General features: G+C 42.7%; 2 protein-coding genes and 1 long non-coding RNA gene across 4 annotated transcripts in view; 1 reads left to right on the top strand and 2 right to left on the bottom strand.

Annotated features, from left to right (window-relative positions):
* Positions 1 to 15,464: 15,464 nt before the first annotated feature.
* Positions 15,465 to 24,807, bottom strand: LOC130839086 (uncharacterized). The gene is made up of 3 exons (XR_009049763.1): positions 24,571 to 24,807; positions 19,099 to 19,267; positions 15,465 to 15,639 (listed from the first exon to the last, which is right to left on the bottom strand). It is a non-coding gene; the product is annotated as an uncharacterized LOC130839086 (long non-coding RNA).
* On the top strand, positions 22,596 to 85,321 carry HSD17B2 (hydroxysteroid 17-beta dehydrogenase 2). 2 transcript variants are annotated; one of them, XM_057712932.1, is made up of 5 exons: positions 22,596 to 23,061; positions 58,509 to 58,721; positions 64,466 to 64,651; positions 79,427 to 79,564; positions 84,878 to 85,321. In XM_057712932.1, the coding sequence occupies exons 1-5, from the start codon at positions 22,794 to 22,796 to the stop codon at positions 85,237 to 85,239; spliced, it is 1,167 nt and encodes a 388-aa protein (XP_057568915.1). In that variant the 5' UTR covers positions 22,596 to 22,793; the 3' UTR covers positions 85,240 to 85,321. The 2 variants fall into 2 exon arrangements, with proteins under 2 accessions (XP_057568915.1, XP_057568916.1); XM_057712933.1 differs by lacking the exon at positions 79,427 to 79,564 and having other exon boundaries at positions 22,611 to 23,061.
* A 31,460-nt stretch (positions 85,322 to 116,781) lies between these two features.
* The window catches only part of MPHOSPH6 (M-phase phosphoprotein 6), a 13,172-nt gene continuing 8,057 nt past the window's right edge, over positions 116,782 to 121,896 (bottom strand). The window contains exons 3-5 of the mRNA XM_057713082.1: positions 120,240 to 120,330; positions 117,944 to 118,038; positions 116,782 to 117,495 (exon numbers count right to left, since the gene is read on the bottom strand). Of these exons, the coding sequence (XP_057569065.1) occupies positions 117,363 to 117,495; positions 117,944 to 118,038; positions 120,240 to 120,330 (319 nt within the window). The 3' untranslated portion in view covers positions 116,782 to 117,362. The remainder of the gene's footprint in view (positions 117,496 to 117,943; positions 118,039 to 120,239; positions 120,331 to 121,896) is intronic.

Genomic DNA, 121,896 nt, shown 5'->3' with positions numbered 1-121,896 from the left:
AAATCAGATTATAGTTATAATTCCTCACAGATGTTCAGCACTTTATACTATACTGTACTTATTAGCTCATCAGATTCTCACAGAAAGTGTATTCATTAAGGTTCCTTGGGCTTCAAGTAGTAGAGAATAGCTCTAGCTAATTTAAGTGAAAAACTGGCAACTTCTAGAATCTCAGAAAGAGTTTAATAATTTATGTATTTATGTTAAGCAGTGCTAGCTTCTATAATAAATAAACCCTGAAATCTTAGTGGTTTAATGCAATACAAGTTTTTTTCTCACTCTCATCACAGTCCAATTAGCCTTCAGGGAAGGGGTGAATAGCTCCCCTGCACAAAATCACAAGGGACCCAGCCTTCTTTCATTTGTTACACCATCATATTCAGCATGTGGCCTCCGCCGTCCCTGTAGAAAGGGAAGGAAGAGCTTGGCTTTCCCCAACGTGCCTGTTTATAAAGTAGGTCTCCTGTAACTCTTGAAATTCTCCAGTCACTTCAAAGCACTTAGCATATCTGAAATAATCTTGTGTATTACTAGAATGAATGCGCTGCTTCATTGACTGGTGTATCTCCACTGCTCATCATAGTATTTGGAGCAGAGAGAATTTGAAAAGAACTGCTGAACGAATGAGCAAGTGAACGAATGTCCCAGCTTTGGTTCTCTCTGTTCAAACCCACATTTGCAGGTGAGCACTTCTTTTGGCCCAGGTTGGGTCAAAAATCACTTCTACTGTAGTCAGCTAGGGCAAGGGGGTAGAAGAACAACTATTAACAGCCCACTGCTAAAACCTGGGGCAGTTTCTAGAGAAGGAAGATCATTGTGAGCCTGGAAGACACCCTAAACCTTGTTACTCCAAAGTGTGAAGCAGCAACATCAATATCACCTGAGATTTTATCCAAAATGCAGATTTTGGGTCCCTCTCCAAACGTAATAAAAATGTGCAAAAGTCTTGCAAAATTTGGAAGTCCCCAGGGAATTTCTCTGCACAGTAAAGACTGAGAGATATTGCCCTAAAAGTTGTTTATCACTACAGCTATCAGATGTGGGTAAGAGATTCCCGACAGGAGTCTCAAGCTACACCTGGAACCCAAGTAAGATTCAGCGACTTAGCCAAGGTCACAGAACTAGTAATTGGCAGAGCTGGGGTTAAAAGCCAAGGCTTCAGACTCCAAACCCCTCTCCACTCCATGTTCATTCCACTATGCTTCTCTATCTCCTGGATAAACCTGTTTTCTCCCACTAATGAAAAAGATTCAAAAGGGAGAAATAAATAGAAAAAAGAGTTACATTTAAATGGTGGTTAATGGTTTCAAGAATTGATTTGTTTTAGAAAAGTAAACAAGTATTTATCACTTACAGTGCATTTGATATACTGTTTTTCCCCATTACATATTAAAGAACTCTCCAAGTAACAAAATGAATGTTTATATTTCATTTATTCAGCAATTAAGCATCTTAACATTCTGTTATAAGCATTTATAGCACTTATTCAGAATTATCAAGCATCCTATTTGGGTCAATGGTTTTTTTCTTCTTCCCTGATTAAACTCAGTGTTTAAATAGTGCTGATTAAAACTACATGTCATTTTGAGCATCTTGGCCAAGGGTTCTCTTCTCAGGGCTCAAGCATTTGGAGCTTTCTTAGTAGGACACAAAAGACCCCCAGAGATAGCAAAGCTTACCTCTGCCACTTTTATTTTTTGTTATCTTCAGAGCTGGAAGAATGTGGATACCAACCAAGTTAATCAGGTCTATTTGGGTTGCAAATCACAGAAATCCATCCCAATATAGGTAAATCAAAAGCAGAAATGATCAGCCTCTATAACTGGAAGCTCAAAAATTGGATCTAGCTTCAGGGCGTCAAATATTATCAGAGTTCTGTCTCCCCATCTCTACTTGCTACTGTTTGAGTGGTCCTCTTCCTGTGGCAAAAAGATAGGCTTCTTTGGCAACCAAAGCCAGCAACTTTCTTATCCTTGGATGCTTGAGAAAGATTATTTTTTCCTGTTAATTCCAGCAAAAGTCCCAGGGAAGACTCTGACTGGACAGTATGGGTCATGTGATTATCTCTTAACAAATCACAGGAGATGATTTCTGATTGACTGAGACTGGACTATCATCTACCTTGAGACGGCATATTAGTTGCCTACAGCTGCTGTAACAAATTGCCGCAAACTTGGTGACTTAAAACTGTTCACATTTATTCTCTTACAGTTCTGGGGGCTATAAATCTGAAATTAATTTCACGGGGCTAAGTCAAGGTGCTGGCAGCTCTGGTTCCTTCTGGAGGATCTAGAGGAGAACTTGTTTCCTTGTCTTTTGCAGTTCAAAGAGCCACATTCTTTGCATTCCTGGGCTCGTGGCACCTTCATCTTCAAAGTCAGTAACAGAGTACTCCCAATTTCTCTTTGCTCCCACTGTTGTCACATGGCCTTCGCTCTCTTCTACAGTTCAGTCTTCCTTTGCCTCTCTCTTGTAAAGATACTTGTAATTACACTTAGGATCCACCCAGAAAATCTAGGATAATCTCTCTGTCTCAAGACCCTTAACTCAAGCACATGAGCAAAGTCCCTTTTGCCATGGAAGGTAATATTCACAGGTTCCAGGGATTAGGACTTGGATATCTATAGGGGCCTTTGTTCTGTACAGATGGGAATCAGTCCCACCCAACTATTGGACAGAGAAAGGTATTATAGAACACGTCAGATGTGGTTTTCTAAAGAGAAAGGATTCTTGGCACATAACCAAAGAACACACTACACCAACCAACAAAACCAATATGTGCTTGGTAGAAGACTGCTATTTGTTACCTAAGTATATCTTTCTCTTCTTCCATAATCATAGGGTTTTGTTAGCACATGACCATCCTGAACAAAAACGACATTTCTCAGCCTCCCCTGAAGCTAGATGTGCCCATGTGGCTAAGTTTTTGCCAGTACAGTATGCGCAGAAGTGATGTGTACAATTTCTGCATCGCAAGCTTAAAAAAGAAATGGCTTGCCCTCTTTCCTCCCTTCTTGTGGACTGGAACTCAGCTTGGTCTGCAAAGAGTATCTTTCTTAAATGAGAGCATGTGTTGGGCACCTGCTGTGTTCCAAGCATCACGCCAAGTGTGGGACAATGCAGTAAGAGCTAACATAATCCTAGGAGTGACAACCACAGCAGTTATGTTTATCATTCAGTGAGTGTTCTACTGCCTACTCCCCACTGCTGTGCAGCAAGCCGGCTATAAAATACACCCATCCCCACAATGACTGGGACCTCCAGGAGATATCTGCTCCAGACCTGCTTCTTTTGAATTCCCTTCAGGAAATGAAGAACAAACCCCATCAATATGTCCTTCTTGTATACGGGAAGTCCTCTTAGGAGAGGGTGATGTATCTCAGGATAGGCTTGGCAAGGAATTCTGGTGATTGGATTGTGAGAGAGAACCACTATGTCCTAGTTTGAGTTTCCCCAGAAGCAGACCTTGAGGCAAGTATTCAAGAGCAAGTGGTTTATTTGGAAAGTGATCCCAGGAAATACCAGTACGTGTTTTTGGGGTGATGAAATGCGGTGACGGTTGCACATAACTCTGTGAAGACTAAAAACCAATGACTTGTATACTTTAAATGCGCGAATTGTATGATTTGTGAATTATGTCTTAATAAAACTGTTACTTAAAAAAGATTACAACTACAACAATGCCCGTTTTGTAATCTCAATGTTGTTTGAGTGGGAGAGGACAGGATGGCCTATTATCCTGGACATGCCCACGAAAATGTGTCAAGGGTGGCAAAATCAATACAGGTAAAAGTTTAGGAGGCATTGCTTTAGAAAAATAAACACGATTCTCTTGCTCCACCATCTCAATAGGATGACTTTCCCCCTGGGACCCTCCTGTCCCCTCCCTCTTTCTCAGGGCAAGGAGAAAAAAAGTACAAACCAGGAGGGAAAGTGAGGTTTGAATAACAAGTGGTTTTCAATTAGCTGCGTTGAAAATTGAGCGTCGACTTGTATAAATTTTCATGATCAAATTACTTCATTTTGTCTCTTCTCTAACTGCGAGGGTAATTTTATGCCAGGATTATTTTAGTCATTCTAATTATGCATGCATCAACATTTAGTGGGTGTTTACCTAACCCAGAGCATAGCCAAATGTTTTCCTCCCTCAGAGACCATGGCAGTATAATATAATGTAAATAGGTGGTGCACAGTACAGAAATGAAGTTCCTTTTATTTCTCCATCTTTGTTTACAAGGAACATTCAGGTGGCATTTCTTGAAAAGTAACATATATACTCTTCAGATGCACCTATAAAACCAATGGCAGTGTTGTGACTACCATGAGTTCATTACGTGATACTAAATGCAATTCTCGCACAGGTGTTTCATTAGGGATTCAGTTATGTAAGACAAATTAAAATTTACCATTTGTTTAGATTTTCCTGTTTTTGCAAGGAACCTTCCCTCTCGCGTTGTCACGCATTTGAATTACTCTGTCACAGGCAATATTGCTTAGCCTAAACTTTTCCTGTAGAATCCCTTCTCCTTTAACTAACACTCCCTGTTTACGGTCTTCTCTGTCTCCTCCCCCTCCATCCCCTCCTCCTTCATCCTCTCCTCTCCGTTTTCTTTCTTTGGCTCCTTTGTATTTTCTCCCCAGCTCCTAACTGTGTAAAACCCAAGATTGGACCTTGAGCCTTTTATTCTTTTATGTCTACATCCTTCACTTAAAAGAACACTGCATTTCTCTTGCTCTCAACTCTGAACCCCAAGCTGACGATTCCCAAATGTATATGAACTTGGCACTGGGATGTGTTTATGGGGATGGTCCATTTATGTTAATATATCCAGAAGTGAATCCCTTACCTCCAGCAATACCTGGCATTGGCCATACCATTTTGATACCTCCCTTCTTTTCCTACATTCTCATATTAAACTAATTAGTTTAAACCATGCTATAGTTTAACTATTAGCATAGTAGTTAATAATTGCAAAGTCTCTTAGATTCATTCTGTCTTTCCATTCCTTTTGCTTCCACTGTGTTTTCCTCATGGCTTCCTAACCAAAAGACGCCCCAGAGCATCAGCAAGTTAATCTTGCTGGTCTGCAAGGTTTGATCATCTCTTAGATAATCTATCCTGAAGCCAGACCACAGAGCTGCCTTCTTTCTCCCTTCTTCTACTCCCAGGATCCAAAGATACCTGGCCCCTGCATCACTCCCCCAAGTCCTGTGGAATGAGATGAAGCTGAGAGAGAGCCTTAGGGAAGAGAGTAGGACACGAAATGGGGAAATACAGGGGAGGGTTTGGGGGACCAAAGGTATAACATGGATCATAAGGTGTTAGGAACATGGGAGGAAAGAGAGCGAAAACACCAGGGGAAAGTCTTCCTGCCTAGCAGTGGGATGGCCCTGTGGAATGGCTGCTATTTTTTCATTCAGAAGCATCTTGTTTAACTAGGTGTTCTCAGAATTGGGTAAATCAAAATAGTGTTCATTTCAACACAAATGTAGTCTTGTGAACACAATATTTTTGATAAAATAATTTAATCTTATCATGTGTCTTAATGTATACTTTAAAGCAACTCTGTAACTGAAGGTTTACCTCATTCAACATATGGAAAGTGTTCATCATATAACTGGCAAAGCCATTCTACATTGTGAAATCAATCAGGCAGATCAAAGCATTTGAATTTTTTTGAGTTATGTGCCTCCAAATTATATTTAATGATCATTGGTTAAAAAAATGACTTCCTATTTTAGTTTGAATAAACATAACAACATTCTCATGACAACTGTTTCATTTTTGGTAGATAGATTGTAGCCTTTGTTTTTGCCATGAGCTTGTTACTTAGCTTATTTTCATGGGAAAATTTAGAGTGTGTTGAGGGGGAAGGAGGTGGGGGCAGGGTGCATTGAGCAGAAGACCTTGAAGAAGGTAGTATAGAAGGTGAAGGAGTTAAGCCAGTGGACAAGATTATTCCAGGCAGAGGGAAGAGCTGGAACGAGACTCCAAGGCAGGGTCCTGCCTGTTTGTTTGCGGAGCAGCAAGGAGGATTTTATGACTAGAATGGAACGAATAACAGGATAGAAGTCATAGATCAAGAGCAACAGGCACCAGATTATCTAGCCTTGGAACCACTTAAGGATTTTGACTTTTATGCTGGGTGAGATGGGGAGACCTTGCCAGGTTTTCAGCACCCTGAGTGATGTGATAGCACTATGGTTATGAAAGGATTTCTCTGGTGCTGGGTTAAGAATGGACTGTAGGAAGACAAGGGTGGGATCAGAGGGACCCATCAGGAGGCTGCTGCTGTCATCCAGGCAGGAGGTGATGGTAGCCTGGACCAGGTTAGTAGCAGTGCACTCGTCAGGTAGTGGATATATTCTGAAGGCAGAGACGACAAGATTTCTTGATGGACTGGTTGTGGGTTGAGTCAAAGATCAGAGTCAAGAGGAGTCCAGTGCTGGTATCCAGCGCTACTAGAAAGATGACTTTTCCCTCACTGAGCTGGGGAAGCATGTGGGTGAAACAAGTCTGGAACGTGTAAATCGAGTGTTAGAGTGAGTTGTGAGCTGAGAACTCTGCAGGATAGAAGAAGGAGAAGTTAGAACCTGTGGGACAATAAGGGAAGGAGGAAGAGGAAGGGGTTAAAGAGAAAGTGAGAGAAGCTCAAAGAAGCATCTATGAGTCGGTGACACTCCACAGGGATGAGGGTGGGAGGACACGTAGGCCCTAGTTAGAGTTCCCGTTATTATTATATGCACTTTGGTGATTGTGCTAGTTTTGTAGGACTGCCATAACAAATTCCCACAAACTTAGCGGCTTAAACAACAAAAATGTGTTCTCTCACCGTTCAGAAGACCAGAAGTCCAAAGTCAAGGTATTGGGTGGGCCCTGCTGCTTCTGAAGTCTCTAGAAGAGGGTACTTCCTCGTCTCTCCCAGCTTCTGGTGGCTCCAGGTGTTCCTTGGCTGTGGCAGCACAACTCCAATTTCTGCCTCCATCTCCACAGGGCCTTCACCCCCTCTCCCTCTGTCCTCTGTTCTGTCTCTTATAAGGATAACTGTCATGGGAATTAGGGTCCATCCTAATCCAAGATGATCTTATCTAGAGATCCTCATGTTAATTACATCTGCAAAGATCCCTTTCCCCCAGATAATGTCACCTTCACAGGGTCGTGGACGTGGGACCTGAACATATCCTAGTGGGGCCGCTAGTCACCACACTACACTGATATTCTTCCGTCCCCTCCATCGCTCCCACCCGAACTTCCAAGCCTCTAAAGGTAGTGGGAACGTCAATAAAGTTGACTTTACTGCTTTAAGTTTTGTTTTACAAATAAAGAAGAGACGTCAGGTTTCACACTGCGCTCAGAATGGTAGCGAGAAGCAGAGACTTAGAAGAAGCAGAAGGAACTGTAAGAGGGTAGGTCCCTAGGATCTTTTTTTTTTTTTTTTTTGGTGGGCCCTAATCCAGTGGGTCCCTAGGATCTTGAAGAAATCTTGGTAAGGCTTTGACATCCCCAGGCTGTGGCACCGGGAATTTGAGCCAGTCTTATCTGGATCCCAAAGTTTAGAAAGTTCCAGCTGATATCTGGGTGATAAGCACATAAAATATGATCATATTACATATTCGACTTTGTAACCTGCTCTCCTTGCTCAAAAAATATTGCAAACCTTTTCTCAAGTCATTAAATATTCTCCAACAACATGATTTTTAATGGCTGTATAGCAGTCCATCAAATGAAAGTACCTTAATTGATGTAACAAATCCTTTACGGAACGCTGTTCAGCATGTTTCTGCGTTTAACATATGATAAATAACACTGAAATGAACAACTTTCTCTGTAAATCATTGTATGCATCTTTGATTATTTTCAAATGGTCTCATTTTAAATAACCATGAACAATTGTGTGATAGCAATTTCTGCTCGTTTTCTTTATGAACTAAAATTTTCCTTCAGGCAAAGGAAAAAAAATGGAAATGAAGTTCCTGGAACATCTGGCTTATGGTGTAATTTACTTTTGGTATTCAGCTGTGCTCCCAAATTTCAAAATGCCTTCTTTCTAACAGACTCATCCTAGATTTAATCTCCCTTCTGGAGATACAGATGCCAGCGTGTTTCCATCTGTGACCCTGCAGCCTGGGAGCCATGACCACAGGAGGGAAGCCACACCAAACTGTGCATTGGTTCCCAGCAGCTCCTACTTCTCAACTTGTAAATCCCAAGAGAAAGGGACAGAAACCGACAGAATTATATTGCTGGAGTCTTTGTTGAGGCCGAAACGATTCTTGTGATAATGGCTGCTGTAGAAAACTTTGATATGCCAGGCTATTCACATAGATTATCTTTATTACCAATATGAGGTACAAATTATTATCCCACTACTGGTGAACGGGCTGTGGCTCAGAGAAGAGAGGGAAGTTCATACAGTCAAGTAAGCAGTGGAATTGGATTTCCACCCAAGGTTTGTCTTACTCAGATCCATCATGTTGTATGTTAGCCGGACTCCCATGTTTTTGAATTTTGAACACTGGTAAGATTTCAGATCAAAACCTGGGAGACATGAAGTTTCACCACCTTTTAATTTTGCCAAGTAATTTTGCCATCAAACCAGAAACAACAACCAAACTGTGGTATCCTATCACCACCATTTCATACACAAAAAGATAGTTTAATGCCAAAAAGAAAGGAAGGCTATACTCTCTGAAGAAAATCCTTTAAATTAAATGAATTCAGGGACTTCCCTGGTGGCCCAGTGGCTAAGACTCCCAATGCATGCTCCCAATGCAGGGGGCCCGGGTTCAATCCCTGGTCAGGGAACTAGATCCCACGTGCCACAACTAAGAAACCTGCATGGTGCAACTAAAAAGATCCCACATGCTGCAATTAAGAGTTGGCGCAGCCAAATAAATAAATACATATTTTTAAAAAAATTTAAAATTTAGGGACTTCCCTGGTGGTGCAGTGGTTAAGAATCCACCTGCCAATGCAGGAGACATGGGTTCAATCCTTGGTCCAGGAAGATCCCACATGCCACAGAGCAACTAAGCCCATGCGCCACAACCACTGAACCTACTTGCTGCAACTACTGAAGCCCTCACGGCTAGAGCCCATGCTCCACAACAAGAGAAGCCACTGCACTGAGAAGCCTGCGCACTGCAAGGAAGAGTAACCCCCCCCCACCCCCGCTGCAACTTGAGAAAAGCCCATGCACAGCAATGAATACATAAAAAGCCTCCCAAATTTAAAATGTATAAAAAAATAAAAAATAAACTAAATGAATTCAATCGTATGAAAACTCAGTACATTGTCCTTACTGGTGATTGTCATCTTGCCATGGGTCAGTGAAAAGTGGGCGCTACCTCTAGACCACGTACAAGAACTGCTTTCAGAGGCCCCACCTTGACGGGATGGTTTCTCTGGCTTGGCTGACTGACTTGGAAGGGGGTGCATGGCCTGCCTTCTGCTTTGGGAAGGAGCTGGCAAAACATTCTGCCTAGTGAGAGCTGGGCATTCACGTCATCACCCTTCTTCCCATTCAGGGTAGAATTCTCACACTCCAGTCCTTTCCAAGAGTGAGGAAAGGAAGTGGAGACAGGGGGTGTAGACAAATTTCAAGACATTTAAGAGGGAGACTAGGAAGAGAGAGAAATATTTGGATACATGGGCAGAAATATTTTTGGGTTGATTTCTTAATGTGTTCATCAGAAGTAAAGTTATGTAGACGGAGAACCCTTGTCAGTCTCCAAGTGGTTAAATCAAAATAGAACTCATGGATCTTTCAAGCTGATGCTTTACTAATATTATTGTTCTGCTATACAATGTATGGGAGGCAAGGACAATGGATTCATCGGTACATCTTACTCCTTCATTCACAGTGAGTCCCTCGAGGAAAAGGAGGGGTCTGCATTTCCAATTATTGGCACTGAACAGACACAGTAAATAACTGACGAAATAAAATGAAAAAAAAAAAACAATTATTACGTCAATCTGTTATTGTTTAATTTTAGTAGCTCACTCCACCCCATCTACCCTCATTGTTTCACTATTGGATTTATGGCCATAAGTGGCTCATAAAGGCAAAGTTGGCTTGTGGATGGTCTCCACGGTTAGAAATGTCACCAGAAAGGTAATTAAATGAAGGTCAGGATGGCCTCCTGACTCATGAGTAAGATTGACATTCCTGAAGTCAACCATTATTGAATGAGCACCTTGCGCCTGACATTGGACTAAATGCTTAATTGGCCTTGAGCTCACATGATCCCCCTAAGAATACAATGAGGGAAATATTATTAATATTATCTCCAGTTTACAGACTACAGAGCCCAAGGAGATGCTTAGTGTCTGGGCCTGAGAACTGTAAAGGAACAAGGATGGAGACCATATCAGCCATCCACATGTGCAATGCAGGCACACATACATACACTCACACATGTACACACAGAGACACCCCCACCCACACACACACACATATACACTCCCACAAATACTCACACACCCAAACACATGTGCATGTACACATAATCACACACCTACACATATATACACACGCATGCACACACTTACACCCACACATACACAGAGTCATCTACAAGGGTGAGTCAATTTTCCACACTCTGGCTGTAAAATTTATTTTAACTAACTTTTTGAAAAGACAAATACATCATTTTTTGACATAATCTCCTTGCCTTTCAATACACTTTGTCCACCTTTCAACAAGCTTTTGTATTCCCTCATTAAGAAATGTTTTAGGCTGAGCTGCGAGCCACGAATGCACCGCTGTCTTCACTTCTTCATCAGAAGTGAATCCGGCTCCTTTTGACAGCTGACACTTGTACAACATTCCTTGAACTCCTCTGTCCATTCATACACACTTCTTCACAACAAAACACTTTCTCCATACTGCGCACAAAGTCTTCGATAAATAACGGCACCAGGTACACCCTCAGACCACAAAAAACAAATTTCTGCACGCTGCTCTTCTTTCGTGCAAATCACAAGCAGGCCATCCATTTTTGCTCGCACCGCAGTTACAAATGAACTGATGTAACACGTTCACACCTGCACAGCAGTGATTGGGGAGACAGTAGCCCTGAATGGAAAGTGCTGATAAGACAGTGCGGCCAACAGAAGTTTTAATATAACCAGAGTGTGGATAATTTTTGACTCACCCTTGTATATTCACACCTACACACAATAGGCACATGTGCACATACACACTTATACCCCCATACACACATGCATGCACGCGCTCACACACACACACACACACACACACACACACACACACACACACACACACACGGCAAGCGCTCTGGTTATATACCGAATTCTGATGCTCACGGTCTAGCCAAATATTATCCCCTCTCTGTTCCTCAGGGTCCTCACTGCAAGTTTAGATTAAATCAATGATCATCTGGTCACGTGTCCGGGAGCCCTTGTGTCCTGTGGTGGTGCCTTGGGGCTGCTCAGAGGTGATGGGAAAACCCGGCAAGACAGCTGCCGGTACCTCCCCTTGGCTTCAACCAGGACAGCTAAACTTCCCTTCGTTTCACCTGTTGCTATTCCACTTAATTATTTCATTAGCACAAAGTACTGGAAGCACGCAGAGTCGAGTCCCCGGGGAGAGAATCAGCCTGAGAAAATGCTCCCGGCCAGGCAGGGCCAAGAGGTTTCACTGAGCAGTGCTGGTGAGCGATCGATGCTCAGGTAGCCCTTGTGCAGTCCCCTAGGGGCCACCTCCCACCCTGCAGCTTCCAGGGAAAGTGTGTTGTACGGATGCTGCCAGAGATTGTGCGATAGGGTGTTTAACGGGAGTGCAGCCTGTCCCAGCTCACCCCTCTGCTGAGGACAAACCCAGAAGTCATTTTGCCATGTGAAGAGAAGGCTATGAGCTCAGAGTCCCACGCAGCAACCTGAAGGGAATCACTGCGGTCACAGGGAATGGAATTTCTGGTAGGAGCCAGACCGGGACCTGGACCTGCTGGCAGCAGGAAATGCTTTATGAGAAATACAAACCCCCTGCCCCTGCACCCCTCCATCTTCAGGGATAATGTCAAGCTCTGATGAGGCATTAGGACTCCAGCTTGATGAGAGAGAAGGAAGGTCCCAGAAAGCCAAAGACTTAGGAATATTCAGGTTATATATCTGTGTGCACATAAAGCCAAAATTACCATCAGGTTGGCAGAGGAATATTTAAATCTTTTTTTTTTTAATTGAGGTTACAAACCTACTTGGCAGGAGGAGAATTACCTTGTAATCTGTGTTTAAATGTACTGACTGAACTTAAAGGGTGTGTGTGTGAGTTCCTGTGTGTGTGTTTGTACTTGGCTTTTCCATCTTGGAGCTTGTTTATTGCCCTTGCTGTGGTCAGTGCTAAGAGTCGAGAAGGGGATGGGTCCTCAAACAAGAGCAGAGATAAAAGTATTGGAACTTCACATGCTGCTTCCTATCCACAGAGTCCAAAACCTGTTCCCTACGTCTCTTGAGCATGAAATTCTGTCGTCTTAAGAGCAAGAGCTTTTCCATTCTCACACCTCACATTTTGGTTCCCAAGTGGCAATCCATTACCTGCTGCCAGTTGGTGACAAAGTTTTTACTTCTCTGGGGTGATACCTGAAAAAGGAGGACCACATAGAAAGTTTCTTATAAAGTTAAAATTAATCAGTATGAGACCACATTTTATTCTGAGACTGTGTTCATCTTTTCAGTGTTAAAATATTTTTTCTTGTGTAGACTGTCAGTAGTTGATTTGTTAATGCATTTTTGCTTGGCAAAACTAAATATTGGTGACTCCATGTGTATCTCTCTCCTTTTGAAAATAGTTTACTAGTCTATGAAGTGAAAAATTTGGGAACTACTTACTGATCTAGGCAATTTTATTATTAAGTTGCAGTCCAATTGTTTAGTTACAGTCCCAGGAAAATTATCAGCCAGAATATTACAGCAAAGATTTTCTAAGAAAATTACAGAGGAAGAGTTTTGCAGCCTACAAACTAAAAAATATGAAACGTCACTAAACTTAAAGATAGGATTGCTTCCTCTGTGAAGCTGAAATCCAGGTTTGGATTTTACCTACAAACAACCTTGATGCAATAAGCATAGTCACAGATTAAAATTTTTTCTTCCAGTTTTACTGAGATCCAATTGATATACAGCACTATATAAATTTAAGGTGCACAGCATAATGATTTGACTTACAGAAAGAGAAAGACAAATACCATATGATATCACTTACATGTGGAATCTAAAGTATGACACAAATGAACCTATCTGTGAAACAGACTCACAGACATAGAGAATAGACTTGTGGGGGGGGGTTGGGAGAGGGATGAAGTGGGAGGTTGGGGTTAGCAGATGTAAACTGTTATATATAGGATGGATAAACAATAAGGTCCTACTGTAGAGCACAGGGAACTATATTCAATATCCTATGATAGACCACAATGCAGAAGAATATAAAAAAGAGTGTCTGTGTGTAAAGATACACACACACACACGTGTATATATGTATAACTGAATCACTTTGCTGTATAGCAGAAATTAACACAACATTGTAAATAAACTATACTTGGATAAAAATAATGATTTGACTTACATACATCATGGAATGATTATCACAAGTTTAGTGAACATCAATCATCTTGTATAGATCAAAATTAAAGAAATAGGAGAGAACTTTTTGTGTGTGATGAGAACTCTTAAGGACTTAGTCTCTTAACAACCTTCACATATAACATACACAACAGTGTAATTATATTTAGCATGTTGTTCTAGTACTTATTTATCTTCTAACTGGAAGTTTTTACCTTTAGACTGCCTTCATCCAATTTGCCCTCCCACCACCACCTACCTCTGGGAACCACAAATCTGATCTCTTTTTTCTATGAGTTTCTTTGTTTCTTTGTTTGTTTTTGAAGTGTAATTGACCCATAACACATTGTTACACAACATAGTGATGTGGTATTTCTACACATTTCAAAATGATCAGCACAATAAGTCTAGTTACAATATGTCACCACAAAGATATCACATCCTTATTGACTATAGTCCTCACACCATACATTTCTTACTCATGACTCATTTATTTTGCAACTGAAAGTTTGTATCTCTTAATCTCCCTGGCCTATTTCTTTTCTCCCCTCACCTCCCTCCCATCTGGCAACCACCTGTTTGTTCTCTATATCCATGATTCCTGTTTCTGTTTTGGTATGTTTATTCTTTTGTTTTGTTTTGTTTTGTTTTACGTTCCACATATAAGTGAAATCATACAGTATTTGTCTTTCTCTGCCTGACATTTCATTGCGCATAATACCCTCTAGGTCCATCCATGTTTTGCAAATGGCAAGATTTCATTCTTTTTTATGGCTGGTAATATTCCAGTGTGTGTGTGTGTGTGTGTGTGTGTGTGTGTGTATCACATCTTCTTTATGCATTCATCTACTGATGGGCACTTTGGTTGCTTCCACATCTTGGCAATTGTAAATAATTCTGCAATGAATATTGCTATGTATATATATTTACAATTGTTATATCTTCTTCTTGGATTAATCCCTTAATCATTATGTGATGTCCTTCTTTGTCTCTTGTTGCAGTCTTTGTCTGATATAAGGATTGCTACTCCAGCTTTCTTTTCATTTCCATTTACATGGAATATCTTTCTTCCATTCCCTCACTTTCAGTTTGTGTGTGTCTTTAGATATGAAGTGAGTCTCGTATAGGCAACATGTATATAGGTCTTGTTTTTGTATCCATTCAGCCAGTCTATGTCTTTTGATTGGAGCATTTAGTTCATTTACATTTAAAGTAATTATTGATAGGTACGTACTTGTTGCCATTTTGTTGTTTTGGGGTTGTTTTTGTTATTCTTTTTTGCTACTTTCTTCATTTTTTCTCTTCCTTTGTTACTTGATGACTATTTTTAGTGTTACATTTGAAATCCTTTCTTTTTTCTGTGTGCTTATGTATCATAGATGTTTGGTTTGTAGTTACGTGAGGTATGTATGTGTATATGTGTGTATATATGTATACATACATACATGTGTGTACACATATATTTTTTAAGTTGCTGATCTCTTAAGTTCAAATGTAGTTTAACAATGTTGCATTTTTACCACTCCGCCATGTTTACTGTTTCTGATATATTTTACATCTTTTTGTTTTGTGTGTTGATTAATTACTCTGAGAAATGTTTCTGAGTTCTGGAAGCCCTACACTCCCAGTTTTGTCTTTTTAACAAGGGAAAGAAAATGCCTTCTGAAAACCATGGACCAGAGTGGGGAATTAGATTCTCATCATGGGTCTTATAAAAAGAGTGATTTGGGTAATCTTAGAAGTTAGAATTCCTGGAATCCACAGTTATCAGGAATTAACATGGCTGATCAGTAAATAAATACATCAGATTAGAATCATTCTGCTGATTGGTAGAATGAATAAGCATACTGACTTTGGATTTTAGCAAGAGATTTGACAAGGTCACTTTTTTTTTTTGGCTTAAATAATAGAAATTTATTTTCTCATAGCCCTGGAAGTTGGAAGTCCAAATTAAGTTTCTGGCAGGTTTGCTTTCTCTGAGACATCCGTCACTCCTTGGTTTGCAGATGACCACCTTCTTGCTGTATCCTCACATGGTGACAAGGTCACTTTTGATATCACTGTTGGCAAGATATAGACATGTCAGATGATTAAAATCAGCTTGAAAAAATGTTTTCCAGTGGCACATCTCTCATAGCTATATTGAATTAGCTATTTACTGGTCTTTCTGCCTGACTAGAATTTAAACTTTATGAGAGCATGAGCCAAGTCATTTTTTTTCCCCACTATTGTATTCTCAGTACCTAGAACAGCATCTGGCATATAGTAGTAACTCTATAAATATGTGATGAATGTATTAATGTTCTATTAAATGTCTTGCCTCAATACTTAGTTAAAGCTATGGAAGATACACGTAGATTTTCCCATGACATGTTGCTAGGAGGCTAAAACAGTGGACCCAATATTTACTACATTAAATTTAACAGGATTTCCATTTTTATATAAATAACATATCTTACAAGGACAGAGAGAGCTGGGCCTTACCAGAAGGTATAAAAAAGACTTGAGAACTTCGCTTCTGGTAACAGTAGACAAGATAATTAGGATCAGTCCTTTTGCTGAGAGCTTATCCAATAGAGCCAGATAAAATAGAAAACATCTCCTTCAAAGGCATCAAAATGCTGAAAGAAAACAACTGCCAACTAGGAATTCTATACCCAGTGAAAATATCCTTCAAAGATGGTGAAGTGAAGACATTTTTAGAAAAACAAAAACTGAGAGATTTCCTCACCACCACCCACACTAAAGGAAATACCAAAGAACAATGACCTGAGGAGTAAGTGTAGGGATGTGGGAAGGAATGAGAAGCCACAAAGGGTAATGACTGTGGGAAAGTTAACTGAACATTGTATAAAACAAATATAGTCATGTCATGGGGGATTGACATATCTAGACAATAAAAATTTATGACGACGATAGCATTTAAGTCACAAAGGGTGAAATGGTGTCAAGGTGTTCAGAGGTCCTGCATTATGTAGATAGGGAGCCAAAGTACCAAACCATGTTGCACTTTGATAAGCCTCATAAGTAACTATTAAATGAATCATAAAAAGTATGTAACTGTCAATGTGATGAGGGGGGAGGGTGGAAGATGGACTAAAAAAAATAATTAATTCAACCGAAGTCAAAAAAGAGAAGAAAAGTAATATAGAATAGAAGGGATTAATAGAAGGTAAACAGTAAAACCACGGGTTTAAACTTAATATATCAACACACATTTAATGTAAATGAATTACTTTGATTAAGAGACAAAGATTATTCTACTAGATTAATTTTCAAAGGTACCCTAGTATGTGGTGCTTTGAAAAGACGTATCTGAAATGTAAGAATATAGCAAAACCGAAACTAAAGGGATGGAGACTTCCCTGGTGGTCCAGTGGGTAAGACTGTGCTCCCAATGCAGGGAGCCCAGTTTCCATCCCTGGTCAGGGAGCTAGATCCCCCATGCATGCCACAAGCAAGTGTCCGCATGCCTCAACGAAGACCCGGCGCAGCCAAAATCAATCAATCAAGCAAGCAAGCAAGCACAAAAGTTAAAAAAAAAAAAGAAAGAAAGAAACTAAAGGGATGGACAGCATCTAACTGACATGCATGGAACAGTGGAACTAACAATAGACTATACATTCTTTTTAAGTACATGTGAACATTTACAGAAATCAACTGTATGATGGGCCATAGAACAAGACTCAAGGTATTTCAAAGGACTGCGATCACATATGTTTTTTGATCAGAGTAAAATTAACCTAGAAAATGCAATAAAAATACCACTAAAATTACCCATATGTCTGGAAATTACAAAATTCACTTCTAAATAACCCATGGAACAAAGAACAAATCCCAACAGAAATTATAAAATATTTTTCAGTGAATAAAAATGAAAACAGTACACATCGAACATGGGGGATGCAGCTCAGACAAACTTAGAAAACATCTCATAGCCTCCAAATGCATACAGTTTAAAAAGAAAAAGATTTTAAAACCATCCATCTAAAGAAGTTAGAAAAATGGAGAAGAAACTTCATCAGGCACTGCACAAAGAAAATACCACATGGCCTATAAATATTTGCAAAGGTGCTCAAAAGTCTTAGTCATCAGAGAAATGAAATTTAAAACTCAATTAGATCCTACCACAAACCTGTCAGAACAGCTAAACTTAAGAGGCCAAGCTTGGGGAAAGAAGGTAAAGCAGTTGGTGCTCTCACACTCTGCTTTGAATTGGCGCAATCATTTTGAAGGTAATTGGCGCTAAGGCTGAGTTTATGCATGTCCTCTGGATCCCACAATTCCACTCCATTGAATATATTCAACAGCAATGGATATGCATTTGCCTCAAGAGACATTTCTAGCAGCATTATTCATGACAGCCAGCAAAGTGAAAAGCTCAATCTCCCACTAATATAATGGAGAAATAAATAGTGGTGTATTTATGTAGCGCAATGCTCTACAGCAAAGGTTGGCAAAATGTTTTATAAAGAGCAAGATAGTAAATATTTTAGGCTTTCCAGGTATTATGATCTCTTTCTCAACTGCTACACTTTGCCATGGTAGCAGGAAAGCAGCCACAGAAATAAGTAAATAAATGAGCATGGCTGTGTTCCAATAAAATTTCATTTACAAAAACACGTAATAGGCCAGATTTATCCTTTAGGCTATACTTTGCCCACCCCAGCTTTCTGTGATGAAAACTATCACCCACACAGTATGACTGAATCCACATAGTGCTGAACGATAAAGCTGACTATTAATTACTATCCAATTCCATTTATATAAAGTTAAACAGGCAAAACTAAGTTATAGTGTTAAAAGTTAGGATAGTGCTTACTTTTGAGAAAGAACAGTGAGTGCGAGGGGGCATGAGAAGGGTTCCTAGGAGCTTCTAACAATGCTCTCCTTCTTGACCAAGGAGGTGTTATAATTTATTTTCATTTGTTGGGATATATATATTATATAAGGTATAAAATTATGTATTATCTTATTATATATTATATATAATACATAAAACTATATATTATATACTACTTGTTATATTTATATATAATATATAATAGATTACTGTATGTGCATATATATGTACTATGCATGTATACATATGTATAGTATAAATATATATATAATATGTATAAATAAAATCCTGTACTATCTTCATAATTTTCTATAAATCTACTCTAAGATAAAAAGCTTACTTAGATATATTTATATCTATAGCTACATTTATGATTTATTATAATATAAATATAACATACTGATTATAATGTATTACATATAATATATACCATTATATTTATTATAAAATTAATAGTTATATTTATATATTACTATATATACACTATATAGACTATATAAACTTTCAATTTTAGAATAGTCTGAGATTTATAGAAACACTATGAAGATGAGTACGGAGTTCTGTACTTGCACACACCTTCTTCTGCTCTCAACATCTTCCATTACTGTGGGGGGTCTGTCACAACTAAGGAGCCAATACTGACACATTATCATTAACTAAAGTCCATACTTTTTACCTGATGTCCTTGTTCTGTTTCTGTTCCAGGATCCCATCCAAGATCATACATCACATTTACTTGTCATGTCTCCTTAGTCTCCTCTGGGCTGTGATTGTTTCTCAGAAGTTCCTTGTTTTTGATGACCTTGAGTTTTGAAGAGTGTTGGTCTGGTGCTCTGCAGAATGTCCTGCAATGATAATGGTGCCATTTTCATCGCATGACTTATCACGGGTCATGGTGACCTTGATCACCTGGCTGAGATGGAGTTTGTCAGGTTTCTCCACATCAGGTTCCTCTCTTTCTCAGTTTCTATGCTGTGCATCTTGGAAGAAAGTCATTATGTGCAGCCCACACTCCTTAAATGTGAGTTCTGTTTCACCTCCTTGAGTGGGTATATCTACATAAATTATTTGTAGTTATCTACATAAAATATCTACATAAATTTTTTTCTCCATTTATTTACTTACTCAATCATTTATCTGTATCAGGATGGACTCATTTATATTTTGGACAGTTTCTCCACATTATATTTTACAACAAAATAATTTTAGTGATAAGAAAGCTACAAAAATTGGAATTTTCCTTGATAGCAAACACAATGGGAGTAAACCATAGGGCACTACTGTCAAAAGAGCAAATGAGTCTTTGGACATATAAGTAAAGATATAACTTTAGGGATAGGGGAGGTGATAATCTTGCTCTATTCTGTGCCGTTTGCACTGTACTGAAAAGACTGTGACCTCTTCTGGGCCTAACCTTTCAGAGGAGAAGTAAATACTTGGATTCCATTCTAAGAAAGGCCAGACTGCTAAGGATCCTTGAAACCCTACACAATAAATTGAGATCTAACCTCTTTGGAATTAATGATTTAGACATCATCACCCCACAATAGTTCAGTGATAGAAAAAAGACTTGATCCAGCACAAATATCTGGTTATCCTTTCCCCCTCCCAATGTGAAACAGAGAATAGATATTATATATTTGCACAGTTACAGCTCAACACTTAAAACGTTAGTTATCATCGAACCACTTGAAAATCATAACAAAACTTGTGCTACCAGCAAGACCACCTTGATGTCTGTGAGATGATCTGTTACAACCTGTACCACCCTGTCCGTATCTTGACATTTCGGTCATGGTGACATCAACACATGGTTGTTCTCTGCTTGGTGAATCACGTTGGCACTATGCTACATTCATCATAACAACGTATTCTTCAGTTATTGCAACAACATGATTTTTTAAATGTTTGGACTCTTAAAAATGTGATGGCTTCAGGCACTAAGCACCAGATAAATCATATTCTACCATATAGAAGGAGCAATTGAGAGAACCGAGGACCATCCACCTGGAGAAGGTAAGACACGATAGTAGTCTTCAAATATCTGAACGAAATAGGGACTCAATTGGCCTATGTGACTCCAAGTGGAAAAGGAAGAACAAGTGACATGATCAAACTCATTCTAGAGGAGATCTTTCTAATACTCCAAGCTGTTATGAACTGGAAAGTCAGCTTCAAAGGCTTTGCAGTGCCTGTTATGAGAGGCGTACTGGCAGTAGACAAGATGACCACTTGGTGGGGATGTTACAGAGAGAATCCCTGTTTTAGATGAGACAGTACGTCTTCAAATTCCCTTTGTAACTCAAGAGGCATCGATTCTAAGAAAGTATACGTTCCAGTATTCTCAGCATTCCCCTGCTCCCTGGGTTGAGAATCCTCTCTTTTAGGTAAGATATCCTGTCTTCAGAAGGTGCTTTTTTGAAGGTAGAGGTGACTCAGTGGCATCATTAACAAGAATGATTGATCCAACTGGCTCCTTCCTCCGGGGAAACTAAGTGTGAGTTTGCCCGAAATGGGACACTGGCCAAGCAAGGATGGTCTCAAGGAAAGCTCTAGACAGAATAATGGGGATGAAAAGGAGACCCGATTCAGCTCAGTCAGATGGAAGTCAGAAAGAGAAAGACAAACACCATATGATGTCACTTATATGTGGAATCTAAAATATGACACGAATCTATCTATGAAACAGAAACAGACTCACAGACATAGAGAGCAGACTCGTGGTGGCTAGAGGGGAGAGGGTTAGGGGAGGGATGGAGTGGGAGGTTGGGATTAGCAGGTATAAGCTATTACATATAGAATGGATAGACAGCAAGGTCCTACTGTGCAGCACAGAGAACTATATTCAATATTCTATGATAAACCATAATGGAAAATAATAGTAAAAAAAGAACATGTGTATATATGTATAACTGAATCACTTTGCTATACAACAGAAGTTAACACAACATTGTAAAAATATATTCAGTTAAAAAATAAAAATAAAAAAATAAAAAATAAAGCTCACATTCTTAATATAGCACATCCCCTTTCCCGGCAGAGGGCGGGGAGCATCCTTACCTAGACTTACACGTCACAGCAGCTTTTGCCTTGTCCTTGGGAGCCCCAGGACTGAGCAGCTGGGAAGCCATGTAGGCTGCCACCAGGAGAAGGTTTGCTCCATCTCTGGTGGGTGTGCACCATCAGGAAACCCACATGGGTGTTTGACCTCAGCCCCAGCACAGGAGCCACTGACAAAGTGCTGAGGCCTCCAGCAAAGAGCTATAACTATCCTGCATAAGTAACTTATCCTCTTTCAGCCTCAGTTTTCCTCTCTGTAGAATGTGCACAATAACAACCATCTTGAAATATTTTGTGGTTCAAATGAGGCTAAAGTAAAGAAGGGCTACTACATAATGTACCAATTGTCTTTTATTGTTTTCCTAAGGCAAGCAGTAGAAGGGTTAGAGCACAAAGCTCTGAAACAAGGCTGCTTGTCTCTACTTCTGTGTGATCTTGGGCAAGTCTCTTAACCTCTCTATGCCTCAGTGTCCTCACTCATAAAATTACTACAGTAATAGGACTTACTTCATAGACATATTGTTTTCAAAGAGACTGTGCATATTGACTGTTGAGTACCAGTGCCTGGAGCAGAGCTCAGCAGAGAATAGGGTCTTAGCTGAACATGGCCCCTGGCACAAATAAGTACTAATAGATACTGTCCGTTATTTAAATTGTTATTATTGTGTTGTCTTTCCCGAGCACATGTTTCCTCTGGTGAGACCAGAGCACTTCTCATCTGCCAAGAATCTCTTCCTCTACTTCTATATTCTCTTTCCATCTAACCCTTCAGCCTGACTCTGGTGGGGGGACGGCAGGAGTCCTGCTGATGTGGACAAAATCAGTGATGCCCACACACACATGCACCCTTGAGCCAGGAAAAGGGCTCCACAGACAGACACACCACAGGCTCCTAAAGGAGAAGAGATTTCCCGCGAGCTAGAGGTTGGATTATTATTCACTGTTCAGATAGATTGAATTCTGTCAGTTATTACCCAACTAGTTATCTGTCCAGAGGTCATTAAAAAAAATAATGCGCATGTTTGCTGTGAGTGAGTACACATCTGGGTCATGTGTGCAGTGGGCCTGGAGGAACAGTCAAATAGGAAGCGCCCTAGTATTTATATTTCAGCTGCAGACTGGTTTAAATTACCCACCAGGAATTATGTGGCTGTATGCGTATGCTTAATTCACGCTCCTTCAGAGTGAGCCTGGGTGTTTTCTCCCCCTCCCTTCTTGTCTCTCCGTTCATATAACCCAGCCTGTCTCCAGCTTGCCTTTCCCCACTTGACTCGCTGGCCCTGAGCACGGAAGGGTGCAGTGTCTCTGAGGATGGGCACTTTCTTCTCTGAGCAGGGGTGGCTGTGCCTGACTGTCACCGCAGTGCTGGGAGCAACAATTCTTTGCAGATTCAAGAAGAGCCAAGGGCAGGTGGGGAGAAAGGTGGTCTGCCTGGCAGGCCTCTGGGGAGGGGCTTGCCTACTCAGCCTGTCCCTCTTCTGGGGCTCGATCCTATTCTCCCTGTCGTGTTTCCTCTTGTATACTTATTTTTCGGGCCAAGAATTGTTACCTGTGGATCAAAAGGCGGTGCTGATCACAGGTAAGCGACGGCACTGCGTTTCTCACTCAGGGCAGGAACTGGCACTTGCTTTGCCTTAGCGGGAATTTTTCAGATTAGGTTTGAAAAGAAAATACTTGGCATGGAGTGGATGAAAGCACATCCCCAGTGTCTTTCACTACACTGTTTTGGTTTGCTTTCTTTAGGAGGTGAGCTTGAAGGGGCTGGTGGTGAGCGGGACTGGGAATGGGATGTGCACCTAAGCCATGATTTTGTTAATTTCCCAGCATAGGTATGAATAAGCAAACGTGGTTTGTTTCGTTGTAGCCAGGAAAGTCATCGGTTTTTTAAAGCTTAAACCAAATTTCCTTCTGAGATTACTGTTTGACTGTATTCTAGACTTGGCCTCTTATTCACTAGATGTGCAAAAAAGCTGTCACATTTAGGCTATCCTTGTCCTTTGCTTCATTTTTCAAAGATCAAAGAGATTCACCTGGGCTGGAAATCTCACGGTTTTCCCCAGCCGCTGTCAAGAACCTTGTGTCTCATCTGAAACTTTGTCTTCAGTTGTCATGGGACTGCTCATGTTTCTTAATTAGATCAAGCTGGCCATGCGTCCAGAAGGCAGCTGCTTGTTGGCTGAGCTGCCAGCTTTTTCCTTCTTTTGTGTTTCTTTTTCCACGGCAAGTGTGAGGCCAAATTAAATTCCTGGGTGTGTAAAACTGGTTTGTTTGGTTGTGAAGTTTGCGCTTGGATAGGGCTTTCGTTAGGATTACCCAGTGTTATCCTAACCCAGAAAGCCCTGCCAATTTGAGGATATCAGCTTCAGAGGAATCATTGGCCGGGGGGTCATCACCCCACCCCCACCCCCGGGCTGTGACCTGCGGGAGTGAAGGCAAACAGGGAGTGTGAATGAAAGCAAATCAGGCGATTTCACAATTCACAGAGAAATGGACTAGGAAATAATTTGTCTATCTTGACTTTGACTTTAACTCAATAATGAAATTCTCTCTTAAAATGAGACGCAAGTTGGCACTCGTTTGAGTGTTGAAGTGCTGCAGAAAACAAGCTTCTGCAATGAAAAAAAAAAAAAAACCAGTTCAAAGGTAGAAAATTCAATTGATCCATGGGATGTTTATCTCCTAGAATGTCTGGTATCACCTGGAATCATGCATCTAGAAGACTGGCTGGGTTTTCCACTATTTCACTTGAATTCTCTGGGGCTGGCTGGATAAAAAGCTATAATAGCAGTATACATTTTTCTGTTCTGTGTGTAGTAGCAAGTACCCACAGTCTTCAGAGTAATTCCAGGTCAGATTTATTTTTTTGTACTTTTCCACTCGCACGAAAGAAGACAGAACAATTAAGCATGTTAAAAAAAAATAATCACAATGCTGTGGTTGACACTAATGGGACATGATCTCCTGGAGGTCCAAATATTCCTGGGAAATCAATTTCAGGGAGCAGCACTTCTAAGGCTAATAGATAAGAATACTAAAGCTTAGGATAAACAGAGGCAAACTTCAAGGTAACCGAGAAAATAGGAATTACCTCTTGTTTGTCTTGTCAGTGTTCTTTGTCTTGTCAGTGTTCTTTGTCCTCTGCTTTTGAAGATGTAGGCGTGCAGAAACACACCAAATACACACCCAATTCAGTTAGCTCACAGCTGCCATTGAAATGTCCTGACTTGTGTTCAGTGGCATGGAAAATGACTGATTCCATTAGGCAACTCAAGCCCAATGACTAATCCCTCAATGAAATGCTTAGCAATTAGAAAGCTTAGAATTAAGAAAGGAACAACATACAATGAGGCTGACTGAAATGTGCCTTTCAGGTTCTTTGTTATTTTCGTGAGGAATGCCACAGATACCATATAATTCCAGAGGCGCTTTCAAGACCTTTGTACTAACTAGGGAAATTTTAAATGACTTCATTTACTTAGACCAAAACTTGTTAAAAAATAAGTCATCGGGACTTGGAATAACCTTTGTTTCAGGTTGGGTTATGTTACAAATCAGTACACATTTTAGTGTGGTGGGGATATACAGAGAAATGTCTCAGTGTACAGCAAAATCATAAATACTATTCCTTTATCTGATAATTCAAGATTTGGACATTTCTCTTAAAGAAATAATCTGAAATGTAAAAAAAGGGTAGAAGCAAACCAAAACGGCCCACTCACAAATTTGTTCAACACAGCTTTATTTAAAATTGCAAAATATTGAAAGCAATCAAAACGGTGAAAACATTGTAAAATTAGAAAGAAAACAAATGTCATTAAAAACGAAAAAAACCAAAAAACAAAAAACAAAAATGGTGACAAATGATGGTATATCCTCCAAATGTAGCAATTGGCAACCATTAAAAATGACAACCATGGGACTGCGTTATAACATGGAAACTGAACTGAGGGAAAACACTCAGGGGATTGAGGTGCTTGGATAAGACAGCATCCATGTCACATGAAGAGGAAAAGCACTGGAAGGAAAGAGGCTGTGAATGGTTGGATCAGAGCACTTGGATTTGTTTTTCCCTTAGAATTACTCTGAAATAGTTATATTACTTACATAACAAAAACATTTAACAAAGAGCTCATGTCAAAAGGATAAAGTCCATTTTAGTGCCCACTTAATGATGGACCCAGGTATAAGACAATTACAAGAAAGAGTTCAAAAAAACTTTTTTTCTTTGAGTCCCCTAGTTCACTTTGGTAAGATAAAGTTCTTTTGTCTCTGAGATGTATAATTATAGCAAGAAGAAGAAATAAGCAAGCATAGGGCATTTGAATACACATTCGTCCTCAAGGCCCCTGAAGCTACAGTGGCCATTCAGTTTTTAAAATGACTATAATATTAGTGAAGAGCGGATCCTCAAGATTGCCACAGCATCTCAGGCACAATATAGTGAGAAGGGTGTTGATGTCTGACAGGCTTGGGTTTGAATCTTGCATTTACTTTGCCTTAGGGGAGGTTCTCCAGGGGCAGGGTTTGAGATGAAGATTTGTATGAAAGGGATTTATTAGGAAGGTTTCCAAGGAACATAGGTCCTGGAGTAAGGAAGATGGACAGGGAAGGGGAGGAGGCCAAGCCCGGGTTCAGCATCGAGGGAAGTCTTCTGAGGGTCCCATGTTGGCTTAATGGCCCAGGGCAGATCTGAAGGCATTGGGGGGGGGGTCACAGGTGGCAGCTGTCCCCATTTGTGGGCCAGGCAGCTGTACTCCTTATACCCTCACACCTGTCAATCATTAGCTAAGGGCTGTCACCCCCACCCACTTTGGTGGTAGGAGGGGAGGCTTAAACGCCAGGCACTTCTGGCTCTCCATGGTCACTGGCAGAAAGGACCCCAGCATCCTGGGCAGCCCTTGGACAAAGTCGCAGGGTCAGGTTGCTGGGAGTGAAGCGTGCAATGGATTAGGGCACTGAGAAATGGTCAAGGGATCTGGGGCAGCATGACATCTGCTACATACCTCTTACTAGAAGTGTGATCTTTGAAAGCACCCAGTTTTAGGCTTTTGAACTTCTGTTTTCTCCTCTGTAAACTGGAAATGACACACACACACACACACACACACACACACACACACACACACTCATAGATGGAGTTAGTAGATGAGAGAGAGCAGGAGAGGGAGGGAGGAAGATAGGAGATTCTGTGTATTGACGTGGCGAGGGGGGCAGTTACGGAGAATAAAAAGAGAACAAAAAGAAAAAGGAATGGCTGACACAGAAATGGAAAGAAGAAACATTCATTCATTCTTTCTATTCATTCAGCTATTTATTGAGTCCTCGGTATGTGCCAAGTGTTATCCAGAAGCAATGAGGGAAGAAAGTTAAAGACCATGCAGTTGTTATGTTGTCAGGTGATGGGATCTGAGTTCCCAGTTTTTCTTAACCTTGGACCCACATACGCTGGGGATTCCTTCCTCTTCTCCCAAGGTTGTGCATTTTCATTCACAACCTACCCTTTGAACTTGGCAGAAGATGCATAAGTAACTTTGATTTTCCACCCTCAGGACTTTCATCCTGGTCCCTCCAGTCTTTCTCATCCATCTTAAATATTAACTACTGATTTGGCATCTACTGTGTGCAAGGCACGCATGGAGGCTTTCCCAGTCCACTGGGAGGGATACGGTCACACCTAACTGTAGCCATGAGATGGGATACAGAGGGTGCCTCCAGGAGGATTCCCAGAGTACCATGAGTCCTGGTGCTGGGTGCAGGAGAGGCCTCATTAGGAATTGAAAAATAGCTTTCTACAGGGAAAATAAGGTCTTCCAGGCTAATTGGTTAATCAGGTATGACACACAGCTAACACTCATTAAAACTTATTGAGTTGGATAATTTTAATTGGAATTTTAAAACTGGGTACAACGGAGAGATCAGGGAGGGGAAGAAAGATATGTTTGATGTGGAAGTCTTTATCTTATGCTCCAAACAAAGTGTCCTAGGGGGACGGTGACCCTCTTCTAGGACTTATTAAATAGTCCAATTAAGGTTCTAAAATGGAATACTGTTGGCATCAGCTTGGGATTTGGGCTCCTTTGACGTTAACAGTAGACTGTTGAAATGGATTAACATTGACAGTGGACTGGGGACTAAAGCAAATAACATCTCTGCACTCAGAGGTTTACATACCTTTTACATTTGATTCCCATAACCCTAATAACTAACGTCTTATGAACAAGGAAAGTGTGTCCCAAGTCCCTGAACTACTAAGCAGCAGAGATGGGACTAAACCCAGATCAGACCCATCTGCCACCCAAAGCCTTGCTCTTAACCACTGTTATTATCAGTGTGATAGCTACGGTTACTGGTAGCCTATAAAGGTTTCCAGAATATAAAACGTGTCCATTTATCAGCAAGTGAGTGCTGAACATCTTTTATGTGCTCAAGACTCTGCTTGTTTATGGTTTATAGGTAAAGAAGATGTGGTACATATATACAATGAAATATTACTCAGCCAAGAAAGGAACAAAACTGGGTTATTTGCAGAGGTGTGGTTGGACCTAGATTCTGTCATACAGAGTGAAGTAAGTCAGAAAGAGAAAAACAAATATCGTGTATTAACGCACATATGTGGAATCTAGAAAAACAATACAATATGAACCTATTTCCAGGGCAGTAATAGAGACGCAGATATAAAGAATGCACGTGTGGACACAGGGGGAGGGAGGAAAAGCTAGAGCGGGATGAATTGGGAGATTAGGTTTGACATAAATACACTACCAAGTGTAAAATAGATAGCTAGTGGGAACCTGCAGTATAGCACAGGGAGCTCAGCTTGGTGCTCTGTGCTGACCTGATGGGTGGGATGGGAGGGTGGGCGGGTGGGAGGGAGGTCCAAGAGGGAGGGGATATATGTATACATATAGCCGACTCACTTCATTGTACAGCAGAAACTAACACAACATTGTAAAGCAATTATATTTCATTAAAAAAAAAAGGACTGCTTGATACAGAACTTGGCAATTGATTGGATGCAAGATATGCCCATGAGAGAAGATAAAATGAAGATACCATGGATGGGGATGAGGATGTTTGAAAAGGATGATAATTGAGAGATGCCATATGGTGAATTTGACTTCAGGTTTGAGTTTGAGGGCAGTGAGGGGGCAGTGCAGGTGAAAAGTCATTGGCGGTTGGAAGTACAGACATAGACCTTCATTAGGTTTGGAGAAGAAGGATGGAGGAACACAAGCGACACAGTGGTGGTTAATACTGCAAGGGACGAAGCCATTGGTTTATATTGTAATGAATCGATACTGTCCTCAGGAATAGGATGTACTTCAGTAAATAATTAATAATACAATATAATACAATCAATATAGTAAATAAATAAATTTATTATATAATTATAATTATATTTATAATAATAAATATAATTCAGTCGGTCTGTCAGATTTTTTTTTTTAAGAGCACATATCCTCTTTTATCATTCAGTTTAAGCTTAACTGTAGCCTTCTACAGAGAGGCATAAAAAAGGTATTGCTAACTTAGGTAATTTTGTATAAGGCTGAAAGGTGACTTTATTAGGCATTCTAGATGGTATATTTAGGTTGGCGGATAGACTCATGGAATGAAGTCCCCCCAAATGTATTGTAAGGTGTTTGATGGCAGGGACCAGATCTCTTTTATGACTAAGTCCCCCTTCTCTGTCTCTGAGCACATTGGACCCAATTAAATGTTAATGAGTGAGTGAGCTGTGAGTGAACGAACCGAGCTGGAGAAATGTCCTCCCCTTTTCGTGGTCAGTGGTTGGGCACAATGGGTTTGTGCCAGTCTGCCCACTTGCTTAGGTACTTATCTCTGCCGGTTCTTTTTTGCTGGGGTCACCTGTGTAGGAAGGGCAGAGTGACATGGCCGAGCTGTAGAGGCCCCATTGTTCTACGGAGACGTCATTGTTGGCTTGTTCTGGACAGGGCTTTGCGATGACCTGGTTCTAAGCGTGTTCCTGTTCACCCAGGATGTGGCGTGAACAGAACATCCTCTGGTCACACCCCTAAACCCTCCCACCGGGCTGCTGAAGCTGCTCTCGCAAGGGTCACTGGTGCCCTCCTAGTCACTAGAGCTTGGCTTCCATCCAGCACTGCTGACCGCATTTTCCTTCTCGTCGCGGCCTCCTTTGCCTTCTGGGATACTACATTTCCATGCTTCTCCACATCTCCATCCTTTGACTCCTCTGGGTCCTTCTTCCCACCCCTCGCACTAGGTGGCCTCTAGGGCTCTGTCCTTAGCCCTCTTGGGAAGGGTTCCTGGGACAAACAAGTTCTGATCTCAAAAAGTGATCAAAGATTAGTTTTGCTTACTCCCTCATGACCAAAGCTACCTTGTCCATTTGTTTATGTCAGTCTGTGAACTTTGATTACCCTGCGGATTTTGGCGTTCCCTATTTATGCCCTTAAAGATGAACCCTTTCCAGATCCTGTTCCATTGCCTTATCCCCTACATTCCAGCACTGGGGCTCAGTGCCGGGCCCTCAGAGTTGGGAATTAGACTAGATCATAGGGTGTCAATATATATCTGCTCGGACACAGTATGGGCAAAAGTTCTGAAGCAAGGCCAGAGATATCAGGTTAATGGGTAGATGGTTCAGATAGTTCTGTTGCACTGAACCAAATGGAGATAAACCGGTCCCTGGGGATGACACAGGTCAGTAAATCCAGGGGCCAAAGAGCACACGACGGGGGCAGGGTAAGCAGGGAGCATGAGGAAGTCTAGTGCAGAGACAAAGAGGGATGGAGGAACACGTCTGACTTGGATGATCCAGGGACCCCTGGATCTGTCCCATTCGCCATGGTCACAAAGTGGCATCTCCTCTTTAACGTGGAATTTACTACATGCAACATCCTGGTGCTTCCCGACCTCCACCCCCACCCGCTTGCCCACTAGTCCCCATCATAAGATCCTTCCTTTGTGCTCAGAATTACCATCGCTCATGAATTTCATGCCATAAACAGGACGTCGAAAAGATACATGTCCACTGAAAGACAATTCTAAAATTCAAAAGCAGAAGCCACCAGGAATCTCATGTTGAATGCCCTTTGTGTGCAGAGGACTCAAGGTCCAGGGACTGGGCCAGATGAATCTTAATTTGAAATAGTCAGTGGCCAGCATGGTCTTAGATTGAATCAAACCCCAGCTCCATGTTTATGGATCAAAGGCTTTGATAGGGCAACTGAAACACTGGAAAGGGAACTGCATTTCATTGCATTCTATTTTCTAAAGACTCACATCTACTGAGGTCCTGTAAGCCTACAGAGTCAAACCTAACCTGGGCATCATTAAGAAGAGGGATAGACACGAAACCAAAACTATGTTCCTCTCTTGAAACAACACATGTGCATCTAAGTGCAGGTCTGGTCACTGTCAGTCAGGGTGGGCAGTCGGTTGCAGCGGTTAACAGCATGCATTTAGGACAATGACTGACATGACTGCCAGCTCCCACCTTGCCACTCACTAGCTTTCTGACCTAGGGCAAGTTAATCAACCTGTCTGAACCTCAGTTTCCTAATCTGTAAAATGGAGGTAATCGTAGCTGTGCTCTCACTGAGATTGTTGCCAGGATGGAAAGAGGTAACACCCATAAAGGGCCATCTGTAGATGATAACTCTCCTTCTTAGCCAAACAGGGCACCATGAGGGTAGTGACCACAGAGTCAAAGGATGAGGTTGCTGAAAGAGCCCTGTGACTCTGGAAAGAGAAGAATGAGGGTAAGCATGATTGCAATAGGCCCTGGAATAGAAGATGGAGGGAATCCTCCCAACCAATACCAACACCTTTTCCCACTTAAAGTCTGAGAGAAGCTTCTAGAATAAGCCACAGAAAGTGGGTGTTCACATACAGATAGTAAACCAATAAGTCATCCTAGGGAAACATCATTGTAGGGAAAATGGTGTAGGGGTTGGGGGTCCCACCACATCCTGTTCCCCAGGCAGGGTCTGGTCACATGCAAGGGGTCTCCCCTGGCCTCACCATTTGTAACAAGCCTGTTGTGATACTGGGTGGAAAAAAGTGGTGAGGAGGAAAGAACACTTCATCCTGCCACTTTGGCATCTATGCAAGTTATGGATAAACTCCATTTCCAGCAGCCATCTCCCAGTGCCTGCATGCCCTTTTCAGGGTCATCCATTTTATCCCGTGGGGTTGTTTGAGTAACCCCAGTGATGGAAAACTCATTACCTTCTCAGGGAAATCATTTCACTTTTATCCAGTGCTAATCGTTGTAAATATCTTCTTTATAATAAGCCGAAATATGCCTCCTTGGAACATCCATCAGTGCACTTAGTTCTGCCCTTGAAAGTCACATAATCTAATTAAACCACCCCTTTGCATGGTAGCACCTGAAAACTGTGAAGCCTGCATCATATCATGGCCAAATCTGCTCTGAATTAAATCTTCTCGTTTATTTTACCATTCCTCCCATGACCTGGTTTCCAGAACTTTCACCATTCTACTAAGTCTCCTCTGGACCATTTTCAATTTCTTGACATTCCTCTGAGATGTTGACTCAGATTTAGCATCATGTGCCCTCTCGGTATGAGCAAAACAAACCAGACTGGAATTAATGTGGTAGGATTAAATCGGTATCCATGAGAGGTTCTTCCTTGGATGTTGTCGCTTTGTTTGGTGGGGTAAATTCATACTCCCTTTTAACATCCCCAGCCGAGTTCTGAACTAACAGAGATAGGCAAGTGGAAACCAAGATGTCAGCTTTATTCCTGATAGATGCCTTGGAGAAGGTGTCTTCGATGTGTAGTAACAACAGTGCAGCCAGTCCAGGCAGGGTTGAAAAGACTCAAGCCTTGCCCACAAGGGAGGGCCCGGGTTGGACAGCTAGGCTATCACAGCCCAATAGCACAGGCGTTTTGTAGGCTGGGAGATGCTGAGGAAGAGAGGAGAGCTTCCTAGTGACGTGCTGGCCTCTTGAGTTTTCTCCTCTGCTTCTCAGTCCTAATCATTTTCTCTGAATTGCCCTTTTGGTTCTTCTGCTAGGGAGAGAAGAGACTTTTGCATCCAGTGAAATAGTCTTGTATAGTTCTTTCTGTCAAAATCACCACGCAGATGCTTTGTTCCACCTCCCAAGGGGGAGGAAGGAGTGGGAGACAGAGAAGGGCCACTGTCACACCGATAGATATCCCTCCATACTGAAGGAAGCATAGGCTGTGAGGAAGAAGTGTTCCCCCTAATATTAGGCTCAGAAAACCAGCTCTTTGGATGGAGGATGCTGTGTCTAAACTGTGGCTTATGTGATAGAGGTCCAGGGAGTATTGACTACAAACTTAAATGGGGTCAATGGTGGGCTGTACGCCCACGACCTACCCTTCTGCACCCATCCCAATACACACACACACACACACACACACACACACACACACAGATGTACTCATTAGATGCATAATATCTAAAAGAAGGTATTAGACCACTTAGCAGCTCTGGGCCTTTGAACAAGCTGCTTTACCTCTCTGAGGTGAATTTTCTTCATGTGGAAACAGGTAATCATGATGGCTCTCTCTTCTCAGTACTAAATAAGATTATGACTATATACGTGCTACGTGGTGCATAGTAGATGCTTCCTGAAATAGAGTCGTTTTTACCTTTCCCCATCTTGTCCAGTCTAGTAATCCCCTTGGCAAAGGAGATGAAAGCAAAGTAGGAGTCTCGTGGTTCTGCCCGCTGTACCATGCGTGATGCTGTCTCCTTGGCTTCCATTTTGCCTGCTCCTTTGTTCTTTTGCATTATGACCATCACTTGACAGGCAAGCCCTCTTTCTGTGGTTAACTTATTTCTGCAGGCCTCAGACTAATCTAGGTTTTCACTTACAGATGCTTTTCTTACATGGGTAGCGCTTCTCCCGTGTCAGGACCCTTGGTTCTATGCTATATCTACCTTTGGTTCTTGCCCTTTGAAGCCCTGGCCTCATCTGAGAGCTCCCTATGTGGTCACTCTAGCCTCTTGAGTTTTCGCTCATGATCCTTCTCAGTCTTGATCCTTTACTCTGAGTTGTATTTTCACTTCTTCTACTAGAGAGAGAATCTTTGGAGGGCATTGGATCAGGAGCCCTTGCTCTGGGTACAATGCCCACCTGCTGTCTCTCCTCAAGTCTCCGTCTCTATATAAGACTCCTAGGCTGGGGGTGAGGGGTGCCAAGAGTGATGAGGGTGCATGATTGACTTGAGCTGTGATGGGAGACACAACCGGTTCATGTTTCCAATCACCACTTGTCAACTGCCTCCTGAGCGCACTTGACATACAGTGGGGAGTGAAGACAGACAAGGTCTCTGCCCTCATGAAGCTTTATTCCAGTGGAGAAAAACATAACACAAATCAGCCAATAAATAGATAAAATAATCCCAGCACGGCAAGACTTCAATGGCAAGGATAGAGACTTCACTTTACTGCTGAGAGCCACTCTGTATTGAAGGCTTCCTATGTGTTAGAAACTGTATCAGGCACTCTGATTAGCATTTTCCATACCTAATTTCATTTCAGTTTTCACAAACACCTTCTAATTTTTAAAATATATGAAAAGCTTTAAATGTATGAAAGCAGGGTAAATATTCACAACATGCCTAATACCCATATTCTAAAATCATGATCGAGAGATTGATGAGATAATGTCTATGATTAATCCCACTCAAAGATGAAGAAATTGAGGCTTTCAAGGGATTACACAACTAAGGTCATATAACATAAAATAAGTAGGTGGCAGCACTAAAATTTAAATGCAGGTATTCTATCCTTCTTTTAGTTCAAGGAGATGAAAGAGCAGTGCAGACAGGTGTGCCTCCTCTGGGGGAAAGGGACAATGATGGCCAAGTTAAGCTGTCCCAAACATCCCTGGCTTCCACTCTCAGGCCTGGTTCAGGGGTCCAAGGGCAAAACAGACTCTCAGCAACAGAAGGAGTGCTCTATCATCCAGCAAAGCTCACCTTGGCAGCTCCAGAAAACCATGAGGACTGAACGAGCAGGGACTTCCCTGGGGGTTCTCTCCAATAGCAGGGCTGTTATGTTTCCCATGAGAAGCCATTAGTGCCCTATGCAAGGTGCCTTCTCATTGCTCAAGCAGTCAGTCCCTATTTTCCAAATATTCCCAGCTGTGCCCTGAGGCTGTCACTCGGCTACCTCCAGGTTATTATTTCAAATGTACCTTGTGTACTGTTGAGTTTTGTGAAGATTTTGGTAGTGTGCAAAGGGGAGTAAGTAGAATCTGTTCATTATTTCATCCATAACTATTGAGCTCTCTGTGCTGGGTGCTGGGAATATGGGGAAAAATAACAGGCATTCATCACACTGAATAACTTTACAGTCTAGCGGGAGGACGGATAAGAAACAGGGCATTACAAGGCAATGCAGCATGTGAGAATTCAGAGAACTGAGAAGGAGTAAGAGGAGAGAAGGCCACCTAGGAGTCTGGGGCAGAGGCCAGGAGTTTGGAGAGCAAGCAGCTGATTGTAGAGACTTTATGATGGGAGAATCAGAGGACTCACTAGCTCATTGGGTCTAGGTAGGGAAGAAGAGGAGAGACTCACTGCACATTATACTTTCCTTATATAACCCTCATCAAAGCCCTTTGTAATTTCTTTTGACCTTCTGTCTTGCCAGATGGATTGTGAGCTCTGTGAGGGCAATGTGTAAAGCACGGTGCCCACAACAGGCTTAGGTGTGAATTCATGAACAAATGAATGTCGAGAAGGATTCTGAGGGTCTGAGAAAGTCTTCCTACTAAGAGAAACAATAGATTTTGAGAGACTGGGGGGAAGGAAATGACTTTGAAGAAAAGATAAAGGCTTTTGTTTGAGACAGTTTATATCTGAGGTGCCAAGGTTGTATCCAGGTTGGCGTGTCCAGAGGAATTAGGAAAAGTGAGGCTAAAGTCCAAAGGGAGCCCAAGACTGCAGATACAATTAGGTTCGTCTTCCACATACGTAGGATAAAAAAAGTTCTGAAAGCTAAAACAATGCCGGAAAGAAGAGTGTAGATAGACATCGGGACAAGGAACTGGGCAGTGGAGGCTGCCCGGATCTATAGGATAGGAGGAAGAAGGTAGACCTGAATGGTGTTAGGGGTCCAAGGAAGAGGAAGGTTCCAAGGAGGAGAGTTACAAACAACATCCAGTCTGGAGGACGGAGTGAATGGGATGACAAGATACCTGTGGATTCAGTGCTTTGGGAAAACTATTCGGAGGGATTTCAGTAAAGGACACGAGAAGGAGCCCCAGTGCAAGGACAGTAAGGGGATGGGGTCGGTCGGCAGCTCTGATGCTGTGAGAACACGAGTGGAAAAAGGCGGGAGCAAGATGGGACCTCAGCTCTAGGGAACAGCAAGATCAAAAGAAGACGTTTTTGGGAGAGAGAAAGTTTGGGCAGTGGTTTTGGAGGCCCAACAGGAAGGACTCGTGAAGAAGACATTGACGGTGCAAAAAGGATTGTGGGGATTGATGAAGTGGGAGGCGGTTGCCCGGAGGATGAAGAAGAAGTAGAAGCAGTCACTGTCTCAGCTTTCATCCAATTTACTTTCACTTCAGTTTACTTATGGAGTGAGTCGTCAATGGTTTGTGGCACTGGTTATGGTTATAGGGTAGTAACGAGAATAAAATGATATAAGGCATGCCAGATGCCCAGTACCGTGCCTGGCTGTATAGTACAAAATCGGTGAATGCTATTGTAGGAAACTAGAGAAGACAAAAGACAATAAAGTAATCAGAGAGAGCCTCTTGTTGGAAGTAATTCCAGCTATTTTTCTGGGTTGGAACAGGTAGTATCCATATTGGACTCTCATCTCTCTGTTCCTGCCAAGTTAAATTGAATCTCTCATTTATGCCCCTGTCATCACATTTGCAAACTTTGTGAGCATTTGTTTAATATCTTCCTCTTTCAAGAGCAATAGCTCTTGACCAGGAGCAATTTTGCTTCCCAAGGGACATTTTAGCAATGTCTGAAGATATTTTCGGTTGTCACAACTTGGGGGTGTGGAAACAGTCTACTGGCATCTAATGGGTAGAAGCCAGGGATACTGCTGAACATTGTACAATGCACAGGATGGTCCCCTTAACAAGAATTACTTGATGTCAAATGTCAGTAGCGCTGAGGCTGAGATACCCTGCTCTAAGGTGTGAGCTCCCTAGATCAGAGGCCATGTCAGTCTCACTGATCACAGCATCCCCAAGTGCCAGCTACAGAGCAAGTCGCACGATGAATACCCAATAATAATAAAAGGAAATAAAAGGAAATGGATAAAGAAGATGTGAAATACACACACACACACACGCGCACACACACACACACACGCGCGCGCACACACACACACACACACACACACACACACACACAGAGGAATGTTATTCAGCCATAAAGAAAGAATGAAATCTTGCCATTCGTGATAACGTGGATGGACCTAGAGGGTACTATGCTAAGTGAAATAAGTCAGACAGAGAAAGACAAATCCTGTGTGATTTCACGTATACGTGGAATCTAAAAACTAAAACAAATAAACATGATAAAAGAGAAACAGAGTTATAGATACGGAGAACAGACAAAGGGGGTGGGCAATGAGAGAAACAGGTGAGGAAGATTAAAAGGTACAAACTTCCAGCTGCAAAATTAATGCATTGCAGGTATGAAATATACAGTGCGGGGAATGCAGTCAGTAGCTATGTAATATCTTTGTGTGGTGACAGATTATAACTAGACTTATCGTGGTGATCATTTTAAAGTGTATACAAATACCACATCACTACATTGTGTAACAGGAAATAACGTAGTCTTGTAGATCAGTTATACTTCAAAAACAAAGAAACAAACTCAAAGGAAAAGAGATCGGATATGCGGTTACCAGAGGTGAAGAGGTGAAGGAAAGGGGAATTAGGTGAAGGCAGTCAAATGGCAGGGGAAAAAAAAAAAAGGAAATGAGGATTGAACTGGAGCTTGAAGAATAGGCCAGGTCTGAATGTATTTTTCTCTGCTTTGAGTACACGGTGGTAAAGGGTGCTAGAAAGAAAAGTTCACACAGAAGACTGTAAATATTCTATCCCCAACGGGATGGAAGAGATGCAGCGGCCCTGGGGCTTCACCAGGAGACTGACATTGCTATAAACAAGAGAGTCTCAGGACGAGGGGTCTGGAACTGAAGGTAACACAAGAACATCCCAGGCTGTGAGCAGTTCATTGTTTTGACAGACAGAATTCAGCCCACCACTAAAGCAGCAGAGACAGAATTTTAAATAGATACGAAACAGAGAGTTCTTTTGGTCATGAACAGAGGTGAGGCTTCTTAGCCTACTGTGAGCTGCCATGCTCACAGGGTAGGTCTCCACCTTGGGGCAGGTCTACGAGTCTGTTGGATGTCAACCATCACTGTGCCCTAGAATCACCTGTGAGAATTTTATTTATTTATTTATTTTAATTAATTGATTAATTTTATCTTGTTTGTTTATTGGCTGTATTGGGTCTTCGTTGCTTCACATGGGCTTTCTGTAGTTGCGGAGGGTGGGGGCTCCTCTTCATTGCAGTGCGTGGGCTTCGTATTGCAGTGGCTTCTCTTATTGTGGAGCCGGGCTCTAGGCGCGTGGACTTCAGTAGTTGCGGCATGTGGGCTCAATAGATGTGGCTCGTAGGCTCTAGAGCACAGGCTCAGTAGTTGTGGCGTATGGGCTTCGTTGCTCCACGGCATGTGGGATCTTCCTGGACCAGGGCTCGAACCCGTGTCCCCTGCATTTGCAGGCGGATTCTTAACCACTGCGCCACGAGGGAAGCCCTGTGGGACTTTTAGGGCATCCTCATGCTTGGGCGCCCCTGCCAGAGCTCAGGTTTACCTGCTCTAAGGTGTGTGACCTGGGCATTGGTGTTTCTGAGCGCGCCCCATCCCGGGTGAAGCTACTGTGTAGCTCTACGTGGAGAATGAAGCACAGCTCAAAGCCTCCTATAAGCAATTCCTCTCTCCCATACCTATGTTCCCAAGTGCACTGGGTGTCTCAGGCGTGCCATGTCCAAAAGCGAGCTCTTGATTTGGCGCCCCTCCTCCCTGGCCCTGGCTCAGTCTTCCCCATCTTGGAGATCCATACGTGTAAAGAATAAAAAACCCAAATTTCTACCCAAGACCAGGGGCCCCACACCATCTGGTCCCTCTCATCTCACACCATTCTCCCCTGTTCCTCGGCGTAAGACCCTAAGCTTTCCCTGGCATTGTAGCCTGTGCACATGCTGTTCCTTTCATCTGGAATGCTTGGGGCAGGGGAGCCCTTTACAGAGCTGGCATCCTCTTCACCTTCATATCTTAGCCTAAACCAGGGCTCCTCAGTCACCATCAACACCTTAGTCCAGAAAATTCTTTATCTGGGGGGATGTCCTATGCATCGTAGGATGTTTAGAAGCATGCATGGTCTCTGCTCACTAGAGGCGAGTAGCCTCCTACCCCCTAGTTTTCATTGTGACCACCAAATATGTCTCCAGACAGTGTCCCATGGGGACAAAATCACTGACCAGTTGGAACACTTACTGGTTTAGTTTAATTCTTTTTTTAAAAAATTTTATTGATGCATAGTTGATTTACAACATTGTGTGAAACTGGTTTACATATTCCCTTCTTGAGCAAATGTTCCCTTGTGTCCAGACTTTAAGTCTCCAGCTGTTATTCTCAGTCTCCATATCTTACTTTCATAGCACTTATCTCACTTAGAAATTGAATCTACATGGCCTCTCCCCACTAGATTACCTGGACCTTTTCACCCGGTGCTGTATTACTGGTGTCGAATACAGCTGCTGGCACATAGCAGATACTCTGCAGACGTGCGCTGAACAAGTGCACGCGTAAATGGATGAATGCATGAATAAGCCAGGACTGCTGGGCATGCAAGTGGGAGACGATTTAGCACAGGAGGAAGAGCACAGACTTTGGAGCCAGCAAGTTCTGGCTTCCCAACTCTGTGTGCCCTGGGACAGCATAATTAATACCGCAGAGCCTTAACTGAATCACCTACACCATGGGGGACTATCCTTGAGAGTCTGATCAGCTGTGTACTCCTTCCTGCTCTCTCCCATATCACAGGTGATTCTGATGCTCCTTCCGGTGCCCTGGGCGGCTGCAGCAGGTCTCTATCAGAGCTCACCATTGCCAAAGACAGGAATCGACACTGTATCCTCCAGGCCTTATTCGATGACAATCATATCACAGGTGGTCAGCCAATGGTCTCTGTGCAGTGTGACCAGACATCATGTTGTATCCGTGCTTTCGTGATAGCACCGTGGCCGGTCTGCTGAGGTGATTCCCACGGGGCGGGTGCCTGGGGAAACAGGACCTATCCCAAGTCACTCCTTAGTGGGTCGTGGGTCTGGGGAGTTTGTGCCCCTCGCTGTGATGGGTTCACACTCAGGTAGGCCTTCTGGCTTCATGCAGGAAAGTGGGAAGCTGGGCCTGAGTCCTCCTGTTTCTCTGTTCCTCCTTTTCTCCAGGCTTTGCAAATAAGGAATTGGATGAGGATGTTGTCTGACTGACCCTTAGACGCAGTGAACTGCGTATGGGCAGTAATGCCCTCCTCTTCCTCATTCACCAGAAAAGGGAAACTCCATGTCTCAAGATGGTTCTAGCAAAGAGTCCTTGTGAGCAGAGTTGCCAATGAGTTCCTGTTTGCTCACAGCATGAGCTCCCTCAGGAGGCATCCCTTTGAGGTGTCCTAGCTGCTCAGAAGCCCTCAAGAGGAGGCTAGCCCCTGGGGTATGCTTTTCCCTTGGGACTGCCTCATCCCAGTCCCACTAGGCCAGCAAGTGGCAAAGCAGGGATCTGAACCTAGGTCTTGTCCTTCTCTCTATTTTCACGCTCCAAATCCACATCCCAGGGGGAAAATATCCTTTTCCCCAGTCTGGGGCGGGGTTCAGCGGTCCAACCAAGATACCAAGCGGTGAGGAAGGGAAAGCCCCCTCTGTAGTGTCCCAGGGATGTTGTAACTGGGTGGCTTAAAACAAGAGAATAGTTGTTTTTAAGGTGTTTTGTTTTGTTTTTTAATTTTGAGTATAGTTGATTTACAATGTTCAGTTAGTTTCAGGTGTATAGCAAAGTGATCCAGTTATACCTATACATATATTCATTCTTTTTTAGATTCTCTTCTCATATAGTTTATCACTGAATATAGAGTAGAGTTCTCTGTGCTATACAGTAGGTCCTTGTTGGTTATCTATCTTATGTATAGTAGTGTGTGTTTGTGTGTGTGTGTGTGTGCGTGTGTGTGTGTGTGTTCATCCCAAGCTCCTGATTTATCCCTCCAACTCCTAATCCTGTTTTTGAGTTATCTTACAATTCTGAAGCCAGAACTCCAAAATCAAGGTACCAACAGGGCCTTGCTCCCTTAGAAGCCTCTAGGGGAGGATGCTTACTTGCCACTTCCAGCATCCAATGGCCCCTGGTGATTCTTGGTTTGTGGCAGCATAACTCTAATCTCTGTCTCCATCTTCCCTTACTGTCTTCCATCTGTGTGTCAGAAATTTCCCTCTTCTTATAAGGACACCAGTCATACTGGATTAAGGGCCCATCCTACCCCAGTCTGACCTCATCTTAACTAATTGCATCTGCAACAACCCCATTGCCAAATGAAGATCACATTTTGAGGTACTGGAGGTTAGGACTTCAACATATCTTTTTGCAGGACACAATTCAACTCATAACATTCCCTCAAACCAAAGCAAGGTCCCATCGCCAGAGGAAGAGGGGATGGATGTTGAGCAGATGTGCTGGCTACGGGCAAACGCACACTGCACCCACCCTTCTCCATGCATCTTCCCCACTCTGCTCTCTATCCTGGAGACTAACCGCAGCCAATGGAGAGCAAGAGTCAGAGGTTGTAGGAGGGAGAAGCATGAAATCAGATTATTCCTCTTGGTGCCCTCTCTGTAGGATCACTGGGGGCTGCCTCACTCCCTTGCCGGAAGGTCACAGTTCACTCTCTCTAGATTCCAGTCACTAATCCCTCCCTTTGCCCCTCAGACCTAGGAAAGGGGATCCTGACTTCTACATGCCCAGCGGTATTCTACTGTCCTTTGACCCTTCCCACACCCCTATTGACTTTCCTTCCAATCACCCAATTTGCCATCTCTGTACTCAAGGTATCCTGTCTTATACAGCAGAAAATACAACAGATGTCCACTGAACTTCTAAGAAATGTTCATTCTACTGTTATTTCTTGATTAAATAAACACTTTGCTAAATGACATCTCTTGGTCATGACTTCTGGTTCTTTATGTCTCTTTGATCCTTCATCTAATCATAACTCATTAACTAAAGTGCTTTCTAAGAACTTTTCCTAGCAGCACAGGCTTTGGCTGCACTGCAGGTGCACAAACACAAGGACCCACAGAGCCTGTGCAGATCAGGGAGTTGGTGACTTGGACCACAGAGAAAAGAAGCCAAGCCCAAAAGCATTGAGATTAGCAGGTGAGATTTGGAAGAGGCATGCATCCCAAACAGGCTAAGATTAACACACCCCTTGTGCAGAGTCTGCAGAGCAGATAGAGATCCTTGAAATCATCACCGTTTTTCATTCTCCTGAGTTAAAAACAATGACAAGGATTGCAAACTAAGACAGCAAATACCAGCATAACCAATGATAAATTTAGCAGGAATGGGAAAAGTTCATAGTGCCAGCCATGGGCTCTGAGTTTCCCAGCAGACCGTAAGCCCCTTGAGGGCAGGGACTGGGTCAATCTCAGTCACCATTCTACCCCCAGCATCCAGCCCAGTGTGGGGCAGAGAGAAGCTGAGTGAATGAATAAGTGAGACTCTTTGGTTGGGGCTAGCTTCTAAAGGTGTTGTAAATCAACTCTGAGACTGTGCACAGAGAAAACTTGACTTTGTGTGTCTTTGTCCCTGGAGGGAACCTTCATCTCTGGTTGCTGCTGGGAAACCAACACAAAGCTGGACGTGGAGGATTGTGCACGGGTGCGGTATCCCCTTGGCATTTATGGTACCCCGTGAGAGGTCCATCCATGCTCTCCAGAACATGCTGGCAGATCCCCAAGCTCATCTTTCTCCGAGTCACCTCTGACTATGGTTTCTAGTGAAGGTCAACTCTTGTTCTCCATACTGCTTTCTACCAAAACCTGTAAGGACCCTTTTTCCTTAATTGCTCACCCTCAACCCACACACCAGAGAAAAAAAAAAAAAAAAAGCCACCCACACCACACATCACAAATCAGCTGAAATTAGTAAGATTTCCAGAAAATTCAAGCCTCTTCTGTCATAGCAGACATGGTAGATATTAGACTGCCCTATTCTTCTATTCTTTTTCATATCTTACTTTTCATTGACTTATATTTCACATACCATAAAATTCACCCTTTAAAGTGTACAATGCGGTGGTTTTTACTATATTCATATGGTTATCCAACCATCGCCACTATCTAATCCCAAATTTTCAGCACCCCAACAAGAAACCTGGAACCATTAGCAGATTTTCTGTTCTGAAAATGTTAGTCATTTCTGCCAACCCGACTTCTCAACCACCCGACATGTTACTTTCCATCCCCACCACTCCCACTTCATCTCTTTGGAATGTCACTCCTTCTCCCTTTCCATAGTGCTTTTAGCTGGAAGGGAATAGTATATGGCAGTGCTGTCCAGTGGAAATATAATGCAAGCCACATAAGTAATTTAGATTTTTCTAGTAGTCACATTTTTTAAAAATGGAAAAGAAACAGGTAAAATTAATGTTAATCATATATTTTACTTAATGCAATATATCTAAAATGTTATCACACCAATATGTAATTGGTGTAAAGGTTATTAATGAGGTATTTTTCATTGTACTAAATTTTTGGTGATTTGTTTGTCTGTTACTTCCTTGGAGAGGTCTTCCACAATCTGCCTCCTCCGTGCTGGTCCCTCTCTTCCACCTCAATTATCCGTCATGGCACTCATTTAGTTCCTCTGTAACATTTACCACAGTTCATCATTTTCTATTTTATATCATACAGGTAATGTCTGTATCCCACACTGGACTGTAAACTTTGTGAGGATGGTGCAATAGTCTTAATTACGTTCCCCCAGGACTTCCCTGGCGGTCCAGTGGTTGAGACTCCATGCTTCCACTGTGGGGAGCACAGGTTCGATCCCTGGTCAGGAAACTAAGATCCCACAAGCTGAGCATGCAGCCAAAAAAAAAAAAAAAAGAATTACATTCTCCCAAAATTCATATATTGAAGCCCTAGCCCCCCCCCCCCCCCCGAAGCGATGCTATTCAGAGATGGGGCCTTTGGGAGGTGACTAGGTTTAGATGAGTTCATGAGGGTGGGGCCTTCATGATGGGATCAGGGTCCTTATAAGAAGATACCAGAGAGCGCTCCCCTTCTCTCCCTCCCTCTGCTGTGTGAGGAGGCCTGCAGTGAACTTCCTTCCCACAGGCCAGGAAGATAGCTCTCACCAGAACCTGATCATGCTGGCACCCTGGTCTCTGATTTCTGGCCTGCAGAAGTGTGGGGGACTGGATTTCTGCTGTTGAAACCATCCAGTCTATGATACTTTGTTACAGCAGCCTAAGCTGACTAATACAGATGGAGATGGCATTTTTCTTCCTCACCAGTATATCCCGGCACGTAGTATGACCTCGGTAAAGACTTGGTGAATGAATGAATACACACACATGGATGTCAAAGATTATTAAGGTGTAGCAATAGCTACTTAGACAAGTCACCTAGAATAGTATCCACTGGGAACTTTTCTTTCTGGGAATTGTCACCAGACTTGGAGATTGTCCTCCTGGGAATGGGCCACAAAACACAAATGCGATTTACTTATAGCTATGGTCCAGGCAACAAATGCTGAAACTCAGTTCTCCTGTCTGTGAAATGGGGATAAACAATTGATCCTAGGAGCCATTTATTCACTCAACAAATACAGAGTTCCCAGTGTACCCCAGGCACTGTCCTAGGTGCTGGAGGTTCAACAGGTCACAAAGCAAAGTTCTTGCCTTCATCGAGTTTGCATTCTACTGGGAGAGACAAATATTTAAAAATTAATGCACCAACATGTCATACAATGTCAGGTAGTGGTAGGAACAATGAAGAAAAACACTGAGATATCCTAGTTGAGGTGTGTAGTACAGTGTCTCAAATATAATAAATGGACAATAAATGAATGATAGCCTTTTATATCCCTCTTTTTATTCAAATTATGATTTACTACACAGTATCTAAAGTGATCCTTTTAAAATCTAAGTCAGTTCATGTCACTTCTTTGTTCAAAACTTTCTAATGCCATCTCATCACACTTAGAATAAAAGCTGTATTCATCACCATGGTTTAAAGCAGGGTTTCCCTACCTTGGCACCACTGACATTGGGGCTGGATCCTTCCTTGCTGTGGGGCTGCCCTGTGCATTATAGAGTATTAAGCAGCATCCTTAGACTCTACACACTAGTTGCCAGTAGCACCACCCAACTTTGACAACGCAAAATGCCTCCACATATTGTTAGATGTCCTTTGGGGTGGGGGCCAAATTGCCACAGAGAACCATTGGCTTCACAGCCCCACACGAACTGGCCTTGAACCACTGCTCTGATTTACCTCTTATTATTCCCTTCCTCACTTACTCAGCTCTGGTCAAAATGGCTTGCTTGCTCTTCCTCTATCAATCATGTCCCTGAGAGCCTTCGCACCTGCTCTACCCTGCGCCTGTGCAGCCTCCCCTGATATCTGCTCAACTGCTCCTGCTCGGAGGTGCCTTCCCTGACCTGCATACAGAACCTGGCATCCTCCTTCCCAGTCATTATTCTGCTTCACAGCATTCATCACCTCTTAATACTGTATGCATTTTTTGTGTGTTTATTGGATGTATCCCATCTCTCCCTACCATGTAAGTTCCATGGGACAGGGACTTGGATGGTTTTATGTACTGCTGTGCCCCCACGATCTACCATGTGCATAGCAGATAGTAGGCACTTAATAAACACCTGTTGAGATGGCCAATAAGCACATGAAAAGATGCTCAGCATTGCTAATTATTAGGGAAATGCAAATCAAAACTACAATGAGGTACCACCTACTGCCAGGCAGAATGGCCATCATTAAAAACTCTACATATAACAAATGCTGGAGAGGGTGTGAAGAAAAGGGAACCCTCCTACACTGTTGGTGGGAATGTAAGTTGGTGCAGCCACTGTGGAAAACAGTATGGAGGTTCCTCAGAAACCTAAAAATAGAGTTGCTATATGATCCAGCAATCCCACTCCTGGGCATATATCCAGACAAAACTATAATTCAAAAAGATAGATGCACCCCTCTGTTCATAGCAGCACTATTCACAATAGCCAAGACTTGGAAACAACCTCAATGTCCATTGACAGATAAATGGATAAAGAAGTTGTGGTACACATATACAATGGAATACTACTCAGCCCTAAAAAGAACAAAATAATGCCATTTGCAGCAGTATGGATGGACCTAGAGATTATCATACAAAGTGATGTCAGAAAGAAAAAGACAAATCCCATATGATATCCCTTATACGTGGAATCTAAAATACAACACAAATGAACCTATCTATGAAAGAGAAACAGAATCATGAAGACTGCTGGTTGCTAAGAGGGAGAGGGGAGGGAGGGGGATGGATCGGGAATTTGGGATTAGCAGATGCAAACTGGTATATATAGGATGGGTAAACAACAAGGTCCTACTGCAGAGCACAGGGAACTATATTTAATATCCTATGATAAACCATGATGGAAAAGAATATGAAAAAGAACGTATGTATAACTGAGTCACTTTGCTGCACAGCAGTAATTAACACAACATTGTAAATCAACTATACTTCAATAAAAAAATAGCTGTTGAAAGAATGACAATGAATAAATGTATGATTATCAGAAGGCTAGGCAGGAACACACAGGATGGAAAAAGCGGGACGTGTGTGGGAAGATGGAGAAACCATCCCAACTGGGATACAAGGTAGAGCCTGATCCTGGGCTTGGCTGGGTGTGAAAAAATTATAGAGACTGAAATCCAGTCAGGGTACTTCATCCATTACTTATCACACAAGAGAGAGCCAGAGGAGGTTTATGAGTCAGGGAGAGATATGGTAAGAATGGAGTAGAAATTAGAAGCCTGACTCCAACTAGAGGAAAACAATGGAATGAAAGCCTGGATCCAACTAGAAAATGACACAATGTTTTGTGTGTGAGTGGGGATGGCAAATAGCTTCCTCTCTCGTGCTGTCTCTGGTTGGTTAGGAGCATGGGGGGAGTGGGTTCTAAGGGAGAGAGTGCTCTGATTGAACAAGGTCCATGGTGGCATCAGAGGGGTATGGTGGCAGGGACATCAAGGGTTTGCCATCCCTGTTGGAAGGCACAAAGTCATTGGTGGTGATTGTTAATGAAACAGAAAATAGAGAACTTCTGTAAATCAGAGATCTCTTGGATTTCTGAGCAGCATTTTAGCCAAATTTGGCAGGTAGCATCTTGCCCCATTATATATTAAAAGCAGCCAAGTGAGTTTTTGGCTACGTGTTGGCAAGAAGGACATCCTGTCAGTCAGGAAACACCTTTTCTGTGAAAAAGAGCCACAGAGACATTATTAAGGCCGTGTTTTGTAGATGAAACTATAGATAATGTTAGGGAGGAGGAACTAAGCCACCCTGGGATAATGGAGCAATTTAGTGACATCTCCAGGTAGTTTTCCTTTCTTTGTGTTATGTAACTCTTAAGTAAGTTTACTTTTTATGTAGTAGAGTGCTAATTTTTTTTATGGAGTTGCTTAACGTGTTTTTACAAGTGTTATTTTGCTTGTAACCTCTCTTGTGAAATATGTGGTTGGAATCTTTAAAAAAAAAAAATTCCACTAACCAAACCACATGAAAACAAAGGAGAACGAACAAAAGAATCCAGCCTCAAAAAGGAATAATATATGGCTCCTTCTATTTAAAGTGAAAAATCAGGCAGCACTGATGTGCTGGCAGAAGCCAGGATAACACTAACTTAACGGAGAGGGGTCACTGGAAGGAGGCAAAAGGGAGTTTTCTGGTGAGCTAGTAACGTTCTGTGCCTTGATCTGGGGGCTGGTTGCATGAGTGGATTCACTCTGAGAAGATTCATCAAGGTGTACACTATAAAAAGTCAAAAAAAACTAAGGACGTTTCTCTGTAATGTACATAGCAGATTGATAGTTCAAAATTGTTTTGCCTTAAGTAATGCCATCAGGTGAAAGATACACTGGTCATTAGTTTACAAAGATTGACTATACGGTGCATGGGGGAAAACCCTGTGCTTTAGAATCTAAGGATTTTAATTGCACCTCTGCTCTTGTTAGTTTAGTGATGGTGGAAACTTTATATTCGTTGAAGCTTGGTTTTCTCATCTGTAAAATGGGAATAAAAAGATACATTTTCATAGGAGCCAACTGAAAGAGTTCCAAATGGCCAAAGCTGGAATAATTTATGCAATAGAATAAAGTAGTATTGGATTATAACCCAAAGTATAAAATTAATATCCATGAGTCCATGATGGTATAAATAAATGAATAAATTAATAAATGAGGGAGAAGAGACAAATTTTCCACGCAGAAGAGTTCCAAACAATTTATAATATGTAGATATTTATGCATAAAGAGTACAGTATGGAAGTGGGGAGGGCAGACAAAGAGTAACTTCATAGTTGAGAAACCTCCCCACTTGACCTCATCAAGGGTGACATCAACATTCATTAGTCTTTGTATGTACTCAATACAATGTGACGAAAATGGCACTTTACCTGTGATCTCCTGCCCCCAAACTCATAACCCCAGTCCAATCACAGGAAAAATGTCAAACTCCAGGGGCTTCCCTGGTGTCACAGTGGTTAAGAATCTGCCTGCCAATGCAGGGGACACAGGTTTGAGCCCTGGGCCGGGAAGGTCCCACATGCTGCGGAGCAACTAAGCCCCTGCACCACAACTACTGAGCTTGTGCTCTAGAGCCCGCGAGCCACAACTCTTGAGCCCGTGAGCCACGACTATCGAGCCCGCGTTCTGCAACTACTGAAGCCCAAGCACCTAGAGCCTGTGCCCTGTAACAAGAGAAGCCACTGCAATGAGAAGCCCGTGAACCATCATGAAGAGTACCCCCCGCTCACCGCAGCTAGTGAAAGCCCATGTGCAGCAACGAAGACCCAATGCAGCCAAAATAAATAAATAAATGATAAAGTAAATCTTTAAAAAAAAAATCAAACTCCAATAGAGGAGCATCCTTCAATATTCCTGACCAGTACTCTTTAAAACCATCAAAGGTATTAAAAACAAGGAAAAGGCTGAGAAAATGTCACAGCTGAGAGGAGCCTAAGGAGACACAGTGACTAAATATAATGTGGGATCTTGGAACAGAAAAAGGACATGAAGTAAAAAGTAAGGAAATCTGAATAAAGTACGGAATTTAGTGAATAATAATGTATCACTACTGGTTCGTGAATTGTAGAAAATGCAGCAAACCAATGTAAGATGTTAATACTAGGGGAAATTGTATGCAGGGTATATGGAAACTCTACTCTCTTCACAATTTTCCTATAAATCTAAAACTGCTTAAAGTTAAAATCTACTTTTTAAAAGAGACCCACTTTACCTTGAGATCTTGGGCATGAAATAAGGTAACATATATACATATAAGGCTCTCAGACTTTTGGGACCTAGATCCCAGCACTGTTTTAAGCACGGAGGATTGAACAGTGAAGTAGGACACCTAATAGTCTCCCTGCCCTGTTGGAGGTGACCTAGTTCTTTCTCTTTCCTGACTGTACTCTTCTTCAATGGGGCGTTCTCTAAAGGAGGGACTTTGAGTTCTCTGTAAACAAAAACTATGGCCTGTAGTTCCCAGGACTTTCCTATTTATAACATTCTTACTCTCTGTTTTACTGCTTTACCTAATGTCTTTCTTCCCCCAGACCAGGGTTTCTCCACCTCAGCATTGCCATTTGGGGCCAAGATCATTCTTTGGGGTGGGGGCCGCCCTGAGTGCTGTGGGAGGTTGAGCAGTATCCCCTGGCTTTTACTACTAGATGCCAATAGCACTCTCAGAGTTACAACAACATGTCTCCAAACACTGCCAAGTATCCAGGCAGGGGGACAAATTCACTCCTGATTGAGATCCCTGCCTTACGTGTTTCTTGAACCCGGCTGCACACACTTGGAGAGCTTTAGAAGCTATTGCCAATACTTGGCCCCATCCCAGACTGACTCATGAAGACTCTCTGGGGATGGGGTCCGGGCACTGATGTTTCTTAGAGTATCTCAGCCATTCTAGTGGGGCTCAGGATTGAGAACCTCTGTTCTAGGCAGTAAGCTCCATGAAGGTGGGGAGATATCTCTCTTTTATGGTGGTATTTCTAGGACCTAACACAGTGATCCCTTAATGAATGAAAAACGAGTAAATGAATGAATGAAGAGGCAGGAAGGTGAATAGAGGCAGGAAGAAGTGTCAGAAGTTTAACGTGGCATTTAGGGAAAGCTAGAGAGCCACTTTTTTTTTCCTTTTTTTTTTTTTTTAATGGTCATGGATACCAACTCTTGAATAGATTCTTCCTATTTTCTTTCTTTTAGAGGAGGTGGGCATTAAGTAGATTTTAAAAAAATATTCTCTGAGTCCCTGCAAAGATATTCTTAGAGAAAATGGGCTGGGGAGCCTTGGCTGAGTCCCCTAGTACTGCCGAGAAGGAATTTTCTCACTCTTGTCTAGATACTTAACTCATCTCTTTCTAAAGGCCTCTGGTCTTGGTCAAGAATTTCAGAAATTCTGGCTGTCTCAGCTCACTGACCATTGTCCCCATCAGCATCAGTTTCAGGGATGTCAGTATTGAGTTTCATGGCCAGCGTTTCTTAACTGCCATACCCTTAACAGATGTAATATGAAATTTTGGACAATTACGATGTCATTTTCTGTGGCATTGGAGGATGTTTATCCCTAACTTGGTGGCAGTCTGATGGAAGGCTGAGCTGAGTTGAGTTGCCTTTTTTTGTCATGAGATGCAGAAAATGAACTATAGATAGATGTTAAAGTCTTAGGATGAAAGGCATGGGTACTGAATGGAGGTGAGGATTGGGAGAGAAGGTTTTGGTCCTAAGTAACTGGAAGGAGGGTGATGTCATCTAGGAGAATAAGAAATTCCAGAAGGTGCAGCAACTGGGGGCAACTGGTGATGAATTCTATTTGAATTTGGAATGGCAGCAGGTAGAGTTCAGGAGAGGCATCAGGACTGAACTGTGGTATGGAAATCCAGCCACTTGCTCAAACCCAGCAGGGCTACTTTGATTGGTTGTTTATTTTGCAGCAAGGCTAGGAGTTGCTTCCTAATGCACCTCTGAGAACAAACCCATTGCATTTTTCCTTCCGGAAGAGTGGTTGTAATTCATTTGCACTGCTGCATGAATGTTGGAAGTCCATCCTCTGTGAAGGGAGCTGGCACGAGTCATGGGGACCCCTCTCAGGCAGAGTGCTTTCATCTTTGGTGTCCCCACCTTGTACACCCCCACCCCCTCCACGTGCTCAAGGAGACAATGAGTGAATCTCAGCAGTAAAAGAAACTGCAAGAGCAAATCTGGGTTTGAGAGCCAACTCTAGCACGTCCCAGCTGTGTAGCCTTGAGTGAGCATTTAATCCTTTGGCATCTCAACTAAGATCTTAACATAGGAATAGCAATAGTATGGAAGAATTATCCATAGAGATTATGTTCCAGAAAAAATGTATTTTTTTCATTAAAAAATTGACATGAAAGATCTAGCTATCTCCCAGGGCCTCATCACCCAACAGCTACTATCCTTTAAGAACAGGCAAGAGAGGTGGGCTGTGGGTGGTAGAACTGTCAAGTGTTTTCTCTTCCTGGATTAGGAGCTGAGCCTTATATAGCTCTCGGGGAAGCAGTAAGTGCACTAGAGTTTTATTCTATTTATCTACCATTTTATTACACCTTAATCTGTCTAACAGGAAACAGGCAGTGTCAACATGAGGGTGGCAATCTGGCAGATTGCTTAAATCTTAAACAAGAGAGGGGTAAGTCCTTTCCCCCTTAGTGTTCCACAGGTTTTCAGATAAACAGCTCTAGACCCAGATGACCTTTGTATGTAGAACAAAGTATGGCACGTGTGTTGGGCTCAAAAGGTTGCAGGGCTTGGGGCGCCTCCAGGTTGTGAAGAATGTCGGCGATAGAAGTGCGCATGCGCACTAGGAAGCCGAGGGACTTGATGTGAGAGTGTGACTCGTGGGACTGGGACGGGGCAGCTTTGGGATCCTCCGCTTCAGCTCCTGCAGGCACGCAGGCCCTAAGCTGGCCCAACTCCTGGTTAATCAAAAGAAACCATCGGTCTGGATTTTCAGGTGAAATAGCTGGATTCTAAGTGTGCCTTTAAATTTTTTTTACGAAATACACTGTGTGGGCCAAGCGAAACACATATTCAGACGGTGTCCTCTTACTTGATATCGATACATAGCAGGTCCTCCATCTGTGTTTGTCTATTCCACTAATAGAAGTGAAATTCCACTATGAGAATGGGCCTCGATATCTGAAGATGCCCATCCCCACTCCCACCTCCTGAGAAGCTCTGTTTTAAGCTACCGTTGTTCAAAGATACTGACAAATGGGAGACTTCGAGGAGCTTTAGGGACAGGGTCTGGGAGACAAAGAACCACTGGCAGAAAGTAGAGCATAGTCTTTGGCTGGTTCATCACTGTGCTTAGGACTGTGATGACCTTCAGAGATAAGAACTGAACTGAAAATCCTTTTGGTTCCAGGAACTAGAAGTAGCCAATGAAAGCAGTAGCGTGGATTAAAAACAAAAAACCCCAGTTGTCATTTATTTAACTAACACCTGAATAGTTACTGCCATGTGCCAGGCTCTGTTCCAATGACTTTAGCATATAAGATCATTTAATCCTTCTAACAATCTTATGAGGCAGGTCCTAGTATCACCTCACTTTATAGATGAGGAAACTGAGGCACAGAGAAGTTAACTGACTGGCTAAGGTCACACAGCTGCTAAGTAGCCAAGCCAGGATTTGAACCCAGGTATCCTGGCTCAAGAATCCAGGCTCTCATCATTCCTCTCTCTACTGCATTTTGACAGAGAGAATTTTATCTAGTACTGAAAAATGATGATTTATAGTTTTGTAGGCTATGTAGAAACAGCTAAAACTGGTTTATATAATATTAATTTTAAAATTAGTTGTCAAATCATGTGTGCTACAACTGTCATTGTTAAAGAACAGTGTATAGGAAAAAAAGACTAGAAGAAAAAGCACGAAAGTTATGAAAGTTATGCTAGATTGGTGAAGTGATGGACAGTTTCTTCTTTTGTTTATCTTGTTGCTCTTAAAATTGTATTATTTATAGGATGTTTTAATAATGTCTAGAAATCGTTGACAGGCTTGCAAATTCTTCTCCCTCCATCTCTCTTTCTGAATGCAGCTTCCAAGGGAGCAGCTTGTGTCCAAGAGCACATGCAGTCTGTCTTTACAGGGTGGGTGTGTTTTGTGCAAGGGACCTAGCCCTGAAGAACTGTGGAACTCGAATTATTCACAACCTGCCTAATTTAAGACGACCCAACAAATGATGGGATGTGTTTCTGTTCACCAGCTAATCTGGCGCCCCCATGTGGTAATAGCATAAATCCACTTACAATTAGCCCACCAGCTCTGAAACTGTACAATTCTTAATTCTTCTGAATTAAAGTGATTCATGTTTCCATTTTTCACATAAATTGAGACTTGATTAATATTTTAGAATAAAGCACTATTTCACATTCACTCCAGTTTTGCAAAAATGGAACTCTAGTACTCGTTGCTAGCTCCAAGCTGATGGATTTCCAGGCCACCAGATATAGAATGATCTCAAAGGGCATAGCTTAAAACCACCCCCAGCATCTCCCCCATCCTCTATTGGGATAGGCATCCAACCCAACAAATGTTTGTTGGGACTTATTTTTAGTCAGGAACCCTCAATACTAGTGACATTAGGACTCTTTCTCTCTGCATGTTTAAGGCATTAAGGCCAATGCCCTCTTAAATGCCCATTTAGCCAATACGTACTTTTTGTTGATCACCTACTATATGCTAAGTCTTGTGCTCTGGAAGCTTTGAGTATTTTACACTCCAGACGTTTATACGCCAAGCCCTGCCTGGGTTCCAACCTGCCTCTGCCATGTCTGGCTGAATGACTTAACACTTTGGTGTTTCAGTCTCCTCCTCTGTAAAGTAATGATAGTAAAATAACATCTCCCAGGGTGGTTGGAGTTAATACGCATGAAACTGGCTGGACCTTGGTAAGCATTCAGGTCATACTGGGCATGGTAATTTTCAGAGGCTACTCTTGGGCAACTTGTGAAACACTTTGCCTTTTCACAAAGGCCTTGTCTTTGGGTTTCTGGAGTGCACAAGGGCCACTCTATCTTGACAGGGAGCGGCTCCCCAACCACATACTTCCCCAAGGCCCTTTTACTGATGCACAGCCTTAAGACACCAGGGCTAGCATAGCCTGATCTCTAACCCTGTAGATCAGAAATGATGTCTGGGTTAGAGCCACGCTACTGCTAACAGTCACATATGACATGCTGGGCCTTGTGCAGAACACAGTCTGTCTTGTTGACTTCCAAGTTCAGCCTAGGAGGAGGTACTGTTATAACCCCACTTCCCAAATGAGGAAGTGGAGACTCCACACGACTATACGTAACATTTCCCAAGGCTCAGACATGGAGAGGCAGAATCAAGCAGTCTGAGTCTTAATCAAGATGTTTAGCTGACTGTCAGTAGAGGCAAACTCCTCATCTGCCAACATCATGCATGTAAAGGCCTGAAAGTCAGGCAGGATGACATAGTGTTAGTCTAAAAAAAAAAAAAAAAAGACCTATTATTATAACTGGTGTAGGCACCATTATTAAGCCCATTTTACAGATGAGGAAGCTGAGGCACAGAGAGGTTACATAACCTGAGCAGGGTTGCACAGGTAGGGATGGTGGGGTCAGATTCACAACCAGGCTTCTGTGCTACTCTTTTTCACTGATAAAGACAAACAGATGGCCTCCTGTGAACTTTAGCTTTTTAAATTCACTGTCAAATAAAAAACAAATCCAGATTTTGTGAGGAGAGACTTTATTCAAAGGTTTACTATAGGGGCAGGGGCAGGAGTGTTGCAGTGAGGTGAACACTCCAACCACAGGTCTGCAAGTATCTCAAGAGTCAGACAAAAAAAGAGTTTTGCTTTTATGGGGAGGGTGAACAAGTCTGGAAAGAACCAGGTGAGGGTATTGGGGATGGGCCGGAAGTGATCAGATGGCAGAGGAGAGACTGTCTTCCCCCAGGCCAGCCTGTTCTCAGGCGGGGCTATCTGCTGCCTCAGGCATATGGTGGGCTAGGACCTGGGGGAAGGAAAGAATCTATACCCAAGTTCGGTTCACAAGCATTTTGTTCCAGTGACTCACTGGGGACAAACAGTCAGCTCGTCATTTATGAAGCAAAGGATGGGAATTTGGAGGGCCTGGGTCTAGCCTTGTCATCAGTAAACAAGGAGGGCATCCCCAAGTCCTGTCTAAGTCACATGGAGAAGGTGACTCCTTTGCAGGAAACTCTTTCCCAGAGCACAAAGTGGAGATGTTTTTTTAACCTTTGCTGTTTTCCAGGACCACAGGGCTTCGTAAAGCTCAATATGTCATCTCTCATTTTGTGGCTAGCATCTCCTCTAGGCCAGGCTCTTCCAGGAACTCTCTGCAGAGGGTTAGATCCTGGATTCATGAAGCTGCCTAAGCTGGTCTAAGGCACCACCTTTGAAACTGTCTTTGGATCATTCTCTATGCAGAGAAAATGAGGCCAGGATCAAAATGTCTCCTCTTACTTTAACTTAGCTTAATGTTCAAGATTCCTCCTTGCTGTAATGTGTTTCAGAACTCCTTTCTCTTCTGTTGCTCAATAACGTTCCATTGTATGGAGAGACCACGTTTTGTTTCCCCATTCCGCCATTGGTGGAGGACCCGCTTTCACCTGCCTCGGTACCTGCCCTGGTGACTTTATTTGCTGCGTGGAGCTGAGGGCCACAGCCTGTATCTCTGCACCACAGGACGATTCTGTCTGTGCAGAGGTAACATGCTCACATTCGGATGCGACAAAAACCTGTCAAGGGAACTGGGAGCTTTAAAACCCGTGGCCCCCGTATGTCCACCCATGCCAACCATGAGGCACAAGCACAGGGTGTGGTGCGTCACAAATGGGAGGGGCCCTCCATGAACCCCTGGTCTCACCCAGCGGAGTGTGTATCACCTGGTTGCAGGCCCACTCTTCACTCCAGTCTGGTTCTGAGTTAGTTATTTTCAGGGTAATCCATGTCCTCCCTTGCTGGGCCACAAGAGGCTTATTCAGAGGCTGGCTTCCCCACCAGACCTCCCTTCTCTGCCTCCACGGATAAAGGAGAAGGTGGCTGGTCCAGGATGAAGAAAAGTCACGCACTTGGATTTAGGTCCGTCCCTCCTGTCTCTGTGACCTTCGCCTCTCTCATTTTCACTTTCCCCATCTGTAAAATGGGAATGATAATCTCAACTGGATACATGGGGAGACAGATTTGACCACCAGTGACATTTGGTGGTTTCCGGGGAGAGGCCACACGCATTGTACCCACCACTTGGTGAACTTGCCCCTGTCCAAAATCTGGCCTTGGATCTTTTTTCTTTTTTTCCCCTCTAAAATACTTAGCTTTATTAGAGAAATGGTACTAAAAATAACAAAGATTCAAACATTTGCTCTATTCTACTTACCTATCATAAATAAGAAGTTTTGATGCAAGACACACACACTCCTTCACAATCTTTCCTTGCAGACCCAGAAGTTGGATTTGTCCAACTGCAGGTCCATTTCTATGGGGCAAAGCTACATTTACAGGGCTTGCAAAATTGTTATACGCATGTAGTATTACATGATAGAACCAGAATTCTAATGTGCTAACGTACAGCAAGGCAGAGATCTGTCACATGGTCCAGATGCTTAGGTCTGCCTCAATTGGTAGGGCTCCTTTGGCCAGGACCAGGCAGGAAGCCATGCACACGCAGGCACACATGGACATACAAGAAACAAAGTTAAGTGCAATCAACTATGGTAAGCACATGCCTTCATGTATTAGGAGTGTCTGAGGGGCAAATGTGCCTGCACGTCTTGCTAAGGCTGCACTCTCCCAGGCACTGTTTGCAGATGCCAGCCTCTTGGTTACACCTTTTCCTACACTTATAGGGCTGGCCAATCTTCATTCTAATTGGCATGACCTTTAAAAGAAGAGAAATTATACAAGAAAAATCAGTACTTTCTTGCAGAAAAAATGAAAAACATTATAAAACAAAGCCCTGTCCGTTCTGCCTCTCTTCTAGAGGCAATTACTATTACCGTCTTGGTGTCTCTCCTTCCAAATCCCTCTTTTCATATTTGCACGCATGGGTAGGTAGAGAATTAGTTTCCTCCATCCCTGTTTTGGGGCATAAATTGGATTCTGTATAATAATTGCTGTACTGTAACATTTTATTTCACTTAAAGTATCTCAGAGCAGTATCCATGCCAGTTTATATAGTTCTACCCCATCTTTTAAAACCGCTGTGTCATATTTCATCACGGGTACCATAATTTATGCAACCATTCTCCAGTTCATGGATGTTTAGGTTAATTCCTCCTTTTGCTGTTATACACACTCCTGTAAAGAACATCCTTTGTCTCTGAATATATGTGAGTGTTTCCTCCAGGACAGATACTGAGACTTTTTTGGGGTCTCAGTATCTAAAATGGTCGTAGATTTCAGTCCTTCATGTTTATCAGCAATATATGTGAATGCCTGTTTCTCTACCCTTTTGCCTTTAGATGGTGATTATCCTCTCTTTGGAGACAGTAAAACTTCTGGTCAGATTCCAGGCAGGTCTTGCTAGCTTTGAAGTCAGACATCTTTTCAGATCACTTACATATTGATCCTTGAGTTGACTGTCCGTGTGCTCTCTGATCTCCTGAGTTTTCTGATTCTTAGGGGGATGCCCGACTGCAGCCCCCGACTGCTGACAAGACAGGTCCCTCAAGGTTTACAGGAAAGATCGGCTGACACAGCCAACGTGAAGATGATCTCTCATCTTTAGAGCTGTGGAGACATATTAATTGTTACATATTTATTCTGGAATGGCTCAAAGGGTGATTTTATGTTCACCTTGTCTTCATCTTCAAAATTTCAGAAATCTACGTTTTGTACTTGTGGGTATAAAACAATTTTTCTAGGGTCCATAATATCCTCCAGAGTGGGTTTGGTAAACCCCCATCTCAAATTCTGAGAGGCTTGACATGTATTTTACATATGATCTCCTCCTCTGGTTTCATAAGGCAGTGCACTTAGGGATTTCTATCTGGTTTCTGTTGCAGGTGTCTTCCTAGGATTGATGTCTATTCAGTGGTTTGGGAGAAGGCCATGGCTAGGGGAAAAGTTCTGAGGAGGTGAGAAGGGCAGGTGGCTATGAGCCTTCATCTTTCATAATTTAGAAGGAACTGGACCCTGTGGGCAGCCCCTGCTGTTGTCCTGGGTCCACTATGAAGCAGGACCTGACATTTTGTTACAACTTTAAAATGCAGAACCAACTCCAAAGTATTAGCTTGTAAAGACTGTTTTACTGAAGATTGTATGCAGTGATGGAGATTATTACATAAAATACTTCATGCAGAGATTAATTAAAAAGCTTCCATTAGATGTCTTAGTTTCCCCTCCTACGTTCTTTGGCCACCAGCCACTCCTGGACCCCTCCCCCTCATCAGCCTTTCTCCTCCCACCTATGCCCCCACCTCAAATTCTACCTCACCTCCCCCTCCCTTTTTTTAATACAGAGAAATTTGTCTCTTGTGGTTCCTCTGCCCATTTTCCCATTTAGCAAAGAAAAAAACTTGCTCAGGAGCTACTCTCTCCAGAGAACACGGACCATCATAAATAGCGTGCAGTGATTTTTTCTTCAATAATTTCTCCTGCCATTTTGGTTTGAGCTCACTTATTATTGCCTTGACCCCTTGCAGGTAGCGATTCTGGGATTGGCCATGCTTTGTCCAAGTATCTGGATGAGCTGGGCTTCACAGTGTTTGCTGGAGTTCTGGATGGAAATGGATCAGGAGCAGAGGAATTACGAAGAACCTGCTCCAAGCGTCTCTCCGTGCTCCAGCTGGACGTCACCAACCCGCAGCAGATAAAAGATGCCCACAGCAAAGTGAAGGAAGAGGTGCAGAACAGAGGTACTGCCCTCAGCTACCTGTGCCCTCGACTGCCCTCCACCCTCCTTGCAAATGCCCAATGTTGGTTCCAGCCTCTAATTACCACCGTCCTCTAGTCTGTTCTGGCACCTGGAGACCCCTGTACCAAATGCCTGCCGCATGCCGGAGCCTTTCTCAGACATGAAGCCATTAGGAATGAGTCAGGCATGGTCTGTCCTCAGCATTTACACAATTCTCCATCCCATTCCTTCCAACATCTGCTCGGTCACTCTCCCACTAATTACTGGCCATCCTCATTTCTTTCCTCTCACGGATATTAACACATATTAGACTTAAGAAAATAGCTTCATAATCACGGTCTTCCCTTAACCACCGCTGCTCTCTTCCTTTTCCTTCACAGCCAAGCTCTTTGGAACCCTGCTGCGCTGTTTTGTGTTCTCACCATGCCTCCCTAACTGGTCTGGCCAAGGGAATCGGTATTATCCTAAGCACCAAGCTTTTAACTTCTCTGCTGTGTTTCGATGTGTTGATTACCCTCCCCTGCTTGGGCTTTGGGGTCTCCATCCAGTCCCCCTCTTGCCCTCCTAGTTCTCTGATCATTCTTTCTGCTTCTCCTGTACCAACCTCTTCCTCCACCCCCACCCCCCCCATTTCCCTAAATGTGAATGTTACTGAGGGTTCCATCCCCAAACTTCCCACTCCATGTTTCCTGGGCTATACTGTTCTCTCCCTATACCAGGAATTCTCACCTGGGAAGTATCTTATAATACCTATGCTTGGGCCCACGATGGGCTATGTAACTTGGGGGGCTCAGTGCAAAATGCAAATTATGTGGGCCCATTGTTTATAAAATGTTTAAGAAGTTAAGGTGGTGAAGCAGAAAATTAAACCAAGCACAAGACCTTTCTAAAGCAGAGGTTACACACCCATGATACCCACCCAGCCTGGGGACCTTTCCCCAACAGATTAAATCACTATCTGCAGACAGTAACTCAGCTAATCTTTGCACAATGAGACCGGTACTGCTACTCTCCTTTTGCTGGGAGTGTCTGCTGGAAAGAAGATCCCGTTGTGGGGATCCCAGGCATCAGTACATTTGAAAGCTCTCCCAAATGATGCTAATATTCTGCCAGAGTTGAGAAACACTACGATCTAATCCATTAATTTCCGAATCTGTGTTACCAACCCAGCCCTCTTCTCAACGTCCAGACCCTTATGCATATAAAATTGGTTACCAGACAACCTACCTTGATTTGTCAAAAACTGACCTCATTATCTTTTTCTCTGCTGCCAGTCTGCATATCAGTTTACCCTCCAGCATCCAATGACTCAGACACTGGCACTGACACCTAATCAGTCACTCAAGCCAGCAACCTGGGGGTCACTTAGACCTGCAGCATACCCTCGATTTCTGCATCTTATTGGTCCCAAGTCCTGTCAATTCTATGTCCTAGCTCTTTATCATCCCGCCCCTTCCGATCATCCCCAGGCAGCTGTGGCTTAACTGGGGTCCTCATCTTCCACCTGAGCTCCCACAATGGCCTGCTTGCAACCAGGCTTTTCTTCCCCATTGCTTTCCAAATGGAGAGTGGCCTTTACCATGTGCACATCCTACAGTGTCATCCATCCCCTGAAAACCCTTTAATAAACAGAGCCTCCATGTCTTGGGTTCCTCCCACGAGCCAGGCCTATGCTCTGTCTCAATGAGTTGTTCTGTGGTTCTCCATCCACCACCAAACAAGAATTTGAAGGCCTTTCAGGATAATGGCCCTTGTCAGACCCTTAATCTGCAATACCTGCCGGTCCACTCAGTAAATTCTGAATGGTTTCCAGAGTAGAATGTGCTAGTTCACATCTTTGCACATCCATCTTCCTCCTACCCAGATTTCCCTCTTGCCTCCACTTTTGCCTTTGTCTAACTGCAGACTCTACTTCCTCCTTCAGCTAGGAGATCTAGCTCAAACATAACATCTCTTCCATAACCCTCCTAGTAATCCAGGTTACGTCACTCACTTCCTCTTCTGGACACTCACTTGATATCCCTTGCACACACACATTACTGCATTACTATACAAATCTGTCCACCTCCCACTTCTCACTGCAAGATTCCTTGAGAACCAGAACCATGTTTCCATCAGGATTCTTTCAGATGTAAATGACACAACCCAATTCAAAATTGCTAAAGCATACAGGGGATGTATTTTGCTTATATAACTAAAAAGACCAGTTGGCTTCAGGCATGTTTGGATCCAGGCAGTTAAGCAATGTCACCAGGACCCAGTCTCTGTTTCTTAGCTCTGCTTTCTCCTGTTTTGGCTTCGCTTGAGGGTTTTCCATGGAGGCCTCAAGCACTTCCTGCTTACATCCTCTTTACAGCTGACCTCCCAGCAAAAAGAGAGCAATATTATCTGCTTCATTTGGTAGTTGAAGGAGTAGTTATTATATACAGAGCACTCACAAGAGTCCCTGGCATGAGGCAAGCAGTCAGTAAGAACTCCTATTTTCCATGCATTCAACATTAAGCACAGTCCCTGGCATATAGTAAATGCTCGATAAACACCTGAGAAATGAGAGGAGGAGAGAAAAATGGATGGTTGGTTATTAGAAAGTAATCTTCAGCAAGTTTAGCAGTACGTGGCTGTTTTCTCAAAAGGTAGTTTTCCTGGCCTTGTCTTTTATGGTCCCTCTTATTATTGACTTGATGGTATCTTGTTAGGAGATATTCCATACAGACCCATCTGGGGGGCCCAGGGGGCAGTACTGACCGCAGTGAATGATAAAACAGTGGTTCTTGATATGCTAATACCATGCTGGTGTCCTGGGATGAAGGGGTCCAGCGGGTACACTTTCCAAGGTGTGAGATCACGCTGTTTAGGGGCCAGCCTTCTGGAGAGCAATCCTCCTCTGAGGCAGAAATACCCATATACCACTACAATACCAATAAAAACAGAATTACCTGCTCTCCTCAAGGCCTCTCTTCACTTCAGCCTCTCAAAGTCAGAGAGAAAGTGGAGCGCTAGAACAGGCTCATTTAAAATCACTTAGAAGGATGTTTGCTAAAGAAACCTCTGGGCCACCTGGATAAACTGGAAAATCTCAGCTCCTGTAGGAGGGCCAGCAACTGTGCTGTGTTCCTACATAGCATATTTTAAAATTAGTATGAACATATTTTTAATTATTAATTAATATTAATTATTTAAAAACTATTATTAAGTCCTACAGTTATCATGAGCTTATTGGCCAGCTTAAAATTCTATGGCAGGAGTTGGCAAGCTGTGGCCCTGCCTGTTTTCTTTCTTTCTTTTTTTTTTTTAACATTTTATTTTGAAATAATAATAGATTCACTCTTTGCCAAGCCTCCCCCAATGTTAACATCTTGCATAACTATAGTACAGTATCAAAACCAGGAAATTGGCATTGGTATAATCCCCAGAGTTTATTCAGATTTCACCAGCTATACATGCAAGTATGCACGTGTGTGTATGTGCGTGCAATGCTATAACATGTGTAGCTTTGTGCAAAAATCACCCCACTCAAGACACACAACTCTTCCATCACCACCAGGCTCTCTCATGCTACCTTTTTAGAGCCCTATTCTCATCCTTCACCTGTTCTCTATCTCTTGAACTTTGTCATTTAAAGAATATCACGTAGATCTGCCACCTGGTTTTTCGTATAGCCTGTGAGCTCAAGATGGTTTTTACATTTTTAAATGGTGAAAAGAAATCAGAAGAAGATTTTTTGACACATGAAAATTATACGGGATACAAATGTCAATGTCCATAACGTTTTATTGGAACACAGACACTCCCATTCATTTACCGATTGTCTGTGGCTGCCCACACGGTAATGGCAGAGCTGAGTCAGTAGGACCTGCAATGCTAAAGTATTTACTATCCAGCCTTTTATAGAAAATGTTTGCTGGCCCCTCTTCTAGGGCATTCTAAAGCTGGCACCCGCATGTTGACTGGTCAAAGCTGTGCATCAGGCTGGGTGAATTAAAACTATCACGTGGAGGTGCTCGTGGAGGCATCCTCTCCTCCCATCACCATCCTCGTAATAGCTGTTGAGCTCTCACTACATGCCAGGCATCATCTCACTTAATGCTCCCAATCTTCATTGTGTGTAAATGTCAGACCACCAGCTCAGGTGTGCAAGAAATGTAACTTTATTTTCTGTAAGTCAACTCAGTTTCTATCTTGAGCCATCTTTCCGCCGCGTGACGAAAACCATTTGGGTCATTTTGAGCTTTATCTCATTTCCACGGGGTAGCATCTTAAATTCCTGAGGATGAGACATTTCATCTTCAATGGTCAGTGCTTCATGCTGGACTCTGCTGAGATGTTCAGCGCTCTGTCCAGTCCTCATGCAGGCTGGCTGCTACCTACCTCTTGGAAGCCACCAGAAAGGCACTGTTAGGGCTGGTGCCTCCTGCCATTTCTGTGCCTTTGCGAGCACTGAGGCTTATTCTGCTGTTCTACATCCCGCTGGTTCTCACACTTGGGCGTGCATCAGGGTTACCTCGAGGGCTCGTGATACCGCAAGGCTGAGCTTCAACAATGATTTCTGATCATTGGTTTCTGGCCCAGCAGGTCTGAGGTGGGGCTCCAGAATCTGCATTTCTATTAAGTTCCCAATTGTTGCTGATGCTGCCAGTTCTGGAGCACACCTGGAGAACCACGGGTCTGAACCACACTGAGGCTCAGGGAATTCAGAGAATCTGCTTCAAGTCTATCCAGCTGAACACACCCCGATCCTGTCACCTCTGTTTCTCCTAGGTAGAGAGGACGCAGCTCGCTCCCTTCTGCGCCAGATCCCCCTCCCCCAAAACATCTAGAGTTTTTGTATTAACCTCTCTCCAACCACTCAGGGCAATGATTCCAAAGCTTGGTTGCACATTGGAATCACCCAGGTAGGGACTTTTAAAAACTGCTAAAGCCAAGGTCCCTTTTCTTCACCACCCCACAGTTTCTGATCTAATTGGCTGGGGGTGTGGCCTGGGCATTGAGGTTTTAAAAAGCTCTCTTGGTGATTTTAATGTGCAGTCAAGGCTGAAAAATCCCTTGTTGTGGACAGTGGTTCTCCAAGTGTGATCCAGGCCTGCAGTGTGAGCATCACCTGGGAACTCATTTAGAGATGTAGATTCTCAGGCCCCACCCCAAACACCCCCAATCAGAGTCTCTGGAGGTGGGGCCTGGTGACCCGTGTGTGAACAAGCCCGCCTGGTGATTCTGGTCGGTCAAGGGGATCAGACTGGCTGGGGAAGGGAACAGAACTAAGGGACTCTGCAATCTTCTTAGCTTTTAGCACCTCTGCTCTAGTGTTCCTGTTTCCCTGGACTAGGGAATCTTTTCTAGTCAAAGGAAAAGGGAAGGTAGGATCTTATATCATTGCACTGCATATAAGATATATCATCTTAAATCTGCATGTCCTAAAGATATTCTGTCTCCATACACTCCTTTGGTGGAAAAACATGAGGTAGACTTTGATTAAATGTCCTCCTTGCTGTGTCACCCCTCCCCAGGTATTATAAATATCTAGCTACTCAGGTGTAGGAAAGGGCTTTGAGGCCAAAGAATATACCCCCCAAAAACCACTGCTTAATATTTCACAAGTATTCAGGGAAACTAAGTTTCGAGAGTTGAAGCGATCTGCCTGGATCCTGAATCTCAAAGGGGCCCTTTTGACTCCAGAGCTTGAAGGATTAAAAATCCTTCCACTCTCCAGTCTTGCCCAACCTCAGAGTTGTTCCCTTCTGTTCTCAGGACTGTGGGCTTTGGTCAGCAATGCTGGGGTCCTCGGCTTACCAACCGACGGGGAGCTCATTCCCATGACTGACTACAAACGATGCATGGCCGTGAACTTCTTTGGGGCCGTGGAAGTCACGAAGGCCTTTCTGCCTCTTCTTAGGAAATCCAAGGGGAGGCTGGTGAGCATCAGCAGCATGGGAGGTGAGTTGGTCTTTCCCCACAAGGTCCTGGGTGCCGGTCATGCAAGATGCAACTCGCAGCGTTCCTTGTGGGCTGAACAAGAAAGCAGGACAATTTCATGCAGGGCTGGGTCAAGATTAGTCAAATCATGTGTTTACGGTTGATCTGAGTACAATAAAACCTTTCTTTCCTTTGATCTGAGTACAATAAAACCTTTCTTTCCTTTCAAATCGTTTCACGTACTGACTCTTACCTATCTTCTAATTCATCTGTTCATTACCGGGGATTTAGGGTTCCCATGTATCTTCGGAGCGTGACCGCTAATGCACAAGCTTCCTAGATTTGGACAGGAAGCCCTGCAAACAGTTAATGTCAGCGTGACAGGGAACCTATTTTCAACCCTCCCTGAACTCTAGTTGTTCCCTGTGAGAGGAGTAGGCAAATGTCTTCACTCTGTTGGCACTGTCAGAGCCCTGTGTCTCAGTTGGCTCCCTACTAGTGTTTTCCATGAGACAATTCCCGTTGTTTTGCAATCTCAAGGCAGTTGGGGCAGGGTGTGACATTTGATGACTCACCTCTCCATTTCAAAGAACAGATAGTCAACAAGTCAAGGGTTTAATGATCTCCCTTCCATAAAAAATGCCCATGCATGTGATGTCTCATTCTTTCTTCTAGAACAGATATTTCCAAACTGGGGCTCCTCAGAGCCTTACTCAGCTTTGAGTAGCATCCATGGGGTTGTCTTTGGGGCCACTGCATGGGTGAGAGGGAAGCCAAGAGGGTGGGCTCTGGACTCCAGCATCCTGCTTTCACGTGAAGGAATACCACTCTTCACTGCTGTATCAGTTGGTTCCGAGCAAGACTTTTCTTTTTTTTAAATAAAGGATCCAACTATTTGTTTGTTTGTCTGTTTAGTTTGGGTTTTGTTGTTGTTGTCTGTTTGTTTTTAAGGGGTAAGCTTTTCTGTATTTTCTAGACAATCATCGTTGTCCCTCATATTTTCTTCCCTGGTTCTAACTCAGCAACTTCCTTGAACTTTGTGTGTCACTAGCAGTGCTGCTAGGAAGGAAGGAAGGGAGGAGAGGAAAAGAGGGAGGGAAGAGGAGAAAGGATGGAGTGAGGGACATCTAATATGGTTAAGAGCAATGAGTATTGTATTTCAACTTTTATGAGAACCCCAAAATAGTTCCAGTTTTTTGCTACCTTGCTAAAGCAAACAAATCCTGAGAAAACACATTTGCAATATTTCACCCTTATCTTTCTTCTGAACTTAGCTTTCACATTTTTGACCTCTGTGGAAACCTCACTTTTGTCAGTTCCCTGGTACAATCTGTACTTCTGGGAGGGTCTCACATGCTCCTTTGCCTCACTCATTCAACAAATATTTACTGAAATGACATATCATTGCCTTCTCCTTGACACAGTGACAAGGAAGTTTTTCTCTTCTCTTTGTTCTCAACTTTGAGCAGCTCATTTGTTCATAAGATTTTACTTTATCACTGATATGAACAATACCTGCCATAGGCCCAGTGTCTGGCATGAAGCAGAAGCTCAGTTGATAAATGAAAAAGTGCAAGTGTGTAAATGAATGAAAAATGGATGAATGAATGGGCGAGTGACGAGTTTACACTACAGAGGATGCCCAAGCATACACCTTCAACTTGGCCTCTAAAACTGTTTCTGAGCCAAGATTTTGAACTGACTTGTCACATATTTCCACTGGAGGAAAATTTTTGAGTGTTACAATAAATCACACATCTCCCTCCTGTTCTTACCACTGGACATGCAAAATCTTTACACCCAGCCTTACTATTTCCATCTCATTATCTTACCATCCTCACCAAGTCAACATCTGAAGCTGAACTTGCTATCAGTCAGTCAAAGCTTGCTCTCTTTCCGTTCTTCTCCTGGTCTTTTAGGTTTCAGAGCTTTGAGCCTTCTTGGATTTGTTTCTCCTTTTTCTCCCACCCACTCAGTCACCAAGATGTATAGCGTCTTCCTTCATCACATCCAGCTTTGAATCCTTATGTTTCAGGGAAACTCTAGAAATAGGTTCATTTGCAGGACTCGGAAACCACCGGGGTATATCGTAAAGTTGTTAAAACAATAGCGTGAAATCAGAACAGATGGGAAGCACAGGTACCTGCTAGGGCAGGTGTTTGTAAGAAGACAGGAGCCAAAGATCTTAAGTCATGCTCGCCGTTTCCCCCATTGAGGGAGAGCAGAGGAATTCAGCAGAATCCCCAGCACTTTGCTGATGAGTGTTTTGCAAAACAATGGAAGAGATTTTGAGCAAGGGGATAAGAAGCTAGACTGTAAGGTGAGAAACAGAAAAGTCATAGCGTGTGTAAAAGACGCTATGTAACCAACCACCAGTCCACAGAAATTAACAGCCAATGTGATGCCAAATTGATGATGTGTCTCTTGCCAAAGCTTATGTAACAGTAATTTTGGAAAATGTACTTATTTGGGAATTCATCGTGGTCTTTTTCTCATTTTGAAGAAGGGGGTATGGAGAGAGAGGGAGAGGGAGGGAGGGAGAGAGAGAGAGAGAGGGAGGGACAGTTGCTTATAAGTGTTCTCCAAAAGAAGCTTATGGCTGTCCTGACCCATCAGGTTGCCTTCAGTCTGGCACCTTGGCCCACCCTCTACATGACAAGAATTTCAAGGGTGTAGATTTATCGTGGAAGTTTGCATCAGCCAGCAGGAGCTGAGTTCTAATGGAGTGACTCTGTTCGCGTTATCCATGGCCGTGTAATGCAAATAACCCCAAAGAAAGTGTCTCAGGGCGCTGTGAGTAGGCAGGCGGTCTGGTAGAGTAGTGGTCTCTCAAATACATGCAGGTGCTAATCCCTGGAACCTGGAATATGTGACCTTACCTGGCAAAAGGGACTTTGCAGATGTGATTGAGTTATGGATCTGAAAGGCAGAGATGATCCTGGGTTATCTAGGTGAGTCTGATGTGGTTACAAGAATCCTTACAAGAGGCAGACAGGAAGGTCAGAGTCAAAGAGAGGTTGGAAGATGGAGGAAGGTGCCGTGACCCAAAGAATGCAGGTGACTTTTAGAAGCTGGACAAATCAGAGTGGGGTAAACTGCCTAGGTTTTGATTCTGTCTTTGCCACTGACAATGGAGTGACCTAGAACAAAGTCCTGAACCTCTGCATTTTACGATGCGGATAATGATGATTGCTTCTTCTTAGGGCCACGGTGAGATGAGATGAAATGACAGGGTTTAAGCATCAGCCTTGCACCTGGCGTGTAGTAGCGTTGGAGACCCAGAAGCCACCTGCCATGAAGAGGCTGGCTCTGTGTGCACCGTGGCTTTTTATCCTGCCAACTGCTGGCATTACCACCTGTGACTGTTCCATCCTGCTGCTCCCTGTCACCCACTAGCTCCTGGGCAGATAAGCCCAATGGGTCACTACTTCCAGATTTGGCCACAACTTCTCTGGGAGGACTTCCCCCGCCCCGTGATCACATTTATCAACCCGCCCACAGACATAGAATAGCCCTTTAACCTAAATCCTGGCAAGGCAGTTTGATAAATATTTAACCAAGGATTGAAGGAAGTGGGAGATGACTCTCTGATTGATTGTACAAAGGGCAGTTGAAAAACCTTTATGTTTGAGAGGTCTAAAACTGTTTTCTGGCCAGTTCTCCTCTTAAGAAATTGCAGAGTAAATACCTAGTGTTATGTCATAAGCTGTGCTTGAATGAGAACAGTGGAAAGCAAACCTTATAAAACGACTCAGGCCTCAGGGATTTTGACCCAGTTGTGCGTGGAACCCTGCTCCTGTATTACTAGCTGGGGGATCTGGGGGAGGTCGCCCCACTTGTCTGTGTCCATTTTATCTTCTGTCACAATAGGGTGACACAGCACCTGAGTCTAAGGCAGCATTTCTCAACCTCCACATTACTGATATGCGGGGGAGGCTAATTCTTTCTGTGGGGGGCTGTCCCATGCATTGTAGGATGTTTAGCTACATCTGTGCTCTTGACCCATTAGATGCAAGTAGCACCCAGTGCTGACAAACCTTCAGATGTTACTATGTGTCCACTGGGCATGGGGGTGGGGTGCAAAAATCGCCCCCAGTTGAGAACTTCTGGTCTCAACTGTAGATCTAAATGCACTGAGGATTCTGAGTGTTCAGCACAGAGGTCCCCAGCGTCCGGGAGGTAATGCCTGATGATCTGAGGTGCTGAGGTAATAATAACAGAAATGAAGTGCACAATAAATGTAATGCACTTGAATCATCCCGAAACCATCCCCCCTCCCACTCCCACCCCCACCCCCGTCCGTGGAAAAATTGTCTTCCACAAAACCAGTCCCTGGTGCCAAAAAGGTTGGGGACCACTGGTTTAGCACAGTTACTGGTACGTAGAAAGTACCCTAGTAATAGGGACCTTTCTACTGAGAGATAATAAGAGTTGCCCATCACATCGAGCTATTTAAAATTCATGACAATTACTTTACACCAAAGGAAGTGGCCTCAGAGAGTCTTCCAAGTCTACAAATTATAGTTATCTGGCAAATTTCACAGTTCCAACCTTGAACCTGGTCTCACTTAGTCCAGAGAAGTTAACTATGGGATCATTCCTGGATTTTTTCTTGCCCAGCTGGCTGCCTTAAGGGAAACATCTGGCAAATCATTCAGCCAGATTCAGCAAATCACTCAGCTGTTCAGTGATGTGAGAGGAAGCCAAAGCTGGGATTTGTTTCCTTAAAACTCTCACACTAGCCAGGGCTTAGGGTAGGGCAGCGGAGAGCGGGGAGAGCAAGATGGAGTGGATGTTTTTGTACTGAGTTGAATTAGATGCTTACATACCTGAAGTTAATCAGTTCTAACATCTGCAGGATACAGATCTTGTTTAGATCAAGCGCACCCTAGCCAAGGATCATCCGGCTCATAAGCAGTGAAGTCAGGGTTGGTAACTGGGTCTATTTTACTCCACATTCTGTGTTCCTCTCACCTTTTCCAGACTACCAAACAAGAACATACCAGGCGGAAGCAAAACAAACCCCACAGACCCTAACTCTAGTATAGTTAAGTAGTGATTAGGAAGTGTTAGCAATTTAGGGCTGTCTCCTACATCAGTGCTTCTCAAACATTAACATGTATAGTGATCACCTGGGAATCTTGTTAAAATGCAGAATTTGACTGAGTCTGAGGAGGGCCTAAGATTCTGTATTTCTATAACTAGTTCTTAAATGAATGCTACTGGTCCCTGGACAATTTTTTCATACTTCAGATGATTAGAATCACCAGGAGGGCTACTTGAAAACAACTACAGGAAATCAAAAGTACAATGAGATAGTATTTCACAGCCACTAGGATGGCTATAATCAAAACACCAGAAAACAACACTTGATGACAAGGGTGTGGAGAAGCTGAAACTCCTGAATTGCTGGTGGGCATATAAAATGGCACGACCTCTGTGGAAAACATTTGGCAGTTGCCCCGTAAATAACACAGAGTTACAATATGACTCAGCAACTCTACTCCTAAGTGTATACTCAAGAGAACAGAAAACAGGTGTTCAAACAAAAATTTGCACACAGGTATTCATAGCATCGTTATTTATGAGCCAGAGATGGAAACAATCCAAATGTCCATCAACTGATGAATTAATAAACAAAATATGGTCTATCCATACAATGGACTATTAATCCATAAAAAGGAATGGCGCACTGATACTCTGAAGGGTGAATCTTGAAAAGATTGTGTTAAGTGACAGAAGTCAGACACAAAAAGCCATATCTTGGGACAATCCTATTTATGCGAAATGTCCCCAACAGGCAAACCCATAGAGACAGAAAGCATATTAGTGGTCCTCAGGGGCTGGGGGGAAGGGTAGGAGACGGGATTGCCTAATAGGTATGGGGTTTCCTTTCAGGGCATTGAAAATACGGAACTAGACAGTGCTGTTGGTTGCACAACATTGTAAAGGTACTAAAAGCCACTGAAATGTACACCTTAAAAGCGTTAAATGGTGAATTTTATGTATTTTACTACAATAAGAAAAGAATTCTGCCCCACCCCCAGAATTTCTGATTCCGTGGGTCTGGAGTGAGACCTGAGGGCTTGCATGTCTGACAGATTCCCCGTCACTGCTGCTTCTCAGCCACACTTGGAACAACAAGGTCCCAGACTGATTTTGATACTAAACAGTTGTCAAATCCCAGAGATTGTCAAATTACAAGGGAACAATCAGATGCTATTAGTCTCAAATTTCTGCTAACCTTGCCTGAAGGAGATCGGCAAACCTGCCTCTCCTGGGTTGGTCTGTGTTCTTTTTTTTTGTTTTGGCTGTACCACGCAGCACGCGGAACTTCCCCAACCAGGGATCGAACCCACACCTCCTGCAGTGGAAGCACCGAATCTTAACCACCAGACCACCAGGGAAGTCCTGGTCTGTGTTCTTGAGTTGGAAAGGTGTAATAAAGGAGGGACTTTGTTACTTTTCTTTCTTTCTTTCTTTCTCTCTCCCTCTCTCACTCCCTTTCTTCCTTCCTTCCTTCTTTCTTTCTTTCTTTCCGGCCATGTTGCATGGCTTGTAGGATCGTAGTTCCCTGACCAGGGATTGAACCCAGGCCCTCTGCAGGGAAAGCACAGAGTCCTAACCACTGCACTGCCAGGGAATTCCCTGGTCTTTGTTACTTGAGTTGATTCCAGTTGACCTTGGAGGAGGCAGAAACCAGCTAGAAGCCCTCATTACATTCTCCTGAGACAAGGTCTTGTGAGTTCTGGCTTGGGAAGATATTAGAGAATGAGAAAGCCGCTGCAGGCATGGGACACTGGTGCCTCTGTGAAAGAGTCCTGCATCTGCTTCTATGTTGGAGAAAGGAGTTTCCCCCACACCAACAAGCAATGCTCAGGTCCAGCAGGGTGTCCTACAATCCAACTCAACCCTGATGCTCTCTACTTGGAGACAGCATCAGAGCCCACAGGTTAAGGGCTCAGTCTTACAAGACTGTCCCCCCTCATCCCCACTTTGGATGCTGGTGTCAAGCCCAGGTTATCACCTTTGCTTCTGATGGACTGGCTATAGACCAGAGGTACCAACTACCCCCTCCTTGGGTTCGATTAATTTGCTAGAGCAGCTCACAGAACTCAGGAAACCCGTTTACTCACTGGATTACCGGTTTATTACAAAGCTTATTAAGGATACAAATCAACAGCCAGATGAAGAGATACACAGGGCAAGGCCCAGGGAAAGGTTGTGACACTTCCACGCTCTCTGAATGCGCTACTCCCCCGACTCTCCTACTCTTCCAGCTCATCAACCTGGAAGATCTCCCAGCCCTCTCCTTTGGGTTTCTATGGAGGCTTTGTTACAGCATGTGATCGACTAAATCATTAGCCATTGGTGCTTGATCTCACGCTCTCTCCCTCCCCGGAGGTGGGGGGTGGGGGTAGGATTGAAAGTTCCAACTCTCTAATCACAAGGTTGGATCCACTGGCAACCAGCCCCCATCCTCAGGTGAAGTTCTCACCTCGTTAACTTAATGAAAATCCTCCTTAACCTTTGCTGCTCAGGAAATTCCCAGGGTTTTAGAAGCCCTGTGCCAGAAACAGCAGCCCTAACCAAATATATAAAACAAATATGTATCTATCATAAATCAAAATATCACACCCTACCTATACAGCCCCAGGCTGAAGAGTTGCAATCTTTCTGCCCGGTGTTAACACAGCATTGGCTTGGAGAGGCCTTTCTTTTCCAAAATCCCTATGTAGTCATATGTTAGCTTTAGTTCAGGAAAAAGAGGGTCTCCCAGTAGATGCTGGTCATTATGGCTACGCGGAATGGTTGAGGCCCTGTGTCACCTCAGAGGACATCAAGAACATTTGACTGCTAGAACCTTGGGAAATGTTAACTAGTTGCTTATGCCACACCAAAGAAGTCAGGCAAAGACCAGGACCGAGCCCCCCTCACGGGGCTGGGGAGGGGAGATTGCGCTTCATACTTTTGTAAGCTCCAAGATTGCAACTTCAAGTTTCCCTCCGCATTAGCCATGGCCAACAGGATACCATAAGGTCAAAGACAAGGACCACCAGAAAGACAAGGACCACCGGAGGGGTCAGAAACACAACTGCAGAGTTTATTCCTGCCAGGGAACAGGTTCACTGAGTAGTTCCCTGAGGCAGAAAAGCTGGGTGGAGGGGACTGGTATTTTCTAGAAGGAGGTGGGATGCTGCATTCATGGTAGCTACACCAAGTAGGGATAGATGGTTTGCATTTACGAAGGATGGAAAGAGTCCATAGGTCTGCACGTGGTCAGTTAAAACAAGTCCTGTTGTTCCATTAATGGGTGTTTCTGTCAACAAGTTGCTTAGTAACAGGTCACCCCATAATCTGGGCTGGTTACCAGTGCTGGCTACTTAGAATCAGTTGGAGGGAACCCCGGCAATTCGATTTAGGCATCTCCTGAGTACTGCTCTAAGGGCAAAGTTTTGCTCTTGCATTAGTCATGTCTGTGAAGGGGATGCCTGTGGGGTGGGGGGAGGAAGAAGTATACTGTCACTTTAAATGTGGTGGCAGCCTTGGCAGAAAATGTTTCAAAAGCTCTAGCTTGGGATAGGGAGGGTGGGAGGGAGTCGCAGGAAGGATGGCATATGGGGATATATGTATAAATACAGCTGATTCACTTTGGTGTACAGAAAAACTGGCACAACAGTGTAAAGCAATTATATTCCAATAAAGAGCTTTTAAAAAAAAAGCTCTATCTTGCTTAGCGGGCTTATCTCATCTTGTAACATTTCACATAGGCCAGGTGTTGATTTTGGGGCCTCCCATGCCAAACTTCAGCAAACTTAAATTTTTAGTTTTATTTACCAAAATGTTAGGAGAGCTTACGACCTTGGTACAGCCAAAGACCTGCATGAGAGCAAGGCAATTCTCCCGACCTAAGTGTGTCTTAAAGGGAGTATGCATTTCTAAACTTTTTATTTGGAAATTGTAGATCCATAGGAAGCTGCAAGGAAATGTACAGGGACGTCCCACTTGCCCTTCACCCAGCCTCCCCTAGTGATAACATTTTGCATCACTGTAGTACAATAGCAAAACCATTGGTACCATAGACAGAGCATATTCAGATTTCAGCACTTATATTGCACCCATTTGTGTTTATAGTTCTGTGCAGTTTTATCATATGTGTAGCTTTCTAAAACCACTACCACAATCAAAATACAGAACTTTTCCAGCACCACAAGGATCCCCTGAGATACCCCTTTTATGGCCACATCCATACCCTCACCCCAACTCCTGGCAACCACAAATCTATTCTCCATCTCTATCATTTTATTTCAAGAATGTTATGTAAACGGAATCATACAGTATGCAACCTTTAGAGACTGCTTCTGCTCAACATAATTTGCAGGGAATATACTTTCACCAAGGCATATACAGCTCAAAAACAAACAAGCAAAACCAACCAAATAAACAAAAAACACTCCTTTCCAGTATACCAGTAAAGTCTCTTAACTTCAGTCTCTTGAAACACAGCATACCCAACCTCCACAACCGTGAGACTTAGATGTAAGAATAAAACAGCACTGCCACGTCACTGTCAAACCTCTGAGATCATAGCTTCTGCAACCTAAACAGAGATCTCAGCTTTTCCAGATCTCAAGCTGCATTAATATTTACATGTCCAGAGGACAGAAATAAATGGAAAAAATTCAGAGGTGTTCTCCAGAAGCGTTTAACAACCCTGTCTGCCCATTGGAATCACCTGGGGGAGTTTTTAAACTCCCAGTGCCTGGGCAAATAATAGGAAGATCTAATAGGGATCTTACTTCGTGCCAAACGCTGTTCTAGTATATTACTTCACTTATCTTTCACAACAACCCTGTGATACGTGTATTATTGTTATTCTTAATTTATAGATTAAAAGACAGGCACATAAACATAAATTGGTTTTCCTAACTTTAATTTATTTTACTAATGAATGGCAGAGCTGGGATTTGAACACAGGCAGTGCTGGCTGCAGAAGCCTGCTCTGAACTTCCTCCCTCTGTTAACCTGCCTTCCAGCTGGCCAAGCTCACCTCGTCTCTAAAAACCCGAGGAGAAATAAGAACAGTCTAACCGCACAAACTGGGTCGAAACTTTGAACAAGTTGCTTTAATGTCTTTGGCCCTTCTCACCAGTCAAAGGAAGGAATTGGATTTTGAACGTTTAAGATTTCGGGAAACTAAAAATCACTTAAGAATTAGCTGGTCATACTTGGCAAGACGGGGACCAGAGTTGAATGTTTGATGCCAGATACTGTATTGAAATTTCATCAGTTAAGCCTCAGGACTCTTCCTGTTAAGTGACAGAGCCAAACCTCAAACCAACTTAAAGAAGGGAGAATGAGTTTATTAGCTTACGACTGTTTCTAGGTCATCGTAATTCTCTCCCACCCCCCATTCCCTCTTTCTGTCCTCAACCCCGACCTCCAACTTTCTGAACTCCCCTCTCACTCCTCTGCTTTCCTTTTCTTACCTTCTCCTGTGCTATGGCACAAATGGCCCCTGGGAGTTCTGGTGTCACACTTAAGTAGCCAGGAATAAACAGTAAAACTGTCTCCCTTCCGCAATCTATATCAGGACTCTGGCTCAGTTGAGGTCACATGACCAGGCCCAACCCAATCTCTGTGTTTAGGGGATGGGGTAATATGATTTGTCAATTGCCTCTCTTAATGAGGACAGAACCGTTGACTGACAGCCTTTCTACAAAGACAGGGAGGTAAGGATGAGTGTTTCCCAAAAGGAAGTTATGTGAGACAGACCAAAGCTTTTTTTAAAAAAATTTTTTCATTTTATTTTCACTGCAGCACCACTTGTGAGATCTTAGTTCCCCCACCAGGGATCAAACCTTCACTCCCTGCATTGGAAGTGAGGGTCTCAACCACTGGACCACCAGGGAAGTCCCAGAGCAAAGCTTTAATAATCATGTAAGAATAATGATGATAATTGACATTAGCTATTCTAGGACTCTCTGCTTCAATGTCTGTATTCCCTGCCCCCAGTTTTATTGAGCTATAATTGGCATATAACATTGTATTAGTTTCAGGTGTATCACATGATTTGCTATATATATTTGTTGCAAAATGATTACCACAATCGGGTTAGTTGACATCCATCACCTCACATAGTTAACATTTTTTTTCTTATGATGAAAACTTTTAAGATTTACTTTCTTGACAACTTTCAAATATACAACACAGTATTGTTAACTGTAGTATGTTGTACGTTACATCCCAAGAACTATGTATTCATGTTGTAACCGGAAGTTTGTACCTTTTGACCACCTTCATGTATGTCCACACCACCCCACTCCTCACCTCTGGTAACCACCAATCTGTTCCCTGTATCCATGAGTTCAGGGTTTTTGCTTGTTTGTTTTTTGGTTTTAAAGATTCCACATATAAGGAAGATCCCAGAGTATTTGTCTTTTTCTGTCTGACTTATCTTACTTAGCTCACTTGTTTCTCTGTGTGTCTCCTTCAAGGTCCATAGGTATGTACCTAGGAAAGCATCACCACAGTCAAGAGAGTGAACGTGCCGTTCATCCCCCAGATGTACTTGTCCCCCATTCTAATCCATACCCTGATCCCACCCCTCCCCCAATAGGTAACCACTGGTCCATTTCTATCACCATAGATGTTTGCATTTTCTAGAATTATAAATAAATAGAATCATACAATACATACTGTTTTTTGTCTGGCTCTTTCTTTCACCATAATTATTTTGAGACTCACCCATGCTGTTGTGTGTATGAAGTTCATTCCTTTTAATGGCTGAGTTGTATTCCACTATATGGCTGTATCACAGTTTGTTTATCCATTCAGTCAGTGGGTGCTTCTTTGACCAGGGAAATCTTTGCCTAATGTCATGGGCCCAGTCATCCTGGGGTCCCCATGAGGTCCCCTAGGTGCTCTGAACCCCCACTGTTTTCACCCCTTCACAATCTCATGTCTTGCAGGGAAAGGACACCAGGAACACACCTGTATTCATTTCCTAGGGCCGCTGTAACAAATTAGAGTGGCTTAAAACAAAAGGAATTTATTCTGTCACCGTTCTGGAGGCCAGAAGTTCTGAAATCAAAGTGTTGACAGGGCCACCTCCCTCTGAAGACTGTAAGGGAGAATGCCTCCTTGCCTTTTCCAGCTTCTGGTGCCTCCAGGTGGTCCTTGGCTTGTGGTAGCATCACACCAATCTCTGCCTCCATCTTTACGTGGTCTGCTCCCTTGCTCTCTGCGTGTCTCCTTCTCTGTCTCTTACAAGGACACCCACCTTTGGATTTATTTATCTATTTTATTTTATTTTTGGCTCCATTGGGTCTTCGTTGCTGCATGCGGGCTTTCTCTAGTTGTGGGGAGCGAGGGCTGCTCTTCATTGCAGTATGTGGGCTTTCTCATTGTGGTGGCTTCTCTTGTCGCAGAGCACTGGCTCTAGGCGTGCGGGCTTCAGTAACTGTGGCTTGTGGGCTCTGGAGCGCAGGCGTAGTAGGTGCTGCCCACGGGCTTAGCTGCTCCACGGCGTGTGGGATCTTCCCAGACCAGGGCTGGAACCCGTGTCCCCTGCATTGGCAGGTGGATTCTTAACCGCTGCGCCACCAGGGAAGTTCCCATCATTGGATTTAGGACCCATCCTAATCCAGAATGGTCTCATCTTGAGATCTGTACCTTCGTTACATCTGCTGAGACCCTTATTCCAAATAAGGCCACACCACGTTTCTGGCTTCCCTTGCTTCTGCCTTCCATAGTGCATCCCTCACAGCTGGTCCAATGAGAGACCCAGTTTAAGGGTCAACCTCTCCCAGCTTCTGAAAGAAATGTGATTCAGGTGGGATAAAGAGCATCTGCCCCCCCCAGCCCTAGCTAGCTAGCCCTCTTAGAATAAGTCCTTTCTCATACCCTCTTTTTTTTTTTAAACCCCAAATTTATTATTTTACAGTTCTACAGGCCAGAAGTCTGAAATGAGTCTCACTGGGCAAAACCCAGTGTTTTGGCAAGGCTGAATTCCTTCTGGAGGCTCTAGGAGCAAATCCACTTCCTTGTCTTTTCTAGGTTCTAGAGGCTACCTGCACTCTTGGCTCATGGTGCCATTTCTCTGTCTTTAAAGCAGCAATCCTGGGCTGTATCTCTCATTCCAGTGCTCTTGTCTTTCCTCTTTCACTTATAAGGACACTTTGATTACATTGGACCCACCTGGATAATCCAGGCTAAACGCCTCATCTCAGGATTGCTTAGCAACTTTAATTCTATCTGCAACCTTAATTCCTCCTTTTCCATATAGTCTAACATATTCATAGGTTTCAGAGACGAGGATGTGGACATCTTTGTGGGACCATTATTCTGCCTACCATACTTCTCTTTCTTATTTTCCACCTCTTTATCCATGTCCTTAGTGATTTCCTTAAATCTAGCTTTTAGGTAACAAATGCTCTTCTCAACTATGTTTGAACTACCATCTAATTTGTCTACTGAGTTTTGGCTTTTTTTTTTTTTTTTGAAGTTTAGTTGATTTACAAAATTGTGTTAATTTCAGGTGTACAGCAAAGTCATTCATATATATATATTTCAGATTATTTTCCATTATATGTTCTTACAATATTTTGAATATAGTTCTCTGTGGTATACAATAAATCCTTGTTGCTTATCTAGTTTATATATAGTAGTTTGTATCTGTTAATCCCATACTTCTAATTTATTCTCCCCCCTTTCCCCTTTGATAATCATAAGTTTGTTTTCTATGTCTGTATGTCTGATTCTGTTTCATGTATTGATTCACTTGTATTTTTTAGATCCCACATATAAGCGATATCATATACTTTTGTCTTTCTCTGACTTACTTCACTAATATTCTCTAGGTCTATCCATACTGCTGCAAATAGCAATATTTCATTATTTTTTATGGCTAAGTATTATTCCCTTTCATATATATATGCGTGTGTATACATGTATATATACATGCACATCTTCTTAAGCCAATTGTCTGTTGATGGGCTCTTGGGTTGCTCCCATGTCTTGGCTATTGTAAGCAGTGCTGCTGTGAACATTGGGGGGCCTGTATCTTTTCGAATTAGAGTTTTCATCTTTTCCAGATACATGCCCAGGAGTGGGATACCTGGATCACATGGTAGCTCTATTTTTAGTTTCTAAAGGAGTCTCCATACTGTTTTCTATAGAAGCTGCACTAATTTACATTCCCATCAGCAGTGTAATAGGGTTCCCTTTTCTCCACACTCTCTCCAGCATTTATTGTTTATAGACTTTTTGATGATAGCCATTCTGACTGGTTGCACCCTCTTACAGAGATGCCCCACGGTTCCCTATGGTGCGTTTTTTTCCTTGTTGCAACAAGTATTAAACCCAATTTGTTGAACTACAAATGCTGTAATGGAGGGAACTGTGCCCACTCTGCCCCTCCTTCCCCAGAGATATGTCCACCCAGAACCTCAGAATGTAGGGTGACCAAACCAGAAGATCAGGGGCTGGGCAGATGCTCTTTATCCCACCTAAATCACATTTAGCTTAGACGCTGAGAGAGATGGAGCCTTACACTTGGTTTGCCATTGGACCAGCCGTGATGGAGCAGCCATGGAAAGGAAAAGCAAAGAAAGCCAGACAATGATGTGACCAAGAGTACACATCACCTGCATACAGAGAGGGCCCTTGTTTTCCTTTTTCTGCCTTAGTTACCGATGATGCCAGTTCCTGGCATGTAGTAAGTGCCATCTAAATACTTAGTGGATGAACAAATGAAAACATCAGATCTGATTTTTTCTCCCATTATTCCCATAGGAGGGGTTCCAATGATTAAGATGGCAGCCTACAGCTCATCCAAGGCAGCTCTGACCATGTTTTCAGCAGTCATGAGACAAGAGCTTTCCAAATGGGGAGTTAAAGTCTCTGTCATCCAGCCTGGAGGCTTCCAAACAAGTAGGTGTCTGAGCCCAAGAGTCCTGCAATATTCATTCTGGAAGGGATGCTGAAGGTCCTTTGTTCTGACAGAGCTCAAGCCAAACCCCGCAGTGGTGGACCAAAGAGGCGTTGGGATGGTTGGGTGGGCCTCTTCTAAGCACAGAGGGGGCAGGTGCCAGGTTTTGCAATGTACAGTTGCTCCCCCGCCTCCTTTCACCAAGGAATTAACTTTTGATGTCATGTATTTTTCAAACACAACCTCCTCCCCTCTGAAGGATATGACCCATATCCTTCTACCCTAGGAGGAGATGGCCATCCTCTCCTCTCCTCTCGCTGAATTCCTGGACTCTGGGCAGATGCAGACAACCCCCATTGCTCAGTCCTTAGTTCTGGGCCATGAAACATGTAATTGGTGATTTAAGTGAAGATGTAAAAGAGCACATCTAATAAAAGACCACACACTGGGAGGGATGCCTAACACACTAAAGAACAAACCCTAGAGGTCTGAATATTAACCCAAATGCACCAGAAAAAAATCTGAAAGAAAAGCAGAACTTTGTCTTAAAGCATTCGGCAACCAGGATCTCCCAGAGGTGTCCAGGAGGAGGATGAAGACTCGATGAAAAGGCTCATCTGGGATGGAAACCGAGGGAAAGAGACCTAGGCCACCCAGGTTGAGAGGCAAGACCCGGGCAGAAGGAATGGAGGGAGGGTGAAGTCTTGAGAGGGGTTTCTAACGTGGGGGTTCCCTGGGCGGGTAGGAGAGTTGAGGGGAGTTGATGGAGAAGGAGGGTGGGTCAAAGATGATGCTGAATGTGACAGCCTGAGAGACAGAGCGTGGAAAACTGCCTGACAGCTAGGGCAAGGGGAGAATGATGAATTTGACTTTGAACCTGGCAGGAGGATTGAGGGTTTGGTGATATAACCAAAGAAAACTTCCAACGCACAGATGTGATTCTCTTTGGACAGAGAGCAACCCTGCAGTTGTTACCATTTCAAGGACTCACTGAAATTGTCATAGCTAGCATTTTGGGCAGCTGCTCTTATCAGGCACTAGCCATTTTCCATACATTCTTTCCTGATGTTGTTGATCCTATTTTTTTTATTATAAATTTATTTATTTATTTATTGGCTGTGTTGGGTCTTCATTGCTGCACATGGACTTTCTCTAGTTGCTGTGAGCAGGGGCTACTCTTCATTGTGGTACGTGGGCTTCTCGGTGCGGTGGCTTCTCTTGTTGCAGAGCACAGGCTCTAGGTGCAGGGGCTTCAATAGTTGTGGCACACAGGCTCAATAGTTGTGGCTCACGGGCTCTAGAGCACAGGCTCAATAGTTGTGACGCACAGGCCTAGTTGCTCCGTGGCATGTGGAATCTTCCCAGAGCAGGGCTCGAACCCGTGTCCCTGCATTGGCAGGCGGATTCTTAACCACTGCGTCACCTAGGAAGTCCTGATCCTATTTTTTTAATTGAGAAATATAGTACATACACACATTGTTTAATAAATTATTATAAAAATTCATGTACTTAACATCCAGCTCAAAAAATAAAACATCGCCAGAAGCTCCCAGAAGCCCCCATATGGTACTCTCCAGTCTTAGCACTCTCTTCCCCACAACATGTAACCTGTTGTGCTTTTTATTACAATCATTTATTTGCTTTTCTTGACAGTGTCCCATGCATACATGCATCCCCAAACAATAGTTTGGCTTTACTGGTTTTTGAACTTTGAACGGGATCAATGCATGTGTATTCTTTTGCGTCTGGCTTCTTTCACCAAACATTATGTTTTTCACAATTCACTTATGTTGTGTGTAGCTGTAGTTCTTTCATTTTCATTGCTGCATAGTATTCTGTGAATATGCCACAATTTTTCTACTATTGATGGGGTATTTGGGTCACTTCTGGACAATTGTGAACAATTCAGCTGTGGACCTTCTGGCACACGTACTGTGGCATATGTGTGAGCGATTTTTCCTATGACACATACCCAAGAATGGGATGACTAGATCATAGATTTTAATTATCTTCGATTTATTGGATAATTCCAAATTGTTTCCTTAATTATCATTCCAGTTTTACTCCCATCCTTTCCATATATGTCTTAATCTGCATCACAGCCCTGAGGGGTAAGTTTAGTTGACATCATTCACCAGGTGAGGACACTGAGGTGGAGTGGATAATTGATAGCCCAGCGTGTGCATCTATGACACCACGATGGTGGGGAATATGAAACCAGATCCCTAGGTGCAGTGCCTGGGATGCACTTTCATGTCAGGATGACCTCAGTTTAAAGCTGATATTTGATGTGCTCTCTAAAGGCAAGAGGCCAGATGGTGGAGGACTGAGGACTTAAGTTTGATTTTTTTTTTAAATTTGTGTGTGTGTGTGTGTGTGTGGCTGTGCCACGCAGCATGTGGGATCTTATTTCCCCAACCAGGAATCGAACCCACACCCCCTGTGTTGCAAACATGGAGGCTTAACCATTGGACCACCAGGGAAGTCCCATGAGGACTTAAGTTTGGAGAATGACATTTGAAGTGGGGGATGAGAAAAGCAATCTTTAGGGACACAAAGAGCTCCTGAAGACATTCAAGGAGACATATCAGATTTCTTTTTTGGTGCCCCGCAATAAAAATAGCTAAAACATATTTCATGCTTAGCAATTTTTAAGACTTTATGTGGACAATCTCACTTAATCTTCACCTATGAGGTAGGCATCATAATATTCCCATCCTGTAGGTAGAAAACTGAGGCTCAGAGAAGTTAAGGAATTTCTCAAGCCACAGAGCTGATATGAGGCAGAGATGGGATATGGATCCAGGTCATCTTACCAGTTTTACTGTGTGTAGCCCCAAAGTGGCAGGGATGGGCAAGTGTGTGTCAAAAGTGGCAGATGAATGTTGACAAAAAGCTGGTGGCTTTGTCATCAATAAACAGAGTTTTGGGGACTCTGGACAGGGCAGACACAAGAGTGATGAGAAAGTCCATGAGGTGTTTAAAGAGGGAAAAGTGGAGAGGAAAAGGAATCCCCCAGCCTGTGAAAGCAGAGACTGGGGGAGAAGTGGCTGGAGGAACAATAATTCATGTAAACATGTTTTTTTTAAGATGCAGAAGCCTCCAGAGTAGTAATTGTCAGGGTAATCACTTTAAGGACAGTGTGGAGCCTTCATGAAAAGAAATGAGCAGTTGAAACTCTGTTTGCATTTCCACGAGTATAATTGGATTTCACTGGCTTACATTTCATAGTGAGGCTCCCCCGCAGTGCTGATATACAGGAGTCACCCAAGCTAGCAAACAAAGATTCATCCCCACAGCAATTCCTGAGCAACCATACACTTTGTAGGTGGGAGTGTGGGTTGCTACAACCTTTCTGGAAAGTAATCTAGCAGTAGCTATTAAAATTAAAAACGCATGTTTTTTGACCAGACAGCCACCCTTTGGGGACTGTAGCCTAAAGAAGTAAATGCCGAAAAACAAAAGGATATTTTGTGCAAGGCTGTTGATGGCAGTGTTGCCTGAAGTGGTGAAACCTAGGAACGGCTGGGAAGTTCTTTGATGGAGAAGTGGTGACTAAAAGCTGCTCAATGGAAATTCTGCTGCTCTTGTTTTTTAAAACTATAGCCATTGACGAGGAGGCAGGTCTGTGATTTATTACTAAGCAAACAAAAAACAAAACCCACAAACAAACAAAAAAGCAAATTCCTGGAAAATACATGTAGTGTGATCCTTTTTGTGTTTTGCTTGTTCCTGCTAAAATAAAATTAAGCCAAAGCCAAATGTTTATATATGTTTGTATGAACAGGGAAGAAGTGCAGAAGGACACACAAAACCATGTTACCTCAGAGGAGATTAATTTTAAAAATATATGCATCTCCTTGTTATTCATTATTTATATAATAAGCAGACATTGCTACTATATTTTACAGTAAATATACAAATATTAAATTTTATATAATAAGCAAGAATTTACTTCTATATTAAATATATGGTTGTATATTTAATCACATATAATTTATATGTTAACATTTAATGCATTATTTTAAATTAAATTAACATTATATTTATTAAATAGGTAACATGAGGGACTTCCTTGGCGGTCCAGTGGTTAAGACTTCACCTTCCAATTCGGGGTGGGGGGGGCAGGGGGGGTGGGGGTATGGGTGTGATTCCTGGTCGGGGAGCTGGGATCCCACATGCCTTGAGGCCAAAAACCAAACATAAAACAGAAGCAATACTGTAACAAATTCAATAAAGACTTAAAAAAATTAGATAACATTAACATTAGATGTTCAACATTATATACTTTTTTAACCTTCTTTTTTCTTTTTTCCTGGCTGCGCAGCTTGTGGGAAATTCCCCACCAGGGATTGAACCCAGGCCACGTCAGTGGAAGCCCAGAATCCCAACCACTAGGTCAGCAGGGAACTCCCAACATTATATACTTAATTTTATACACAGAAGCAGGCATTATTGCTATATTTTTAAAAATTATATATGTACATATATGTATGTATGTAGGCATATACATATCCTACAGATCAGGGGTCTCCAACCTCTGGGCTGCTGACCGGTACTGGTCCATGGCCTGTTAGGAACTGGGCTGCAGAGCAGGAGGTGAGCGAGTGAAGTCTCATCTGCTGCTCTCCATCGCTCCCCAGTGCTTGCTCTCATTACTGCCTGAACCATCCCCCCTCACCCCCACTCCCCCTCCCCAAACCCCAGTGGAAAAATTATCTTCCATGAAACTGGTCCCTGATGCTAAAAAAGTTGGGGACGGCTGCTATAGATAGTATATATTATACACATTGTATTTTATATTGTACATAATAGTCATGAAAAGATATGTACTAGAATGTTTGTGGCAGTACTATTTGTAAGAGTCTCCAACTGAAAACAACCCAAATGCCCTCCATAGTATAACAGATAATTGATGGCATATTTACAGAATGGAAAGCTATTGACTACACAATACACGCACCCAGGTGTGCATGTGTCTAAAATCAGGCAAAGCTACTCTATTCTGTTCATCAGGACAGTGGTTCCGGGGCGAGGCGACCATGGCTGGTTTGTCTTTTTCTTGGTCTGGTTGGTCTTTTTTTGGTCTGGTTGCTGGTTACATGAGCTATTCAGTTTGTGGAAATCTATTCATCTGTGCCCTGTTCTGTTTGCATGTTTACGAGAATATAATTGCCATTGTAAAGCACATTCCGTTTGGGAATGTCCTTCCCAACAGAAGCCAATTCACAAGGGCCTTCTTCCCAACTAGGCATAGGACATGCCTTGTTCTAGCCTTCCCAGCACCTAAGACTCTCTTTTTTCTTGCCCCTCAGACATCGCAGGCACGAGTGACATGTGGGACAAGCTGGAGAAAAACATCCTGGACCACCTCACCCCTGACGTGCAAAAGGACTATGGCCAGGACTACATCCACAAGGAACGCAGTTTTCTCAAGTTAATCAAAACCTCAGGCGAAGCGGACATCTCCCCAGTGCTTCTGGACATACAGCATGCCATTTCTGCCAAGAGCCCCTTTGCGTTATATGCGCCGGGGAAAATGTCTTATCTGTGGCTCTGCTTTGCTTCCTGTAGCCCTACTGGCATATTTGATTATGTTAGCAAAAAATGTCACAGCTATGGAAGGCACATGCCCAGAGCCTTAAGCACGCCTAACTTGAAGAATGAGACCATGTAGGCAAATCAGTGGGAAATGTTAGAGTCTTGGAATGAAAGGGAATCTGGAGCTTCCCATTAAAGCTGTGGTTTCCTACCTTGCAGCCCCTGTGAAATCTGTTGGTTGAAGACTGAGACAGGAAGGAAGGGGGTAGGGCACAACTTTGCAAAGAACGACACAGCCGTTGACCATACGACATAAAACGGGTTAGAACTGACTAGGCCCAAGATGGTGGAAGATGTGACTTCCAGGGGACCTTGAGCCTCATTATAGGGTCATTGTAACACATCAGCTAGATGACACATTCATGGGCACCATAACAGTTCTGAGGCTGACCATAAAAAGCCAAAGAGTGGGTGGTGGCCCAATTCCTGGAAATCCTTGCCCCCTTCCCTGAAATAGTTGGAATAATCCTCCCACTCGTTAGCCTATGAAATCACCCAGGCCATAAAAACTTACCACCCCATATTCGGGGTGCTCTCAAGCCTTTTGAGATGGGCCAAATTCCATCTATGGAGTGTGTCTCTCTCAGTAAATCTACTTCTTACCTATCACTTTGCCTCTCACTGAATCCCTTCTGTGATGAGACATAAAGAACCTGAGCTTCATTAAGTCCTGAGACCAGGTGTGTGATTTCAGTTAAAAGACAGTGGGTTCGAGTCTCAATCTGGGTTGTGAGGACTTTCTGCAGGGTGGAAATGATCACCATGGAAAGCATTAATTGGGTGTTTACTGTACACTGGATACATTTCAGGTATTCTCTCATCTAGTTCTCCTTAGAGAATGGAGCTAGGAATCTTCAGCCCTACTAAATAGGTAAGGGAATTAGGGATCAGAGAGGTTATGTTCCTAGTTCATCGCCACACAGCTAGCAAAAGGCAGAGTTAGAATTGAAATCCAGGTTGGACTCCACTGCTTGCCAGGAGAGGCAGAAGGGAAAGAGAGATGAAGAGGGAAAAGGGACAGGGAAAAAACAAAAGGAGGAGGAAATGGCAAGGACCACAGTCAAATCGAGTCCTTCTCACTGTGCAGTGATATCCCACTGTAACTACTGCATCCAAGGTATTGGATTCATTGTATGTAATCCACGCTCCATGTCTGTCTTCTCCCTTCCTCTACCAGGAGCCTTGGGGATAACAGGATGATGAGGTCTCCCATCTCAAGCAGGGCCCCTGAGGTCTTTTGGTAGACACCAGGTGTGTGACAGGCTGGGCTGGTGTCCATAGTAACCACCCCTGTGGCCTCCATCTGAGCATCCAGGATGGAAAAGCCAGCAATATTACCTGGAGAAGCCCAGCTTGAAGGCAGCAACGTCAGATACTAAGGGCGGTGTAGCCAAGTTCACCTGGTAGAGGCAAAAGCACCCCCCTTTTGGTTGCATGAAAGTAATCAGAAAAAAACAGCTTGACATGAGGAAAGCAGAGGTCCAGACATCCTTCTCATTGCAGACCTCCCTTTGTCCCATTTCCTTTCTAGAATGTGCAGGTTCTTTGTCTATTTTCCAACCCCAAGGAGATTTGGAGAGAGTAGAGAAACTGACAATGCTCTGTGATTTTCCCGCAAAGAAAATAATAACAATATAGTGAGATAAATGGTTATAAAATATTAACATGATGCATTTTTAATAGTTGGTCATGCTGACTGTCCAGTGGTTCTACATCATTGTTTTAGGGTAGAACAGAAAGAGAAGAAGAAAAAAAAATCGATCGTTAAACACTGATTTCCAAAATAGGCACTTTTGGAGATAAGAGTTATGAAGCCCAAGGCTTCCATTTGCATGATTCAGATATTGAGAGTACAAAGTTTTCATACAACCTGCTGCCCAAGGTTTGGAGGACTGAGGACTGTGTGTTTCACTATAAGCTGGTGGTTCTCAAAGTGTGGTCCCTGGACCTGCAGCATCAACATCCCCTGAGAATAGCTGACCTAAAACAATAAAATAGCCAGTTATTATTTTACCAGCAAAATGAGTTTATTTGAAACAGCAAAGAATTGCAAATTGGGACAGGCAACTTATGGCAAACCACAGGCAAGTCCAGAGAGCAGAGAGGACCTTTCTTTTACAGAGGAGAAGGGGGAGTTGGGAGGAGCTTTTATAAACAAAGAGTCCATTGGAGGAAACTGGGAGTTTGGAGTGTAGTGGCTTTTCATTGGCTGAGCTGTGACAGTCTCTCATTGGCTGGGATGTTGGAGATGCAAAGTACCTCTTTTCCTGTTGGGTCTGCAATTCCTCTAGGGGTCCGGCATGAGAGCACCCCTTTCTGGCCTCCTGACTCCATTTAAAATGAGGTTTCTGCTTACTAATTTTCAGAGAACTTATTAGAAATGCAGGTTCTCAGGAGCCGACCGAATTGTATTTTAGGTTCTTATGCCTGTTGTAACAAATTACGAAAAACTTAGCAGCTTGCAACAACATACATTTATTATTTTACAGTTCTGGAGGTTGGAATTCTGAAATGGGTCTTACAGGGGTAAAATCAAGTTGTCAGCAGAGCTGTGTTCCTTCTGGAGGCTCTAGAGGAAAATTTATTTCTTGCTTTTTCCAACTTCTAGAGGTCTCCTGTATTTCTTTGCTTGTGGCTGCATCACTCCAACCTCTGCTTCCTTCATCTCATCTCCTTCTCTGACTCCTTCCCTCCTGCTTCACTGTTATAAGGAAACTCGTGATGACACTGGACCTGCACAGATAATCCAGGATCATCCCCCATGTCAAGATCCTTAACTTAATCACGTCTGCAAAGTCCCTTTTGCCATGTGAGAGTCACATATTCACAGGCTCCAGGAATTCTTGTGCCATTATCATTAGCCAAACAACAGATCATTATTCTACCAACCACACCTACTGAATCAGAAACTCTGGGGGTGGGTCCAGCAACTTGTGTTGTAATGAGCCCTCCAGGCGATGCACATCCAGTTTTGAGAACTACTGCTCTGAGCCACAGAGTAAGCAGGCTGCGGGATGTGTGGATAGTGGGGAGAGCTGGAGACAGCAGACAGGGTCTAGTTTCTGTTCTGCGGCCTCCCAGGGGTTGAGACCACTGTGATGGGGAGAAGGTGCTGAAGACAGACCCAGGTGGGTCTGAGAATCCTGGATCAGAGTAGCTTGTAGCTGGTTTCCCACAGGAGCGCGTCCACGCTACCTTGGAGTTACTTCAGAGGGAAAGAAACCGCCAAACCAAAGTGTGGCCTATTTGGTTGGAGAAAGACTGATGACCTCTCAGCACCACTCCAGCCATGACTCCCTTGGGTTTGGGTGGGAGTGGGGGGTCTGGAAAAGTTGCTGAGTCTCCCGGAGAGAGTAGGGGAAAAAGCTCCGGAATGAAGACCCAGGGTGCCTGTGGGGTGGTTCAGGGGAATACTGTAGCAGAGGCCTCTTAGCTAGGGGCTGAAGCGAGGATGAGAAATCCAACCGGAGACCAGTGAAGATGAGACAATGCTGCTTTGCTGGTGCTGGGAAAATACACCAGCCCTTGCAAACCCAGATGCTGAGGATTGGTGCACGGAAAAGAGAAGGAGGTGGCAGCGGAGGGGATCTTGAATTCCACTGCACATTCATCTGGAAGACCCTGTTTTAGTTCATTTATTTACTTATTATTTTTGAGGGGGTACACCAAGTTCAATCATCTGTTTTTATACACATATCCCCGTATTCCCTCCCTCCCTTGACTCCCCACCAACCTCCCTGTCCCAGTCCTCTAAGGCATCATCCATCCTCGAATTGAACTCCCTTTGTTATACAGCAACTTCCCACTGGCTATCTATTTTACAGTTGGTAGTGTATATATGTCTGTGCTACTCTCTCACTTCGTCTTAGCTTCCCCTTCACCCCCCACCCCCCCAAACCTCAAGTTCTCCAGTCCGTTCTCTGCATCTGTGTCCTTGTTCTTGTCTTGTCACTGAGTACATCAGTACCATTTTTAGATTCCGTATGTGTGAGTTAGCATACAATATTTGTGGAAGACTCTGTTTAATAAGCATTAAAATATATTTCACTTTTAGCACAATACCTATAGGTTCTCAGAAAACAAAAGAGACAAGTATTACATACAAAACACCCCCAGGTCCTGACCATGTCTGCACAGTAAATGATGTCCCACAGTAAGAAACCAGTAAGAGCTAAAGGCAGAGGGAAGCCCCCAATATATCTACAATTCCTCATATTCTTGGGGGAGGGCATGATGAATAGGTAATTCAACAACATGACTCATGGCAAAAAGTACTTTATCTACCCCAGTCCTGCTTTCTGCTCAAGGGCAGGATACAAGGTACATCTAATACCTGGCCACACAGCATCACATGCAAATGGCATGCAAACCCCCACCCACTCCCCTTTATCTCTTCTCTTTCTGTATCTTCCCAATGCTGGCAGATGCAAGCGGGCCATCCTCACCACCCAGGATAAGAGGGAGGAATTAGAAAAAAGCATCCAGGGAAAACATGATTTCTTCTATTACATAGGGAGCTGATAAAGGCCTACAAATAAACTTTACTATACTATTGAATGGAACATTAAATTTCTTTTTTTAAAAATAAATTTATTTATTTATTTATTGGCTGCGTTGAGTCTTCGTTGCTGCCCTCAGGCTTTCTCTAGTTGTGATGAGCAGGGGCTACTCTTTGTTGCAGTGCTCAGGCTTCTAGTTGCTGTGGCTTCTCTTATTGTGGAGCACGGGCTCTAGGTGCGTGGGCTTCAGTAGTTGTGGCACATGGGCTCAATAGTGGTGGCTCACAGGCTGTACAGCACAGGCTCAGTAGTTGTGGCACATGGGCTTAGTTGCTCTGCAGCATGTGGGATCTTCCCAGACCAGGGATCGAACCTATGTCCCTTGCATTGGCAGGTGGATTCTTAACCACTGTGCCACCAGGGAAGTCCCTGGAACATTAAATTTCACCAGTTTCATTATACTGGTGATAAAGACCATGTTTTGGAATGCCATTCTGGATGGTGTAATCCTGAGGAAGAGTGGTTCCATGCAAATGGGTCTGATGAGGTGCTGGTACCTCATGCTCCGTAAAAGTTCCCAGTCCAACTCACACATAGTTGTCCACTCAGGGACCTAGGACCCCTGAACACCTGCTCTGGAGTGGCTCCAAATAATATTTCTCTTCTTATTTATCTTATAAGCCAATATTTCCCTCCGGGATGTCAGGTGTAGAGGTGTCCTTAGCAAGACTAGGTTTCAGAGTCTCAGCTTAATACCCAGCTCAGAATTCCACAGCAAGGGACTTCCCTGCCAGTCCAGTGGTTAAGACTCTGTGCTTCCACTGCAGGGGGTATGGGTTCCATCCCCGGCTGGGGAACTAAGATCCCACATACGGTGTGTCATGGCAAAAACAAAACAATAACAACAACAAAATCAAAAAATTCCACAGCAAGAAATAAGAAGCAAAAGGAAGAGAGGTTGGGAACTAATGTAAAGGTTGAAGATATGTTTGTAGTCTGAAGTCTCTTACTCTTCGGCCTGCCCAGCATTCCTTTGAGGGAGATTTTAGTGAGACTGTCATTCAACAGACTCTACATCCACCATCACAGGGGTGGGCATGTGACCCAGGCTGGCCAATCAACTCATACTCTTGGCTCCAGTGATTTGTTCAGGGGTGAGCAAGTGACCCAAGAAGAACCAGTCATGGCTCTTGATGGTGGGAGGATTGCTAATGGGCACTGGGAGAAAAAGGATGTCATTTCCCACTATAATGTCCATATTAAATGATGAGGAGAAACCAGTCTGATGACATAGTTTGAGTCCCTTGATCTAGCTATACCTGAAGATCTCCTGTTTGGACTGATTTCCAAATTGTGTGAGCCAATACATTTCCTTTAAACTATTTTGAGTTGGGTTTCTATCTTTTGCAAGAGAATTGATTCCTGACAAGTACACACCCGAGGGAAGGATTCCGTGAAGAATGAGGAAAAAAATAATCTTTGAAGGAGAAAATAGGTGATGCCACAATATCCTAGGAGAGGAAGAAAGAGATGAGGCGGAAGAAAAAAATAAAGGAGGTTAGGGTGGGTGATAGCACTGTTTAGTGGCCCTCTTCCATAGAAAATAAATTTTTCTGTTAAAATTTATTTTGGGGGTTTTATCCCCAAAGTCCCTCTGGAAAAAGGTAACACAGAATCCTTGCTGAGCCCCATGATGGAAATCAAAGATTTCAGCTGATCACTGGCAATTCTAGACTATTGAAATCACACTTGGCTAGAAGAACCGTGGTAGGTACACTGCATCTGCTGTGGTAAGATGCCCTGTCCTGGATCATTACAAAACTTATTTACCATATTGCAAAATATGGAGATGACTGAAGTGGGAATCCAAGCTTACCATGGGAAACAGGAAGATCAACAAAGAAACTCAAAACTTTTGTCCTAAATTATTTGTTCTTCTCAGGTTATTCCATCCACATGAGAGTGCTCTGGCCGCCAGGTAATTGCCCTGGGAATTTTACCACAGAGATAATTTTGTTTAGCTCCACTTTCTTCTTCCTCCTATTTTGATAATAGGTAATGATTCACTGCTGATTATCATGTAACCTCTCTCCTAACTATCCAAGATGAACTAATTTCATCCAGAGAAGGTCTTAACTTGGAAACATGCTAGTCTTTGGGTGTGGTTTTTGGGTAAGATTTAAATGTTTGTGCAAGAAATTTTCATTGATGAACACAAAACTCACGCTTTCATCTTGAATACCCATGGTATTCAAGCAAACTGGGACTGGAAAAAATCCTGAAAGGGCTATTGATATTAATACATGTCATTGCCACTGCAATGGATGGAATTTTTTTTTGGCAGAGGTGGGAGTAGGGGAGATATCTTGTGGTTCAGCATCCACTTACCTTCCTATCAGAAGTCATTCCCCAAATGAACAAATGCATGACATTCCGAGGATATGGAATGTTGATTGAGGGATATGAAGAGTGCTGGTGGCAGTCTCCCACAAATGACAGTTGTTGTGTTTCCTGCTTCTTGACCCTTTGGAGGCACTTGGTCCCATCGATTCTATTTTTCAAACCTAGCCTTCCAGGCTTGCCTTAAGTGAATCATGTATATATTTATATTCAAATAACTCCCATTATGTTCAAAGAGTCAGAACTCAGTTTCTGTTACTTGCAACCACAAGTATTTTAATTATCTCCTCCTCCTCCTCACCATAGTATTTTCAAAGGCCCACTCCCAAAACACAGCCCCACATCTTCATGGGTCCTCAAGATGAATGGCTCCAAGAAGGATGCACCCTCTACAAAGAGGGACAGAGTGTGCATTTCCCCTTGTGTACCATCCCAATGGCCCTCTCCTCCTCTCGCTCTGTCTAGAACTCTGTCTCACCTGCAGGGACACAGTAGGATGGGGATCCAGGCTCTGGATTTCCATCTCTTCTTTTTGGTTTCTACTGAGAAACAACTTCACAATCCCAGGTCAGGAGGTGGCCTCCCCTGGAGAGAAGGCTTCAGGCAATAACATAAGGGATGAGACTAAGATTTGACCTGGGCAGGTTGGGAGATGAAAGGGAGAGGGGTATTTGAGGGAACACTTTTCCAGGGAGGCTTATAAGAAGAACTGGGGAGACTCTATTAGTCGCTCCCATTTTAAGGTCAAAGGATGACTCTCTCCTCCTGCACAGTGATTTTGTTTTCATTTTGTGTTTTGAATTCTGGTGAATATTGCTCCAAACATGTCACATTCTTGGTGGCAGAGCAGCAAGTATCGGTATTCTGGAGTTATTTTTACAGAGTGTTATGGACTGAATGCATCCCCTCCAAATTCTTATGTTGAAAATCTACCCCACAATGTAGAGGTATTAGGAGGTGGACACTTTAGGAGGTAATGAGATCATGACAGTGGAGCCCTCAGGTTGGGATTAGTGCCCTCAGAAGAAGAGAAAGGACAGAGCTTGGTGTTCTTTCTCTCTGCTATGTGAAGATAGAAGAAGATGGCCATCTGCAAACCAGGAAGTGGGTCCTCTCCAGACACCATATCTGCTGGTGTCGACAAAAAAAATTCACAACATGAGAGCTGGGAGTTGAGTTTATTTGGGGGCAAAATTAGGACTGTAACTCGGGAGACAGCATCCCAGATAGCTCTCAGAAACTGTTCCAAAGAGGCAGGGGGAAGATTAGTATACATATATTCTTGGTAAAGCAGGAGTACATTTATTTTAAGGGGTTTCTGCTAGTCATGAGGAGCAGATGTCACCATGCAGGGATTTAGTGCTTTTCTAGATATGAGGGGATGCAAGGGTTGGGCTCATAAAATCAGCTCCTGAAAACATCTAACTATCTGAAGACCTGTTCCACCCATCCCATCCTCCAAAGCACAGAGTGCCTCATTTCTGGTCCTCACCCTGAATTCCCTTCAGGGGGTGTGGAAGGTCAGTAGCCACAGCAGCACAAAGTGATTTAATTCTTTTACAGGCAGATGGCAAGTTCCAGTTTACAGTTGACACTGGCACGTTGATCCTGGACTTGCCACACTCCAGAGCTGTAAGAAATATGAGGGTGAGTCAAAAATTATCTGCACTCTGGCTGTAGAATTTACAGAAGTTTTAATATAACCGGAGTGCAGATAACTTTTGACTCACCCTCCTAAATGTTTGTTGTTGAAGCCATTTCATGTATGATCTGTTATAACAGTCAGAACTGACTAAGATGTGTAGACTTGGGTTCAAATCTTGGGTCTGCTGTTCAGCAGCTGGATGACCTTAAGCAAGCTGTTTACTTCTCTGCATCTTAGGGATTTTCCTCTTTTTCCTCTAAAGCAGGTGGTAATGTTGATCTCACACAGGTACTCTGATAACAGGATGATAATGCAAAGCATTTAGTAGGTGCCCAGCATTTGATAAGGGCCCCCCAACGTAGGATAATAGTAGTTGGTTTTTTTGTTCTTTGTATCTGTGCACATTTACTGTGGAGTTGAGGTTACCTTGGTGTGTCCTTTCTAGGTTGAGGTTGGGTGGTGAGACAGCTGGTGATTGGCTAATGCTTCTTCCTCCCACAAGAGAACAAGGTAGTCTTTCATGGACAAACAATGAAGTTCACACCACCTATTCTTCCTGATAAGAATCTCTACTGCCTTTTTTTTTTTTTAAAACTAACAATCACTTTTGTCTTCCTATGTGCCAGGACTTCTGCTGAGCAATTTACCTGAATTAACAAATTTAATCCTTACAACAATCCCACGACTCATGTTTTTGTTGTTGTTGTTGTTGTTTGTTCGTTTTTGATTTTTATTTAATTTTTTGAGAACTTTTATTGAGATACAGTTAACAGACAATAAACAACATGTATTTAGAGTATACAATTTGGTATCCCAATCTCCCAGTTCATTCCCCCCCAACCCTGCCCGCTTTCCCCACTTGGTGTCCATATGTTTGTTCTCAACATCTGTGTCTCTATTTCTGCCTTGCAAACCGGTTGATTTGTACCATTTTTCTACAGTCCACATATATGTGTTAATATACTATACTTGTTTTTCTCTTTCTGACTCATTTTACTCTGTATGATAGTCTCTAGGTCCATCCATGTCTCTACAAATGTCACAGTTTGTCTACTAACTTTGGGTTTTGTTTGCTCTTCTTTCTCTAGTTTCTTTATGTATAAGGTTAGATTGTTTATTTGGGATTTTTCTTGTTTCTTGAGGTAGGATTGTATTGCTATAAACTTCCCTCTTAGAACTGCCTTTGCTGCATCCCATAGGTTTTGGATCATTGTGTTTTCATTGTCATTTGTCTCTAGGTATTTTTTGGTTTCCTCTTTGATTTCTTCAGTGATCTCTTGGTTATTTAGTAGCATATTGTTTAGCCTCCATGTGTTTGTGTTTTTTCCAGTTTTTTTCCAGTAATTGATTTCTAATCTCATAGCGTTGTGGTCAGAAAAGATGCTTGATACGATTTAAATTTTCTTGAATTTACCAATGCTTGATTTATTACCCAAAATGCAATCTATCCTGGAGAATGTTCCATGTGCACTTGAGAAGACTGTGTAATCTGTTGTTTTTGGATGTAATGTCCTATAGATATCTATTAAATCAAGCTGATTTATTGTGTCATGTAAAGCTTGTGTTTCCTTATTAATTTTCTGTCTGGATGATCCGTCCATTGGTGTATGTGGGGTGTTAAAGTCCCCCACTATCATTGTGTTCCTGTTGATTTCCTCTTTCATAGTTGTTAGCATTTGCCTTATGTATTGAGGTGCTCCTATATTGGGTGCATATATGTTTATAATTGTTATCTCCTCTTCTTGGATGGATCCCTTGATCTTTATGTAATGTCCTTTCTTGTCTCTTGTAACATTTTTTATTTTAAAGTCTATTTTATCTGATGTGACTATTGCTACTCCAGCTTTCTTTTGATTTCCATTTGCATGGAATATCTTTTTCCATCCCCTCACTTTCAGTCTGTATGTGTCCCTAGGTCTGAAGTGGGTCTCTTGTAGACAGCATATATATGGGTCTTGTTTTTGTATCCATTCAGCCAGTCTGTGTCTTTTGGTTGGTGCATGTAGTCCATTTACATTCAAGTTAATTATTGATATGTATGTTCCTATTACCATTTTCTTAATTTTTCTTTTTTTGGTAGGTCCTTTCCTTCCCTTACGTTTCCTGCTTAGAGAAGTTCCTTTAACATTTGTTGTAGGGCTGGTTTGGTGGTCTGTTAGCTGTTGCTTGTCTGTAAAGCTTTTGATTCCCTGTGGAATCTGAATGAGATCTTTGCTGGGTAGAGTATTCTTGGTTGTAGGTTCTTCCCTTTCATCACTTGAAATATATCGTGCCCCTCCCTTCTGGCTTGCAGAGTTTCTGCTGAGAAATCAGCTGTTAACCTTATGGGAGTTCCCTTGTATGTTATTTGTCATTTTTCCCTTGTTGCTTTTAGTAACTTTTCTCTGTGTTTAATTTTTGTCAATTTGACTACTCTGTGTCTTGGTGTGTTTCTCCTTGGTTCATGCTGCCTGGGACTCTCTGTGCTTCCTGGATTTAGGTAGCTATTTCCTTTCCCATGTTAGGGAATTTTTCAACTATAATCTCTTCCAATATTTTCTTGGGTCCTTTCTCTCTCTCTTCTCCTTCTGGGACCCCTATAATGCGAATGTTGGTGCATTTAACATTGTCCCAGAGGTCTCGTAGGCTGTCTTCAGTTCTTTTCATTCTTTTTTCTTTATTCTTTTCCACATCAGTGATTATCACCATTCTGTCTTCCAGGTCACTTATTCGCCCTTCTGCTTCAGTTAATCTGCTATTGGTTCCTTCTAGTGTATTTTTCTTTTCAGTTATTGTGTTACATATCTCTGTTTGTTTGCTCTTTAATTCTTCTAGGTCTTTGGTAAACTTTCAATCTTTGCATCCAGTCTTTTTTGAAAGTCCTGGGTCATCTTCACCATCATTATTCTGAATTATTTTTTTCTGTAAGGGTGCCATCTCCTCTTCATTTAGTTGTTTTTCTAGGGTTTTATTCTGTCCCTTCATCTGGTACAAAGTCCTCTGCTTTTTCATTTTCTCTAGCTTTCTGTGGCTGTGGTTTTCAGTTCCACAAGACAAAATACTGCTGATACTGCTTGATACTGCTGTCTGCCCTCTTGTGGAGGAAGCTATCTAGGAGGCTCGTGGGTGCTTCCTGATGGGAGGGACTGATGGTGGGTAGGGCTGGGTGGGTGGAGCTCAGTAAAACTTTAATCTGCTTGTCTGCCAATGAGTGGGGCTGTGTTCCCACCCTGTTGGTCGTTTGGCCTGAGGCCACTTAGCACTGGCGCTCACAGGCTCTTTGGTGGGGCTGATGGCAGACTTTGGGAGGGCTCAGGCCGATGAGCACTTCTCAGAACCCCTGCTGCCAGTGCCCCTGTCTCCTCAGTGAGCCACAGCTACCCCTCACCTCTGCAGGCAACCCTCCAACACCAGCAGGTAGGTCTGGTTCAGTCTCCTGTGGGGTCACTGCTCCTTCCCTCTGGGTCCTGGTGAGCACACTGTTTTGTGTGCCCTCCGAGAGTGGAGTCTTTGTTTCCCCCAGTCCTGTGGAGGTCCTGCAATCAAATACCATTGGCTTTCAAAGTCTGAGTCTCTGGGGATTCCTCCTCCCTTTGCTGGACTCCCAGGTTGGGAAGCCTGACGTGGGACTCAGAACCCTCACTTTAGTGGGTGGACTTCTGTGGTATAACTGTTCTCCAGTTTGTGAGTCACCCACCCAGCATTTATGGGATTTGATTTTAATGCGATTGCGCCCCTCCCCCCACCGTCTCATTGCAGCTTCTCCTTTGTCTCTGGATGTGGGGTGTCTTTTTTGGTGAGTTCCAGTGTTTTTCTGTCGATGATTGTTCAGCAGGTAGTTGTAATTCTGGTGCTCTTGCAAGAGGGAGTGAGTGCATGTCCTCCTACTCCGCCATCTTGATCCTATCTCCCACGACTCATGTATTATTATCATCTCCATTTTTAGATAAGAAATCAGGCTCATCAGAGTTTGCCTAAAGTCACAGAGCTAGTATGTAGTAGAACTGAGTTTTTTAAAAATATACTTCACATATGCATTTACCATTTTAACCACTTTTAAGTATATACAGGGGGAGTCAAAAATTATCCGCACTCTGGTTATATCAAAACTTCTATAAATTCTACAGCCAGAGTGCGGATAATTTTTGACTCACCCTTGTAATTCAGTGGTGTATAAAGTACATTCACAATGCTGTGCTACTATCACCACCAACCATCTCCAGAACTTTTCATCATCCCAAGAGTTGAGCTTTTTAAGTTGAATTTGTGCAACTTCTACTTTGTTAAAGGAGCCTATTGTGAAGTGGTTAGAGCATAAATTCTTCCAGGATTCAAATCTCAGGTCTGCCATTGATGAACTATGAGATCTTGGGGGAAGTTATTTGATTTTTCTAGTGTCTCAGTGTCTCCAACTCTAAATGGAGAGGATGATAATTAATGGTGCTTATCTTATAGAGTGGTTATAATATTAAATGACAATTTATATTAAGTACTTAGAATTTACCTGGTAAATAGTAGCACACAATAAGCATTAGTTACTATTACTCCATACTGCTAATTATAGGGTGCTGTGGTACTGATGGGAGGGAAGCTGGCACATAAGAGCATTAGGAAAGATGCTGTGACGTGGAGAAGGCTTTGGACCACATGAAGTTTTATTCAAACTCACTTCTTTGGGCTGGCCTTGAGGTGATACATCACTTCCTTACAAAACATTGATGGGGTTTCATTAGCTCTCCAAAATCTCCTCTAATGTTGAAAGGTAACATGATCTCTCTCATCACTAGATAACTGGGTGGCTCAAGCAGGCAACTGCTAACACATATGTGCATCTCTACTTCCAGAGCTGGGTCCCTGGCAAATGGAGAGCCTGGGATGAGCTGTAGAACAGAAGCCTGTGTAAGCAACATCTTCAAAGTCCTCTCTTCCTCTGGACTCCAGGCCAGAAACAAAAAGCTCACAACTTCCATGCTACCTCCCTCCTCCTTCCACACTGTCAAGGAATAAGTTTCAGAAAATATTAAAATCTCAAACAAATGCACAGTGAGCCTGCACCAAAGTTTCACTTAACTCATCAATCAGAGAACCAGCAGGATGGCAGAGCTGACATGAGAACTGATATGTGAAAGTGCTCCTAAAATAATAGAAGGATGCTAGAATTCGATTGCTAAATGAGATACAGAACTGCAAGACTGGTTAAGGTTCTACAAAACAATAGAGTCATACTGTTTGGGTCTATATTCTCTGCTGATCAGAAATCATTTGCATCTCTACTGCATAAAAATATTGTAATTTGCATCCTCTAAGTTTTTTCCAAGTTACTATCTACCCTTGCAGAGCTGGGTCCCTGGTCAATATATAAGTTCGTATTTCCTTGGAGGGTCAGGTGGTTCTGAGAGCGCTTTTAGACAATGCTCTGGAGTGATACTAAAGAGATCATGGATGTCATTGTGCCTTATTTCCAAGTTTGGGGTGAGTTTTTGGTAATAATTACCAAGATAGGGACGAATGAACAATCAGAAACTCTTTTCCACCAAGCCTTCCGTAAGGCCTCAGATGCTTTTCCAGCACTGTGCTCCATGCGGCTGCCACCAGTTGATGGGAACTGGTGCCAGGGAGGAGACTGATTTGCCATCCACCTTGATAATGGCAAGGCTTGGTTCAGAAGTTCCAGGCAGCTTCTCCCACAGCTGGCTGAGGCTATTCCAATGACTCAGTCAGAGCTCTGGCTTAGCCACGAGGAAAGACCTAAAGAAGCATCACCTCTCATTGAGAGAAGGTGAGAGGCCAGAGGAAGTAGGAGGTCAAAGGAAATTTTTTTTTTTTCCCATCCGAGATGGACATTCACTTGCTCTGCCTAAGTCAGGATTTCATAGATAAGCTGCACGGCTTCAGAGCCATTTATTTCACATGGATGGGATGTTTTGATTGTTCCTAGTGTAGACAGTTCTGTGTTAAATGGGTGAGGAACTTGGAAGCGGATGGGAGATTTGTTCTTAGTTACGTTGGGTGCTGCTAGTGACCTTACAGAGCGTATTGTCCATCCATCCAGTAAACAGACCTGTTGTATTCAAGAGAAATAGGAAGATTAGACCCCTGAGGAGAAGCAATCATCTTTCATTCATTCCAAGGCATCCCCTGGCACCTACCATGTGCCAAGCTTTATTGAAGTCCATTGGAAGCTGTCAGTGAGTCTCTCCCCTAGGAAGACCATGAGATGCTACCATATAACAGATTTCCTTTGTGAGCTACCAAGGCCTATGTGCCTTTGCCAACAAAGGCATGTTTATTTGCAGCAAGAGGGAAGACTTAACTAGTGTGGCAGTGTCCTCTGTAGAAATGTTCTTTCCTATAATTACACAGTGTTTAAATTGTTAACAAAATCTCCTGCTTGAAAATTATACTTGACATTCCTATTTCTATGCAAAATTGGGGAGAAGGTGGTTCATCAATGTTCCAAATAAGGTAAGAGAACACTAATTCAGTGTCATCATAGGTCTTTCATTTCTGTCCTGAGTGAAATAAGAAGGGACAGGAAATTTTCCCTCTCAGGACAGCTGTGAATGGTCAGTTGAAGAAAAGCGTAAGAAAAGCACAAGGAGGCAGAGGCTGGAAGCTGAGCAGGTGATACCCGGCATCGTGATTTTTATGCAGTAAAAGGAAAATGGAAGATGTGACCCATCTCTGTGTCTTGGTGTCCTGTGACTTCTGCTTCACTGTTCATTAAGAGTGAAATTCCTGCCTTGTTGACAGATGGGAGACAACCCCACTTTGGTAGACCATGAAGCAACTGCACTGGGTAAGAAGTTATGGGAGGGAGCTCACTCTATAGGAATAGGAATATACCAAGACTATTTTTAGCCTTCTGAGAGTCAGCCTCCACAAGGACATTGAAACTACAGAGTGTTAGCAAGAAAAACATCCTAAGATTGTAGGTAAGAAGATACATTATAGCGTGCAAATACTAATCAAAAGAAAGCTGGCATAGCTACACCAATGCCAGACAAAGTTGACTCTAAGGGAGGAAGCATTTCATATATTTTATATCCCGCACACCCCACCTGGAGCCCAAATGTTTCTGCTCTGTGACTCCTGGCCACTCTGCCTTCTCTGATCTGCCCTGGGGTGTGAATGTCAAGCCAGACCGTGGCTGTCTGCTTTGCCCATCCGGCCCACACTGTTGAAAGGAGGGAGTCCTGCCTCAACCCCAAACCTTAGGTTTTCACTTTCATCTCTCATCCACTGCATCATCAACTCCTTCTCCTGCTCAACAAGTTTTTCTTGAGTTCCCACCTTGTGCCAGGTACATCTGGGAACAAGACAGACGGATCCCTGCTCTCCTGGGAATTGACAGTATGAGGAAGACAAACATGCAGCGACTAAATAGTTTGTGGTAAACGTGTGATCTGCGTGCAGAGAGCTCTACTGACCTATCACACGGGGTTCCTGATTTTAGCTGTTTCCCACCAGGGCTCCAACCACCTAGCCATTGTCGACTTAAAAAAGTGCACAACGTGAGAGTTGTGAGTTGAGTTTATTTGGGGCAGAATTAGGACTGTAACCCAGGAGACAGCATCCCAGATAGCTCTCAGCAACTGTTCCAAAGAGGCAGGGGGAAGATTAGTATATATATATATTCTTGGTAAAGGAGGAGTACATGCAATCAAGCACATTTTTTTGTAGGGTGTTTCTGCTAGTCATGAGGAGCAGACATCACCGTGCAGGGATTTAGTGCTTTTCTAGATATGAGGGGATGCAAGGGTTGGGCTCATAAAATCAGCTCCTGAAAACATCTAACTATCTGAAGACCTGTTCCACCCATCCCATCCTCCAAAGCACAGAGTGCCTCATTTCTGGTCTCCACCCTGAATTCCCTTCAGGGGGTGTGGACGGTCAGTAGCCACAGCAGCACAAAATGATTTAATTCTTTTACAGGCAGATGGCAAGTTCCAACTTATAGTTGACACCATCTACCACTGGCTCTTCTTAAAAGAAGCCGGTAGAGGATGAAACCCTTTGACAATTGGCCCCAGGAGGTGTAAGAAGGATAACAGCCCTCTCCTGAATAACTGCTTGACATTTCTGGCTGCTTGAGTCAACTCTAACTCAGATGACTGCTACTCCTAGACTCTTGAGAAGTGACCACCATCCCCACCTGACACCTGTGGGGGACACTTGATTCTGTTCAGGGTTGCTCGTAAAGTCAGCCCCAATGTGGGGGCTCAGCACCCTGGTCTGCAGGCCTGTGTGATCTGGTTTGAGGTGACAAACTGGCAAATCAGTTTGATCTGGTAATTGATTTTGAAACACCAGGTGGCAGAGGCCCAACAGGGAGTAAGGGCCTCTCTAGTCAGAGCTGAGTGGATGGATGGAAATTGTCGGGCAGGGGCTGTGACTGACTTTATATTATTTAACTTGCCGAACACCAGATAACAGGCCTCACTGAAAATTGGCTCATGCCTTTAGGCAGCTTCTTTCATACTTTATCAGAAAAGCCTGTAAGTCAGGGCCCTGAATGGCTTGAAGGGCTTCTGAATCCAGCCAAAGCCAGTTCCCTTCCTGTCTTCCCCAGGCTAGGTTTCAGGGTGGATGCTAGACTCTACCATACCTTTTGCAAATTAAAACACAATTTTACTAATTGTCCACTAGACAGACCCAGTCCCAGGGATGCATGTAAGGGGAGTGAAGGCTGGATTTCAGGCCCCTCTTACTGCCTGAGCAGGATATGTTGTACAATGCACAACCTGTGCAACTGTGCATGTCAGCCCTACTGAGCTTTATGATCTCCAAGGACAGTTTCTATCACCCCTCCTTAAAAAATGCACCTTTCAAGACTATAGTTAGCATCAGACCCAAGAGGATTAGCAAGTAGCAATTAGAGAAGAAAAGGTAGTAATCAAGCTTCAATTCCTCTTCCCTGGTGAAGCCTTCGGTCCTAGGGGCACCGGAAATGATTTTGAATCCTGAAGAGCAATTCATCAGGTACCGAATAACCACAGAAATTCTGATAGGACACCCAGAAGGCAGGGCAAGTTTGGGGTTTCAAAGTCCAAACTAACAACCTGGTGTGTTGTTATTACTTCTTACCTTGCGATCCTCAACACCTTGGAAGAGGCAGCCTGGAAAGCATTTCTAGTGGAAGAAGATGAGGAGATTGGGACGGGAAGGCAAGGAGATGGGTGGAGCAGAGGCTGGAGGTGGTGGGAGGGAATGGGGCAAACATAGAGGGGAAGAGGTGCAACAAAAAAAAGAAGAGAGAGTAAGCAGGGGGGATGGAGGTGAGTTGTAGAGCAGGGAGATGAGGAATCTTCGCTGGATAACATTCTTTTTCAGGTTGAAGGCAATACAATCCAGAATTCTGAAGGTGCTGAAGGCCTAGAGTGGTTATGGAGGACCTCTCTGAGGAGGTGACATTTAGGCTGAGAGCAAAGGTTGAGACGAATTAGTGGACATAATCATTTCTAAGAGAGATGTAAAAAACTGAATATTATTTCACGTACAAGAAACACACACACAGACAAAACAACCCTCAAGCACGTGACTCAATGAGTTTTGAGAAATGAATAGAACTATGTAGCCCACGCTGGTGGGAGCAGAGATCAAAGTTCCCTTTTTTCCATACACACATCCAGTTGCTCCTGAACCATTTGTTGAAAAGACTTTACCTTTCCCACTGAACTGCTGTCACACTTTGTAAAAAATTTACTGATCGTACAGACATGGGTCTACTTTGGGATTTCTCCTCTATTCCACTGATCTATTTGTCTCTCTTATGCCAATGCCATATGCTTTTTATTTCTTTTTTCTCCCTCTTTTTATGTCTCTTATTTTCAACCTCATTTTATTTTTAAACTTGACCATATTCTATTTCAATTCCTTTGGTGGTTACTGAAAATTTTAACATGGACACTTAAGGTTATATTTTAAAAACCAATACCTACATAAGTTTGTATTTCTTGTCTCCTCCTGAATAAGATGAGTACAGTTTAACTTCCCTCACAATACTCCTTTCCCATCTTTTACGTTTTTTTTTTTTTTCTGGCATTATTTTTTGAACCACACAATTAGGCTATTTACAATCAATGTATATCTAAAATTTTTAAATAATCACACAACTTACAATCAATGCACACAACTTACAATCAATGCACACAACTTACAATCAATGCACACTTAGATTGTCCAACCAACATTTGCTGATTTCTATCCTCACTAATTCTTCTAACGTGACACATTTGTCTTTATTTTCTTAGTTCCATTCTTTAAAGCTTTTTTCAGGGAGGGTCAGTGAAGAATAATAGCTCTTGATCTCTGTATTTGTGAAAATGAATTTCAGTCCAGAGTTCTGTGCTCAAATGAGCTACCATCACGAGTGATTCCATTTCTAAGCATGAGTTCAAGGTCTAGTTCCCAAAGGATTTATCTTATATAGAGCCTCACATAAGTCACACAGCTGTGGTTTTTTTTTTTTTTTAAAGACAATTTTTTAAAAGAAGTTTTAGGCTCACAGCAAAGTTGAGGGGAGAGTGCAGAGATCTGTCATATACCCACTGTCCCCGCATGTACACAGCCTCCACCACTGTCCATATCCCCCACCACAGTGGTACATTTGTTACAACGGATGAACCTACATTGACACATCATAATCACCCAAAGTACAGAATCTGCCTCAGGTTTCACTGATGTCGTACATTCTATGGGTTTGGATAAATGTCTAGTGACATGTATCCACCATTGTAGTATCATACAGATAGTTTCACGGCCCTAAAAATCCTCTGTGCTCTGCCTATTCCTCTATCCTTCCTCCCTCCCCTCGGCAACCACTGATCTTTTTACTGTCTCCCTAGTTTTGCCTTTTCCAGAATGTCATACAGTTGTATTCATAAGTATGTAGCCTTTTCAGATTGGCTTCTTTCACATAGTAGTATACATTTAAGTTTCCACCATGTCTTTTCATGGCTTGATAGCTCATTTCTTCTTAGCACTGAATAACATTCCATTGTCTGGATGTACCACTTTATTTATCCCTTCGCCTACTGAAGGACATCTTGGTTGCTTCCAAGTTTGGGGAATTATGAATAAAGCTGCTGTAAACATCCGTGTGCAGGTTTTTGTGTGGACATATTTTCAACTCCCTTGGGTAAATACCAAGGAGCGTGATTGCTGGATCAGATGGTAAGAATGTGTTTTAGTTTTGTAAGAAACTGCCAAACTGTCTTCCAAAGTGGCTGTACCATTTTGCATTCCCAGGCTACGTCGTTTTGATTTCTGCTTGTTACTGGGGTTCCCCTGGTGGCCGTGGGAACATTTTGTCTTTTGTTTTGAGGTTTGGCTATATGTTTTTAAACTTGGGGAGTAGTCTGCATCTGTTTAGTCCTCCATCTTGAGCAGGCTTGTTTACAGTCAGGAACAAGCTCTACCCAGGCAGAGGACAGAGCAAGGGCACAGACTGTAGTGAGGTGAGAGGTTTGGAGAGAAGATCGTGGTGAGAGAGTGAGAGCTAATAAGGTGCGATGGCAAAGGCAGGTCTGAATCACACAGGGCCAGGGTAAGGAGTTTTGAATCTATTCCCAGTGTGGTGGAAAACCATAGAAACATTTTAAGTAGAGAAAGTGACATGATCGATTTCTAGATTTAAGAAGTAATTTGGCATTTGTTGCTGGCTTTCTCATTCTCTTTACTTATCTAGCTTCTGAGAGCTCCTGATTTTACTTTCATATACATATGTCTGTTTCCACAGCCTCCAAGCATTTACATTTTGAGAATGCCTTCCAAAACATAAATAAAAGTTCTGAACATTAGTCTGCAGAAAAGAAGAAATTATGTTAAAGCACTGGATTAACCCTGGGTTATAAATTGTGTGACTCAAAGGAAGTAAAAATGTAATTTGCATTAGTTTTAGCCAAATCTTGGTAAATTAAAATATATCAAGTAATAATTTAATAAATGCAGTGCAAGATAAAGAGTGAGAGGAGTAGGGAAACTATAGATTAAAAGAGACTTTAAAGAAATATCAAGTGATTGTGTAGAGAACTTATTTGGATTGTGATTTAAACAAACTGTAAACGAAAATGACATCTGTTAGATAGTTGAAAAATTTAATACTGATTGGATATTTTATGATATTAAGAAATTGTTACTTTACATATGGTCATAGTTATTTTTAAAGCGCTTATCTTTTAGACATATATACTAAAATATTCTCAGATGAAATGGTATGACATCTGATATTTCATTCAAAATAGTAGAGAGCAGAGTGGGGTAAGTGGATGGAAGTATAAATGTAACAAGACGGCTGTAAGTAGATAACTGTTGAAGCTGGAAAATGGGTACATGGAAATTTATGATACTATTCTGTCTACATCTGTATAGCTTTGAAATTCCACAATAAAAATCTTTGAAAGAAATTTGCCGCTTTTAAACATTCAATAAGAAATTCAAATGTAATCAATACAGATTTTCTAGATAAAAGCCTGTAATCCTTCTCCTTTCCAATCATTCTTTTCTTGATTTTACATATTATCTATCATCTATCTATCTATCTATCTATCTATCTATCTATCTATCTACCTACCTATCTATGTATCTATCATCTGTCTGCCTGCAAATCTAGCCTTACATTGTCAATAATAATTGTTCCAATGTCTAACTCAGAGTTGCTGTCTCAATTTGGGTTCCCCCAGAAACAGACTCTGAGATGAGGGTTCAAGTGCAAGCAGTTTATTTTGGAAGTGCAGGAAACATGCAAACAGCATGCATAAATCTCAAAACATTATGCTGAGCAAAAGAACCTGGGTACAAAAAATATGTACTTAAGATTCCATTTATATTACATTTTAGAACAGGTGAAACTAATAACAATGTGGCAGAAACAGATCAGTGGTTGCCTAAGACAGGAGGTCAGGAATTGACCACCAGGGAAGGCATGAGGGAATTTCTAGGGTGGATGGAAACAGTCTACATCTCCACTGCAGTGACAGTTACCCAGGTGGATACTTTTGTCAAAAGTCATCAAGCCATAGACTTAAAATGGGTGCATCTTATCACATGTACATTACATCCCAATGTTGAATGAAAACAAAAATTCCTTTTACCAGCTAACAGAGTGTCAAAATAAAAAAGAGGTGTAAAATGACCTGACCTTCTAAAAGAGTTACCTTTAAAATCTCCAGCTTGAAGCCAGTCTCTTCCTTGGCCCCTTCTCAGGGAAGTTCAGTGAAGAAAGGGCTTTCCATACTTCCCCCCCACCTTCGTTTTCTTCTTAAGGAAGGAAGTATTTATTTCTCATCAAGGAAATGAAGAGTGAGTTTATATTAGATTTTCTACATTCAGAGTTGATTTCATACGAATTAGAATTTTTGGAATAAGTACCAATTCCAACACTTTCAAGTATTAAAGCCAATGAGTTTCCAATGTGCATAATTCATGCGAGACAGTTTTTCTTAGCCTCATAATTACCTCCTCCCACCTTGGGAATCACTGGCATCTATTTCGTGTCTTTCTTGTTTTTTGTAATCTCTTCAGCTGGGAGAAGTAAGCTCAGGGAGACTTCAGGCATTTCTTAGAGTTGCTCTTCTGCTCCCAGGTGTAAACAATTGGAAACATACAATTTCTGATTTGAAAATTACTGACTGCCAAACCATGGGTGCTGGCGGGTGTGCTGAAACCCTCTGCCGCCACCCAGCTGTTGCTGTCTCAACATGAGGACAGACGGTTTCAGCCTTACTTTCTTTTACCAGCGAGCCTGCTGACCCAGTGGATTCCTACTCAATTCCTGATGGAAGCTGTAGAGCTTCTGCATCTTTCGCTACAGAGGATAGAAGCCACCCACCTCCGGATCGTACATTTGGCCATATGGATTGTAATGGCTAAAAATCAGATGCCAACTTTCCCAGAATCAAGGGTATAGAGGCCATAATCTGTTGAACAGTTGTTCTGAATCAGCTACAGTGCTACTGCCATCCTGTGTAATAACCACCATCCTGTGTAATAACTGAACAGCCAGCAACATAACATTCTGGGATTATTTCCTTCCCTTGAAATTTCTCTCCAGCAATATCTGCACTGTAGTTAATCCCATAGAGCTGATTTCTCCTGGCTAATTCATGTCTTTTCCCTTTCCAAACCTTGTTATCCAATTTACTTGCGGGGGCGGCGGGGGGGGGGGGGGGGGGGAGCGGGTGCGTGTATTCACAGGGATTGCAAAAAAAATGTTTTCCCAACCCTCCTACGCTGATGGTGGGAATGTAAATTGGTGCAGCTACTATGGAGAACTGTATGGAGGTTCCTTAAAAAACTAAAAATTGAGTTACCATATGATCCAGCAATCTCACTCCTGGGCATATATCCAGAAAAGACCAAAAAATCTAATTTGAAAATATACATGCACCCCAATGCGTGTGTAGCAGCACTGTTTACAATAGCCAAGACATGGAAGCAACCTAAATGTCCACTGACAGATGAATGGATAAAGAAGATGTGGTACATACATACAATGGAATATTACTCATCCATAAAAAAGAATGAACTAATACCATTTGCAGCAACATGGATGGACCTAGAGATTATCATACTAAGTGAAGTAAGTCAGACAGGGAAAGACAAATATATGATATCACTTACGTGTGGAATCTAAAAAAATGATACAAATGAACTTATTTACAAGATAGAAATATACTCACAGACACAGAAAAAGAACTTATGACTACCAAAGGGGAAAAATGTAGGGGGAAGGATAAATTAGGAGTCTGGGATTAACAATACATACTACTATATATAAAATAGATAAACAAGAAGAACCTACTGTATATTCAATACTTTGTAATAACCTATAATGGAAATAAATGTAAAAAAGAATGTATATATATATAAAATATATATAACTGAATCACTTTCCTGTACACCTGAAACTAACACAACATTGTAAATCAACTATACTTCCAAAAAAAAAAAAAAAATTCCCAAACTCAATAGTAGCCAGGGAAATGCAGATGAAAGAAACAAGGTGCCACATCTCATACACATAAGATTGGCAAAAATGTCTTAAAGTTGATATTTCTGTTACGTATTGCTGCATAACTATCCCCACTTAATATTCTTGGAATCTCTCTTATATAACAAAGAAGATCTAGGAGACACACCTTTAAATCTGACATCTCAAAATCAGAAAATGGTCGTACAGTTGCATCCTTGATTTTGACAATTTACCTCAAAATTATTCTAAGACCACATGTTATTGACAACACTCCAGATGTGGATCTTTGCATTTTCTTACTTTGAGGAGCTCTTGCTTGCTAGAAAGACCACCTTGGGCCCTCACATTTTCTCTAAATTCTGCTACAAAAGTTCCTTCTGTAGTTCATCTCTCTGGCTTTCTAAAACCATATTTACCTATTTTACCATAGGCAGCCAGAAGAAACCATTTGTCACTTTTAACTTTCTACCTGGGAATTTCCCCAGCCAGATCTTACCAGATGGGGTGGGCCCTCCTGCAGTTCATCTCTGGGAAGAACCAGCCTCAGATGCCTTGCATCTTCTGCTTGACAGAGAGAGTAGAATCTGGTACCTGGAATAAATCAGAAGGGAGAGTACCTCCCAAACTAAGAATTTTGTAATTCTAACCTCCTGGGGAAGATCCTAAAATTCTACTCCATTACTCTTTAGATCTGAACAACTAAACAGTTTGTGAATATATGCCTACAGATAGAATTACCTTGCAAAACAGTGAAATATGCAAAATCTTTGAGGAGCCGATATTTATTAAACAAATTCACAGTCACTAAAAACATTTATGTGAGGTTAGGTAAACAGAAAAAATATTTTTTCATTCAATTCACTATTGTCTTTTAAATACCTACTTTTTTACAAAGCCCTGCATGAGGAACTAGGTTTGGAACCAGATGAAGAAGAGTGAGGCATAATCCCTGCTTTGAAATTAGGTAGTGTTTCATAGACTATGACCTAAATGAATGTGTGATGACAAACAGTTATATTCCAAGTGAGCACTGTCATCAAATAATTGCTTTTCCAATTTTTTTTTTTGTTACCACAGATTCACACATGAAATCTTTCTTAATATGGGACCACTAATATTGAGAATACCCTATTTATGAAATTAATCATTTAGGTCAAAAATAGATTATCAATGTGAATTTAACCCATACCACCTGGAAAAACTAAATTTAGAAGAAAGGAAATATTAAAAAAATACCAGGGGGACTTCCCTGGTGGTGCAGTGGTTAAGAATCTGCCTGCCAATGCAGGGGACACCGGTTTGATCCCTGGTCCGGGAAGATCCCACATGCCTCGGAGCAGCTAAGCCCATGCACCACAACTACTGAGCTTGTGCTCTAGAGCCCAAGCACCACCACTACTGAAGCCCAGGTACTCTAGGGCTGGCATGCTGCAACTACTGAGCCTGTGTGCTGCAACTACTGAAGCCCACGTGCCTAGAGCCTGTGCTCCGCAACAAGAGAAGCCACCTCACACCCAATGAAGAGTAGCTCCCACTCGCCACAACTAGACAAAGCCCGCGTGTAGCAACGAAGACCGAACGCAGCCAAAAAAAAAAAAAGGCTGTGTGACAACAGGTGACTTATAGAATATCTCTGTATCTCAATTTCTCCAGTGATAAAATTTTTTGCCAGTGATAGAATGGAGATAATAAATTATATCCCCAGCCCACAAGTCAGTGCTTGGCTGAGTGTCAGAATTCAACATTTGTTAAACAAACAAACAAACAAACAGATAATCAAATAATATCAGAAATATTCCTGGCACACGGCTGACATTTAATGACAAATCTCCTTTGTGTGGCTACTGCAGTGGCATCAGAGCAACTGCTTCTACCTTGCTTTATTTTCCTCCAGATAACATGTGGGTCCCCCATTACCAGCTGCGTTTGTGGTTAAATACCTGCTAGGGTGTTGATGATCAAGTGTGGGTTTGTGCTTCACACTCCTGATGTAGCTCAGGTTTTCTGTTACCATGGATGCCACAATCTGGTCTACAGCTTGAAAAGCACACTTGTTATTCTCCATTTTTAAGCTGTTGGCGTCCCAATGAGGTTAAATGAGAATCCGAGGTGGGAGCAGCGAAGGGTCAAGGATAGATCCGTTTGACGTGGGTGTCTTATGTGGTAAAGTGACATCAGGGACAATGATCAGAGCAGATGTCAGAGATGGGGACATGGGTGTGAGAGCCTGCCGTGCATGGGAGAGAAGGAAGACAGGTCATTGGGGATCACAGTCTGCCAGCACTTGTCAGGCTGTCATTTCCATCACCTGGATGGTCTTGTTCGATCCTGCTGCAATTTTGCAATAACACACGATTACCCCTGCTACTCATGGGCAGACAGGGTTTTCCCCCATCCAGACAATGCTGATGGAAGAGAAATTAGCAAGGGATACCATCCAGATAAATTATGCCTTAAGGAGAACAGTACGACTTTGTACAAGCGTGTCCACGGACTCCTACTTTACGAGTGTCTGAAACCCAGGGCATCTTTTTTTCCTGGGGCAAGTGAAAACACAGGGCCACATGGAAAACAAGCTAAATGTGTTGGAAGGAAACGTCAGGATGTAAATTTGAGCTACTGGTTGGGAAATGAGTATCTTCTCTGTGCAAATAGTTTCTTTGTCCAAACACAGCTAAAGAGGGTACATTTATGGGTTAATGACTTTCATAGTGATTAAAGTTAAAATTAGAACTTACTGTGTAGCGAGAAGCTTATAGCTCTATAAGAACTTACAGAGCCACCAAATAATTTTAGCAAACTGCTTATGGAAGGATATGCCTACAGGGAGAGAGGAGGTCAGACCACAGACTCTCTTTAAGAAGCTGACAACACACCTTGGACTCAAATGATAAGGCACCTGTGTGTTCTCTGAAGCCAGGATTGGGAAAATGTAAGAGTGCTTTGGTAGGCAAGTGGAGAAACTGGTATCTTAAAAAGACATTAAACAGTGGAAGTTCTCTGGGGATTTTCTTGAAATTACTATGACAGCTATATCTTCTCTCCCTCCCCAAACAGCCCACTTTGATAAAGTTAGTCAACCAACTTGAATGTCAGCAAATGGATGGTTGTATATGAGTGAAATGATGATTATCTTTTAAATTGAATTTTATACCATGAGCCAGTGGTATTCAGTTTTCTCCCCCAAGATCTGGGATGGCAAAAGGTTTCAATTGCTTGATTTGGTGGCGTTGTCCCTGTGGCATTAACCGCTGAAATGTCTGCCTCCAGCACAGACAGCTCCTTTAATGGCTGGAGCCACGAACATCCCTAATCCCACTGGTGGTGTCTTAAATTCGGTGCATGTTTCCTCATAGACATGATCAAATGGTTGTATTTTATAGTAAGATTAGAAATAAACCTGACCACGGTGAGGCTGAATACACAAATGGACAATGGCCAGACCACATGCAAAAACAGAACTTTGATTCATAAGCTGCAGCAACCTAAGAAATCAAACCTTTATCTATAATAAACAACTCAGGAAGCCAGCCTGCTAAGTCAGACTTGGCAGAAAGTCAGATGGTTATCTCCAGTGACAATCCAGGAAGCTAAAAAATAACTTTGTAACAATCAGCTTCCCTAATTTTTGTCCCCACTTCCAATTTGGGATTAACTAGAGAAAGTAAAATACGAGACCCTAACTAATGACTTAGGATACCCTGCTTCTAGTTGGGTGCCTACAGCGTTCCCATACCAACAGCCTCCAATCAAGACATCCCAAGCCTTCCCTTTTTCCCACTACAAAGCTTTCCCACTCCTCTGTCTGCCTTTGAGTCTACTGCTAAAGCACAAGTGATGGTGGCCGACTGATTCTCTTGCTATATAACAAGTACAGAATAAAGTCTTTGTTTTTTCTAATTGGTTGTTATTTCCATAGCAGTGTGGTTTACATATGCTCTGCAGGCCAACTGGTCCCCAAATCATCCAACTATCACTCATTCATTTATCCATTCACTCAAGAAACATTTATCAGGGACTTCCCTGGCGGTCCAGTGGTTAAGACTCAGTGCTTCCACTACTGCAGGGGACGCAGGTTCACTCCCTGGTTGGGGAACTAAGATCCCGCCTGCCGCAGCCAAAATAAAATAAAACACCACCCAACACAATAGTCAATAACTTCCAGAGCACACTTTACATGCCAGGCACTGGGGCACATTTTATGCATCACCTCCTACAGCCTCAGCTTGCTGTTCCTAAGAGAAGGTATCATTTACCAAGAGCCTCAGAGAGGTTAAGACTGGCCTAAGGTACTTATACTAAAATAGAGAGAGAGAGAAATAAAGGCTAATATTTTAGTATTGAATAATATTTTCGTATAAGTATGTCCCATGCAATATTCTGGATGTACTTATATTTAAAAAGTGAGGGACCTTCCTGGTGGTGCAGTGGTTAAGAATCCGCCTGCCAATGCAGGGGCCATGGGTTCGATCCCTACTCCAGGAAGATCCCACATGCCGCGGAGCAACTTTTTTTTTTTTTTTTTTTTTTTTTTTTTTTGGCACACAGGCTTAGTTGCTCCGCGGCATGTGGGATCTTCCTGGAGCTGGGATCAAACCCGTGACCTCTGCATTGGCAAGTGGATTCTTAACCACTGCGCCACCTAGGAAGCCCGGAGCAACAACTTTTGTATGCCATGTGCCACAACTCTTGAGCCTGTGCTTTAGAGCCCATGAGCCACAACCGTTGAGCCCATGTGCTGCAACTACTGAAGCCCATGCGTCTAGAGCTGGTGCTCTGCAACAAGAGAAGCCACGGCAATGAGGAGCCCGTGCACCACGACGAAGAGTAGCCCCTGCTAGCCGCAAGTAGAGAAAGCCCGTGTGCAGCAATGAAGACCTAACACAGCCAATAAATAAATAAATAAATAAATAAATTTTTTAAAAAATAATAATAATAATAAAAAAAGTGAGGGACTTTCCCGGTGGTGCAGTGGTTAAGAATCCACCTGCCAACGCAGGGACATGGGTTCGATCCCCGGTCTGAGAAGATTCCCACATGCTGCAGAGAAACTAATCCCATGCACCACAACTACCGAGTCTGCGCTCCAGAGCCCGTGAGCCACAACTACTGAAACCCACACACTGCAACTACTGAAACCCACATGCCTAGAGCCTGTGCTCTGCAACAAGCCCACGCAACGAAATGAAGAGTAGCCCCCATTCACCACAGAGAGGAAGGCTGCATGCAGCTACAAAGACCCAATGCAGCCAAAAAAAAAAGAAAAAAAAAAAAGGAAAGAAAAAAAAAAAAGAATGGCCTAAGGTCACACAATGCCTGATCCAAAGTGGTCTAGCCTCAAAGCCTTAAAAAAACAAACAAACAAAACAAAAACATTTATCAAAACTTTTAATATAAGCCATATTCCTTGCTAGGCACGGGGCAAATGAAAAAAAGATACGATATAGTTCCTGCCCTAGAGGACAGTAAGTAGCTTGACCACTAAAGGAGACGAACATGGACGACTCAGCGACCAAGTCGACGGGCATTACTGTGCCAGGCAGTGTTCTCCAAAAAGTGGCACGCTAACTACTAGCTACACGAGATACCTGCCAGGAAGTGTAAGCTGTTGAACATTTTTACTTTAATAGTTGTAAACTTGAATGCAGATTAGAAAAAGAAGGGTTTCAAGCCTTACCAAGCCTATAATTTTACAGATGTTACTGCTTCAGGATGGGTCTATATCTGTCAAAATCTAGCCAGGAGAGAAAAGCCACCCTATTTTAACATGGGAATCTCATATAAATAATTGTTAATGCGGTATTAAAAGGCTAAAAAGGCAAAAAGAGAATACTTAAGATTATCATGCAGGAAGCTGCCACACTTAGGGAAGAGGCTGAAATTGCTCACTTGTAGAAGCTTGGAGGGCCCTGAAGAGCTGAAACTCTAGACCTCTGACAAGAGGCTGCTGCTCAGTTAAAACCGGTGTCTCTGAGCCGAGTGGGGGGCTCTGTGGGCCAGGGTACCAGGCAGACATTGGAGGGGGCACCAAGTGCTAACAACTGTGACTTGAACACCAGCCTTTGCTGGGGTGAAGAGGTATTTGTGGGGGGTGGGGAGGGGTGGTAGTAAGGCAAAGAAATAGGAAGCAAAGAGGAAGCAGACAGAAAGGACAAAGCCCTTTCCTCTTCCTCTAGCTTTGCCGTCTTCTCCTGGGCTCCATCGGCAGATCCCATAAAGAGGCAGCTGGCAAAGGAGAAATGGGGTTTGCTGAGTGCTAGCCCAGCATCAAAAGCTGAGTATACAACAGTGTTTGAACCTGAGAAACAACAGGTTAATATCTGTTACAGTCCGTTCCTTGGGCCATTTATCACACGCATGCACGCACATGCTTCTAAACCTGATTAAACTTCCCAGAAGAAAAACCCTATTTTTACCTAACAAATTGCAAACATCCTTTGTACAAAAGATGTTCTCATTCTTTCTCCAAAATCCCAGCAGACATTGTATCCATTTCTGGGACACCTCACAGGATTCATCTTATCTCCTGTCAGTTACACCTAGATTTTAGTCAGACCCATGTGAATATTCTATTATCTCAAGGCTATGTGGCAAAGCTAACCCTCTTTAAAAAAAAAGGTACACAATAGTAAGAGGAAGGAGGAGAGAGAAGAAATTAGTACACACACACACACACACACACACACACACACACACACGCACCAAGGAAGAAAATACGCGAAACTACTCTGTAACATTTCTGTAATTGGTTGCAAAGCTGTAGTTAATCAACTTCATTCTTTCCCTACACACTCCATGCTTCCTCTTTCCTCAGCCAGTATCTCAACTGCTCAGGGTTGACGCCTGCTAGGGTGACCCAAGGCTTCATAGCCTTAAGGGTTGAAATTGTTCCCACCTCTGAGGTTGTAGTTTTCTATTAAAATTTGTCACTGGACACTAAAAAGATGCCCTAGGGAATGCTCTGAGTTCGACATCCTCCTTCATCACCTCACTGTGTAGGAACAACACGAATGTCCCTTTGTTCTCAAGATCACATGCACCAGCCAGGAGAGTAAACTTCTTTGCCCACTGGTTTAGTGGTAAAATGACCACATTGTTTCCATTTCTGTCTTAATGGGACCACTGCTGTCCTCCCTAGTGGGAGCACACCTTCCTTGGGAACCCAGATCTCCAAACAATGGAGGTCAAAATCCAGGGACAGGAAGCAAAATACCTGAGTGGGTTACTGGGTGTAAAAGTGAGAGGAGCCGCTCCCTGCTGCCTCTGTTGATTCCAGACCATAGGTTCTGACCCTGATGAGAGCCCCGGCCACATCTGAGTGGTCCGTGACTCAAAGCACAAGTTACATTTTGTAAGATGGCGTGCGCACCCCGCCTAGGGCCATGGCTGCATCTGCAGTAGACCATTCCACCATCCTATTATGCCCACTGCTCCTGGGTGATGGGGTTTGTGCTAAGACCAGTGAATTCCAGAGGCACAAGCCCACTTCTCCATTTCTACTAGGAAATGGGTTTATCTACAGGAAGTAATGCTGTGCAGAATATCATGAGGGTGAACAAGACATTCCATAAATCCACGGATTGTGGTGCCAGCGAAGCACCGTGAAAGACTTCGAGCTCCTGCCCTAGGAGCACTGTCCTCACCTTCACAATGAGTTAGAATCAGATTAACTTCAAAGTTACAACTTTTTCATAACTCACCAGAGAACTGAGGTCACAGAGCAATCTGAATCTAAGGAGATTTAGCGAGAGAGGAGAAATGCACCTCATTTAATTGCTAGCAATATAATTAGATGCAATCAGTTATTTCTTAGATGTCCTAGGTACATATCTCCAGACACACAGACACTCATACACACTTAATTACATGGGCTTGTGTATTTACTATTTAGAATAAGGTTCAGAATAGAAGATAGTCTGGATGGTGGTAAATTCTCCTCGTCTGAACTATCAAAAATTGATCATTGTTTTTGACCCAAAAAAGGCAATTTCTTATGGCTCAACCTAATATATCACAATATTCTAAATCAATGGCTGTCTTTTAAAAGTTACTAATTGGACAAATTTCCAATACTGAATTAGACTAAAATTACTATTTGAAAGTATAAGAGAATGAAAAGGTATATGAAAACAGGTATTTATTACAGAACAAATTTTAAAAATTAGTTAAAGGTTTTAAACAAAAAAACACAATTCCACACACTGACATTGACTTGGTAGCATGGAAATACTTCAGGTTAGAGAGGCATGTTTGTTCTTAATGAATTTACATATAACAAATTCTCATGACATTTAATTCCATAACATATGTATGAATTGACTTGACATGATTAACAATTTAAAGGAGCATATAAACATAAGGGCAATTTAAACACTGGTATTAGTTTACATGAGGCAATTCAAGGTCAGTGACTGGAAAGCTCTATTAAAAAAATCTGAGATAAAACATTCTTTAGGAAGCAACCACGTACCTATGTACAGTTGAACATCAAGGGTTAGAAATCCACTCTTGATGAATACATCAAGCAAGGATGTATAACATCCACCACACATCTGTTCCAAAGACAGCATGTTTCCAAAATTATACATTTCTTCACAAATTAGCATTACAACATTAATAACTACAGAGGAACCAACAGAATGAGTTCCAAAATGTGCTAATTCTCACGAGGCATCCCTGAGCCATATTTTAAGGCATCCATTTTAATCTTGGGGCTTTAAGAACATCTTCTTTGCTTTAATTGGTTTTATGACTCCATTTTCATCTTCTTCATAATTGGCATGGTCTCTTTTTTTGGCAAACTTTTTCCCAATTGTCCCCACCAAGGTCTCATATCTGTTAAGATGATATAAAGAACAAGTTCAGTTTCAAATAAAAAAGGTAGGAATCAAGACTCCTCAAGAACATCAAACCAAATACACAACCAAGAATAATAAAAATCAAAACTTTGATTAAAAGAACCATCTGATTTAAAATTTATGAACTTCTCTATGAATGATTAAATTCTTTGCTTTTTTTTTGTTTTGCATTATCCTAAATAAATCAAGATGTATGTTTTAAAATATGTATTAGAAGCAGCACTAAGAAGTGAGCCCTCAACTGCCAGCCTGTGACAGGTATGAATCCACCGCAGGCCATGTTAGAAAAAGTGGGAAGTCATCTTCCTGCTGGGGTACTCCCTTCCAAGGTACAGCAGACCAGTCACTGTGCCACAAAGAGCACACATGTGAGAGCCAGTGAATGCTGGGCTCAGATTACAAAGCTGGTCCAAGGTAACAGTTACCTTCTGGCCATTTCTTCATCTGACACATCGAGCTCCACTGTTTCCTCTTCAACTGCTTCTGCTTTGTTCTTAGCATTCATCTGAAGCATTAATTTCTGAAAAATACAACAATGTTGACTAGCAGAGCTGGAAAAAGCTTGCTAAAGGAACTGGTGTCAAACGTGTTTGAAAGTAGAGAAACAGAAGCCACAGAATCTACAGGACTAGCCAAAATTTGTAAGGGATTCTCTATAACACTTTATTCCACAATATGCTAATAGAAGCCAGCTCTGAATTAAAAAAATAATAAGACAAAGCCCTTCTAGATTAGACTTACTGTTAATGAGTTTAAATTGTATTTTAGATCATAAATTTATCAGTTACTTGTATCGAAAGCAGGCACACTGCTAACACTCTCTAGTGAGTAGGGGAAAGAAGAAGTAAGCTTTCAGATATCCTCTGAACTTCCCACCGCTGAGCCAAATGGGAGAAACACTACAGTCAAGAGCAATTTTAAGTGCAGTTTTTGGGGTAGTTGGGGAAGGGGAGAAGCAAACTGCTGGAAGAACTGGAAGGCTGGCTCTGGTATAATGGGGAAGACCTCATCACCCCCTAACATGCCAGTGGGTAACCTTACATTAACCTCTTCTTGATAGTTACCCTCTGACAGACTTTAAAAAAAAAAAGTACAATGTTTTCTTTATCGCAAAGGTGGGACAAGGAAAGGAACATTTAAAGGAGTGAAAATTAAATAATTTCAATACAAGCTCTGTGAGGGCACAGACTTTGGTTCCTTGCCAAAGGAACCAAAGGCATTTCCAGTGCCTCAAGAGGGCTGACGCACCACAGGTACAGGATAAATATTTACTGAATAAACTCCATGGCAGGTGTTGCTAGAAACACATAGATATTAAAAAATGTGTTCTAAACACATCCTGCTTAAAGTAAGTGCTCTTAAGTTGGCATCATTCTTTTTATAACCAGGTACATTGAACTTTTCTCACAATTTATGACAGCTCAGATCTGCAAGCCAAACAGTTCAAAAACTTTTCCCAGAGAGAATATATTCCGTGTTACAGACTGCCAGTAATTAAAGTCATTTCCTAATAACTTCCCACATTAAATTTGGAGGGCCAGATCGATTCCTTTTCCCACTGTACCAGATATACTTTGGAGTCCTTGCCCACCCAATACCCTAGTCTCTAGGCATCATTCACTCATCATCTTTGCTTTTTTTCCCTTTTACCCCACTGCCCCCTTTCTCTTCCTCATCTAAAGCTTTAAACAGGGCAGAACAAGGAAATATATTAAAAACAAACACTTTCAGTGTTGACTTTGTGCAAAGTAAATGTAACATCTTAATTATCATACCCCCTCAAAAAAGGAAAAAAAAAAAAAAAAAAGAAAACCAACATACAATCTCGAAATGAACTTTGGCGTTCAGTTTGGTTATCTGTGGTATGATTTTGTTCACCGAGGGCCCTCTGGCAATGTCTGGAAGGTACAGACACACTTCTGGTTGTCACAGTTGGGGTGTGCATGTGTACCTCGTGGGTAGAGGGCAGACGCCAGGGATGCTGCTCAGCACCCTCTAGTGCACAGGAGAGCCCCCACCATAGAGAATAATCTGGCCCCAAATGTCAACAATGCCGGGGCTGAGAAACTGGGGCTTCAAGTGACAGTTACAAAACTAAAGCTTTATATCACAAACCTCCATTTGGTTGGTCAAGGACCTGATAGGATGGCTTTCAATACATGAGCCAGAATTGTAATAATTATTTGTTAAATAAAGGTCTGTGCTTCTCTACAAACTCGAGGCAGGAAAATTAAAATGAACAGCTCAGTTATAAGGTGAATATTTCCTTTTCAGGCAAACTTTCCAAAGATTCTTTTAAAAATCTATTTACAAGCTTGGATTAAAACCTGTCCATTAAAAAGTCAAATTACTCAATTTTTAAGTAACATTTTTTCCACTAGAAAAGATACATTTATAGATGCCAGAAAATAAATTTTCATAATAGCATCATATGAATAAAATCCTGACATTCCTGTAAAAGATCTGGGCTAAAATTCTAACACTTACAGTGGCACTGTCAGGGACTGTATACTGCTATATTAAATTATCTACTCAATTCTACCATAAAACTAGACTGCAACGCCTGCAATTTCTTTAAATAGCTATGGCAATATTTCAAGACTTGTTATTTTCTATATAATGAGGAGAAATGGTATCTGGTGGGGAAAAACCTAAACCCAATTATTAACAGAAAGAATTCAATTGGAAAAATTTTAAATTTGAAGCAATTATATTTAATACCTCAACCTCAGGATTAAATCCTCTGAATGACATTCTTCCATAGAGAAGATCTTCACATAACAAAAAACTCTGCTCTTCTATTATGAAACTCCTAAACGAGAAAATAAACCTGTATTAATAGCATAACTACTTATAACAAAGCACAGCAAATACAAGTCAAGATTTCAAATGAAAAATAGAGCTTATGGTTCTCAGCAGAATCAAGTAAAAATACAGTAAGATTTCTAACCTAGGGTTAGAAATAAAAACGGATTAATTAGGTCAACAAAAGCATCAGGAAGCAAGAGCAGCAGGGCACCCGAATTTTCCAAAAGTGAAGCAAAGTTTCCCTGACGTTTACATCCCCTACCAAGTTTTTATTAAATTTGCAGAAATTAGTGACCTAGGCAGCTTTAAGAGTGTATTAGTTGGAGCTCTTAGCTATAAATAACAATAACTGACCCTGGATGACTTAAGCAGAGAAGTAATTTATTGTGAGGATACTGGTATCTCACAGAATCACCGGGAGAGCTGGATGAGTAGAACTGGAAAATGGGCGGAAATAAGGGTAGCAAGGTGGCTGACCCCAAACCAACATCACCCTACAAAACCATCCTGGTAAAAATTCCACTGCTGCTGAGAGAGCTAAATACTGGACACCACAGAGGGCATCCAGGAGGCACTGTTGCCCCAGAAACACGGTGCAAGTGTGGAGGCTTCAGTCTCCAAAAGGGATTCTCCCGTTGAGCCACCAGTTCATGACCCCAACCCCAGGTGAGCATATCCATTTACAGCCCGGCCATCAACCATAAAGCAACTGAGGAAAGCAAATACTTGGGCTTTACGGCTGCTTTGGTAGATTGCTCCTCGTCAAGCAATCTTGCCCTGCTTCTTCTCAAGATGCACTCATTCATTCACTCACTCAGCAAACACCTGTGAAACCAAACTGTGTGCCAGGCACTGCTCTAGAGCTGGGGAGACAGCCATTACTGAGAGAGGCTCTGCTCTCACAGAGGTTACATTCTAGAGAGTGGGGCCAGATAATGAATGCAAGACTTCTACAATGGACAAACATGAAGAAGGTTATTCCACCCTTGGCCACAAGGGAGTAACTGGGACCAGAACAGCCCTCCTTCTGTAACCAATCAATTTAGGCACATGATTCTCCTGAACTTTTTTTTCAGCCTTTTCCATAAACTAGGGATTCCCTTTCAACTGGCCGATCTTGTTTCTTGTTGGGTGCAGCTTAAAACATCACCAGCGTCCCAAGTAAATCATCTCCTTCAAGAGAGCACCATACCTATGCATTTAAGCATTCACTTAAGTCAAGAGGCCAGGAAAGGATTCACAGTAGGACCACTGGCCCCTCAGACGGCTTTGGCATGGGTTTCTACTGACCCAATAACTGTAGCATTAATATAAAGAGGAGCATGGGTGGTTCGTTATCTACATGCATAGTTTCAGTGATGAGGGACACTAATTGAGTTATGAAATAAGGGAAATACTCATCTATTTTTGCAGATAAGAAACCACAGCTCAGAAAGAAATAAACAGACTTACCTAAAGCCACAACTGATACACATGGCAAAACAGGGCAAAAACTCGCTGCTGGGAAACAATTCTCTACAGGTCTCTCTCACTTCACTTCCGCACACCTTGTGAGTGAGGCACTAAATGC

The sequence above is a fragment of the Hippopotamus amphibius genome, chromosome 16, assembly GCF_030028045.1.
Source record: "Hippopotamus amphibius kiboko isolate mHipAmp2 chromosome 16, mHipAmp2.hap2, whole genome shotgun sequence".
Lineage (NCBI taxonomy): Eukaryota > Metazoa > Chordata > Mammalia > Artiodactyla > Hippopotamidae > Hippopotamus > Hippopotamus amphibius.
Note: the sequence above shows the minus strand (reverse complement) of the source record. Positions and strands in the feature narration are given on the sequence as shown.

Coding starts and splice junctions, on each gene's coding strand:
- HSD17B2 (XM_057712932.1), top strand. CDS start 22,794: ATGGGCACTTTCTTCTCTGAGCAGGGGTGGCTGTGCCTGACTGTCACC. Junction 23,062..58,508: donor AAAGGCGGTGCTGATCACAG/GTAAGCGACGGC, acceptor GACCCCTTGCAG/GTAGCGATTCTGGGATTGGC. Junction 64,652..79,426: donor GAGCATCAGCAGCATGGGAG/GTGAGTTGGTCT, acceptor TTATTCCCATAG/GAGGGGTTCCAATGATTAAG.